The 138,871-nt window shown below is 50.3% G+C and overlaps 11 protein-coding genes and 2 pseudogenes across 13 annotated transcripts in view; 7 read left to right on the forward strand and 6 right to left on the reverse strand.

Moving 5' to 3' along the window:
- Positions 1 to 5,824: 5,824 nt before the first annotated feature.
- LOC133282867 (olfactory receptor 5AN6-like) lies at positions 5,825 to 6,751 on the reverse strand. Its single transcript, XM_061479212.1, has one exon. The coding sequence runs from the start codon at positions 6,749 to 6,751 to the stop codon at positions 5,825 to 5,827; it is 927 nt and encodes a 308-aa protein (XP_061335196.1).
- Positions 6,752 to 10,930: 4,179 nt separating this feature from the next.
- Positions 10,931 to 11,860, forward strand: LOC133282902 (olfactory receptor 5AR1-like). Its single transcript, XM_061479262.1, has one exon. The coding sequence runs from the start codon at positions 10,931 to 10,933 to the stop codon at positions 11,858 to 11,860; it is 930 nt and encodes a 309-aa protein (XP_061335246.1).
- A 3,767-nt stretch (positions 11,861 to 15,627) lies between these two features.
- On the forward strand, positions 15,628 to 16,557 carry LOC133282903 (olfactory receptor 5AR1-like). The gene has a single exon (XM_061479263.1). It carries the CDS (start codon positions 15,628 to 15,630, stop codon positions 16,555 to 16,557), a length of 930 nt encoding a protein of 309 aa, XP_061335247.1.
- A 14,351-nt stretch (positions 16,558 to 30,908) lies between these two features.
- On the reverse strand, positions 30,909 to 31,835 carry LOC133282870 (olfactory receptor 5G25-like). Its single transcript, XM_061479217.1, has one exon. The coding sequence runs from the start codon at positions 31,833 to 31,835 to the stop codon at positions 30,909 to 30,911; it is 927 nt and encodes a 308-aa protein (XP_061335201.1).
- Positions 31,836 to 37,483: 5,648 nt separating this feature from the next.
- LOC133282904 (olfactory receptor 8U3-like) lies at positions 37,484 to 38,608 on the reverse strand. Its single transcript, XM_061479264.1, has one exon. The coding sequence runs from the start codon at positions 38,606 to 38,608 to the stop codon at positions 37,592 to 37,594; it is 1,017 nt and encodes a 338-aa protein (XP_061335248.1). The 3' UTR covers positions 37,484 to 37,591.
- A 6,931-nt stretch (positions 38,609 to 45,539) lies between these two features.
- LOC133282905 (olfactory receptor 5F1-like) lies at positions 45,540 to 46,537 on the forward strand (annotated as a pseudogene).
- A 5,154-nt stretch (positions 46,538 to 51,691) lies between these two features.
- Positions 51,692 to 52,633, forward strand: LOC133282871 (olfactory receptor 5AR1-like). The gene has a single exon (XM_061479218.1). It carries the CDS (start codon positions 51,695 to 51,697, stop codon positions 52,631 to 52,633), a length of 939 nt encoding a protein of 312 aa, XP_061335202.1. The 5' UTR covers positions 51,692 to 51,694.
- An 808-nt stretch (positions 52,634 to 53,441) lies between these two features.
- Positions 53,442 to 59,655, forward strand: LOC133282906 (olfactory receptor 8U3-like; annotated as a pseudogene).
- A 3,704-nt stretch (positions 59,656 to 63,359) lies between these two features.
- LOC133282907 (uncharacterized) lies at positions 63,360 to 69,290 on the forward strand. The gene is made up of 3 exons (XM_061479266.1): positions 63,360 to 64,289; positions 68,094 to 69,009; positions 69,214 to 69,290. Exons 1-3 carry the CDS (start codon positions 63,360 to 63,362, stop codon positions 69,288 to 69,290), a joined length of 1,923 nt encoding a protein of 640 aa, XP_061335250.1.
- A 5,793-nt stretch (positions 69,291 to 75,083) lies between these two features.
- Positions 75,084 to 76,064, reverse strand: LOC133282908 (olfactory receptor 5J3-like). Its single transcript, XM_061479267.1, has one exon. It carries the CDS (start codon positions 76,062 to 76,064, stop codon positions 75,084 to 75,086), a length of 981 nt encoding a protein of 326 aa, XP_061335251.1.
- Positions 76,065 to 81,502: 5,438 nt separating this feature from the next.
- Positions 81,503 to 84,546, reverse strand: FEN1 (flap structure-specific endonuclease 1). The gene is made up of 2 exons (XM_061479280.1): positions 84,440 to 84,546; positions 81,503 to 82,824 (listed from the first exon to the last, which is right to left on the reverse strand). Exon 2 carries the CDS (start codon positions 82,821 to 82,823, stop codon positions 81,675 to 81,677), a length of 1,149 nt encoding a protein of 382 aa, XP_061335264.1. The 5' UTR covers position 82,824; positions 84,440 to 84,546; the 3' UTR covers positions 81,503 to 81,674.
- Positions 84,547 to 84,576: 30 nt separating this feature from the next.
- TMEM258 (transmembrane protein 258) lies at positions 84,577 to 86,134 on the forward strand. Its single transcript, XM_061479282.1, has 4 exons — positions 84,577 to 84,631; positions 85,378 to 85,487; positions 85,592 to 85,765; positions 85,982 to 86,134. Exons 1-3 carry the CDS (start codon positions 84,629 to 84,631, stop codon positions 85,716 to 85,718), a joined length of 240 nt encoding a protein of 79 aa, XP_061335266.1. The 5' UTR covers positions 84,577 to 84,628; the 3' UTR covers positions 85,719 to 85,765; positions 85,982 to 86,134.
- A 3,135-nt stretch (positions 86,135 to 89,269) lies between these two features.
- Positions 89,270 to 138,871, reverse strand: part of MYRF (myelin regulatory factor) — a 62,227-nt gene continuing 12,625 nt past the window's right edge. The window contains exons 2-27 of one of the 3 annotated variants that reach the window (XM_061479277.1): positions 125,234 to 125,321; positions 124,092 to 124,418; positions 120,619 to 120,680; positions 116,767 to 117,079; positions 115,968 to 116,140; positions 115,756 to 115,879; positions 107,652 to 107,847; positions 107,122 to 107,198; positions 106,376 to 106,486; positions 105,959 to 106,049; positions 104,578 to 104,778; positions 102,499 to 102,607; positions 102,063 to 102,172; positions 100,801 to 100,961; positions 99,754 to 99,826; positions 99,378 to 99,466; positions 99,171 to 99,239; positions 97,954 to 98,034; positions 96,140 to 96,225; positions 95,146 to 95,307; positions 93,621 to 93,887; positions 92,702 to 92,789; positions 92,493 to 92,567; positions 92,284 to 92,386; positions 91,730 to 91,804; positions 89,270 to 90,504 (exon numbers count right to left, since the gene is read on the reverse strand). In XM_061479277.1, coding sequence (XP_061335261.1) covers positions 90,418 to 90,504; positions 91,730 to 91,804; positions 92,284 to 92,386; positions 92,493 to 92,567; positions 92,702 to 92,789; positions 93,621 to 93,887; positions 95,146 to 95,307; positions 96,140 to 96,225; positions 97,954 to 98,034; positions 99,171 to 99,239; positions 99,378 to 99,466; positions 99,754 to 99,826; positions 100,801 to 100,961; positions 102,063 to 102,172; positions 102,499 to 102,607; positions 104,578 to 104,778; positions 105,959 to 106,049; positions 106,376 to 106,486; positions 107,122 to 107,198; positions 107,652 to 107,847; positions 115,756 to 115,879; positions 115,968 to 116,140; positions 116,767 to 117,079; positions 120,619 to 120,680; positions 124,092 to 124,418; positions 125,234 to 125,321 — 3,398 coding nt within the window. In that variant the 3' untranslated portion in view covers positions 89,270 to 90,417. The remainder of the gene's footprint in view (positions 90,505 to 91,729; positions 91,805 to 92,283; positions 92,387 to 92,492; positions 92,568 to 92,701; positions 92,790 to 93,620; positions 93,888 to 95,145; positions 95,308 to 96,139; positions 96,226 to 97,953; positions 98,035 to 99,170; positions 99,240 to 99,377; positions 99,467 to 99,753; positions 99,827 to 100,800; positions 100,962 to 102,062; positions 102,173 to 102,498; positions 102,608 to 104,577; positions 104,779 to 105,958; positions 106,050 to 106,375; positions 106,487 to 107,121; positions 107,199 to 107,651; positions 107,848 to 115,755; positions 115,880 to 115,967; positions 116,141 to 116,766; positions 117,080 to 120,618; positions 120,681 to 124,091; positions 124,419 to 125,233; positions 125,322 to 138,871) is intronic. The other 2 variants (XM_061479279.1, XM_061479278.1) reach the window with 2 other exon arrangements.

The following is a 138,871-nucleotide window of genomic DNA, read 5'->3' on the forward strand; positions in this document are numbered from 1 at the left end:
AAAAAACAAACCTGACCTGGGGCATTTCACTGCATCTGTCTCCTTCCCTGCAACTTAACTGGTATTTTCCACCAACACTTAGAGGGAAACATGCAAAAAAGAGTGGTTTCTTACTTCTTAAATTATCTTCTTTTTTTTTCCCTTATGAAGTTTTAGTCCGACTGAAAACTCAAACAAATCTTTCAAGACTGCTGGGAAGAGGGATTAGGAGATCTGAAGTAGTTTCATTTTCTTCAAATTAACATAAATAAAAGTTAAGTCATTAAATCAGAGTTTTGTGTCTCCACCTGTGCTCAGTGAAGGTGTGTTTCTGTATCTCTAGTATTTGTACAGATAAAGAGAGCAGTTTCAAGAGTTCAAGTTTGAAGATGCACACACACAGAGCGTTCTCCCCTCCCTGTTTTTCCATCCCCATCAGAGGCTGGGGTCAGGCTGCATGAACTGGGCTCCTTTTAGACTCATTGAATCAACCAGGTTGGAAAAGCCCTTCAAGCTCATCCAGTCCAACCACTGCCCAGCCCTGTCAAGGCCATCCCTAACCCATGGCACTGAGGGACACATCTACACAGTGTGTGAACACTTGCAGGGATGATGACTACAGCCCTGCCCTAGGCAGCCTGTTCCAATGCCTGAGCACCCTTTGGGGCAGGAATTGTTCCTCAGCGCCATCTAAACCTGCCCTGGTGCAGCTTGAGGCCGTTTCCTCTTGTCCTGTCTCTTAGATTAAAACAAACTGAAAAAAGGTTTGAGGGGGGCAGCTGATCCAGTTTGACCTCCAGGAGGCCTTCACATCCTGACTGGAATTAGTTTAATCCACAGAAAGCTATTCTGGGATGCATATACTGTGGAGAGAGGGTGCATGGTACAAGTCCTTCTGATGTTCAGACCTGCTCTGGACCACATCCACCCTCACCAGCTGTCCTAGGATGTGATAAAACATCCTCTTATTCTCATCCCTTCTAGAAGGGACCTGTCTATCTCATAACTAAATAATAAATTTTAGATGTTGAGTCAGGTGACCCCATTCCCATGCTTATTCTCCCATCCCAAATCCATAATGGTAGGAAAATCACATTTATGAAAGCCAGTCAGGCATGGAGGATGGATGGAGTGGACTACAACTTGCCTCACAGCTTAAGAGACACAAGCAAATCCATCCCAAGGCAAATAATGACAAGAAGTTTAAAGTATGAGGTGTCCTTGAGGAGGTCCAAAGGTGAGGAGAAATACAATGACCTTCCCCAGCTCCCTTTATTAGGGGTCAAAAGCAGGAAGGGACAAAGCACCCCATTAGCAAGAACCACATGATCTGCACATGTCATGAAGACGGGGATGTGTCTTTAAAGAGAGAGTAGGACCAAGCATGCATGGGCACAGAAAGCCCTCCAGCAGGCCCGAGATCCAGGCTTTCACAATACAAGCAGTCACAGCTATTTCCATCACAAGTGATGCTGCTCACTTTGCCAAAGCAAGAAGTGGTCCTTGGGGACCAAGCACCCTTCCAGGAGTCACCAGCTTTAACAAGACCTTCTGGGGTTTACCAAGGAAGTTTCCTCATCACCACGAAAGCTTCTCAGAAGACTTGGATGTGACTTCCCTCATTCTTCATAACAAGCCATCAGAGATTAATTAGCTGGGGATAACAAGAAAGAAACTTTCTTCTTTGTTAACAGCAAAGTTCACTTCTACAGCTGCCTTGTTGACAGAGATGGCTCATGCCCAAAGCCAGTAAGCTGGAGGGTCAGTGTGTTGGCATGTTTGTGTATTAAGGACAATTTCATGGGCCTCCATCATGGAATTCCATAGAAGTTTGTTTGGGAAGGGACCTTAAAGCTCCTCCAGCTCCAACCCCAACCCCTTCCACTGGAGCAGCTTGCTCCAAGCCCCTGTGTCCAACCTGCCCTTGAGCACTGCCAGGGATGGGGCAGCCACAGCTTCTCTGGGCACCCTGTGCCAGCGCCTCAGCACCCTCCCAGGGAAGAGCTTCTGCCTAAGAGCTCATCTCAATCCACCCCATGTCTTTCCAAGCCATGAACAGTGATAAAGGCAGACACAGAAATGAACTCACCAGTGTTTGAAGAAAATATCCTTGCTTCTTTCACCACAACCTCAGAAGGTTGCTTCCCTTCATGGTAGAAATGGTGACTAAAAGAAACCATTCTAATCTCTCTCAATTCTCATTTAAAAAAAAAAAACGCAAACAAACAACAAAAAAAAAACCACAAAAACACCCAAAATAAGAGAAATACCCTAGCCACCAAATTCAAAGGGAGTAAGACCAAACCAAGACAGCTCTATTTACAGCTAACCTGGAGACAAGAAAACAGCACTCAATGTTCCGGGTTCTTCCCATACATGAATTTACACAACAGGGGCATCCCAACCTCAGTGCAGGATCTACTCATTTGAAGCCCTAATCTTCAAAACCTTTTCAACCAAAGGGAAAACCCATAATTCGCTTGCTTCTGGGCCTTTATAAACCTACCAGAATATTTGTTTCACCCAGCTCGAGCTACAGCTAATACTAAGAGCCAAAAATGAGTGCATCTCCTTACCTATTTATGAGCCAAGGTCCCATTACAGCTGATGAGACTCAGGCCAATGCAATCAGCAGAGCTCATTCAGATCTCTTCACCTGGAGCAATGGAGGTGTCTGCCTTGCAGTGAGGGGCATGAACCCCACCAAATCTCCCTCAACACTAAAGGGAGCTGATGGACCCAGTAAACACATGGAGGTGACATGGTGCATTCCAATGTAAGGAGATAAGTGCTTGCCCAAGGACATTTGAGGTGATTCCTAAATCCAGTCACTAAGTACCCAAAGAAGGGGAGGTAGCTCATGTGGTGTTTGCTCTGCTCTCATGGTCAGATGATAACCCCATTGAAGGCAGTGGCAGCCCTTAGACACAGCAAAACACTGGTTTCCTTAAACACACACAACAAGGAGCAAAAAGCTTTTGGCTTTGAGAGCAGCTCCAATGTGAAGCCACAATGAGCAGAGTGATAGGGTTGTAGCCACAGACTTGTGTTTTCAAGACACTAAGAGCTCATGTTCCTGTTTAAACACTTGGTGATGGTGAAGGAGAGAGCAGCTGGACATAAAGTCATTGAATATTGTTGTAGAAGGCACCAGAGAGACCTTATGGTGGCCTTTCAATACCTTAAGAGGGGCTACAAGAAAGCTGGAGAGGGGCTTGGGACAAGGGCCTGTAGGGACAGGCCAAGGGGAATGGCTTGAACCTGCCCGAGGGGAGACTGAGCTGAGCTCTTAGGCAGAAGCTCTTCCCTGGGAGGGTGCTGAGGCGCTGGCACAGGGTGCCCAGAGAAGCTGTGGCTGCCCCATCCCTGGCAGTGTTCAAGGCCAGGTTGGACACAGGGGCTTGGAGCAAGCTGCTCTAGTGGAAGGGGTCCCTGCCCGTGGCAGGGGTTGGAGCTGGAGGAGCTTTAAGCTCCCTTCATCCCAACCTATTTCATGCTTCTATGATTTCAGGGACAGAGAAACGATTAAAGCAAGAATTAATCGTGTCCCATTCTTATTGACTTGATGCCTCTGCAAGTTCTCCATGTGCTTTATCTTGCAGATGAGGGTAAATCTCAGAATTCTTATTGGGAATTTGCAGCATGGGAAATTCCAGTTAGAAACAGAGGGAGGGGGGAAATCCCACTGTAAGAGCAGTCAAACACTGACATAGGGGCCAGGGAGGGTGTGAAACCTCTGTCCTTCGTTGTTCCAAGGCTCAGGACAACAGCAGTCATCTGGGTTAAATAATAACCAGAGAATTATTAGGAAGCTTTGGGAACAAAGCAGGATTCAGCTGATTGACCCTGGGTGCCTGTGAGTTGTGTGTTGTTAAGAAATGAGCAAACACTTAGATCCTGACTGAACTGAATCCATCCATGGACCTTCTCCCTCCAGCCTAGGTTATTATGTGTGTCTAGGATAGCCCTAAGGCTCAGCCATGGCTCCAGGTTTCACCATGGTCCTGGCCGAGGATGCAGCTCTATGGGCTGAGGTAATGCACACAGTGGAGTATCGCCTCGAAGGAGGTGACCCTGCCCCTTTACTCTGCTCTTGTGAGGCCTCACCTGGAGCATTGTGTGCAGTTCTGGGGTCCTCAACATAAAAAGGACATGGAACTGTTGGAACAAGGCCAGAGGAGGCCACGAGGATGCTCAGGGGCTGGAGCACCTCCTGTATGAAGATAGGCTGAGAAAGTTGGGGCTGTTCAGCCTGGAGAAGAGAAGCTGCGGGGAGACCTCAGAGCAGCTTCCAGTGTCTGAAGGGGGCCTATAGGGATGCTGGGGAGGGACTCTTCATTAGGGACTGCAGTGACAGGACAAGGGGTAACGGGTTCAAACTGAAACAGGGGAAGTTTAGATTGGATCTAAGGAGGAAATTCTTTCCTGTGAGGGTGCTGAGGCACTGGAATGGGTTGCCCAGGGAGGTTGTGAATGCTCCATCCCTGGCAGTGTTCAAGACCAGGTTGGACGAGGCCTTGGGTGATATGATTTAGCATAAGGTGTCCCTGCCCATGGCAGGGGGTTTGGAACTGGATGATCTTAAGGTCCTTTCCAACCCTAACGATTCTATCATTCTATGATTCTATGTATGCAATGTGTGTCCATCACCCATCAGCTCTCTGTGAAGGAAAGCATCAAGAGAGACATCAGGGCAGGCAATGCCATTGCTCCAGGCTGCCATGGGCTGCCACGTAGGAGGTCTGAAGGCTGCTGAGCAACACCACAGCTCCTGTGCTCTGTTGTGGTCAGGCTGCCATGGAGATCATGGCTTCTATTGCTGTCAACAGGGAGCTCAAAAGCAAAGGTGAGGAGCAGTGGATGGGGACTCCTTTATAGTTTCTGCCCTTTGGTGTGGATTCATCACTATCACGTCTTAAAATGCTTTCAAAGCACCTTCATTCGTACCAGAGGTCACACAAGTGCCATATTTCACTTAAATTCTTTGCTGTCTGAAATGAAATGAGGTGAATGGTGCTGGAAATCATTGAATGAGGTTTGTACATCAAAACCTGAAAATACTGCCTGCATGGCATCACACTTATTTGCTCTCATCTCTATTTCTCTTGTTAAAGGTGTTTTTGTCCTTTTCTTAAGGCCCTCAATGAATTTAACAGCACTGTCTAGAAATGGAGTTTGATCCAGTGGAACGGTAGAATTCATTCTCTGTTTATTCTCATTTGCCAAGCAAAAGGGAGAGCAAAACGGAAAAGAGTTTTAAGTTCATGCAGTCCAAGTGTTTCCCAGCACTGCCAAGACCACCACTAACCAATGGCACTGAGGGATTTGTCCATAGGGTTTGTGAGCACTTGCAGGGCCGATGCCTGCAGCCCTGCCCTGGGCAGCCTGTTCCAATGCCTGAGCACCCTCTGGGGCAGGAATTGTTCCTCAGCTCCATCTAAACCTGCCCTGGGGCAGCTTGAGGCCGTTTCCTCTTGTCCCATCCCTTGTTCCTTGGGAGCAGAGCCCAGCCCCTCCTGGCTCCATCCTCCTGTCAGGCAGGCGTAGAGAGCAATGAGGTCCTCCCCTTACCCTAAGATGAAGAGAAGTGCATGCTTGTAGTTGTCTACCTGTGTCTTCATTAGGTGAAATAAATGACTAATTGAAGAATTAGGTGATATTAACTGCTAAATATAATTATCAAATTTTGGAGAGTGAAAATATTTGTATTTTCAATCACATCAAGCAGTGCATCACATAAGTCTGGGAGCAGAAAACAACCAACAGGTTGTCCATACTTAAGCAAAAGCTGAACATCTCCTTCACATCTCCATTCTATGTGGCCCTAAATATGCACCATTCAAAATCATTTTATTTTCAAGAGTCTCCTCAAAGCCTCCTTCACCTCCTTATTCCTCAGGCTGTAGATCAAGGGGTTCAGCATGGGAGTCACCACAGCGTAGAGCACCACAGCCCATTTATCTGCTCCTCTTGAGCTGTGAGAGCTGGGGAATAAATACATAAAAAAGGATGCCCCATAGAAGATGCTGACAGTGGTGAGGTGGGAGGTGCAGGTGGAGAAGGCTTTGCTCTTGCCCTCAGCTGAATTGATGCTCAGGATGGTGGCGATGATGGCCACGTAGGAGAGCAGGACAACCAGGCTGCTGGACACACCAAAGAGAGATGCTGCAGTGGTCAGGATGATGTGGCTGAGGGTGGTGTCAGAGGTGGAGAGCGAGATGAGAGCAGAAATGTCACAGAAGAAGAGGTCGATGGTGCTGGAGCTGCAGAAGGACAGGGTGGACATGCTGATGGTCTGTCCCACACCATTGGTCAGCCCCATGAGGTACGAGCCAGTCACCATCTGGAAACAGCACTTTGGGGACATGACAAGGGGGTACAGCAGGGGATGGCAAATGGCCACGTAACGGTCATAGGCCATCGAAGCCAGCAGAAAGCTTTCACTTACCCCCAAAAAATCGAAGAGGAAGACCTGAGTCACGCACCCAGCATAAGCAATTCTCTTCTTCTCTGACATCAAGTCAACCAACAACTTGGGGGTGATGACAGTGGAAGAACAAAGGTCTACAAAGGCCAGGTTGCTCAGGAAATAATACATGGGGGAGTGGAGGTGGGGACTGGCCCTGATTAAGATGATGATGCCCAGGTTGCCCACAATGGTGACAAGGTAGGGGAGCAGGAAGAGCAGGAACAAGTTGAGCTGAGTCACCGGGTCCTCTGTGAACCCTGTCAGGCTGAACTCGGTCACTTGGGTGCAGTTGCTTTGTGCCATGGGCTGGATGGTGCTTTGTGGGTGAGCTCCTGGCTGGAGGTTTCTTCTCCAAGAGGCAGGGATGTCCCAGGTGGAAAAGCCTCTGTGTGGTGGGAGCTGCTCAGAGACAGTCCTGCAGGATGGAAAGGGAGAGTTCAGGCACAGCTCAATGAGGAACAGGTTGGTGAAAGTCCTGTGCCAGCACAGGTAGAACAAAAGGGTGCTCAAGCAGTTAAACACCATGGCACAACGCGGTGCCTGCTCCTCTGGCTCACTCCTGGATTTTGAGCAATGACCTCTGTGGAAAGGTGAGGTTCCACTCACCTGAGTAACTTTACCTTAGTGCTGCACTTCGTTGGCTGCGTTAGTGCTGAGCCTGGGGCTTGGAGACCATCCGGCTCAACCTGGAACACAGAGAAACGTGGTGCTTTCACAGTGCAGAGTTGATCCTTCATGTTTTCGTCAGTGTTTCCCAACCACCCACTTCTTCCTTTTCTGATGGGACTTCTTCCTAATTAGAAACTGCAATGAGTTCCTGAACTCTGTAAAGTGCAGTTTGCAGGGAATTGGAGCAGCCTGCTCTAATGGAAGGGGACCCTGCCCATGGCAAGGGGCTGGAGTTGGATCAGTTCTAAGTTCCCATCAATCAAAACCATACTATTAACCTATGCGTTCTTACACAGAGGTTTAGGTTGGTTTTCCCCCTCCTCCTGACACACTTTGTTTGCTCTAAAACCTTTTCCTGGGTCTTTAGCCTGAATCTGGACACTACAATACAAACTGGCAACCCCCAGAGCTCAGCAATCCCTCTTCGATATTTTGTTTTGTAGGGAAAAAAGTCATCTTTCAGATCTGTCTCATCTCAGCAATGAGGAGCACCCTGAATGTCCTGTACAGGAAAGCCTGAAGTGCTCATCCAGGAGCCCGTTGTGGTCAATAAGAAGAAGCCTCCTGGGAGTGTTCTCCACCAGGGTGATCTCCAAACCTGCCTTCTCAGCAGCAGCATGGGGAGCACACAGCACAAGCAGCACCCCAGGAAGCCCAGAGCATCATCAAGAACTGGAGCCCAGGACCCTGCAGTAGGGCAGGAGATGAATACAGGAGCTGCTGTTTGTTGGCAAGAGAGAACCACAGGAGATGGTGTCTCAGCACACACTGTCCTTGCACAGAGAACTCAGAATGGGCTGAAAGATGCCATCCTTCACTTACATCTCAGCTCTGTCTCTGCTGCCCTCCTCATGCTCTCGGAGATGGATGTGAAGATGAACGTGCCTGGAGCTGTGCAGGGAGCCTGGGAATGAACCAGCATCAGCAAACCCCCTTCCTATTTCAAGTGATGTGGGGATGTGGGACTGTGAATCTCTTTGGTCCCCATGAGATGACAAAGCCCAAAGCAGGTCATTATCTCTTCTCTGTGCTGGTTAGTTTGGAGAAGAAGTGTACCCAGAGGAGATGACCTCAGCTTGAACAAGCAACAGGGCTTTGGGCTCTCTTAGAGGAAACCAAAGAACAACTCCATCTTTCACATCCACTTTTGGAGCATTTCTGAGGCAGTTACAGGTCCACAAGGGCTGTGGTTGACATAATCATGGCAGGGAGGTGATGGGGAACTTGTCAATGGGAGCTGGTACCAGGGTCCATCAGCAATGTCAGGCACCACAGGCACTGAACCAGCTTTCCACCCGTCTTCAATTCCTTATACTCAAACCTTAGATTACAAGCTTGGCTTCAAAGAGCCAGCAGCATATCATGGTGATCTTGCTAATGGTGAGGTAAATGCTGTCCACTACTTCTTGTCCACGCAAACATCAATGTTCACATCACCCAAGGCACTCAGGTTGGCCAGGCTTAACTTACCCTTGGTACATCCATTCCGCTTACTCATGGTCACCCTCCTATCCTTAATCTGCCTGGAAAGGCTTTCCTGGGGATTTTGTTTCTTAAAATCCCTGGGGACTGAGGCAGCCCCAGTCCTTGTGCTCTCCTTGATGGTGTTGTTAACCTTTTTGCACCCATCATGCTGGGAAGTTAAGGCAGAAAGGAGAGCCTGAGGGAGAGGTGCCTGATAGTGGAAGAAAGGAGATGGGAAAGATCAGATGGAGAGTGTGATAGAAGGACTGTAATGGGCAGCAAGAGGGGGAAAGGCTCCAGGGAGACTTTACTGTGGGCTTTGAATACCTGAATGGGGGAGTGTGAGAAAGCTGAAGGGGAGCTTTGGACAAGGACCTGTAGGGACAGAACAAGGGGAAAGGCTTTAACCTGCCCGAGGGGAGACTGAGATGAGCTCTTAGGCAGAAGCTCTTCCCTGGGAGGGTGCTGAGGCGCTGGCACAGGGTGCCCAGAGAAGCTGTGGCTGCCCCATCCCTGGCAGTGTTCAAGGCCAGGTTGGACACAGGGGCTTGGAGCAAGCTGCTCCAGTGGAAGGGGTCCCTGCCTCCAGCACAGGTTGGAGCTAGATGAGCTTTAAGGTTCTTTCTGACCCAAACCACTCTGGGATTCTGTGAAACACACTAATACAGGGACATCTCCAGCTCCATAAACTAAAATCTCTTGAAGAAAGTAGACAAGGAAGTGTTTCATGAATCCATACACCAGGACCACAGTATGGTGGGTAATACGTGTCACAACACTTGGACCTACTGGACAGATATCAGTGAAAAGAATTTTGTTTAGGTACTACTGCAGTTCTCCTGTTGATTTGAATTCAGGTGCTTGCTGTTTCCTTGCTCTTCTCATCACTGCTCATAGCAAAATGAAAGAAAAACCCCAGTGAAATGATAAAAACTTGGTGTGGGGACAAGTACTGCCTTAGTCAAGTCAGCAAAGGCAAAAATCAACATTTGGAATGGGTTTTACAGGAAGATGTTAACAAGGGGCAACTGTGAGAGTAGAAATGGTTGCAGGAACTGTCTTTGCGTTGCTGAAATCCTGTTTAAGTAGCATTAGGAAAGGCAGTTGAGAATGTTATGAGAATAATCAGGGATGAATCATGTAGACATTCACTTGTCACCCACTCCCTCTCCTCAATGCGGGAGTAGGAGGAAGACATCTCCTTAAAGCCACATATTTACAGCATATTGTTCCTGGTCTTTATTAGTGCACCTGGAGATGAAGAGATTGATGCTCTGGGTGGATTTTGCTTGTTGTCAACCTTCATGGACTGGAACACCTCCAAGGTCTCAGAAATGAGTATAAATACATCTTGAACAACAGAAACTACAGAGGGCACTTGTCTGCCTTTGCAAGATGCAACAGCAAATCACCCTCAGTGCAGCTTCTAAGGAAAGACTGCTAAAACCCACTCTCAAGATCTGCTTGGAAATGAACGTGGACTCAGTCATCATCTGGAGGAGCAGCCAAACTCATCTCAGTTGCTGAAGGAGCTGCATGGACCCTCCAGGTTTCTCCATCATCACTGTGCCACCTTAAATTTCCTTTCCTATGGACTGTGTCTGCTAAAAACTTTGTGTTCTTCTCAGCTTTAAAATGCCCACGCTTCTGCTCTGCTTTGCTTTGCAAAAGGAAGTGAAAGTCAACAGGAAAAGGGTTTCTTCAAGTGGAATTGTTCCATGTTGGTTCATTTTAGAAAACAGCAATTATTTTCCAAATGTACCTGTCATTTCCTAAGGAAAAGCCAAAATGCATTCAATGTCTGTGCTGGTTTGGGCTGGGATAGAGCACATTGTCTTCATAGTAGGTACTATGGGGCTATGGTTTGGATTGGTGCTGAACTGGTGTTAATAAGTCCAGGCTGTTTCAGTTATTGCTGAGCTGTGTGGGGCTTAGTTGCCATCTGTGGTTAAACCTCGACCATAGAATAGTTAGGGTTGGAAAGGACCTTAAGATCATACAGTTCTAACCCAGCTTCCAAGAATTGCCCAGTTATTGACCTTCCTCCTGTGTTAAATGTCCTGAGGAAGGCAGAAAGAGGAGAGATGAAATGCTGAGCTAAACCCAGGTGGGTGTTCTCACTGTTGAGCTTGAGGGTTTGGTTTTAAGACCCTCTTGTAGCCACTAGATGGAGGCTTGGCTCTTCCAAGAGCCCAAATCTCTTCCAAGAGCTATCCAGAGTCCAACTGACCCTCTAGCAGGATGGGATCTGCCTCCCTTTGGTGACACTGAGGAAGCTGAGGGTCCTCTTGAGCTGCCCGTATCATTGTCTGTTTTGCCTATCTCCTGCAGCTTGATGCATTACAGAGGATGACACCCGCCAATCACACTGATGTGTATGAGTTCATTCTTTTGGGGCTGACCACCCACCCAGACCTCCAGGTCCCCCTTTTCATGGCTTTCCTGGCCATGTACATGATGACCCTCTTGGGGAACTTTGGGATCATTGTATTGATCAGGACCGATCTTCACCTTCACACCCCCATGTACTATTTCCTCAGCCACTTGGCTTTTGTCGACATCTGCTACTCCTCCATCATCATCCCCAAAATGCTGGTGCAGATTTTGACACTGGAGAAAACCATCAGCTTCTCGGGGTGTGCAGCCCAGCTCTGCTTCTTTGTCATATTTGGGGTCATCGAGTGCCTCCTGCTGGCTGTGATGGCCTATGACAGGTATGTGGCCACCTACAAACCCCTCCTGTACCCCACCATCATGTGTGGATCAATGTGCTGGTGGCTTGTGGCTGGTTCCTATGCTGTTGGTGTCTTTCATGCGGTGACCCACACCACTTTCATCTTTACCTTCTCCTTCTGCCACTCCAATGTTATCAACCACTACTTCTGTGACGTTGCCTCACTCTTAGCTCTCTCCTGCTCCAACACCCACTCCTATGAGGGGGTCATCCTTGCTCTCATCAGCATGAACTGTCTCAGTACCATGACCATCATCTTTATCTTCTATGCTTACATCCTCCCCTCTGTCCTGAGGATCCGCTCAAAGGAGGGCAGGAGAAAGGCCTTCTCCACTTGCACGTCCCACCTGACAGTCGTCACCACATTCCATGGGGCAACCTTGTCCACGTACCTGCGCCCCATCTCCACCTTTGCTTCGGATGAGAACAAAACTGCCACATTGTCCTACACCATCATGACCCCCACATTGAACCCCTTGATCTACAGCCTGAGGAACAGGGAGGTGAAGGCTGCCCTGATGAGAGCAATTGGGAGAAGGCAGTGAATGGAGGAAGCTGGCGACCAGGAGGGTGTTTCCTTGTTGCTGTTATTGAGCAGGACTCATTGCAGCACCGAGGTCTCTGTGAAGGTGTATTGAAGTGATTGCTCTGTAATTTCTCTCTCATTTATAAGGTATCTGACACTGATTTGGCATATAGCACCTGCCTAGATGAAGGTGGGTGAGATGAAGCCCAACCTCATTCATCACCAATGGTCCATGTGCACAAACAGCTCCTCCGAGCACCTTGATTCATCCTGTTAATCTCATTGCTCTTTTCAGTCACTACAGAGACAGCATGGACTACCCTGAGCATGGGTTTCCAGGTTGCCAAGGTTCAGAGGTAAACCCACAATAAGAGCCAGAAACCCTCTTCTTCTGGAGTGTCTCTGAAACCCAGTGCCTACCGGGATGGGTGAGAATGGACAAAGGACATCATATAATCAGTTAATAACTCAATCAGACAACTTTCCACTGTACTTTCTCATGATAAGGCTTGTGGCACTCTTAAATAAAGCTTTCCCACCCAAAACTTGGTTCCTACAAGTGAAATTGCAGGTTAAGCTGGAGGTGTTTTGTGCTTTGAAATGTCACGGTCAGTGTTGGTGCTACTTTACCTGGAAGCCTTTGGGCAATTTGAGCCTTGTCTTTGCTGCTCTTTTGCAGATGGTGTGGAAATGTAAAGAACTTAATCACAAGTTGGGTCAATATCGATTGTTTCAGCAGTGATTGAATCATCAGGGCTGGATTTCCCAGCTCTTGAAGCTGATTCAGAAGTAGGCCTTTTACATAACTTACACCAGTAAGTTAAAGAATGGAGATTGATGTGGATATCCTGAAGGGCTCTCTGTTAAAGAAGCAAACCCAGATAAAAAATACAAGTAACCAACTTTAAAGTTGGGATAAACTATGTTCTTGCTCAAGTAAATCTTTCAATGAGTGGGTATTTCTCCCCACCCATCAGAAACAGGCACCTTTATGTGTAATTCACTCTGCTGTAACTCCAGTCTCTAAAGCAAATCACATGAATCACAAGCCAGAAATGCCTGTTTGTGTCCCAGCAATGGAAATCTGCGTGCATGCGTGTATTACATGGATATCTAGGATTATGAGATGAATCCTGGAATCCCAGACTGGTTTGGGCTGGAAAGGAGCTTAAAGCTCATCCAGCTCCAACCCCAACCCCTTCCACTGGAGCAGCTTGCTCCAAGCCCGTATCCAACCTGGCCTTGAACACTGCCAGGGATGGGGCAGCCACAGCTTCTCTGGGCACCCTGTGCCAGCGCCTCAGCACCCTCCCAGGGAAGAGCTTCTGCCTAAGAGTTCATCTCAGTCTCCCCTCGGGCAGGTTCAAGCCATTCCCCTTGGCCTGTCCCTACAGGCCTTGGTCCAAAGCCCCTCTCCAAGGGGAAGGATCCATGCAGGAAGACCAGCTTTATTCCAATTTGGTTTGGTTTAGTTTAGTTTTCAGTTTAGTTTTTATTTAGTTTAATATTTCATGTTATTTTTTTCTAATTTATTATTCTAGTCTATTCTTTATTTTCGCTAAGTTAATTTATTTTAATATACATTTTTGTTTGCTTTTTATGTTTAGTTTTAAAGTTTTATTTTATTTTAATAATTTTTAATTCTTATTAATTTTAATTTTTTATTCCATTTTTTAATTTAACTTTATTTTATATTTTATTTTCATATTCCTCTGTCATCCATCTATGCACCCCCCCCGTGGACACACATATATGTATGACAGAGTAATATAATAATAATTGCACTTCTCCCAAAGGAAGTTCTGCAGAACACCTCTCAGCCATAGGGCCTCGGAGGTCTCAGTGGATTAGAGAGAAGGGTTACAAAGCAATTACACCAGCAGGGGGGACAGACAGAGCATATAAGTGTCCTTGTCATCTGTCGTAAGTTAATGTGAAGCAAGGAAGAAGAACCAAGCTGTCACTGGTAAGGACAAGGGGACATCCAGATTTGTTTTATCGCTGGAGCTAGAAGGTGGGTTATAATTTTAAGGGGCTATACAGTATCATAGAATCCCAGAATTGTTTGTGTTGGAAGGGTGCTTAAAGCTCACCCAGTTCTAACCCCTGCCACGGGCAGGGACACCTTCAACTGGAGCAGCTTGCTCCAAGCCCCTGTGTCCAACCTGCCCTTGAACACTGCCAGGGATGGGGCAGCCACAGCTTCTCTGGGCACCCTGTGCCAGTGTCTCCTTGTGCAATACAATCCATAGTTCCTTGCAGGAAGCAGGAGGGCAGGAGAATGGTTTCATCCTTTAGAGATGAGGTCTGTAGAGAGGAATTTGATTGTTCTGGGTTGTATCTTTATTAGACAGACCATGAGGAGCTGTTTATTTCATGGCAGAGCAAGAGAACACCAGAAGAAGGAAGATCACAGAGCACATGGATTTTGTGAAGGGTATTGTACCAGTTATAATGGTTTGCTTATGTTTTAAGGTTATAGAAGCAGATAGCAGCTAAAATACCAGTTGTAATAAATCCTTTATCACTGCAATGCCAGTGATCCCACCCTGATTAATTCTGTCATGCTGCAGGTTGTACATAGAGCTAAACCCCATGTGCTTCTTCCATATGGATAAATGGTTTATCTGATTTTCCTTTCTGAATATAAGCCAGGCTCTTTGATACTGGTTTTACAGTGATTGCTGATGGGAAAGCCGTGCTCATTGCACTGCAGAGATTTGCTGACCGTGACGCACACCCCATGAGCAGCACAGTGTTTTCCATGATCTTAGGCTAATATTGATCTGCTATTCCCAGCAGTTTTCCTGTCTCTTTTCTTGGTCTCTTCCAAGTGTTTATGTTACAGTGGTTCCTTGTGGACCCCTGTGGAGGCTGCTCCATATCCCTCCCTGATGCTGTGATTAAAAGGCAGGATGCCATGGTGTATTTTCATAGAACTCTTAAATATGGATTTTAGAAAGAGGAGGTGTAGGAAAGGTTGATAAAAAGGCAAAGATTGCCATTTTTTGTTTTTAATGGTTTCTTTTCTCCCTCATGATGGCACTTCACCATTTCTATATACCCAATAGAAGAATAACCCTGAAATAGCAAAATAGATGAAAAGTTACTGAAGAATAAATGGGGTTTTCCTGTTTTATCTCTGCAGTGTGCAAGCAAAATCACCTTTAAGGAAAACCTCTATGGGGAAGGCTCCCTAAGATGCCAAATGTTCTATTCTACTTCAAAGGTTGGATTTGATGATCTGAAAGGTCTTTTCCAACCCAGTTGATTCTATGATTCTAAGTCCTAGAATTACAGAATCACAGACTGGTTTGGGTTGGAAAGCACCTGAAGTTCAGCTAGTTCCAACCTCTCAGGCTTGGGCAGGGACATCTCACCCTAGACCATGTCACCTGTGAAGACATGGTCTAGTGTGAGATTTTCATTATTGCTGTCACTAATTCATTACAGGAAGCACTGAATCCCTTGTTTTACACTTTCTTAGTTAGAACTTGGGAGGGTTGCCCTGGAATGTGATATAAACCATGAGTATACATCAGGGAGATGTGTTTTAGAATGAATGAAAGAGGGAACACTTGGCAGTGTGACTGCTACCAGAATAAAACATTCAGTGCTTTGCTAAACTGGTTTTTGATGAGTGTTGATGCAAATGAAGCAGATCTCTGATAACGAGAGGGTTCGCCATCCGGACCCTGGGGATTGATGGGCTTTTTAGGTGCTGAGTGTCTCCACTAACTGTTTATTATGGCTCTATGAATACATCTTACAGTGCTTTAGGAGAAGATGGCTGAGGAAAACCAAACCAAGCAAGTGACAGAGCTGACTCTTGTCGGACTGACGGACAACCCGCAACTACAAGCGCCTTTGTTCATCCTGTTCCTCCTCATTTACTTCATCACGCTGGTGGGGAACCTAGGCATGGTTGTGCTCATCAGGAGCAGCGCTCAGCTGCAGACCCCCATGTACTTTTTCCTTAGCAACTTATCTCTCCTCGATGCTTGCTACTCATCGGTGGTGGCACCGAGGACGTTACTGAACTTTCTGATGGAGAAGAAAACAATCTCTGTCATCAGCTGTGCAACCCAGCTTTACTTCTTCATAGCCTTTGGTACCACCGAGTGCTTCCTCCTGGCTGCGATGGCGTATGACCGCTACATGGCCATCTGCAAGCCCTTGCTGTACTCGTCCATCATGTCCCACCGCCTCTGCATGCTGCTGGTGGCCAGTTCCTATGTGCTTGGCCTGCTGCACTCCTGGGTGCACACAGAGTTCACCTTCAGCCTGCCTTTATGCCAGCCAGCCAAGGTCAACCACTTCTACTGTGAAATCACGCCCGTTCTGGCCCTCTCCTGCTCTGACACACGTGTCAATAGGTGTCTGATATTTGTCCTTGGTGGGCTGGTGGAGATGGTGACCATCTTGGCTGTCCTGGTCTCCTACGCCTTCATCCTCACTGCTGTCTCAAGGATCAGCTCTGCTCAGGGCCGGTACAAAGCCTTCTCCACGTGCACCTCTCACCTGGCTGGAGTCACCATCTTCCATGGGTCCATCCTCGCCCTGAACTTCCGACCAGGGTCTGCCAGCAACCTGAGCACGGATAAGGTCTTTTCTGTGTTCTACTCGCTGGTGGTGCCCATGCTGAACCCCCTGATCTACAGCCTCAGGAACAGAGAGGTGAAGAACGCCCTGAGGGACTTTGTCAGGTGGAATTAGCTTTGGCACGATGTTTAGCTGCTGGTTTTGGTCTCCAGAGCTTCAGTTGACACCAAGGACTTTTGTTTCCCCACCCTATTCCTTCACCTTAAAGATCTGGTTTGGAACCATTTCCAAGTCTGTCTTTCTTCCTATGACTGGCTTGTGCCATAACTCCACAATCTGATTTATCTGCTGTATTTTATTGCCTTTATTTTTTTCCCCCCTCTTTTTTTGTCTTATGAGATGGGCACTGAACATTAGCTCTGGGCTCCTTGCTAGCCCTGTGAAAATGCTCTTCCACAGCCATCAGCATCTCCCAGTTGATGACTTAAAACCTGCCTTATGACCTCTTCTCATTTTCAGGGTCTTTCTCCCCTATCATTAAAGGGCAACGGATTTTTCCTGTACAAGTGCAGGAAATGAAATCAAAGTAATGAATGAAGTACATTTATTTTAAGATAAAAACTGGCATTAACCTCATCTATATTAGGCACTGCTCTGAGATCTCTATCTTCTCTATTATCTATGGATAAAGCTAGATATGGTATCTAAAGATGAGATTTGTTAACTAATTGTTAGGTAGATAAGGCTGTTGAATAATACCATCTTTAATGCTTATTTCAATATAGGCCAGGTTTTGAATCATCACCAGAGAATCCAATATTATCCTGCAAAATATTCAGGCTGGTCTAACAGCACCTGAAGCACAGGGTAAAGAGACCCATGTCCAGCTCTTCCTGCCAAAAAGGTGATTGCTTTTTGAGGCGTCAGAATCATTTATAGAGGGGAACTCTGTCATGCGTTTGATGTGGGAATTTTTTGTCTATAGCCAAGGGCTGCTGCATTTTGCAGATCCCTTCTCTGCAAAGATTAAAGCAGAATCATGTAATGATGCTCTCAGTATAAAATGTATTTCCAAAACCTCAAGCCTGTTTCTTGTCTTGCTGAAATTCACAGTTGTGCCTCTCCTGCATTGGGTTGCACTGAGTTTCCTATTGCCAGTTCACTGAGTTGGATCCACCACACAAGACTATGGCAATCCAGAGCTCTCTTAGGAAAGTAGCATCAAGTCTGGTAAATGCTTGTACATTTCAGTTGTCCTGTTTTGAAAACTTTCTTAAAGCCAAGAGGAAATAAGGACACCAGAGTGGGGTAATTCATCAGACAGTGATGAGGCGTACACATGACGCTGCTCATCGAGATTTCCTTTTCCACAAAACCTCAGACCAGATGATCTTTTGAGGCCAAATGTGTCCTTTCATACTGTTGTTTTTCAGAGCACATAAACAGTGTGTTCCTCATAAACATACTTTCCAAATATAAGTTAATTCCTACTCACAACAACTAAAGAATTTTTCCCCTATCAGTGTGCTTTGGTTTCTTTGAGACCCGGATAGCTCTCAATTAACATTGATTCTGTGTTCAGGATTGTCTTTCATCAATAGAAACTTCCCACAGGCTTAATTCTTATATGAAATCCACTATTTGGTGTTTCCCAGTGTGCTTGAGCCTGAGCTGGGCATGGACATGGGATGTGGTTTGAATTCCATTTCTCTCACCATTTAGGTAGAAGGTCATGTCAAATGAATATAAAATACCCCTTAAAATGAATGAGAGGAGACCTGATGTGCCCAAATTTTCCTTTACACTGGGTGGCCTCAGCACAGTTCATCATCCTGGGTTATGAATTATATTGTCTACAATATTTTCCTTTAAATGTAATCTATTGTGAAGCTGCAGACTCAGGAGGGATTCCCCTGAATATTCAAAAGTGCAACTTGAGAGCTTGATTCCCACCAACTTCTTCTCTTTGAAAGGCACAAACAAATGCAATGAATCTTTTGAAACCTTTTCTGTGACTCTTTTTCAGCAAGCAGATGTAAAACTACACTTCCTCTTCCCTCCCACCCCAGCAGCTTTAATAAAGAGCTCGCAGGTTAGAGTGACGAATTTTATTGGAGCGGAGAACAAGGTCAACAATCTTGTAAGAAAAATAGATAATTACAAGTGACAAAAGAGTCAACATTAAAACAAATCAGAAATCGCCTTCGATGTAGTATTGTCTGCTTAGCAACTCAGCAACCCAGTCTGCTTAGTTGAGCCAAGGCCCCGGCTGAAGCACTTACAGTGATTTGGCATATTATGATTGGATACATGTTTTGAAGACCCTCAGTGACTAACATATAATTGGTTAAACACAGGTGTGAGAACTCAACCTTGAAAGCTTGCCAACAGTCCACAGTTCTCATTAACTTGGTGAATTCCAGCCTCTTATCTTGCTTGCTTAAGCTTCTTCGGGCCTCTCATGGCCTTGCTGTATCTTTCAGGACTATTCAAAGTTTATGTACCAATTATGCATTCTCCCGTGTGTCGTGGTTTAAACCCAGTCAGGTAATTCGTTCGCTCACTTCCCCCCCTTTCTTGCCCTCCCCCTGCTCCTGGAGGGACGGAGAGGAGAATCGAAAAGAATGCAACTCCCACGGGTTGAGATAAGAACAGTTTAGTAACTAAGGTATAACACAAATCACTACTGCTACCATCAATGATAATAATGATAAAGGAAATAACAAGGGAAGAGAATACAACACCTCAGCACCAGCTGACCGATAACTCGCCCCCCAAGCCCGACCAAGCTCCGACCGATACCTCCTCCAACCCTGCAGTCTCCCAGCCCTTCCGGCTAACTCCCAGTCACATCCTGGCCATGACGTGCTGTGGTATGGAATACCTCTTTGGTCAGTTTGGGTCAGGTGTCCTGTCTCTGCTTCCTCCCGGCTTCCCCTCCTCCCTGGCAGAGCATGAGGCTCACAAAGTCCTTGGCCAAACCAAAACATCCTTGTTATCAGCTCTGTTCCCAGGCCGAAAGTCAAAACACTGCACTGCACCAGCTACCAAGAAGGAGAAAAATGACTGCTACTGCTGAACCCAGGACACCGTGAGAACACTGTCTCCACATCTTCCCCCTTTATGTTTTATATATGGTTTGGGTGACCCTACTTGAGCAGGGGCTCTGGGCTAGATTATATCTCCAACATACTGTGATGCTGTGATATGCCAACGACAGGCTGCTGGGCCTGCCCCTTTTTTCTGCTGTATGGCTCTCTGATAACAGGCTGTATAGCTCTCTGATCCTTCACATCAAGGTCTGGCATGGCATGTGTCCCCACCGCTCCATGCCTGCTGGGTTGCAGCCAAGAGCGGAGCTAAAGGTTCTTCTTGGTGGCAAACACAGAAGCCAACCCAGTCTTGCCCTTGATTGTGGTAGCAGGCATTTGGTCAGCCTCAGTCCTTGCACCTTGTTGTCAATGCAGAGTTTCACCTGCTTTATCCAGTAACAAGTCGCTACTACAGCAAGGCACACACAAATTTACATTAGCAGAGTAACTATTACAGGGTACAGCAGCATGTTGAAGATGCTGATGGCAGCGAGGGACCAGCCAAAGAAATTTCTTACCAGTGGAATTCTCCCACCCTCTTAATTTGTTCCATCAACTGCTTTATAAGACTACCATTGTATTAAAATCTTTCTAGCTTTTGCCTTAGCATTTTCTAGCAGCTACTGCAAATTTCCATACTCTAACATCTCTTTTACAAGTGACAAATCTATACAATACAAGGCGTAGTTTCTTATTAGCAACTGGCTAGTAAATACAGGTGGTTTTATACACAAAATCACAACCTCTAATATAGCTACTTTACAAGCACACATATTCAGGATGTTACTTTTCAGGTGCCCCCAAGTGATGTTTTGCAGTCATTCGTTTTTCTCTTCCTCTATCTCATTCTGCTTGGGGTAGTCAGGGTCAGCTCCTGTAGCTGAGGCATCAGGTTTATCCATTCGTCTGCCCAGCTCATGGCAAGGCTTCACAAACTTTGCAGGCAGTCGCCATGGGCCTGTAGGCAGGAGGGCACAAATATACCCCCTCCCCCAGGTTATCAGTTCTTGAGAAGTAGACAGGTTAAGTGCACCATCATTACTCTCTCTCTCCCCCCCTCTTTTTTTTTTTTAGTCCCTGCAAAAGCCATCATTACTCCCACTACAGTCCCACGTACAGAACGTGGCACAAGGACCCTGTGGAGACTAACAGCAAACCAGCTCCGAGAAGCATCATTGCAGTGCGAGGTGGCAGGCTCAACCTTAGCGGGCGTCCCCGCAGAGGCTCTGCCTCCCCCACATCCTATGAGGCTTGGCCTTTTATACTGACCAAAATGCACACTCATTCCGACACAAGTGGCCAGCCTGTGCTGGAAGAAGTGGCCAGCAGTATCTACAGAGGTCTCCAAGGGTTGATAGAAACCTGGACATACTTCTATTTACCAGCTTCTAGTACATGGGTATCACAGAGAAACTGTATGGGCTCCCCCTGTCAATTGCAAGAAAAAATCATAACATATACAGCTTGAGTATAAGAGGATTTTAACGCATACGTGGTCACTGTTTGTCAGGCCTCCTTAACTACTTTGAGATCAAGAGCTTCCCACTCTTTAGCCCCCTGCTGTGTAGCAAACACATGATATGCAAAGATGCCCATTGCAGAAAATTCCCCAGTAATGATCGCATCTTTGGTTACCCATTGTTACAACAGAGCGTCTCCAGGGCCAGTAAGTCTGAGCAGACCGACCCGGGAGACGAAGAGTCAGGGTCTGGAAGCAGAGGATATAAATCTGGCTCGGATTCAGGGGATTCGGGGGCTGATCCTGCGCCGAACTCGGGGTCTCCGTTGCTTGCAGCTGTGTCTTTCTTATCAGATGTCTCCCGTTCGGTATGTGGCCATCTGCAGACCTGGCTCCTCCGTGACTGAGTTAAAAATTTCCACTCTAGGGCATAGTGGGTTGGAAAGGCTCGCAGTTCCTTCCTTTAAATCTCCCGCTCGTGCATAATCTCTATTTTCTACTGCGTGCTTCAAAGTGGCGCCGCAATCTATACGGCGCCGAGGCACCACCCTCTTTCTTTCGGATTCCTCGACATTCATCATGCGTATCCCTTCTAATATACTTTCTCTGTCCTTTTTGAAGTCCCTACTTTCGGAACTGGGGTGGTGGGGGAGCAGGGGGTTACACCTCCTCCACGGCACCTTCTGATGAAGGCGGGGGAGAAAAAGGAGGGGGGGGAACCCTGTGCTCCCGCGAGTTGGGGGAAAGGAGTTGTAACCTTCCCCCAGTTTCAACCGACCAGGGACGTCTGTTCCTAGTTTCTCCGTAGCTACCGCGGCAGTTTTCTTTTCCGCCTTGTATCTTTTTATACAGTTTATACTTCTCTCCATGGTTTACCGAGTTTCTTTGCCGTTTTATCATCATTTAGCATTGAGTCAAATAGTTCATCACCAAACTTTTGCCACTCACTCTCCTCAAAAACTGTATTAGGATCTACAAAAAAACCCTTATCCTTCCCTACAGCCAGTAGACCTGCTAGCTGCTTTAGAGTCTCAGGCTCAATTCCCCGCTTTTATAAAAAGCACTGTAAAAAGTTCAGGGCTCAGTTCCCCGCTTTTATAAAAAACACTGTAATAAGTCCAGGGCTACCTCTCGGTCCATTTTCATGGCCAGCCTTTTCCGGATCGTCTTCTTCTGGGTCGTCCTGTAACCTCAGTCTCCGGATCGGCCTCCCGACACAGCAGTGTCTGGTTCGCCCCAGCGGCAGATTCCTTTCGGTCAGTCCAAGCACCCGGGTCCGTCACGCCACCGCAGCAGCGTTGCCCGCGCTCCCCGGCCGCTGCCGCCGGCGCCGCTCACTCGCCATTCCGGGTCCCTGATACTCAGGGCCCTGTAATCCGGGTCCCCGGTAGCTGGGGCCCTGTAGTCCATGCTCCCTGTTCAGGCACCATTTGCAAATGGCAAGGAGAAGCAAGACACACCAACCCAATATGGGTGATAAGCAAGCTTCTACTTTATTTGTGGCGCAGTTTGCTTATATCCTCGTGGTGTTTAGCCACGCCTACTAGTCACAACAGTATTGGTTAGTTCTACACAGCTTTCTTCACATTCTCCTCCCACATCCGGTTTCCGGTTACCTGTGAGGCCTACACCTTGCTTTGCTCGCACAAGGCCTCCAAGGATCCATGGCCTTGCTCTTAGAGACATTCTGCAACATTCTACCTGTGCTGGCACAGGACTTTCACCAACCTGTTCCTCATTGAGCTGTGCCTGAACTCTCCCTTTCCATCCTGCAGGACTGTCTCTGAGCAGCTCCCACCACACAGAGGCTTTTCCACCTGGGACATCCCTGCCTCTTGGAGAAGAAACCTCCAGCCAGGAGCTCACCCACAAAGCACCATCCAGCCCATGGCACAAAGCAACTGCACCCAAGTGACCCAGTTCAGCCTGGCGGGGTTCACAGAGGACCCGGTGACTCAGCTCAACTTGTTCCTGCTCTTCCTGCTCACCTACCTTGTCACCATTGTGGGCAACCTGGGCATCATCATCTTAATCAGGGCCAGCCCCCGCCTCCACTCCCCCATGTATTATTTCCTGAGCAACCTGGCCTTTGTAGACCTCTGGCTTTCCACCATCATCAGCCCCAAGATGTTGGTTGACTTGATGTCAGAGAAGAAGAGCATTGCTTATGGTGGGTGCATGGCTCAGGTCTTCCTCTTTGACTTCTTTGGGATGACTGAATACTTCCTGTTGGCTTCGATGGCCTATGACCGTTACGTGGCCATTTGCCATCCCCTGCTGTACCCCCTTGTCATGTCCCCAAAGTGCTGTTTCCAGCTGGTGACTGGCTCGTACCTCGTGGGGCTGACCAATGGTGTGGGACAGACCATCAGCATGTCCACCCTGTCCTTCTGCAGCTCCAGCACCATCGACCTCTTCTTCTGTGACATTTCCCCCCTCATCTCCCTCTCCACCTCTGACACCACCCTCAGCCACATCATCCTGACCACTGCAGCATCTCTCTTTGGTGTGTCCAGCAGCCTGGTTATCCTGCTCTCCTACGTGGCCATCATCGCCACCATCCTGAGCATCAATTCAGCTGAGGGCAACAATTCCTGCCCCAGAGGGTGCTCAGGCATTGGAACAGGCTGCCCAGGGCAGGGCTGCAGGCATCACAAACCCTATAGAGAAGGCCCTCACTGCCATGGGTTAGGGGTGGCCGCGGCAATGCTGGGGAACGCTTGAACTTGATGAGCTTAAAGCTCTTTTCCTTTTTGCTCTCCCTTTTGCTTGGCAAATGAGAATAAACAGTGAATTCTACCGTTCCACTGGATCAAACTCCATTTCTAGACAGTGTTGGTAAATTCATTGAGGGCCTTAAGAAAAGGACAAAAACACCTTTGGCAAGAGAAATAGAGATGAGAGCAAATAAGTGTGATGCCATGCAGGCAGTATTTTTAGGTTTTGATGCACAAACCTCATTCAATGATTTCCAGCACCATTCACATCATTTCATTTCAGACAGCAAAGAATTTAAGTGAAATATGGTACTTGTGTGACCTCTGGTATGAATGAAGGTGCTTTGAAAGCGTTTTAAGACGTGATAGTGATGAATCCCCACCAAAGGGCAGAAACTATAAACGAGTCCCCATCCACTGCTCCTCACCTTTGCTTTTGAGCTCCCTGTTGGCAGCAATAGAAGCCATGATCTCCATGGCAGCCTGACCACAACAGAGCACAGGAGCTGTGGTGTTGCTCAGCAGCCTTCAGACCTCCTGTGTGTAAGCCCATGGCAGCCTGGAGCAATGGCATTGCCTGCCCTGATGTCTCTCTTGTTGCTTTCCTGCGCAGAGAGCTGATGGGTGATGGGCAAACACTGCATGCATAAACCACCCCAAAATACTCCAATGTGTGCGTTACCTCAGCCCATAGAGCTGCAGCCTCTGCCAGGACCATGGGGAAACCTGGAGCCATCGCTGAGCTTTAGGGCTATCCTAGACACACATAATAACCTAGGCTGGAGAGAGAAGCTCCATGGCTGGATTCAGTTAAATCAGGATCAATGTGGTTTGGTGATTCCTTAACAACACACAACTAAGAGGCACCCAGGGTCAATCAGCTGAATCCTGCTTTGTTCCCAAAGCTTCCTGATAACTCCCTGGTTATTATTTAACCCAGATGACTGCTGTTGTCCTTCTGAGCCTTGGGGACAAGCAGGGGCAGAGGTTTCACACCCTCCCTGGCCCCTATGTCAGCGTTTGGCTGCTTTTACAGTGGGGTTTTCCCCCTCCCTCTGTTTCTAACTGGAATTTCCCATGCTGCACATTCACAATAGGAAATCTGAGATTTACCCTCATCTGCAAGATAAAGCACATAGAGAACTTGCAGGAGGCATCAAGCCAAAAAGAATGGAACACCATTAATTCTTGCAGGAATCCTTTCTCTGTCCCTGAAATCATCGAATCATGGAATAGGTTGGGCTGGAAGGGACCTTAAAGCTCCTCCAGCTCCAACCCCTGCCACGGGCAGGGACCCCTTCCACTAGATCAGCTTGCTCCAAGCCCCTGTGTCCAACCTGGCCTTGAGCACTGCCAGGGATGGGGCAGCCACAGCTTCTCTGGGCACCCTGTGCCAGCGCCTCAGCACCCTCACAGGGAAGAGCTTCTGCCTAAGAGCTCATCTCAGTCTCCCCTCAGGCAGGTTAAAGCCATTCCCCTTGGCCTGTTCCTACAGGCCCTTGTCCAAAGCCCCTCTCCAGGTTTTCTGGGAAAGGCCACCATAAGGTCTCTCTGGTGCCTTCTACAACAATATTCAATGACTTTATGTCCAGCTGCTCTCTCCTTCACCATCACCAAGTGTTTAAACAGGAATATGAGCTCTTAGTGTCTTGAAAACACAAGTCTGTGGCTACAACCCTATCACTGTGCTCATTGTGGCTTCTCATTGGAGCTGCTGCTCTCAAAAGGGAAACCTTTTTGCTCCTTGTTGTGTGTGTTTAAGGAAACCAGTGGTTTGCTGTGTCTAAGGGCTGCCACTGCCTTCAATGGGGTTATCATCTGACCAGGAGAGCAGAGCAAACACCACATGAGCTACCTCCCCTTCTTTGGGTACTTAGTGACTGGATTTAGGAATCACCTCAAATGTCCTTAGGGAAGCACTTATCTCCTTACATTGGAATGCACCATGTCACCTCTATGTGTTTACTGGGTCCATCAGCTCCCTTTAGTGTTGAGGGAGATTTGGTGGGGTTCATGCCCCTCACTGCAAGGCAGACACCTCCATTGCTCCAGGTGAAGAGATCTGAATGAGCTCTGCTGATTGCCTTGGCCTGAGTCTCCTTAGCTGTAATGGGACCTTGGCTCATAAATAGGTAAGCAGAAGCACTCATGTTTGTGTCTTAATGTAAGTTATGTCTTAGCGAGGGTGAGTGGGTTTGTTTTTGGAGGTCTCTGTTATGTCTCTTTTAGCTGATGAGTTAAGAAATGTCCTGAAGCAAGGGAAGTATGGTTTTTCCATTTGGTTGGAAAGGATTTGAAGGCTTGGGTTTTGATTGCGTAGATCCTGCACTGGGCATGTGGTTCCTCTCCAGTGTGTGGGTTCTAGGTGTATAGGAGACTCCAGTAACATGGAGTACCAAGCTGTTGTCTGTAGGGTGGCTGGAAGCTGAGCTACCTTAGTTTCCCTTGGTGTAGAAATAAAAAGGATAAATTCAGTTTGATTTCAGTACTCCCTTTAAAACTGTTGGCCATGTTATCTTAGTTTTTGAAAATGAACTGGGGGATATTAGTGTGGATTCTTTTAGACACCACCGCTATAATGGAGCGAAGAAACCTTCTGGGGTTGGTGGTGGAAGAAGCAAGGAGATCTTCAAACACTGGTGAGTTCATCTCTGTGTCTGCCTTTACCACTATTGATGGCTTGGAAAGGCATGGGGGTGGCTTGAGATGAGCTCTTAGGCAGAAGCTCTTCCCTGTGAGGGTGGTGAGGCGCTGGCACAGGGTGCCCAGAGAAGTGGTGAAGGCCCCGAGAACAGGTGAAAGCAGCTTTTCATACAACCATGGAATGGTTTGGGTTGGAAGGGAGCTTAAAGCTCACCCAGTTCCAGCCCCCTGCCACAGGCAGAAACACCTTCCAGTAGAGCAGGTTGCTGCAAGCCCCATCCAGCCTGTCCTCCATCATTTCTGTTGGTCAGTAATGTCTAATGCACTAGAGCCTCAAAGCTCAGCATTCATAAATCATTTCCTGGACAGAATACGAAAGGAAAATGAATGTCATCAGTGTCCTGGCTGTGTGTTTGCTTTTATAAAGGTTGCTAATAGCAGATATTAACTTCCTGATGAGGGGTTTCTATTCTGCATGGATGGATAGGAAATTATTGCCTAGAAGATACTAGTGTTGGTTTGCTCTTTTCAGAGCCATAAGAAAGGAACTTTTCCCCATAAAGCTGCGCCTAAAGGGCTTTCAGGAAACATGGAGAGGGGCTTAGGACAGGTGCCTGCAGGAACAGGCCAAGGGGAATGGCTTGAACCTGTCAGAGGGGAGACTGAGATGAGCTCTTAGGCAGAAGCTCTTCCCTGGGAGGGTGCTGAGGTGCTGGCACAGGGTGCCCAGAGAAGCTGTGGCTGCCCCATCCCTGGCAGTGCTCAAGGCCAGGTTGGACACAGGGGCTTGGAGCAAGCTGCTCCAGTGGAAGGGGTTGGGGCTGGAGCTGGAGGAGCTTTAAGGTCCCTTCCAACACAAACCAGGCTGGGATTCTTTGAGCCAGGCCCATGAAATTGTCCTTAATACCCAAACATGCCAACACACTGACCCTCCAACTCCTTTGCTTTGGGCATGAGCCATCTCTGTCAACAAGGCAGCTGTAGAAGTGAACTTTGCTGTTAACAAAGAAGAAAGTTTCTTTCTTGTTATCCCCAGCTAATTAATCTCTGATGGCTTGTTATGAAGAGTGAGGGAAGTCACATCCAAGTCTTCTGAGAAGCTTTTGTGGTGATGAGGAAACTTCCTTGGTAAACCCCAGAAGGTCTTGTTAAAGCTGGTGACTCCTGGAAGGGTGCTTGGTCTCCAAGGACCACTTCTTGCTTTGGCAAAGTGAGCAGCATCACTTGTGATGGAAATAGCTGTGACTGCTTGTATTGTGAAAGCCTGGATCTCGGGCCTGCTGGAGGGCTTTCTGTGCCCATGCATGCTTGGTCCTACTCTCTCTTTAAAGACACATCCCTGTCTTCATGACATGTGCATATCATGTGGTTCTTGCTAATGGGGTGCTTTGTCCCTTCCTGCTTTTGACCCCTAATAAAGGGGGCTGGGGAAGGTCATTGTATTTCTCCTCACCTTTGGACCTCCTCAAGGACACCTCATACTTTAAACTTCTTGTCATTATTTGCCTTGGGATGGATTTGCTTGTGTCTCTTAAGCTGTGAGGCAAGTTGTAGTCCACTCCATCCATCCTCCATGCCTGACTGGCTTTCATAAATGTGATTTTCCTACCATTATGGATTTGGGATGGGAGAATAAGCATGGGAATGGGGTCACCTGACTCAACATCTAAAATTCATTGCCTAGTTATGAGACAGTCAGGTCCCTTCTAGAAGGGATGGGAATAAGAGGATGTTTTATCACATCCTAGGACAGCTGGTGAGGGTGGATGTGGTCCAGAGCAGGTCTGAACATCAGAAGCACTTGTACCGTGCACCCTCTCTCCACAGTATATGCATCTCAGAATAGCTTTGTCTGCATTAATCTAATTCCAGTCAGGATGCGAAGGCCTCCTGGAGGTCAAACTGGATCAGCTGCCCCCCTCAAACCTTTTTTCAGTTTGTTTTAATCCAAGAGACAGGACAAGAGGAAACGGCCTCAAGCTGCACCAGGGCAGGTTTAGATGGAGCTGAGGAACAATTCCTGCCCCAGAGGGTGCTCAGGCATTGGAACAGGCTGCCCAGGGCAGGGCTGTAGTCATCATCCCTGCAAGTGTTCACACACTGTGTAGATGTGTCCCTCAGTGCCATGGGTTAGTGGTGGCCTTGGCAGTGCTGGGGAATGGTTGGACTGGATGAGCTTGAAGGGCTTTTCCAACCTGGTTGATTCAATGAGTCTAAAAGGAGCCCAGTCCATGCAGCCTGACCCCAGCCTCTGATGGGGATGGAAACACAGGGAGGGGTGAATGCTCTGTGTGTGTGCATGTGTGTGTGCATCTTCAAACTTGAACTCTTGAAACTGCTCTTTATCTGTACAAATACTAGAGATACAGAAACACACCTTCACTGAGCACAGATGGAGACACTGAACTCTGATTTAATGACTTAACTTTTATTTATATAAATTTGAAGAAAATGAAACTACTTCAGATCTCCTAATCCCTCTTCCCAGCAGTCTTGAAAGAGTTGTTTGAGTTTTCAGTCGGACTAAAACTTCATAAGGGAAAAAAAAAGAAGATAATTTAAGAAGTAAGAAACCACTCTTTTTTGCATGTTTCCCTCTAAGTGTTGGTGGAAAATACCAGTTAAGTTGCAGGGAAGGAGACAGATGCAGTGAAATGCCCCAGGTCAGGTTTGTTTTTTGTCATATAGAAATGTTGTGCCATTTCCTCTGTCCTGAAGGGCCCAGGACATTGCCATGCACTTGACATGTACATCATGCAACCTTCAGAACAGTTGGGTCATTCTGGTGCAACATCTGAAAGCTCAGAGGCAGACTCGGGGGCATCTCCATCGTGTTAATAATCAATGTTCAGGCAACTGAAGTCAGTCCCAGATGCCTTTATGCTTCCTGACACGGTTCATTCAATCTGACCCGCTGTACCCATGCTCATGTGAATGTTTCACTGGGATAATGGTCTAGGACTATGGAATTGTGTCTGTGTGATGCAGACATCATCGTGAAGAAATAACTTGGACAGCTCAGGCACAGACACAAGTTACTTCATGACTTTGGTTGACCAAACCACTGGTAAATGCTCCATTCCTGGTAGTGTTCAAGGGCAGGTTGGACACAGGGGCTTGGAGCAAGCTGCTCTAGTGGAAGGTGTCCCTGCCTGTGGCAGGGGTTGGAGCTGGAGGAGCTTTAAGCTCCCTTCCAATCCCAAACAATCCATGCTTCTAGGATTTCAGGGACAGACAAAGGATTCCTGCAAGAATTAATGGTGTCACATTCTTTGTGACTTGATGCCATCAGCAAGTTCTCCATGTGCTTTTTCTTGCAGATGAGGATAAATCTCGGATTTCCTATTATGAATTTGCAGCATGGGAAATTCCAGTTAGAAACAAAGGGAAGGGGGAAAATCCCACTGTAAGAGCAGTCAAACACTGAAATAGGCGCCAGGGTGGATGTGAAACCTCTGCCCCTGCTTGTCCCCAAGGCTCAACAGGACAACAGCAGTCATCTGGGTTAAATAATAACCAGGGAATTATCAGGAAGCTTTGGGAACAAAGCAGGATTCAGCTGATTGACCCTGGGTGCCTGTGAGTTGTGTGTTGTTAAGGAATCAGCAAACCACTTTGATCCTGGCTTGATTCAATCCAGCTGTGGAGCTTCTCCCTCCAACCCAGGTTATTGCATATGTGTAGGATAGCCCTAAGGCTCAGCCATGGCTCCAGGTTTCCCCATAGTCCTGGCTACAGCTCTATGGGCTGAGGCAAACGACTGGAATATTTTGTGGTGGTTTATGTATGCAATGTGTGCCCATCAGCCAGCAGGTCTCTGTGCAGGAAAGCAACAAGAGAGAAATCAGGGCAGGCAATGCCATTGCTCCAGGCTGCCATGGACTGCCATGCATCAGGTCTGAAGGCTGCTGAACAACCCCACAGCTCCTGTGCTCTGCTGTGGTCTGGCTGCCGTGGAGACCATGGCTTTTATTGCTGTATGCAGGGAGTTGGAAAGCAAAGGTGTGGATCAGGGGATAGGGGTTCCTTGATAGCATCTGCCCTTTGGCTGGGATTCATCACTACCACGTCTTAAAACTCTTTCAAAGCGCCTTCAGTCATAATAGGGGTCACACAGATACCATATTTAAGTTAAAATCTTCGCTGTCAGAAATGAAATGAGGGGAATGGTGCTGGAAATCATTGAATGAGATTTGGGAATCAACACCTAAAAATACTTCCTGCACAATGTGCCAGTTATTTGCTGTCATCTCCATTTATCTTGCTAAAGGAGTTGGCGTCTTTTTTTTATGGCCCTCAGTGATTTCACAACATGCCTAGAAATTGAGTTTGATTTAGTGGAACAGTAGAATTCACTCTCTCTTTATTCTGATTTTCCCAGCAAAAGGAGAGCGACAAATGACACAGCCAATACCTTGAGTCAGGGCAATTGTAAAAGCTTTTGCAATGTTTTTTTTAATATATTCAGGTGGTGCTATCAAATCTCACAGTACATCATGTAAGTACTGCTGCAGAAGACTCCCGACAAGTTGTCCATCTAAGGTACTTCACAAACAGCTGAGCATCTCCCCCACATCTCCATTCTATCTGGCCCAATATTTAGAGCATTCAAGATCATTTTATTTTCAAGAGTCTTCTCAACGCCAGCTTCACCTCCTTATTCCTCAGGCTGTAGATCAAGGGGTTCAGCATGAAAGGCACCATGGTGTAGAGCACCACAGCCCATTTATCTTCTTCTCTTGAGCTGTTTGAGATGGGGCTTAAATATGTGAAGAAGGATGCCCCATAGAAGATGCTGACAGTGGTGAGGTGGGAGGTGCAGGTGGAGAAGGCTTTGCGCTTGCCCTCAGCTGAATTGATGCTCAGGATGGTGGCGATGATGGCCACATAGGAGAGCAGGACAACCAGGCTGCTGGACACACCAAAGAGAGATGCTGCAGTGGTCAGGATGATGTGGCTGAGGGTGGTGTCAGAGGTGGAGAGCGAGATGAGAGCAGAAATGTCACAGAAGAAGAGGTCGATGACGGTGGAGCTGCAGAAGGACAGGGTGGACATGCTGATGGTCTGTCCCACACCATTGGTCAGCCCCACGAGGTACGAGCCAGTCACCAGCTGGAAACAGCACTTTGGGGACATGACAAGGGGGTACAGCAGGGGATGGCAAATGGCCACGTAACGGTCATAGGCCATCGAAGCCAACAGGAAGTATTCAGTCATCCCAAAGAAGTCAAAGAGGAAGACCTGAGCCATGCACCCACCATAAGCAATGCTCTTCTTCTCTGACATCAAGTCAACCAACATCTTGGGGCTGATGATGGTGGAAGAACAGAGGTCTACAAAGGCCAGGTTGCCCAGGAAATAATACATGGGGGAGTGGAGGCGGGGGCTGGCCCTGATTAAGATGATGATGCCCAGGTTGCCCATGATGGTGACAAGGTAGGTGAGCAGGAAGAGCAGGAACAAGTTGAGCTGAGTCACTGGGTCCTCTGTGAATCCGGCCAGGCTGAACTGGGTCACTTGGGTGCAATTGCTTTGTGCCATGGGCTGGATGGTGCTTTGTGGGTGAGCTCCTGGCTGGAGGTTTCTTCTCCAAGAGGCAGGGATGTCCCAGGTGGAAAAGCCTCTGTGTGGTGGGAGCTGCTCAGAGACAGTCCTGCAGGATGGAAAGGGAGAGTTCAGGCACAGCTCAATGAGGAACAGGTTGGTGAAAGTCCTGTGCCAGCACAGGTAGAACAAAGGGGTGCTCAAGCAGTTGAACACCATGGCACAACGCGGTGCCTGCTCCTCTGGCTCGCCTTGAGATGTTGAGCAATGACCTCTGTGGAAAGCAGTGGGGAGGTCGCACACCCGAGTAGCTTTACCTTAGTGCTGCACTTCATCACCTTTGTTAGTGCTGAGCCTGGGGCTTGGAGACCATCCGGCTCAACCTGGAACACAGAGAAACACGGTGCTTTCACAGTGCAGAACTGATCCCTCTTCTTGTGGGCATTTCCCAACCACCCGCTTCTTCCCTTTCTGCTGGGACTTCTTAACTGGAACAAATTCCTGACGGATGGAAAGTGCAGGTTGGATGGGGCTTGGAGCAGCCTGCTCTAGTGGGAGGTGCCCCTGCTCGTGGCACGGGTTTGGAGCTGGAAGAGCTTTGCAGTCTCTCCCAGCACCATATGCAAACACACACAGGCTCACAGGCTTTTATAGTGATTTCCTCTTTCTCCTGACACACTCTTTCATCTCTAAATGCTTTTCCTGGGTCTTTAGCCTGTTCATGGGGTCTTCAATAGACATATGCAACCCCCAGTGTTCAGTAACCTCTTCTTGATCATCTGTTTTGGGGGAATATATACAATCTTTGGACCTGCCTCATCTCAGCAATGGGGAGCACCCTGAATGTCCTGTACAGGAAAGCTTCTGGTGCTCACCCAGGAAACCTTTTTTGCTCAGAGGTGAGGAAGCCTCCTGAGGGTGCTCTCCACCAGGGTGATCTCCAAACCTGCCTTCTCAGCAGCAGCATGGGGAGCACACAGCACAAGCAGCTCCCTGGGAAGCCCAGAGCATCATCAAGAAGCCCAGGACCCTGAAGTAGGGCAGGACATGAAGACAGGAGCTGCTGCTTGTTGGCAAGAGAGAAGCACAGGAGAAAGATGGGCTGGAAGATGCTGCCCTTCACTTACATCTCAGCTCTGTCTCTGCTGCCCTCCTGATGCTCTCGGAGATGGATGTGAAGATGAACGTGCCTGGAGCTGTGCAGGGAGCCTGGGAATGAACCAGCATCAGCAAACCCCCTTCCTATTTCAAGTGATGTGGGGATGTGGGACTGTGAATCTCTTTGGGCCCCAGGAGGTGACAAAGCCCACAGCAGGTCATTATTTCTTCTCTGTGCTGATTAGTTTGGAGGAGGAGAAGTGTACCCAGAGGAGATGACCTCAGCTTGAGCAAGCAACAGGGCTTTGGGCTCTCTTAGAGCAAAGCACAGAACAATCCCACCTTTGACATCCACTTTTGGAGCATTTCTGAGGCAGTTACAGCTTCACAAGGGCCATGGTTGACATTATCATGGCAGGGAAGTGACAGGGACCTCACCAATAGGAGCTGGTACCAGGGTCCATCAGCAATGTCAGGCACCATGTACAATGAACCAGGTTTCCACCCATCTTCAATTCCTTTTACTCAAACCATAGCTCACAATATTGGCTGCAAAGAGCCAACAGAAGATCGTGGTGATCTTGCTAACGGTGAGGTAAATGCTGTCCTCTGCTTCTTGTCCAAGCAAACATCAATGCTCACATCACCCAAGGCACTCAGGTTGGCCAGGCTTAACTTACCCTTGGTACATCCATACTGGTTACTCATGGTCACCCTCCTGTCCTCTCTCTGCCTGGAGATGGCTTTCTGGGGAATTTGTTTCTTAACAACTCTGGGGACCAAGGCAGCCCCAGTCCTTGTGCTCTCCTTGATGGTGTTGTTAACCTTTCTCCACCCATTGTGCTGGAAACTGAAGGCAGAAAGGAGAGCTTGAGGGAGAGGTGCCCGATAGTGGAAGAAAGGAGATGGGAAAGATCAGATGGAGAGTGTGATAGAAGGACTGTAATGGGCAGCAAGAGGGGGAAGGGCTCCAGGGAGACTTTACTGTGGGCCGTTCTTTACTATAATAGGGGAGTGCAAGAAAGCTGAAGGGGAGCTTTGGACAAGGGCCTGTAGGGACAGAACAAGGGGAATGGCTTGAACCTGCAGAGGGGAGACTGAGATGAGCTCTTAGGCAGAAGCTCCTCCCTGGGAGGGTGCTGAGGCGCTGGCACAGGGTGCCCAGAGAAGCTGTGGCTGCCCCATCCCTGGCAGTGCTCAAGGCCAGGTTGGACACAGGGGCTTGGAGCAAGCTGCTCCAGTGGAAGGGGTCCCTGCCTCCGGCACAGGTTGGAGCCGGATGAGTTTTAAGGTTCTTTCTGACCCAAACCACTCTGGGATTCTGTGAAACAAACTAATACAGGGACATCTCCAACTCCATAAACTAGAATTTCTTGAAGTAAGTGGACAAGGAAGTGTTTCATGAATCCATACACCAGGACCACAGTATGGTGGGTAATACGTGTCACAACACTTGGACCTACTGGACAGTTACCAGTGAAAAGAATTTTGTTTAGGTACTACTGCAGTTCTCCTGTTGATTTGAATTCAGGTGCTTGCTGTTTCCTTGCTCTTCTCATCACTGCTCATAGCAAAATGAAAGAAAAACCCCTGCGAAATGATAAAAACTTGGTGTGGGGACAAGTACTGCCTTAGTCAAGTCAGCAAAGGCAAAAATCAACATTTGGGTGGGTTTTACAGGAAGATGTTAACAAGTGGCAACTGTGAGAGTAGAAATGGTTGCAGGAACTGTCTTTGCATTGCTGAAATCCTGTTTAAGTAGCATTAGGAAAGGCAGTTGAGAATGTTATGAGAATAATCAGGGATGAATCATGTAGGCATTCACTTGTCACCCACTCCCTCCCCTCAATGTGGGAGAAGGGGGAAGGCATCTCCTTAAAGCCACATAGGTACTGCCGTTGTTAATGGGCTTTATTAGTGCACCTGGGCATGAAGAGATTGATGCTTCAGGTGGATTTTGCTTGCTGTCAAGCAAAGGGTGTGAAATCACCTCTGAAAGGCATTGTGGTGCTTGGGCATCTGAGAGACATGGTGTGGGTGAGCCATGCCTGAGCACAGCTGCATTGCAGCAGTGATGAGCAGCTCATAGGATGCTTCTGACATACTTGTGGACTATGCAAAGAATTTAGTCTGACCTTGGCAAGAGAATGAGAATGGATTTTAGAGACATTTCAGATCTTGAAAGGGTCCCCAAATGGGACATGAAGCACAAGTGACTCCATCTCTGGGTTTGCTGCAGTCCCTCTGTGCACACTTGAGAGCCCAGTTTTCCATCCCCACTTGTGTTATCCACATGCAGTGCCTGGATGTCCAACAGCTGAGCTGGTGCCTCTGGGCTTCCACTGTATTCAAGGGTGAGAAATGGGCATTTTTAGGCAGGGATCAATTGTCCCAGGCTGAACTAATAGGCCTTTATCCCCCTGACCAGTCTCAGCTGTGGCTTCATCCCACCCTCTGCCCATTTGTCCCCCATCTCTATTTAAGTTCAGCCAGGGAGCTTGTGCTTTATTAGAGCAGTTCTGGTTTCCAGTTTAGTAGGTGTACGGCACATCTAAGGAATCCTTTGATGGTGACCTAGGCTTCATTGTGGATCTGTTTAGCTTGTTGGAACTTGTCCCCAATCTCTGTTCCTGCCCTGCTTCTCTTGCTCAGGTACTGTGGGATGGTCCCTACACACTGTGATGTTCTCCTTTGTCTCTGTTGAAAGATATTAAGGAAACAAAGCCCTGTGGCAGTCCTCAGGCTCCTGCAGAGTAGAACCCATCACCTTCTGCATGCAACAGCCCAGCCAGTGCCCACTGTCATGGCATTCCCTCTCCATCTAGACCACATCCCTGCATGGGTAAAAAAGGAGTTACTCTTCTCAGTGACAGAAATGGAGTAGTAAGGGGAACTTTATTTCCTGGTATTTTATTCTGGTCATTAGTTAATTCTGTTTTACCAAGTATAATATTGGGCTTCTATGGCAGGACCTCTGTTATTTACCTGATATGGGAATTTTGTGTCTACAGCCAGGGCATTCTGAATTTTGTAGATCCCTTCTCTGCAAAGATTGAAGCAGAATCATGCAATGATGCTTTTGTCATCAAATGTATTTTCAGAACCCCAAGCCTGTTTCTTGTTGCTGGCATTGACAGCTGTTCTTCCCCTGTACGTTCGACTGAGGTTCCTCTTGGGAGTTCCCTGAGTTGGATCCACCGCACGCAAGACTATAGCAATCCAGACCTCCCTTAGCAATGTAGCACCAAGTCTAGGTAAACCGTTATGTATTGCAGCTGTCTCTGCTTTGGAATCTTTCTTAAACCAAAGAGGGGATAAGAACACCAGAGTGGGGTAATTCATCAAGCAGGGATGAGCCCTCCACGTGACACTTCTCATCCACGCTCCCTTTCCCATTAAAGCTTGGAGCAGATGATCTCTTGAGGTGAAACTTGGGTTTTCTGTGGCTCTATGATTCTATTTGTATATATTCTACATGTCTCAGCTACAATATGCAAGAAAGAAGCAAAGAACCAAGGTGTGGTGAAGGTTTTCAAGAAGCTCTCTGATATCAAAGTCTCTGTCCTGCCAAGCTCATCAGCAAGTAAGTACATCGATTCTGGCTCCCTCACTGACCACAGATAGAAGCCACTCTTCCACACACCTCTCACTGCTGTTTTCCAGAGCACACAAAAGACACTGTCCATGACCCACGTGCTTCCCAAATAGAAGTTAATTCTCCCTCACAAGAGGTAAAGGAAAACATTTTCCCACACCAGTGGTTTTTTTGCTTCTTTCTGACCCAGGCAGCTCTCAGTTACCATTGATTCTGGGTTCAGGATTGTCTTTCAGTAATGGAAACTTGCCTCATGCTGTATTTATAAGTGCAAGCCACCACTTGGTGTTTCCTGGTGTGCTTTAGTGTGAGCTGGGCATGGACATGGGATGTGGGTGCTTATCTCCAGCTGGAATTCCATTTATCTCACCATTTAAGTAAAGGACACTTTAAAAGAGTGCAAAACACCACTTAAAATGAATAGGAGGACCACTTGATATGCCCAGTTTGTCCTTAACACTGGGTAGTCTCAGCACAGTTCATCAATCTGCATTAGGAGTTCTATTTTCTACTTTTCCTTAATTGAAGTGAAATCTAGTCTGAAGCTGAAGCCTGGGGAGGGATTCCCCTTGATATTCAAAGGGGCAGCTTGAGATCTTCATTCCCACCAGCTTCTTCTCTTTGAAAGGCACAAACAAATGCAATAAATCTTTTAAAACCTTTTCTCTGACTCTTTTTCAACAAGCAAATGTAAAACTACACTGCCTCTTCCCTCCCACAACAGCAGCTTTAAGAAAGAGCTCACAGGTAAGAGGGAGGAGTTTTATTGGAGCTGAGGGACAAGGTCAAGAATCTGGCAAGAAAAATAGATATTTATCACTGAGAAAGGTTGTAATGGGATAAAGCTGATTGGTGTTTCCTGGGAGGAAAAGAGGCCTGGGATAATTGAGGGTAAACTCTTCCCACCGGCTGGTGACTGCAAAGTGAAATGAAGTTTGAGGTTCCTCTCCTCTTGGTTTCCTTCCAAGGAAGATGTGATTTGGGGTGTGTATTTCTCATTCAATACTGTCATTGACTCATGTGCAGGAGTTGTGGATGAACCTATATAAAATGATGAGTATTAGTGGAAAATCCCATTTTTTTCATGCTCCAAAGGGTTTCTCACTTTAGATGAACTGTGTGTCCTAGATGATACAACTCTTTTATGTTGCCATCTGCTGAGCAATCTCCTCCCACAGTTGACCAGAGCCGCCTTCACCTCCCTGTTCCTCAGGCTATAAATGAATGGGTTGAGCATGGGGGTGAGCAAAGCGTAGAAGATGGAGGCCACCTTATCCAGGCTCCTGTGGCTTGATGGAGGTTGTAGGTACATGAAGAATGCTGTCCCAAAGTACATGGAAACAGCCGCCAAATGGGAGGTGCAGGTACGAAAGGCTCTGGCCCTGCTCTCTGCTGAGCACGTCCTCAGCACAGTGCGGATGATAGAGATGTAGGAGAGCAAAATGACCACGCTCGTGCCCACCACATTGATAGTGAGAAAGGCAAAGATGACCATCTCACTGCTGTAGTTATTAGGGCAGAGGAGTTTAAGCACAGGTACGATGTCGCAGAAGAAGTGGTCAATGTATTTGGGTCCACAGAAGGAACCTCCAAACAGGCACCATGTGCAGATGGTGGCACTGAGGAAGGCGAATAGGTAGCTTGATGCTACCAGCTGCCAGCAGACACGTCTGGAGATGATGGTCACGTAAAGCAGGGGATGGCAGATGGCAACGTGCCGGTCGTAGGCCATCATGGCCAGGAGGTGACACTCGGCACTGCCAAAGAAAATAAAAGTGAGGAACTGCATCATGCAGCCAGTGAAAGAAATGGTTCTGTCCTCTGATAACAGGTCTGCCAGCATCCTGGGGGAGATGACTGTGGAACAGCAGATGTCAGTGAAGGCAAAGTGGGTGAGGAAGAAGTACATGGGGGTGTGGAGGCTGGGAGACACCCGAACCAATGTGACAATGCCAACGTTCCCCACCAAAGTGACAATGTAAATCACTAGAAACAAGACAAAAAGAGGGGTCTGCAGACATGGGCTGTCTGTAATTCCCAACAGGATAAATTTATTCTGGGTGTGATTTCCTGCCATGACCAGGTGTTCCCTGCTGAGGCAAAAGGAAAAGAAACATCAAACTGATCAAAAATGGACATTCGGATTTGGACCATATCTAACTCCAATCAGTGACCATTTTAACTGCCATAGAATAACTGCAAATAGAATTTTCCAATGTATTTTCTAACCAAAATTATATCTATTTTACGTTTTTCAGGTAAGGTGTTTAGAAAAGAACAGGGAGCTTCTTGAAGCAACAAAGGGCATTTTTGTTTTTCTGTGCTGGAATAGTTAAAACTCTGGAGTTACTCAAGCACACGTGTTTTCAGGTTTGAGCAAAGATTCAGATCTGTATTCACCTTCAATTTGAATGCATAGGATTGCATGTAATCGTGGAGCAAGAGAAATTCTCAGTCGCAGTGAAAGCCCAGCTTCCACATGCATGAACTCCAGACATTTTCCCTTGGCTTTTATCATTCCAGTCACCAAATCACATTTACTAAACTATTTGAGATCATTTACATTAAATAACACGGACATTGGTAAATTCATGAATTATTCCCTTCTGAGTTACAACAGGCATTAAGTTTCTTGCTTTAAAAAGGTATTTAGCTTCTAACAGGCTGATTCCAAAGGCTCATTTGTTAGTGATTATGTTCTGCTGACAATCTGAACTGTTACATTTCTGTATAACAGAATAAGAGTCATCCTCATTTAATTCTTGAATAAATCAGTGCATCTTGCTTTAGCTGCCTATGTAAAAGAAACACAACCTGCATCAACCTTACTCCCTCTTATAAAGAAAACACACACTGGTAAGGCTGTTTTCTGACACACCTTTACCAAAGAAGACCCTAGAACATGCAGACACAAGCCCACTGCCTCAATGCAGGTGAGGCTCTGCTTTGTGTTGGTGTTACCTCCTGTGCCTGTCCTCTGCCACCGACTGATAGGAGCCAAGGGTTTATCCCGAATGCAGCAGAGAACGTCTCTGTGCCAGCATCATTTCTGTTGCACCTGATGTGAAGAGAGGTGAGCTCCTGCAGACTCCAAGAGCCCAGCTTGTGGTGCTGGGGCTGTAAATACAGTTGCATGTGCTCTCCTGGGAGGAAGCCTCCAGGGCTGCTCATGATTTACCAGAGGAAAACAAAGAGAAGGAAAAAGCAAAGGGTGTGAAATCACCTCTGAAAGGCATTGTGGTGCTTGGGCATCTGAGAGACATGGAGTGGGTGAGCCATGCCTGAGCACAGCTGCACAGCAGCAGTGATGAGCAGCTCATAGGATGCTTCCTACATACTTGTGGACCATGCAAATGTTTTGGTCTGACCATACTGACACAAGGAAAATGGGTTTGGAGACATTCCAGATCTTGCACACGGTCCTCAAATGGGACATGAAGCACAAGTGACTCCATCTCTGGAGCTGCTGATGTCCCTCTGTGGAGGGTGAACCCAGTTTTCCAGCCCCAGTGGGGTTACTCACATGTAGTGCCTGGATGTCCAACAGCTGAGCTGGTGCCTCAGGACTCCCACTGTATTCAAGGGTGAAAAACTGGCATTTTGAGGCAGGGAGGAATTGTCCCAGGCTGAACTAATAGGCCTTTATCCCCCTGAGCAGCCTCAGCTGGGCCTCCATCCCCACCCTCTTCCTGTTGTTCCCCCATCTCTTTTTAAGCTCAGAACAGGCAGATTGAGCTTTACTAGAGGAGTTCTGGTTTCCAGTTTAGTAGGAGCTCAGCACACCTGTGCAATCTTTTGGTGGTCACCTAGGGTTTCTCATCTATCTTCCTCGCAATTTTTTTCACCTGATCCCAAAAAAGGGACTGACTCGCCCTGACTTGGTTTGGTCTTGAATCTGTCTCCTCATCCCCAGCTTTCCTGATGCTCTGGAGCTTTAGTTGAACTTGGCCCAGGTCTGTGTTCATGCCCTACTTTTCTTGCACAGGTACTGTGGGATGGTCCCTATACACTGTGGTGTTCTTCTTTAGCTCTGTTTATAGAGATTCAAGAGACAAACCCCTGTGGCAGTCCCCAGGCTCCTGCAGACCAGATCCCATCACCCTCTGCACGCAACAGCCCAGCCAGTGCTCACTGCTCTGGCAGTCCCTCTCCATCCAGAACATGTCCCCATATGGGCAAATTAGGAGAAAGCCTTCTCAATGAGGGGGGGAGAGTAATAAATTGATCCTTACATTCAAGTGTTGTTATCTTTTCCTTAGTACCTTCTCCTTTACCAAGTATAACATTAGACTTTCATTCTTCAGCAGATTGCCAACACTTTGGTTTGGAAGTAGCTTTGGCACGATGTTCATCTGCTGGTTTTGTGACAGAGGACACCAGAGCGTCACTGACTCCAAGGACTCTGGTTTCCCCAGGCTCTTCCTTAGGTTTGGAACCATTTCTAAGTCTTGCTTTCTCCCTGTGACTGGTTTGTGCAACAAGACCACCGACAATCCGATTTATCTACACTCTTTTATTGCCTGTAGTTTTTTCCCCCTCCATCTTGGTCTTTTCAGGTTTACACTTGACATTAGCACCTGGCTCCTTGCTAGCCCTGTCAGAAATAACTTTCAAAGCTGTCAGCATCCCCAGCTGATAGCTTCAAACCTGCATTATGTCCTCTTCTTATTTTCAGGGGCTTCTTCCTTTTCCTGTGATATAGATGAATTGCAATCATAGTAACTGATGAAGTAGATTATTTTAAGAAGAAAGATGCATTTCTCTCATTTATGTTAGGCCCTACTCTATGATTTCTGTCCCCTTTCTTACCTAAAGGATAAACCCAGATAAGTTATGTAAAGGTAAGATTTTCTTACTGATTTTTAGTTAGATAAGGTCAAGTTCTCTGTATTTAAGAAGGCAGCCTTATATGCTCAGGTCTATATGAGCCACATTTGAATCATTTGGTATCAAAGGTCTCTGGTTGCCAAGCTCTTTAGAATTTAATTATATGGACTCTAGCTCATTCACTCACCAGAGATAGAATCCACTTTCCCCCTTAGCTAAGACAATATTTTCTATCTAGTTGCTGTTTGCCAGAGCAAACAAGAGACTGTTCACCATCCATAGACTTTACAAAAATTCTAATATTCTTCCTTCAGTCTGGTGACTGCAAAGAGAAAGGAAGTTTGAGACCCAGTCTCCTTTTGGTTTTCTTCCAAGGAATATGTGATTTTGGGTACTAATTTCTCATAAAATGCTGTCATTGACTTTTGTGCAGGAACTGTGGAAGAACCTGCATCTAATCATCAGGATTATAGGAAATCCCCATTGTTTTAGTGCCCCATAGGTATTACCAATTGACAGGACTTGTGCATCTCCTGAATGATAGAACTGTCTTATGTTGCCAGTGGTTGAATCTCCCGCACTTCAGCGGAGCCCCCTTCGCCTCCTTGTTCCTCAGGCTGTAGATGAATGGGTTGAGCATTGGGGTGACCACGCTGTAAAAGATGGAGGTCAACTTATCCAAGCTCCTGTGGCTAGAAGAAGGTTGTAGGTACATGAAGAATCCTGTCCCAAAGAATATAGAAACGGCCGTCAAATGGGAGGCACAGGTGTTGAAGGCTCTGGCCCTGCTCTGTGCTCAGCACGTCCTCAGCACCGTGCAGAGGATAGAGATGTAGGAGAGCAAAATGACCACGTTTGTGCCAACTGAATTGATAGCGATGAAGGCAAAGATGAGCATCTCGCTGCTGTGGGTGTCGGAGCACACGAGCTTTAGCACAGGGGCAGTGTCACAGAAGAAGTGGTCGATACGGTTGGGACCGCAGAAGGATCCTCCAAACACACCATGAGTATATAATGGCACTGAGGAAGGCAAATAGGTAGGATGATGCTACCAGCTGCCAGCAGACACGGCTGGAGATGATGGTCACATAAAGCAGGGGCTGGCAGATAGCAACGTGCCGGTCGTAGGCCATCATGGCCAGGAGGTGACACTCAATAGCTCTGTTGCACCTGATGTGAAGAGAGGGGAGCTCCTGCCAGACTCCAAGAGCCCAGCTTGTGGTGCTGGGGCTGTAAATACAGTTGCATGTGCTCTCCTGGGAGGAAGCCTCCAGGGCTGCTCGTGACTTACCAGAGGAAAGAGAAGGAAAATCAAAAGATGTGAAATCACCTCTGAAAGGCATCGTGGTGCTTGGGCATCTGAGAGACATGGTGTAGATGAGCCATGCCTGAGCACAGCTGCACAGCAGCAGTGATGAGCAGCTCATAGGATGCTTCTGGTATACTTGTGGACCATGCAAAGGTTTTGGCAACAGAATGGGAATGGATTAAGAGACATTCCTGATCTCGCAGAGGGTCCCTAAATGCAACATGAAGCACAAGTGACTCCTTCTCTGGAGCTGCTGCTGTCCCTCTGTGCACACTTGTGTGCCCAGTTTTCCAGCCCCAGTAGGATTATCCACATGCAGTGCCTGGATGTCCAACACCTGAGCTGGTGCTTTAGGGCTTCCACTGTATTGAAGGGTGAGAAATGGGCATTTGAGGCAATGATGAATTGTCCCAGGGTGAGCTAATAGGCCTTTACCCCCCTGAGCAGCCTCAGCTGGGGCTCCAGCCTCACCCTCTGCCCATTTCCCCCCCATCTCTATTTAAGCTCAGCACAAGGTGGTTGCACTTTGTTTGAGGAGTTCTGGTTTCCAGTTTAGCAGGAGTTGTGCACATCTATGGAATCCATTGGTGGTGATCTGAGGTTGCTTGTGGACTTCCCTAGCACTTGCTGGACCTAAACCTGACCAGGGGATTGACTTGACCTGTGTTGGCTTGGTTTTGGATGTGCTTCATAGTCTCCAACTCGCTTGATGCTCTGGAATCTTGGCCGAGGTCTCTGTCCCTGCTCTCTTTCTCTTGCTCAGGTACCGTGGGATGTTCCCTGCACAAAGTGGTGTTCTCCTTCGGTTCTGTTTTGATAGACTGAGGAGACAAACCCCTGTGGCACTCCCCATGTTCCTGCAGAGTAGAATCCATTACCCTCTGCCCCCAACAGCCCAGCCACTGCTCACTGCTCTGGCAGCCCCTTTCTATCCAGACCATATCCCTGCATGGGCACAATAAGAGATAGTCTATTCAGTGAGGGAATTAGAGTGATCAGTTGAACTTTATACTCGAGTGTTATTCTCCGGTCATTAGTATCACCTCCATTTTCGAAATATAATTGTAGAATAATGTTTTTGAGTAGGTGGGTAACACTGTGGTTTGGTAATGGGTTTCCAGTCTTGGTAAAAGCTCATAAAGCTGTCCAGCTTGAGGGTTTCTGTAGTTACAAGGTGCCGAGATGTCATCACCAAGAGATGCTCTTTGTCAATAACCTCACAGCAATTTCTGATTTCAGTGTATTCTGGCTCCCAGAAGACAGCCCATCTCAGGGGTTGAGGAAGTAATAGCTCCAGATGCCTGACTTGTGAAGTCCCTAAGGCAACTTCCCAATTACATTTGAAGGGGGGAGAAAACAAAATTAGCATGGGGTGATGTGCCCAATGAGATTGCTGGCAGCTTATGTCAACCATCTAAGCTGGAAAGCAATAAATAGTGAAGACAGGAGCCTCTGGGAGACACAGCCATACATGGAGAAGCAACACCATGTAGAACTAAACAGGGAAGGAAAGGAGACTCGGAGGATTTCATGGAATGGTGAAGCACAGCATCATAGAATCACAAATTTTCTTCTCTGAAGCTCTGATTTATAAAGCAAGCTACAAGGTAGAAAAATACTTTTTTCTATCAAGACAGAGATGCTTCTGTGCAATAGTCATGCAAACAGGCAAGGAAGATCTGCTTGGAGGCAATGCCAAAGGAATGTAGCAGTGATTGTCGCAGGAGCTTAAATTGCCTTTTCTCTTCGCAAACATCTCCTTGCTTAGTGGTAATGGTTATACTGGGACAAATATAAACATGTACAGAAGAAATGTCTAATATCTTATGTATTTACCCCATCTCCTGACACAATCCTTTTTGGGGATGTATTTTATCCTATTTAAGAGATCAACATAGACAATTTCAATAGGATATGCTCTATTTATTGTTGCCTTTCTAGTTCCCCTCAGCAATGACAAGGTGCAGGTTCTGTCTTTGAATGATTTCTTTGGAGAAAGGAACAAGAGGTATGCACAATAATAGCTCAGCCTGAAAGAGGCTGGATCTTCAACAGGAAACCAGAAGTGTCATCTCAGGTACTGTTTTGGGGGATGGTGGTGGAACTAGTTTTAAACTCCTCTCAAATGTCTGTGTTTGAGACACATGGTTATGTTATAAATCCTTTCTAAAAGGAAGTTTTACTTCCTGACCTTAATCTGGCAGGAAATCAGTTGCTGTTTGCTTAAAATGTAAGTTGAATGATAGAAATTAAAGGGAAAAGCACATTGTTAACAAGTCACCAGTGAAGCTGGAAGATACTAGAGAAGCAAAATGCATATGCCCTTCTCTCTCTTCTAGGTATTTTGTTTCTGGGCACTTAGACTAAGGAACAACAAATTCAGACTCTGAGCTACCTGGGGTAATGAAAAGAGTCTCTGGGACATCTTCAACCTGAAAAGCAGCATGAAAGTTAATATTCCTTTACTCTGTACTATCACAACAGTCAACCTGAGCTGCTCTTCCCTTAACGTGGAGAAAACTGCAGGCAGATGGAAACATAGTGAAGACCACGGTGATGTCCAAGGGAAAACTTGTTTTGTTGGCTTCAGACTTCCTTTGAAATCGGTGTGTGAAGATAGAAGATACATTCAAAGCTTGGTTTAAGAGCTTGAGTGGTAGATGTAGTCAGTGACTCCCTGCATGGGCAGGTGGTTGTGGACCACCTAAGCATCCTGCCAAGGTGCCTGGCTGTCTTTCATTAGAGAATGTCTTCATTATCTACGGAGTACAGGGTTAAACCCCACTAATAGTTAAGCAAGGGATTAAGCCATCATAACCAAGCCCATGGAAACCACCCTGCTGCCTGGGAACTGGGAGCCTCTTGGACACTGATGGCCTGGGAAAACTGGACTACGGTGACAGAGTTTGTTTTCAAGGGGTTCACAGATTGCCTCGACTTCCAGGTTACCCTCTTTGTGCTTTTCCTGCTCACCTATGTCACCACTGTGATAGGAAACCTTGGCATCATTGCTGCAGTCTGGCTCGATTCCCAGCTTCAAAGCCCCATGTACTTCTTCCTCGGCCACTTGTCCTTCTTGGATCTGTGCTACTCCTCCGTGGTGACACCCAAAATGCTGCTGAACCTCTTGTCTGAAAGGAAGACTATTTCTTTTGCTGGCTGCTTCCTGCAGCTCTATTTCTATGCTGCTTTTGCAATCACAGAGTGCTACCTCCTGGCTGGGATGGCATATGACCGCTATGTTGCCATCTGCAACCCCTTGCGTTACCCCATCCTCATGTCCAAGAAGGTCTGTGTTTCCCTCTTAGCTGGGTCCTATGCAGTTGGGCTTTTTAATTCAGCCATCTTCACGGGCTTTGCATTGAGGGTGTCCTTCTGTGGCCCCAATGTCATTGACCACTTCTTCTGCGATGGGCCTCCACTCTCAAAGTTGGCTTGCTCTGATACTTCCCTCAACCAAGTGTTGCTGTTTGCTTTTGGGGGTTTCAACGAGGTCACCACAATATCAGTCATCCTCATCTCCTATGGCCACATCCTCTTCACCGTCATGAGGACAGGCTCTGTGCTGGGCAAAGCTTTTGGTACCTGTGCATCCCACCTAGCGTCTGTCACCATCTTCTATGGGACCCTTATCTTCATGTACCTACGGCCCAGCTCCAGCTACAGCCTGGGCAGGGACAAAATAGTTTCTGTCTTTTACACCATGGTGACCCCAATGTTGAACCCTTTCATCTACAGCCTGAGGAACAAGGAGGTAAAGAGTGCTCTGAAGAGAACAGTGGGGAGAATGATTATTTCCCTGCCAAAGTAGTAGTAAATGGTTTGACACTTAGTGATGGGAGTGGGGCTGGTGTTTTTGAGTCTTTTTGAGGTTGGAGAGAAGCTGTGATAATACTTCTATATATTATTGTCCGTTTTGTAGACCAGCTTTATCGATGTGGGATTAATTTGCTATACATTCGCCTCTTGATAGTGTATTTCATAATAGGGGAAACACATTCTCACTGAAGAGCCACCAAAGGATGATTTGTGATGAAACATGCTAAAATGTCCAACTTGTTCCTGAACATTTGAAGGCAAGAATGTGTTGGGTTTTCTTATGTACCTGCCATTGCTTAAGCAACCCCAAATCACTTCTTTCTTGCAGGGAAATATGATGACAAGGCTCAGTCCTGTTAAAATAATCTATTTGTGAGATTTCTGCTGAGGACTTGGACTATTTTCTCAGCTGTCTTTTCAAGAGCCCACCTGTGGTCTCTTACAGCTGGGACATCATTCACCAGTGTGGTGGACACTCTACCAAGTGCTGTACCTCTTCCAGCCATGAGATGTGACCTATGGACTTTAGGTGAATTTCAGTGCCTCCAGGTAATCCCCATGACAGATGGGAGCATGCAGGAGAACACACAGAGCAGACCAAGGAGGCTTGGAGGAGAGAGGAGGAAGAAAAGTTCCCTAAAGCTGCAGGAAACAGGGAAGCTGGAGAGGAGCTTCTTGGAATTTTCTTCCCTAATCACAGACCAATCAACGACCCATCAAAGGATGTTCAAAGGTATTTGAAGATTTCCCTGCTGCACTTTAATCCTTCAAAGTGCTTTTTATAGTGAAGAAATACTTCAAATGATTTTGGCAATATACAGCGTAAAGAATTGGACAGTGATGGTTCCTAAATGTACTGTTGAGTGGAATTGTTCAGTACGTATATTCAAACTTAATGTACAGTAAAGCCATGCTGCATTAGTTGCAATAAAACACATTTCTATTTTTATTCTTTTTTTTTTCTCTAAGCATGTAGTTCTCTGTATCCACAAGACCCTTAGTTGTGGGATTTAACTGGCCAAAAGTGGAGTTTAATAAGCAGACATTATATCTGATCTCAGTCTCCCTCCTTAGAAGGAACTCAAATGGCTCAAGTGAATGATGGTGCATAAAAATATAATAAAGATATATAAAGATATCAGCTGCATATAGAACGTATATCGTGATTCTGATATATTTAACTTCAGGACATCTGAATTTCAGGTGGATAAGGCCCACCCAGCCTATGGGTCATGGCACCTCCTTAGGTCAGATTTCAGTTCTACATAACTTCAATAGGCTCAAAACATCCTTAGACCCAACAGAGCTGATACAAGAGGAGGAATTTAGTGATAAACACTTTGAAGGTTTATACCTAATAACCTGATGACTGTCTACCTGCTTTCTACAAGTTGTTTTCCTCCTTGTCGTGCTGTTGTAAGAAGCAAAATAAGTTTATTCTGGCAGTAACTGGAATACGTGTTTTTATTCACCTTTTCAGGGAAGGGGAGGGTGTTTTGAGCTGTACCTGAAGGATTGGTGATACAGTGGGAACAAACAGGAATCACTGGTGAAAGTGTTGGCACAGAAACTCCTTAAATATAAGCCCTGCTGTTAAGATATTGCCATTTGTAGAAGCTAAACCCAACCAAACGTTTGTCTGGGGTCAACACAGCTGTCTGCATTGCTCTTCTCCACCCATATTTGGGTTTGTTGGTGCAGGTTGTTGCTGGTTGTGCTGGTGACATTGATGGTTTCCTCCAGAAGCTCATGGGTTCCAGTGAGTCCTGCAGCGTTTCTCAGCCATTCCTTTGGCCAACTGAATGGCACCACTGGAGTTCGCAGACCGGAAGATAACCTGGGACACCTATAGCTCATGTGTTGGTCTGTATGTCACGCTGATGTGGAGCAAGGTGAGCCCCAACCCATCTCATTTGTCCATCTCTCAGCCAGTCCTCTAGGCTCTCAGTGATACAAATCAGTAGCTCAGTGACAGTCTCCCCAGGGAAGCGGTGGATTCCCTAACATTGGACACTTAAGCTTCAGCTGGAGAAGGTGCTGGAACATCTAGCTTAGATCATGCTTTGCCTAGAAAGGTTGGACCAGATGATCCTTGAGGTCCCTTCCACGCTGGTGTTCTCTGGTTCTGATGGAGAACTTGGTCTGTTCATGCGACCATGTGCGGGTCTTCTCTGGACATGGCAAATCCTCCTTTGGGCTACACAGACTCTATTGATCCATCCAATTCCTCCTGAGATATCATAGAATGTATGGACACAGGTCTGGCAGGCATGGCTTGTGTCCTTTAGGGTAGCCAGAGGGATGCATGCTAGGTCTCTGATAGTCCTGGACTCCCACGTATGAACAGTTGAGCCACCACCTTCATCTCCACTGACTGCAAAGAGACTTTTGGCAGTTAGCTCATATACCAATGCTTAATGCTGGTGGCAACTGATGGATGAATAAATCCCACTTATGGATCAAATCTGATCCAAAGATGACTCTGTTCATGCTGTCAGTCTAATCTCAAAGAATGGGCTTCTATTATTTAAAGGAAAAACTCAGCTATACTGAAAGAAACAGTGTGACTTGTAAACCCCCAGAAATGTTCCAGACACTGGAAGAATGGTGTCTATTGAGTGTGTTGAGCAGAGGCAAAGGACACTGAAATTACCATGAATATACTATCAACTTCCTGCTACACCCCTCCAAAAAAAGGTTGTAGAAAGAACTGGATTAACATCATCCCTTTTCAAAGCAGGTTGTAATGGAATGGCTTTGGTCTTGCAATAGAGGTGGAGCAGTGGAATGACTTGGCTCTGTGCAAAAAGGAGTCAAAAATGGGTAGCTGAGATACTCTGGAAGTACCTGGAGCACAGTAAAAAGGTCTAATGAACCATCAGTCATGTTCTGACAAGTTGGTCCTAGATAGACCCCTGTGTTCCTAACCATCAGCAGCCTTTCAGGCTCATTTAGTGCTTAGAGGCTTGGGTCAGCCTTCATCTTCTATAATCCCAGCTGTCTTCTCCAGGCATCCATCCAGAGTTAATTACCTAAGCTGCTTGCAGCAGGTGTTTAAGATAATTGACACAGACTGCCCTTTGGCTGCACCTTCTCACCTCCCCCTTGATTCTTCAAAGGGCTTGTGAAGAACAACGCGTGCGTGTTTGGATCTCTGCTTTTCCTGTCCCTGGAGGCTGCTGAATGTTGTTACAGGTTAGAGATCTTTGTGGCAACAATTAGAAGAGATTTTCCATCAGCCTGTGTGCATAGCTAAGCCTTTATTAGCAGTTTAGGCTGTTGTGACTCATGGGTTCTCATTCAGGGGACAGTAATATATAACCAAGGTTCACGTGTCTTAGAGCCCTGAACTGTAGCCAAAACCGTGACAAACACTTGTTCCCCAAGTGTTTGTGTCTGTTGCCTGCAGGGAGAGCTATAAAAGCAACACCTTGCGGCAAGTGAAGAACTTCACCTGGTGATGAAAATAGGCTGGAAGCTCTTGAAGGTTCAGGAGAGACATTCTTGTTTGGAAGCTAGGAGGATGCCTTCAAGAGATAATCCCCTTGATTTGCTGCGCAGCTATCCAGTGTCATCTAATGTGGAAGAGAACTTGCAGCTGTAAGAGGTGACCCCCTTCCACAGGTACGTGAGACCATACCATGAAAGGTCCAGGTTAGCCCTGCTCTGGTAGAAATCACTGCAGCAACGGGGGAGGCTGCTCATATTTGTGCCAGGTAAAGATTTGCTCCTCTGTATTGGTTTAAAGAGATGAAATATTCTCGCTGGGATGTACTCATAAAATCCCAGCCTATTTTGGGTTGGAAGGGAGTTTAAAGCTCATCCAGTTCTAGCACCCTGCCACAGGCAGGGACACCTTCCACTGGAGCAGCTTGCTCCAAGCCCCTGTGTCCAACCTGGCCTTGAGCACTGCCAGGGATGGGGCAGCCACAGCTTCTCTGGGCACCCTATGCCTGTGCCTCAGCACCCTCCCAGGGAAGAGCTTCTGCCTAAGAGCTCATCTCAGTCTCCCCTCGGGCAGGTTCAAGCCATTCCCCTTGGCCTGTCCCTACAGGCCCTTGTCCAAAGCCCTTCTCCATCTTTCTTGTAGCCCCTTTAGGCACTGGTGCTTATCATGGTGCTTATGGTATGTTTAAGGAGCCTTGGAGAAGAAGAGAGGAGAAAACTCTCAAGGAAAGATTAGCTTAGCCACTGATCCTGAAATAGTGATATTCACTTTAAAATGTAAAGAATATTTCTACAAAGAAATATTCTGTTGATGGAGAATGGATCTTCGCTGAGTCTTCTGGTCCTGACCCTCATCTGGTGGGGTAAGATTTTAATTCTCATCTTTAATCCTGTAAAGATTTAGTTGTTTTATTCTGAAGCTTCATGTTATCAGGGACAGAAACCTGTAATTCACACTCCTTTTCATGAGAAGGAGCAGCTTAATGCCGAATTAAGACAACCAGAGTTGAGTGAGTTTGGCTTAGCAGAGCTCAATGGTGTCATCATGGTGATGACTCCTCTTAATTGTATATTCTCTCAATTGTACCAAGGAAATAACATCTTCAGACCCATGTGATCTCCTGGCTTCACCTCCCCAAGGTTTCCAGGACTGTAACATTAAACTCTTCATGTCCTAAATGAATTTTAGGGTCATGCAGCACCCCTTCCCTTCTCCTTCCTTAATTCCCAGCAAATTAAAGGCTCTTTTTCCTTCACCTCAACGACTTTTCCAAAACCACCCAAGGAAAGCTACAGTGCTTTTAGGCTTATATGAGTTATAGCCAGAAGCTGCTGCCAAAATCAGAGCTTTCTTCAGAGGAACTTGATCACAGGAGATCAAGGGCAGAGCTGATGGCTTGGTCTGTGTCACATCAATCCCTCTCTGCTGCTGTAGCTATTGGTCTCATCAAACTGTAGGTACCAAAATGGGATCCAGTGATACAAATGGATCTACTCAAAGGTGTTTGGGGAAGCTGGGATGCTCTCACTTCAGAAGGGGCCTCCTCTTTCCTTGGGCTGTATAGGAGGGCAGGCTTGGAGCAGATGGCCACAGAGCAGTCCATTCCACTGTAGCTCCCTGGAAATGAATAGTGGGGATGCCCTCGGTGCACAGGGTGCTAATTGTCAAGTTATCCCATTCCAGTTCAAATAAAGGCATGGTTTCCACTGTCCTGTATTTTCCAGACTTTTTTCCTTCCTTGCCAGATACAAAAGCCCTGAATGGCAGAGCAGAATCACACCTCAGCAGCAGAGTTCATCCTCAAGGGTCTCAGTGACCAAGCGGAGACGAAGGCAACCTTTTTTGTGCTGTTGCTGCTCATCTACACCATCACCCTTCTGGGCAACGCAGGGATAATTGTAGCCATCCGAGGTCAGCCACAGCTCCACACATCCATGTACTTCTTCCTGGGCAGCCTCTCCATTGTTGACATCTGCTTCTCCTCTGTGGTAGCCCCAAGGACTTTGGTCAACTTCCTGTTGGAGAAGAAGACCATTTCCTTTGCTGGCTGTATGGGTCAAGCTTCCTTCTACATCGTCTTTGTGACAACTGAGTGTTTCCTGCTGGCTGTCATGGCCTATGACCGGTACGTGGCCATCTGCAACCCCCTGCTCTACTCCTCTGTCATGACTCGGAGGTTATGTGTGGGGCTGGTGGTAGGGTGCTACATTGGGGGTGTCCTGAACTCCATCATTCAGATGACCTTCATCATCAGGCTGCCCTTCTGCAGCTCCAATGTCATCAACCACTTCTTCTGTGATGTTCCTCCTCTCCTGGCTCTGTCCTGTGCCAGCACGTACATCAATGAGATGATCCTCTTCTCCTTGGCTGGTGTCATTGAGCTCAGCACCATCTCTGCCATTCTGGTCTCCTACGTCTTCATCTTCTTTGCCATCCTGAGGATCCGTTCTGCTGAGGGCAGGACAAAAGCCTTTTCCACCTGCATGTCCCACCTGATTGTGGTGACCCTGTTGTATGGAACAACCATCTTCATGTATTTACGCCCTAGCTCTAGTTACTCCCTGAACACTGACAAAGTGGTCTCCGTTTTCTACACGGTGGTGATCCCCATGCTCAACCCCCTCATCTACAGCTTGAGGAACAAAGAGATGAAGGACGCTCTGAGGAGAACAGCAGAAAGAATCACAGTCAGGCTTTGAAAACCCTGATCCAGGGATGTGGGTAACATGAGGCTTTGTTCCAGAGGCTGTGGAGCCTCCACCCATGGACATGCTCAGAAGCTGCCTGAATGAAGCCAGGAGCAACCTGATGTGACCATGACTAGTCACTGATGTGACTATGACCAGCAGGACATAGTTATTGTTCAGAAAGGACATCTAGGAGGTCTCTGTTCCGATGACTTGCAAATTATACACATAAGCACATAATGTATTTGTGTGTATCTATAAAAAAACCACAATATTAAATGCATCCTAAACTATATATTTATATACAACACAATATATTCTTGTGTTAAATGTGAACACCAACACACATGATACTAATTTTCCTTGCCTCAGTTTAGTTGGGGTCTCAGTGATTTATGGGCTGGGTAGGGGAGGCAGCTCCTATGCAAAGCTTTTCCCAGGAAGGATGGAAACCCAAGATCTAAATGGATGATCTGATGTTTTAATGCAGTTATGGAGCAATGGGATATCCTGCATGAGCCAAGTGAGTGAAATGCAAATTCTTCAACAGGTCTGTGTTTGGAACCAGGCTGCTGAGTTAAATCACAGTCAGATTGGGCTTTGCCACCTCTTTTCAGGCAGCTGTGGAACTTCACCCTTTCATTTTTCCTCCTCAAGTTCTGCCTTTCTCAAAGCCTTTAAGAGAAGCTCTAAGGAGTTTTCTAATTTATACCCACAGTGGTTTGTTAAAAACAAAGGCAAGAATGTCATCAGTAGAGTTTGCGCAGGAGAGTTGCACTTTGGTTTGAGGCAATGGGGATTAAAGAAACCCAAAGCAAACATGGAAATACACCAGGACCCTGAAACAACAGGGAAATCGAAGGTAATGAAAAAACCCAACCAAAAGTCTTTATTTCCTATGCACGAAGTCATTCCTGGCACAAATTGCAGCTCCCCCATATCTTGGTTGCTATAAAATCGCGATGCCACCAGGGGGAACAGTCACCACAGGGCTTCCCCACACACCCAAAACTTCCCCATTTCTTTAGCAGCCCATCACTCAAAGGTGAGAGATGTCCCTGATCCAGTTGTGTTAACAAGCTCCTCTGGGAATGGATTTGGAGCTGATGGGCTGATAGGAAGGAGAAGGTTTGGCTGAGTCCTGGATGGGGATTTTCCACCTGTGGTCACTTGAGCTGTGGCATTGCCAGTGGGGAAAACACTCTTTAATCCAGGGGAAAATAACCCAAACAGGGATGTGAGCCTGGCCAGCACTAAGAAATAAGTCTTTATTCTTTATTTATACTTTATTCTTTATTTATATTTTATTCTTTATTTATACTTTATTCTTTATTTATGTTTTATTCTTTTTTTCTACTTTATTCTTTATCTGTTCTCTTTTATTCTTTATTTATACTTTATTCTTACTGTTTACTAAAGTTACCATCCTGAAGCTGACTCTTACTGTTGCCAGCAGGACATGACAGTATCCACAGATGCCTGCTCTTTAGATGCCCATTTCCCCTTCAAAGCTGCATTTCATCTACTTCTGAACAAAATCCATTCCTTTACCTATGTGATTTTTGTTCCTTCTTGGTACCATTGCTGTCTGTGGTCACCTCCAAGAGGTGCAAAATGGTCACAGGAGTCCCTTTAAGTATCAAAATGCAGATTTGAAATAACTGTCTAGGAACTCATGGATCAGGATTTCTTTTACAACACCACCATCTATTGGACGTTTCTGGAATAGTCACTCCTTTTATTTAAGATAAAACCTTCATTTTTTTAAGTGCTGGGAAGCTTTGGGTAGCCAAGTGGCTTCTTCTTACCCAGGCAACTGAGAGATAATAGATAGATAAACTAAGGCCATCATGTTGCCTCTACAGTTGGCTGATCCTATGTAGACAGTTTATTTCCTGACCCTGTTAAAGCAATGTCAGATGGTTTAACAGCTTCAAAGTCCCCTCACATTTAGAAATGATGCTTTAAACCCCACTTTTCCTAATGCAGTTCTTGGCTGAGGCTTCAGGTTGTATGAAATGTAGATTATTGTAGAATCACAGAGCGGTTTGGGTTGGAAAGGAGCTTGGTTCCACCCCCTGCCATGGTCAGGGACAGCACACACTAGACCATGTCACCCAAGAGTCTGTGTCCAACCTGACCTAGAACATTGCCAGGGATGGGGCAGCCACAGCTTCTCTGGGCACCCTGTGCCAGCGCCTCAGCACCCTCACAGGGAAGAGCTTCTTTGTTATCTGTAACCTGAACTCCCCCTGTTTCAGTTTGAACCCATCACCCCTTGTCCTATCACTCCAGTCCCTGATGAAGAGTCCCTTTCCAGCATCCTTGTAGCCCTTTTCAGACACTGGAAGCTGCTCTGAGGTCTCCAGGCAGCTTCTTTTCCCCAGGCTGAACAGCCCCAATGTTCTCAGCCTGGCTCCATACAGGAGCTGCTTCAGCCCCTGATCATCCTCGTGTCCTCCTCTGCACTTGATCCATGTCCTTCTGATGTTGAGGATATCAAATCCACCCTGCCTTTTCAATGTTTTTTTTTTTTTTCATTAAATAGTCTGGGCTATCCATACACAATTTGAGGTGCTAATTCCTGGTGTTTTAAATGATTCCCTTCTCCATCAGTTGTTTCCTCTAGATCCACAGATCCCTCTCAGAAAGTGTCCCCATTGCACATCTTTACTCCTGACAAAGCCGTCCCAGATTTTATAATGAAAGCAAAGGAAAACACATCGGATCTCAAAACAGGGAAGGTCTCAACCTTTATCCCATGTAAGTGAAGGATTTAATTCCTTGTTGTTGATGTATGTAAATCGCACCCCTCACCCCCTAAATAGTCCCAGTGGGCAGCTGGGCTTATTTAGGTGCTCTCTGATGGTGAATTAAATGGGTGAGGATGCCTATACAGTAACCAAGTTCCTGGGCTACTGGTGGATCCATCCTGGTAACCTGCATGGGGTAGGAAAGCCACCTTTTGTTACAGAACGTTAAGTGCTAGGCAGGAATAACCAGGGTCATTCCCTACTAGGGCTTTTGGGGAATAAAGAGGTGATTTCTGTCCTTTCCTGGAAGGCCCTGCAGCCCCCTCTCATCTTTGGGAGCACAGTAATGGAAGCATTTCTGATTGAAACGTAAAGGCAGCTGCATCAAAATGAAAAGGAAGTTGTGCTTTTATTTTTTCCTTCTAAGTAGCAGCATGAACTGAGATAAAGGAGAGCTGGATTTTACCTACACCAAGGGTTGAACGCTTCTAAGAGTGCTTCCCAAGAGGTAATCTTGTTTCTGAATACGGATATGACACACTACATATTGCTATGTACTAAACCACGTTCGGGGATTTTTGAAGGCTGGATAAAACACTTAAAGGCAACAATTTTTGGCTGGTGTTGTTCAAGTAAGACCTTCTGGTGCCATTAATTTTAAAACCTGTTGGGTGTATCCTGACCTGGCTCTTGGGAACCCTTTGGGCTGACCCTTGCCTGGTCTGACAGCTCCCTGGCGGTTAATGTGTAATCCCCTGCCTTGTTTTACCCCTGGCTCTGTGAATACCACAAAGGACAAGGCTCTGGAAGGACGGGTAGATGCTGCATGGGAGAAGACAGAGCAGCATCATTACCCTTCTAGCTGGAGCCTGGAGAAGCTGGGAGTATTAAAACCCATTTCAAGTGAATCTGACAGCAAAGAGGAAGAAATCCCTGCTATGAAAACCCTGCTTTGTCCTGTGGCATCCACAGGCCTTGTAGCAAACCTTACCTCCTCTGCTTTATTTCAGGGCAGCAGAAACCATCACCTTGAGGAACCAGAGGGCTGCTGGTGCTGTGAGCATGGGGCTTTTTTGGTTCGTATTTTGAATGATCCTTTTCTTCACTCATTAGACAGTTTGTGCTGTAGGGCTCTTGAAAGAGCAGCTAGCCAAACAGTGTGTTATAACTTTATATATCTGGCACCTTCCCCTTGTTTCTCTTCTGAGATCTTGAGGATAACATCCACTATGATGGCTTTGGACTGTCAGAGGGGAGACTGAGATGAGCTCTTAGGCAGAAGCTCTTCCCTGTGAGGGTGCTGAGGCGCTGGCACAGGGTGCCCAGAGAAGCTGTGGCTGCCCCATCCCTGGCAGGGTTCAAGGCCAGGTTGGACACAGGGGCTTGGAGCAAGCTGCTCCAGTGGAACGGGTCCCTGCCTGTGGCAGGGGTTGGAGCTGGAGGAGCTTTAAGGTCTCTTCCAACACAAACCACCCTGGGATTCTGTGGTTCCATGAGAGCAAGCTAACTGCTACCTAACCAGGAGGTTGTGCTGCAAGGTTTTGCTTGGCTGTAGGATCTCAACAGCAGCCGGATGTTCTCCTATCCGTAATGTCAAGAGTTACATCCTGGATAACACTAGCAACAGTCTGCTTGGTGAGTCCTAGGGCAGCTTGTTGAAAGCTTGGCCAAAAAGCAAGATCTTACCAAATCGGAGTAGGAAAGCCACAAATGGAGGTCCTTTCCCCAGGAACACAGGGATAAATATTCAGTTAACTCTTCAGCAGAGTGTGCACCCCCAACCTGCATGGATAATACCTAAACAAAGGCAGCAAGTTATGGGTTTTTAGTTTAATTTATCTCCATTCCAGTGAGTGTGCTCAAGCTGCAGGGAGATGTGATTGCTGGGGGGAAGCTGTTGTGTATAGCACAAGCTGCAGCCTTAGACACATCCCAGGTTTCATATCTGCCCTTGGATCACTTCAGACCAAGCAGCTGGTTTGTCAAGCAAGAAAAAGGGAGGGTGAGCCTTTGTTAATTGTGAGCTTCAGGTCAATTCTCCCCTGGCAGGAGATGTGTGTGTCTGGGCAGGTGGATGCTGCCTCAGGGGAGGATTGAGCCCCAGATCCAAACAGTTTGATTTTCATTACTTGGGTCACATCTTCCAGCTCCGTGGTGATGCTTTGCCTCTGGCATCTCTATGTGAGCAGTGAAAAGCAGCTCTAAATCCCCATTAATAACACCAGGAGACCGCACGCGTTGCTCACAGCACATCTGAAATGAGGAGTCTGGCTCTGGAGGTGGACCTCACCCCTTCAGCAAAGGGCCATCGAACAATGATGACTTAAGCATGGCTCTGCTTGTCAGATACCAGCCACGCGCACTCCTGCTCTGCTCTCTGGTGTAACTCTGTCAAGTGATGATTAATGTCAGGCAGGAAAAATCAATGAGGATTTATTCTGCCTGTTGTAAGCTGTGATTTTAGGAGCTGCTGATTTCTCCCAGGGAGAATTTATCTTTGATCAAGACTGAATGTATCTTTTGTCTCCATGTTAGGCATCGTGTCTAAAGCAAAGTGAGGCGAGAAATCCTGGCTCTGCACCATCCTACCCTAAGGAAAGCCACATTTGCCCTCAAAGAGCTCCTCCTGGGTCACAGAGAACAGCTATTTATTCCTCATGTACTCACACTGGACTGGCAGCACCCAAAAGATGAGAAAGAATTCCCTTTTCCCAGCAGTTACTGGGGAATTCAAGGACTTCCATGTGTCAATGGCTTGAGAGGAACCCTGCAGTTTATTCATTCTGGTGTTGCCCTCCCTCCTTGCCTTAAAATACCTACTTGCTTCCAAGTGTGTTGGTGGTGGTTGTGGTGTTCAGCCAAGACAGGCCTTGGGAACTTGGTGTTTTTCTGTCTCAAAGAGAATTCACCTTATATTGACACATATATATGTATGTGTGTGTGTATATATATATACCCACTTTATATTGACTTAAAGTGGTGTAACTGATTGATAGACAAAACCTGACATTCTTAACATTATTGAGGGATTTGGGCCTATTCAGCATTTCAGTTTAAAGACATAAAGCAGGGAAACTGCTCATAGGTTCACTGTGGTTGAAGATAATTATATGTCCCCCTCTGAGTTTATTCTGTGTAAGCGACGAGGAGAAGCAAGACACGCCAACCCCATATGGGTGATAAGCAAACTTCTACTTTATTTGTGGCGCACTTCGCTTGTATCCGCGTGGTGTTTAGCCACGCCTCGAGTCACAACAGTCTTGGTCAGTTCTACACAGCTTCCTCCACGTTCTCCTCCCACATCCGGTATCCGGTTACCTGTGAGGCCTGCCCCTTGCCTTGCTCGCACAAGGCCTCTAAGGCTCCATGGCCTTGCTCTTAGAGCCATTCTGCAACAATTCTGCTGGGCTTCACAAGCAGGGAAGACCTGCTGGTGATGTGCTTTGTCTTATTCCTTGCCATCTATGCCGTTACCTTCATAGGATATGTGGGAGTAATTGCATTAATCAGAATGGATTCCTGCCTACACACTCCCATGTACTTCTTCCTAAGCCACTTGCCTCTCCTGGATGTCTGCTACTCCTCTACCATCATCCCTCAAGCCTTGCTGAATGTTCTAGTGGAGAAGAAGGTGATGTCCTTCATTAGATGTGCCACTCAGCTCTTCTCCTTTGCAACCTGTGCCACCACCGAGTGCTATGTGCTGGCTGCTATGGCTTACAATCACTACATGGCCGTTTGTAACCCCCTTCTCTACTCCACGGTCATGTCCCAAAGGCTTTGCATTGGGATGTTGGCTGGTGCCTACCTAGCTGGCGTGATCAGCTCTACCATTCACTCGGTTTCCATATCTCGTCTTCCGTTCTGTCGGTCCAAGACAATCATTCACTTCTTCTGTGATGGACCACCACTGCTAGCCCTCTCCTGCTCTGACACCCATGCCATCGAGGTGATGGTTGCTGCCGTGGTGGGGTTCAAGGTACTGAGCACCACGGTCTTCATCCTCATCTCCTACTTGTCGGTCCTTTCCACTGTCATGCGGATGCGGTCTGTGGCTGGTTGACGCAAAGCTTTCTCCACCTGTGCCTCTCACTTCATCTCCATTGCTTTGTACTATGGCAGCTCCCTCTTCCTGTACCTGCAGCCCAGCTCCAGCCAGTCCTCGAGGTGGTCTCCATGCTGAACCCACTCATCTACAGCCTAAGGAATGCGGATATGAAGAACGCCATGAGGAAAGCAAAGAATAGAGTCCTCTCCTCTTTGTCCGTTCATGGTTCCTAGTCAGCTGAAAGGAGAGGGCTACCCTGCCATGGTGAGGAGAACAAGCAGGCTGGATATTGCACCTTCAAGGGTGGCTGGATGTTGCACCTTGAAGAGGATGGTTGGATATAGCACCTTCAAGGATGGGTGGGTATAGCACCGTCACAAAGAAGGGACTAAACATACTTGGAAGCATGACAGCTGGAAAACACGCTTCTCCTTAAACCAAGGCTACATTCTGTGCTAGGATGGAAAGGATTTTCTCTGGCTGCAGCCTGAGACCTGACAGTGACTGTGTATTGGAAAGAAAGATGTTGTCCAAAGTGATTGTTACTTAAATATTACTTGAAATTTATATATTTTATGATTTAAATGCTATTAAACATAACAATAAACTTTATTTCAGTCTTCAGAGAGCAAAAGGGAGAAGGTGATGGCTTTGCTCTGCTGGCATCAAACCGGCTGGTATCTAAGCTCATGTTTTATATTAGCAAATGATTTCTGGTGTTATTTCTGGTTTTAAGCAAATATTAACTGATGTTTCCAGGTATTTCAAGTCCAGACCACAAGGTTTGGTCACGTGAAATGACAGAGGGGATATTGAGGTGAGTTATTAAGCAGAAGTTGCTCCCTGTGAAGGTGCTGAGGCACTGGCACAGGGTGCCCAGAGAAGCTGTGGCTGCCCCATCCCTGGCAGTGTTCAAGGGCAGGTTGGACACAGGGGCTTGGAGCAAGCTGCTCTACTGGAAAGTGTTGCGGTTGGACCTGGATGAGCTTTAAGGTCCCTTCCAACACAAACCAGGCTGCAATTCTGTGAAATAACAGCTCTGACAGTCTGTTGGTCAACAAAGCCCTTGTGCTAAATGGGGACAAGTCATATCTGAGCCTCTGCTCTGCTGAGAATTTAAGTAGGGGTGTAAAGAGCCTGAGCGCTGTTAGGAGGGAAGATCAGGGGTCTTCCTCGCCCCTGAACAGCCAAGGTGCTGCTGGCCTGGGTCCCCTGACGAAGCTGATGGAGCAAGTGCGATACTCAGGTGTCTGCTTCTGGGACTTCAAGCTGCATTTTTCACCCTGCACAAGCGCACCCAGGTATTCTTAGTGCCTCTTTTTGCCTTCATGTCATTCTTTTCAATAATCTTGGAATTATATTTTTTTCTTCTTTTCTAAATTTGATTGAGGGTTATTTCTCCCTCTGTTATATTGATTTTCCCATGTCACAAACCATGGTTTTAGCCAAGTACACAATGGGGAAAAAAGACATTCAAAACCACTCAGAAATCCTTTTCTATCCTCCTCCAGTGCATCTCCTGGACTGTCAGTCTGGTGCCTTCCAGCAGAAAAACAGGTTGATATTGAAGACATCTAAAGCCATTTGTATACTTCTTCTTCCTTCCCCACACTTTCAGAGCTGTTTTCTCCCCTGTTTGCCCCATCCTTTGTCTTTTCTAAATGTCTGGGACAAGGTTATCATTGAATATTTCTCCTAAGGGTTTTATAATGTGTTTTGATCTAGGAGAAGCATTCAGGACACAGCGGCACTCAGGATTCTTCAGATGAAGGCTGGGAAATCTGACTTCATCCTGATATATCCTCAAAGCAGCCACGTTTTGAGCCAATGCTTTTGACCAAAGTCTTGTACAATCACTAGTAAAGAGTATGGAAATAAATGCATGTGATGGAAAGGAGTCCCCATGACCAGCGCAAACCATTCACACAGAGGATGCTTTGTTGTGCTTGTTTTCAGCTCCCTTCAATGCAATATTAGATGATCTCTGTGGATGGAAAGGGCTTCCTCAGGAAACACTGAAAGGAAGAGGTATGTGATAGATGGGGAAAGACAGAGCAAACTGTCCTGGGCCTGTCTTCCTGGGTGGGTCTCTGCAGGAGAACTGCTCTTGGAGGTGTTGATGCAGCCTGAAGGAGTTTGGGGAGAGAGGACTTGAGAGGTTGTTTTGCTGATCCAGTCAAACTAATTATCCGATGGAGGAGGGTCCTTTGGGAGAACAGTTTGCACAGCACAAGCCTCTGAGGTAATGCCTCCTGTGAGATAAAACCCCTCCACCAGCCAGCCTGGAGCATCCTGCTCCCAAGCATCTCTCCTTCGATCCATCGCATGGGCTCCAGGACAAGCTGCAGGCACTGCATCCACCAACACCTTCCTCTTTAACCAAGCAGGTACAAAAGGGTTTGATGGGTGGTGGCTCCAGTTTGACCCTGGTCGTGCTGCCTCTCACATGCTTGATGGCATGTTGAATTTCACTCTTCTTCAGGGACTGTAGCGATAGGGCAAGGGGTGATGGGTTTAAACTGAAACAGGGAAATTCAGGTTGGAGTTAAGGCAGAAGCTCTTCCCTGGGAGGGTGCTGAGGCGCTGGCACAGGGTGCCCAGAGAAGCTGTGGCTGCCCCATCCCTGGCAGTGCTCAAGGGCAGGTTGGACACAGGGGCTTGGAGCAAGCTGCTCCGGTAGAAGGGGTCCCTGTTGGTGGCAGTGGGTTGGGACTGGGTGAGCTTTAGTTTCCCTTCAACCCAAACCGTTCTATGATAAACCCTGTTGTGAATAAAAGTGCCCTAGTATGGGGTAGGTTTGCTTCAAAAACATCAATGCTCCTGACCCCATCTACAACTGATTTAGCGATATTTTAGCATGAGAATATCCAAGCTAAAGCCTTAAAATTGTGGTTTATATTTTATGGTTTTTGTATTTTACACCCTTAGGTGCGTATTTGGTTTGCTCATAGGAAGCTCACTGCAATCCCACCAAAGCTCTGCTACAGCTAAGACCACTGCATTCCCTTAACCTTATGCAGCGTGGGGGTTCTTGGCAGGAGGTTGGACTGGATGACTTTTAAGGTCCATTCAACCCAAACAATACTATGATAGCCTGCGGTGTGAATAAAAGTGCCCTAATACAGGGTGGCTTTACTTCAAAAACCCACATTCCTGACCCCATCTACTACAGATTTAGGGGTATTTTAGCACTGATGTAGCCATTCATAGATTGACATTCCATTAAATAATTCATCTGCAGAGGCATTGTATGCTGGAGATAAAAATATCCAAGCTAAAGCCTTAAAATTTTGGTTTATATATGATATATTTTACACCCTTAGGTGCATATTTGGGTTGGTCATAGGCAGCTCACCGCAATCACAGCAAAGCTCTGCTGGAGCCAAGACCACTGCTTTCCCTTAACATTATGGAGGGTGGGGGGTCTTCAAAAGCAGATAAACTTAGAACGTAAAACAAATGTCAAGTACATGGCTTTGTGTTGTGAATAAAACAATGCAGCACAAGTAATGAATCTACAGAAGAGCACTGATCCACTCAAAAAAAACAAAAAAGAGAGAAAAATAATCTTTAAATTCCCAGAAATCAGTGAAGAAAATACAAAATCTTTTCTTCTTTCCACATTTGGAGATGTACTTCTTTGATTTTATTGTATTACGTTTGGATAGACATGATGTTTTGCAGTGTTTCAGTAGTGATGTGTGTATTAATCATGGTAAAATTATTCTCTTCTAATTTCAGGCTCTGTAATGAGCTCCTTCACCTCTTTGACTTCAGATCTTGGGCTACAGACAGAAATACAGCATTACAAATACACCATTTTCCCTTGCATTTACTTTATGGACTAAACTCCAACTAAACTTCCACATTATTTCTCTCGTAGGGGTGTATTTCACTGATTCCTTTCATTTCAATCCAAATCCATCAACTTGTTGAAATGACAGAGACAGGAAACCTCACTGTTCTCTCCAGCTTCATCCTCTTGGGTTTCTCTGATGCCCCAGAGCTACAAACCACCATCTTCAGTGTCTTCTTATCCCTCTATGTTTTAATGGTGCTGGGGAACCTGACGATGATCCTGCTGATCAACACTGACCCCCACCTCCACATCCCCATGTACTTCTTCCTGAGCCACTTATCTTGCATAGATTTTTGCCTTTCCTCTGCTATCATCCCAAAAGCTCTGGAGACCTTCCTGCTGGGGAGAAGCCACATCTCCTTTTGGGGCTGCTTTGCCCAGATGTATATTTTTGTGGCTCTGGGTATCTGTGAGTGCTTCCTCCTTGGGGTAATGGCTTATGACCGATACACGGCTGTGTGCAAGCCCCTGCTCTACACCACTGCCATGACCAGGGCACGTTGCTATGGCATGATGGTGCTGGTGTACACCATCGGGTTCCTCACCTCCCTGGTGCACATCACGCTGGCGGGGAGGTTGTCCTTCTGTCAGGCCAGGAGCATCAACCACTTCTTCTGCGAGCTGCCCACCCTCCTGCAGCTCTCCTGCTCAGACACAAGCACAAATGAGGTCTTCCAGGTTTACCACGCTGTGTTAAACACCGTGGGCCCTCTCCTGATGATCCTGGTGTCCTACACCTACATCCTCCGCACCGTCCTGCAGATCCCTTTGGCCACGAGGAGGCTGAAGGTCTTCTCTACCTGCACCTCCCACTTGGCTGCCATCACCATCTTCTACGCACCCGGGATCCTCACCTACATCCAGCCTCATGAGGCATCCTCATGGGATCAGGGAAAGCTGGTGTCGGTGTGTTACTGCATCCTCACCCCAACCCTCAACCCCCTCATCTACAGCCTGAGGAACAAGGAGGTGAAGGGGGCTCTGAGGAGGCTGTGGGAGCGAAAGCTGCTGCCACATCTCTGCAGGGTTTGAAAGCACATTTGGAGCTCTTCAGTACTGTGGAGGTAAGGAAGGAATATGTGGAATATGTGATTATGGAATTGAGCATTACTGGCCATTATTGGTCATTATAGCTCACTACTGGTCATTATTACAGCAAGTGCAGGGTATGGAGAACCAGCACAACGAATGGTTCTCTTCAAACTGGTTCAGGTGGTTTTAAGCGAGGCCTGAGCCTTCAGTGATTCATCCAAATAAGTATCAGGTATTTAATAGCAGGACTGAGACAGCACCATGGTGTTTTGTGTTTAAATTGTGCTAAATGAAAGTAGTGCCCACAAAAAGGAGGCTCAGACTTCACATAAGGCACTGACCACTGTCTCCATTGCCTGCTTTATAAGCATTTCCTCAATGATGAACAGGGGAAGGTCAAGAGGATTTGATACAGCTCTGGTGTCCCCAACACAAGGAGGACATGGAGCTGCTGGAGCAAGTCCAAAGATGCAACAAGGATGCTCAGGGGCTGGAGCACCTCCTGTATGGGGCCAGGCTCAGAAGCTGCTTAGAGTGCACAGAGCAGCTTCCAGTGTCTGAAGGGGACTACAAGAAACCTGCAGGAGGGCTTTGGCCAAGGGCCTGTAGGGACAGGCCAAGGGGAATGGCTTGAACCTGCCAGAGGGGAGACTGAGATGAGCTCTTAGGCAGAAGCTCTTCCCTGGGAGGGTGCTGAGGCACTGGCACAGGGTGCCCAGAGAAGCTGTGGCTGCCCCATCCCTGGCAGTGTTCAAGGGCAGGTTGGACACAGGGGCTTGGAGCAAGCTGCTCCAGTGGAAGGTGTCCCTGCCTGTGGCAGGGGTTGGACCTGGATGAGCTTTAAGCTCCCTTCCAATACAAACCAGGCTGCAATTCTGTGAAATAACAGCTCTGACAGTCTGTTGGTCAACAAAGCCCTTGTGCTAAATGGGGACAAGTCATATCTGAGCCTCTGCTCTGCTGAGAATTTAAGTAGGGGTGTAAAGAGCCTGAGTGCAGGTAGGAGAGAGGATCAGGGGTCTTCCTCACCCCTGAACAGCCAAGGTGCTGCTGGCCTGGGTCCTCTGACGAAGCTGATGGAGCAAGTGCAGTACCCAGCTGTCTGCATCTGGGACTTCAAGCTGCATTATTCACCCTGCACAAGCACACCCAGGTATTCTTAGTGCCTCTTTTTGCCTTCATGTAGTTCTTTTCAAGAAACTTTGAATTATATATTTTTCTTCTTTTCTAAATTTGGTTGAGGGTTATTTCTCCCGCTGTTATATTGATTTTCCCACTCCCCAAGCCTTCGGTTTAGCCCAGTACTAAATGGGGAAAAAAGACATTCAAAACCACTCAGAAATCCTTTCCTTCCCTCCTTCAGTGCATCTCCTGGACTGTCAGTCTGGTGCCTTCCAGCAGAAAAACAGGTTGACATTGAAAACATCTAAAGCCATCTACATTCTTCTCTTTCTTGCTTCCCCATATTTTCATATCTTGGTTTTCTCTTCTATCTGTCCCATCCTTTGTCTTTTCTAAATGTCTGGGACAAGGTTATCATTGAATATTTCTCCTAAGGGTTTTATAATGTCTCTTCACCTAGGAGAAGCATTCGGGACACAGCGGCACTCAGGGTTCTTCAGATGAAGACTGGGAAATCTGACTTCATCCTGATATATCCTCAAAGCAGCCACGTTTTGAGCCAATGCTTTTGACCAAATGTTGTACAATCTTGTACAATCTTGCATTTTGACAATGCTTGTACAATCACTAGTAAAGAGTATGGAAATAAATGCATGTGATGGAAAGGAGTCCCCATAACCAGCGCAAACCATTCACAGAGGATGCTTTGTTGTGCTTGTTTTCAGCTCCCTCCAATGCAATATTAGATGAACCCTGTGGATGTAAAGGGCTTCCTCAGGTAAACAGTGAAAGAAAGAGGTATGTGATAGATGGGGAAATACAAAGCAAACTGTCCTGGGCCTGTCTTCCTGGGTGGGTCTCTGCAGGAGAACTGGTCTTGGAGGTGTTGATGGAGTTTGGGGAGAGAGGACTTGAGAGGTTGTTTTGCTGATCCAGTCAAACTAATTATCCGATGGAGGAGGGTCCTTTGGGAGAACAGTTTGCACAACACAAGCCTCTGAGGTAATGCCTCCTGTGAGATAAAACCCCTCCACCAGCCAGCCTGGAGCATCCTGCTCCCAAGCATCTCTCCTTCGATCCATCGCATGGGCTCCAGGAGGAGCTGCAGGCACTGCATCCACCACCACCTTCCTCTTTAACCAAGCAGGTACAAAAGGGTTTGATGGGTGGTGGGTCCAGTTTGACCCTGGTCCTGCTGCCTCTCACATGCTTGATGACATGTTGAATTTCAGTCTTCTTAAGGGACTGTAGCGATAGGGCAAGGGGTGATGGGTTTAAACTGAAACAGAGAAATTCAGGTTGGAGATAAGGCAGAAGCTCTTCCCTGGGAGGGTGCTGAGGCGCTGGCACAGGGTGCCCAGAGAAGCTGTGGCTGCCCCATCCCTGGCAGTGTTCAAGGCCAGGTTGGACACAGGAGCTTGGAGCAAGCTGCTCTGGTGGAAGGCGTTCCTGGCCATGGCAGGGTTTGGAGCTGGGTGAGCTTTAGTTTCCCTTCAACCCAAACTGTTCTATGATAACCCATGCTGTGAATAAAAGTGCCCTAGTATGGGGTAGGTTTGCTTCAAAATCACCAAGGTTCCTGACCCCATCTACAACTGATTTAGCGATATTTTAGCATGAGAATATCCAAGCTAAAGCCTTAAAATTTTGGTTTATATATGGTATATTTTGTATTTTACACCCTTAGGTGGATATTTGGGTTGGTCAGAGGAAGCTCACTGCAATCACAGCAGAGCTCTGCTAGAGCCAAGACCACTGCTTTCCCTTAACCTTATGCAGCGTAGGGGTTCTAGGCAGGAGGTTGGGACTGGATGCCTTTTGAGGTCCATTCGACCCAAACCGTTCTATGATAGCCTGTGGTGTGAAGAAAAGTGCCCTAGTACGGGGTAGCTTTGCTTCAAAAACCCACGTTCCTGACCCCATCTACTACAGATTTAGGGGTATTTTAGCACTGATGTAGCCATTCATAGATTGATATTCCATTAAATAATTCATCTGCAGAGGAGTTGAATGGCGGAGATGAGAGTATACAAGCTAAAGCCTAAAAATTTTCATTTATATATGATATATTTTATATTCTTAGGTGCATATTTGGGCTGGTCATAGGCAGCTCACTGAAATCACAGCAAAGCTCTGCTGGAGCCAAGACCACTGCTTTCCCTTAACATTATGCAGGGTGGGGGTTCTTCAAAAGCAGATAAACTTAGAACGTAAAACAAATGTCAAGTACATGGCTTTGTGTTGTGATGAAAACGATGCAGCACAAGTAATGAATCTACAGAAGAGCACTGATCCACTCTGAAAAAAACAAAAAAGGGAGAAAAAAAATCCTTAGAATTCCTAGAAATCAGTGAACAAATGCAAAACCTTTTCTGTTTTACATTTCTTTTCTGTTTTACATTTTGAGATGTACTTATTTGATTATATTGCATTACATTTGGATAGACTTGGTGTTTCTCAGTGTTTCATTTGTGATGTGTATATCAATCATGGTAGAATTATTCTTTTAATTTCAGGCTGTGTAATGAGCTCCCTCACCTCTTTGACTTCAGATCTTGGGCTACAGACAGAAATACAGCATTACAAATACATCATTTTCCCTTGCATTTACTTTATGAATTAAACTCCAACTAAACTTCCACATTATTTCTCTCGTAGGGGTGTATTTCACTGATTCCTTTCATTTCAATCCAATTTGAAATGATGGACACAGGAAACCTCACTGTTCTCTCCAGCTTCATCCTCTTGGGTTTCTCTGATGCCCCAGAGCTGCAAACCACCATCTTCAGTGTCTTCTTATCCCTCTATGTTTTAATGGTGCTGGGGAACCTGACGATGATCCTGCTGATCAACACTGACCCCCACCTCCACATCCCCATGTACTTCTTCCTGAGCCACTTATCTTGCATAGATTTTTGCCTTTCCTCCTCCATCATCCCAAAAGCTCTGGAGACCTTCCTGCTGGGGAGAAGCCACATCTCCTTTTGGGGCTGCTTTGCCCAGATGTATATTTTCCTGGCTCTGCTTGTCTGTGAGAGCTTTCTCTATGGGGTAATGGCTTACGACCGATACACGGCTGTGTGCAAGCCCCTGCTCTACACCACTGCCATGACCAGGGCACGTTGCTATGGCATGATGGTGCTGGTGTACACCATCGGGTTCCTCACCTCCCTGGTGCACATCACGCTGGCGGGGAGGTTGTCCTTCTGTCAGGCCAGGAGCATCAACCACTTCTTCTGCGAGCTGCCCACCCTCCTGCAGCTCTCCTGCTCAGACACAAGCACAAATGAGGTCTTGCAGGTTTGCAACACTGTGTTTAATGCCATGGTCTCCCTCCTGATGATCCTGGTGTCCTACACCTACATCCTCCGCACCGTCCTGCAGATCCCTTTGGCCACGAGGAGGCTGAAGGTCTTCTCTACCTGCACCTCCCACTTGGCTGCCATCACCATCTTCTACGCACCCGGGATCCTCACCTACATCCAGCCTCATGAGGCATCCTCATGGGATCAGGGAAAGCTGGTGTCGGTGTGTTACTGCATCCTCACCCCAGCCCTCAACCCCCTCATCTACAGCCTGAGGAACAAGGAGGTGAAGGCGGCTCTGAGGAGGCTGTGGGAGCGAAAGCTGCTGCCACATCTCTGCAGGGTTTGAAAGCACATTTGGAGCCCTTCAGTACTGTGGAGGTAAGGAAGGAATATGTGGAATATGTGATTATGGAATTGAGCATTACTGGCCATTATTGGTCATTATAACTCACTACTGGTCATTATTACAGCAAGTGCAGGGTATGGAGAACCAGCACAACGAATGGTTCTCTTCAAACAGGTTCAGGTGGTTTTAAGCGAGGCCTGAGCCTTCAGTAATTCATCCAAATAAGTATCAGGTATTTAATAGCAGGACTGAGACAGCACCATGGTGTTTTGTGTTTAAATTGTGCTAAATGAAAGTAGTGCCCACAAAAAGGAGGCTCAGACTTCACATAAGGCACTGACCACTGTCTTCATTGCCTGCTTTATAAGCATTTCCTCAATGATGAACAGGGGAAGGTCAAGAGGATTTGATACAGCTCTGGTGTCCCCAACACAAGGAGGACATGGAGCTGCTGGAGCAAGTCCAAAGATGCAACAAGGATGCTCAGGGGCTGGAGCACCTCCTGTATGGGGCCAGGCTCAGAAGCTGCTTAGAGTGCACAGAGCAGCTTCCAGTGTCTGAAGGGGACTACAAGAAACCTGCAGGAGGGCTTTGGCCAAGGGCCTGTAGGGACAGGCCAAGGGGAATGGCTTGAACCTGCCAGAGGGGAGACTGAGATGAGCTCTTAGGCAGAAGCTCTTCCCTGGGAGGGTGCTGAGGCACTGGCACAGGGTGCCCAGAGAAGCTGTGGCTGCCCCATCCCTGGCAGTGTTCAAGGGCAGGTTGGACACAGGGGCTTGGAGCAAGCTGCTCCAGTGGAAGGTGTCCCTGCCTGTGGCAGGGGTTGGACCTCGATGAGCTTTAAGCTCCCTTCCAACACAAACCAGGCTGCAATTCTGTGAAATAACAGCTCTGACAGTCTGTTGGTCAACAAAGCCCTTGTGCTAAATGGGGACAAGTCATATCTGAGCCTCTGCTCTGCTGCCAATTTAAGTAGGGGTGTAAAGAGCCTGAGTGCTGTTAGGAGGGAAGATCAGGGGTCTTCCTCGCCCCTGAACAGCCAAGGTGCTGCTGGCCTGGGTATCTTGACGAAGCTGAATAGAGCAAGTGCGATACTCAGGTGTCTGCTTCTGGGACTTCAAGCTGCATTTTTCACCCTGCACAAGCGCACCCAGGTATTCTTAGTGCCTCTTTCCAGATTCATGTTGTTCTTTTCAATAATCTTTGAATTATATTATTCTTCTTTTCTAAATTTTGTTGAGGGTCATTTCTCCCTCTGTTATATTGATTTTCCCACTTCACAAGACTTCGGTTTAGCCCAGTACTCAATGGGGAAGAAAGACATTCAAAACCACTCAGAAATCCTTTTCTATCCTCCTCCAGTGCATCTCCTGGACTGTCAGTCTGGTGCCTTCCAGCAGAAAAACAGGTTGACATTGAAAACATCTAAAGCCACCTGTGTACTTCTCCTTCTTCCTTCCCCACACTTTCATAGCTCAGTTTTCTCCTCTCATTGCCCCATCCTTTGTCTTTTCTAAATGTCTGGGACAAGGTTATCAGTTATCTACCAAGGGTTTTATAATGTCTCTTCATCTAGAGGAAGCATTCAGGACACAGCGGCACTCAGGATTCTTCAGATGAAGACTGGGAAATCTGACTTCATCCTGATATATCCTCAAAGCAGCCACGTTTTGAGCCAATGCTTTTGACCAAATGTTGTACAATCACTAGTAAAGAGTATGGAAATAAATGCATGTGATGGAAAGGACTCCCCATGACCAGCACAAACCATCCACACAGAGGATGCTTTGTTGTGCTTGTTTTCAGCTCCCTTCAATGCAATATTAGATGAACCCTGTGGATGTAAAGGGCTTCCTCAGGAAACACTGAAAGGAAGAGGTATGTGATAGATGGGGAAAGACAGAGCAAACTGTCCTGGGCCTGTCTTCCTGGGTAGGTCTCTGCAGGAGAACTGGTCTTGGAGGTGTTGATGCAGCCAGAAGGAGTTTGGGGAATGAATGGTTTTCTTCAAACAGGTTCAGGTGATTTTAAGCATGGACTGAGTATTCAAGAATTCATCCAAATAAGTATCAGTTATTTACTAGCAGGACTGAGACAGCACCATGGTGTTTTGTGTCTAAATTGCACTAAATGAAAGTAGTTCCCACAAAAAGGAGGCTCAGCCTTGAGGTAAGGCAGTGACCACTGTCTCCATTGCCTGGTTGATAACTCTTCATCCCAAACGAGCTTGAAGATCTGAGGGAAGGACCAAAGGTTCAATACAGCTCTGGTATCCCCTGCAGTTCTGATACAGTTTTGGTGTCTATAGAATCCTAGAATGATAAAATAGGGTGGGAAAGGACCTTAAGGTCATCCAGTTCCAGCCCCCTGCCATGGGCAGGGACACCTCACACTAAACCATGGCACCCAAGGCTCTGTCCAACCTGGCCTTGAACACTGCCAGGGATGGAGCATTCACAACCTCCCTGGGCAACCCATTCCAGTGCCTCAGCACCCTCACAGGAAAGAATTTCCTCCTTAGATCCAATCTAAACTTCCCCTGTTTCAGTTTGAACCCGTTACCCCTTGTCCTGTCACTGCAGTCCCTAATGAAGAGTCCCTCCCCAGCATCCCTATAGGCCCCCTTCAGATACTGGAAGCTGCTCTGAGGTCTCCCCGCAGCCTTCTCTTCTCCAGGCTGAACAGCCCCAACTTTCTCAGCCTGTCTTCATACAGGAGGTGCTCCAGCCCCTGAGCATCCTCGTGGCCTCCTCTGGACTTGTTCCAACAGTTCCATGTCCTTTTTATGTTGAGGACCCCAGAACTGCACACAATGCTCCAGGTGAGGTCTCACGAGAGCAGTGCAGAGGGGCAGGATCACCTCCTTGGACCTGCTGGTCACGCTGCTTTGGATGCAGCCCAGGACACGGTTGGTTTCTGGGCTGTGAGCGCACACTGAAGCCGGCTCATGTTCATTTTCTCATCAACCAACACCCCCAAGTCCTTCTCTGCAGGGAACATAAGGCGGCCATGGAGCTGCTGGAGTAAGTCCAGAGGAGGCCATGAGGATGCTCAGGGGCTGGAGCAGCTCCCGTATGGAGCCAGGCTGAGAACACTGGGGCTGTTCAGCCTGGAGAAGAGAAGCTGCTTGGAGACCTCAGAGCAGCTTCCAGTGTCTGAAGGGGGCCTATAGGGATGCAGGAGAGGAACTCTTCATCAGGGACTGGCGTGACAGGACAAGGGGTGATGGGTTCAAACTGAAACAGGTGGCATCCAGATTGGATGTAAGGAAGGAATTCTTCCCTGTGAGGGTGCTGAGGTGCTGGCACAGGGTGCCCAGAGAAGCTGTGGCTGCCCCATCCCTGGCAGTGTTGAAGGCCAGGTTGGACACAGGGGCTTGGAGCAAGCTGCTCCAGTGGAAGGGGTCCCTGCCCATGGCAGGGGTTGAAGTGGAGAGCTTTAAGGTCCCTTCCAACACAAACCACTCTGGGACTCTGTGATACCTGATATGAGCATCCAATACATTTATCCCGTGTAAGTGAGCTGGAGCAGTGCGAAGGACCTGTGACAGGCACACATAGGTTAGCATGTGGCCAGAAGTGTGTCCCAACTAAAATCTTCCTGGGATGTGTGGTCCTCACATCTTTTCCTTTTTGGATGCTCAGTACCAGGTCTGTGCTTTGTGGATTTGACCATGTCACATCCCCTTCTGTATGTCATCGCATTATTGAGGGGGAAGATGCTCTAAATGAAACAGTAGATGGAGGGGTTTTAACATTTAATCCAAACACACCATTTCTGTTTAATGAACTGTACAATTGCTGGAAGAACATGAACTTGTACAATGACAGACTGAATAAATTTGTGGTTTAAAATAAGCACCTTTGGAAACCGTGGTCTTCTGCAAAGAACTGTGATGAATAATGAATGAATGCAATGGCAACCAGTCAAAATCTAATTTAAGTTGGTGTGAAGTGAAATGCTCACTTTCTAAGCTTTTAATCAAAGTTTCTGATGCAGTTTTCATGAAAAATAGAGACATTTGGACAATTCCCTCAAGAAAAGAGAACACAACATGTGAAGCAACTTATTCAGATAGAATAAGAGAGGGACTCTTCATCAGGGCCTGTAGGGACAGGCCAAGGGGAATGGCTTGAACCTGCCCGAGGGGAGACTGAGATGAGCTCTTAGGCAGAAGCTCTTCCCTGTGAGGGTGCTGAGGCGCTGGCACAGAGTGCCCAGAGAAGCTGTGGCTGCCCCATCCCTGGCAGTGTTCAAGGCCAGGTTGGACACAGGGGCTTGGAGCAAGCTGCTCCAGTGGAAGGGGTTGGGGTTGGAGCTGGAGGAGCTTTAAGCTCCCTTCCAACCCAAACCATTCCATGATTCCATGATTTTGCATAACTGAGGAGGGGTGATTCTCATTAACACAATAAAGGAGCTCTTTGCTCCTTTCTGCTCCATTTTTCATCCTCTGCGCACAGGAATACATCAGAGGAGGCTGAAAGCAGAGCTGCCGCTGTGTTTAGGGCATTGGGTGGTGGAAAACCCAGTTCCCCTCTCCTTGAGACATCAGGGAGTGCAGCCACAGTAATTGCCATGGCCAGCATCACCCGGGTCCTTCTCACACACCCTCTGCCATAGGCTCAGGCTCTATTTAAGCTCAGTCCTGGCACTGGGCTCACTTCCAGGGCTGTGCTGTAACTGGGCTTGCTCCTGGTCTGTATCAACCATGAACCTGACTCTTGGTTTCCCCTGGGCTCTCAGTGGAAGCTGCTGCTGTGCTCAGGCACAGGGGGACCGTGCTCTGCTTTGTGGCCACTTTCAGCTCCCAGCTCACCTTCCCATTGGGAATAACTGGTCCTGGCTGCTCCCTTGAGGCACCTTGCATCATGCAAACAGCACAAACAACTCTCAATGAGAGGCAAGACCCTCTGGTGTCCAAGCTAGGGACAAGGCAAGCTCTAACGGAAAGTAAGTGTTCTAAACATCTCCCCCTCCTTGTCTGTGTCTGCAATGCATCCAGGTCTCTATTTGCTACATAAAGAGCTTATTGCTGAAGGTCTCTAACAGGTTGCAGTTGGGTATTTCTGCTTTGCAGAGCATGAAGTTCTGCAGCATTCCTCAGTGGTACCTTCTCAGTTAACAGGTTGTGTTGGGGAAGAGTTGGGTGGGAGGAAATATTACAGCAGCCCCATGACAAGAAAATAGGGGAAAAAACCATACTTCTCCCTAAAGTCATTACATTCAATCATACTAAAATCCTTGGCAATAGGGGAAAATCCTACTCTCAGCTGCTACTTCTCCTAAACCAGATGTGAGATGAAGCCCACAGCAAGGAGGTTAGAAATAGGTGGCCTTTAAACTCCCTCCAACCCACACCGTGCTGTGAAACCTCTTTGGCTGAGCTGGATGTTTGCAGTGGTAGGAAGGAAGGTGCAGGGTGACAGACACAGCTCTGCTGCCTCCAGGCTGGGATGTCCTGGTCACACAGGGATTTAGCATCTTCCCAATGCTCAATCACAGCACGCACCATGCTCATCCTCTGGCAGCTCAGCGGCTCTGCTTCTCCTCCCGTTTCCTTACTTTGCACTGCACATCCTTCTGGAAGCAAATGGGCTTTTATGCATTTCCTTGCATTAGCCCAAAGTAAAGTGATGTTTTTCGGATGTACCTCCTCAAACCCCTTCATCCCTCCTTGAACTCGCCTCTGGATGAATGACTGCTTGAATCAGTGCAACTTCTAAAGCTAAACTGAAGAGGGAAATTCCTCATGGGCTTATTTTTGCCACCTCCTATGATATCACATCTTTTTTCCCCGAAACAAAAACCCAAGAGATGACAAGAGAGTATTTATCAGAGACCTATATTGAGGGGCTGCTTAACATCACCGAGTCTCCGCAGAGTTTAAAGCATGGTTAGGATGTGCTGTACCTGCTCCTGTAAAGACATTCAGTTCCTTCCTCCTCCAGACAGCTGACACAAAACGAGTTAAAAAGGGAAAGAGTAGGAGTTCTATCAACCGACTGGGGCCGGGTTGGTCAATGAGCAGCTCGCAATGAGCTTATTTGCTGTTGCTTTTCTAAGGGCATCTTTAACATCCTTGTTCCTCAAGCTGTAGATCAGAGGGTTGAGCATAGGGACAAGGAGGGTGTAAAACACAGCGGTGACTTTCTCTGTCTCCAGGGAGTACTTGGAAGCTGATTGCATGTGGCTGAGCCCAGCAGGGATGTAGAACAAGGTAACGGTCAGGAGGTGGGAGGCACAAGTAGAGAAGGCTTTGTGCCTTCCTTCAGCAGACCTAATCCTCAGGATGGACAAGAGGATGTATACATAGGAGGTGATGATGAGGACGAGCACAGACATGGAAATGCTCCCATTCAGAATTACAAGCAAAAGCTCATTGAGGTGGCTGTGGGAGCAGGAGAGCTTCAGCAAAGGGTTAGTGTCACAGAAGTAATGGTTGATGGTGTTTGGACCACAGAAAGGCAACAGCAGCAAGCAACAGGTTTGGATTAGGGAGTTCAAAATCCCCCCCATGTATGATGCAGCCACCAGCTGAACACAGACCCCCTGGGGCATGGAAACCGTGTAGAGCAGTGGGTTGCAGATGGCTACATAGCGGTCATAAGCCATCACAGCCAGCAAGAACACCTCTGTGGTCACAAACATGAGGAAGAAGAAATGCTGCAGGAAGCAGGCAGGGTAAGAGATGGTTTTGTTTTCCACCAAGGCAAGAAGCAGCTTTGGAGCAAAGACAGAGGAGTAGCAAAGATCGACAACAGAGAGATTGCAGAGGAAGAAGTACATGGGGGTGTGCAGCTGGGGGCTTGTCTTGATCAGTGCCATCAGCCCAAGGTTGCCCGTGAGAGTGATGAGATAAATCAGGAAGAAGATTACAAAGAGAGGAGTCTGCAGCGTGGGCTCGCTTGTCAGGCCGAGGAGGATGAAGTGGGTCACTGCGGTGTGGTTGCCTTCAGCCCTGTTACTGTATTGCATGGCAGCATCCCTGCGGGAAGGAGGAAAGATGGAGTGAAATAGGGAAGAGCAATGCCATGTGGCTTGCATGTACTCTGTTAGGCTGGACATTAAAACAATAAAGATTTGATAGTTGAGGCAACATCTAACTGTGGTTCTTGGTGAATCTTCACAGGCAGAGAAACACATCCAAAACCCTTCAGAAATCCCTTAATCATGAGGCTAAATCAGACCTTTTCCTTTTAAAAACCCAAACCCAATCTTGAACCATTTGAAAACTGGAAAAGAGGTGAAGAACTTGCAAACTGGTCATCACATTTCATTAGGGAGGCAGAAAAAGGGACTGTGCATTCCATTTGCTCCATGAGAAAGACTAAACACATCTGGGTGTGATGCCCCAGGAGCCCTGAATCCATCACCCCAGCTCTGATACAGCATTGCTGGATCCCCAGCTGCCCACAACAATTGTTCAATGAGTGAGATACCCAAGACTCAGGAGCTTTCCCTGGGAAAAGAAATGAACTGAGACTAAGAAATGAACTGGACATCATGTTCTGTAGGTAATAGAAGGCTGGTAGCTGTATTTGAAGGATTCATAGAATCCCAGACTGGTTTGGGTTGGAAGGGAGCTGAAAGCTCCTCCAGCTCCAACCCCAACCCCTTCCACTGGAGCAGCTTGCTCCAAGCCCCTGTGTCCAACCTGCCCTTGAGCACTGCCAGGGATGGGGCAGCCACAGCTTCTCTGGGCACCCTGTGCCAGCGCCTCAGCACCCTCACAGCAAAGAGCTTCTGCCTAAGAGCTCAGCTCAGTCTCCCCTCGGGCAGGTTCAAGCCATTCCCCTTGGCCTGTCCCTACATCCCTTGTCCCAAGCCCCTCTCCAGGTTTCCTGCAGCCCCTTTAGGCACTGGAGCTGCTCTCAGGTCTCCCCTTCAGGAGCCTTCTCTTGTCCAGGCTGCCCCAGCCCAGCTCTCTCAGCCTGGCTCCAGAGCAGAGCTGCTCCAGCCCTCGCAGCAGCTCCATGGCCTCCTCTGGCCTCTCTCCATCAGCTCCACGTCCCTCTTGTGCTGTTGCCCCAGAGCTGGATCAGGACTGCAGGGGGGCAGGGGGGTCTCCCCAGAACAAGGTAGAGGGAGGAAAAGAGGTGGGGAGGCAAATGCCCAAATAAATGATCTCTGGATGGTCCCAGCACTTCAGGTTTGGGTTTAGTGCCTTCCATTGGGGTGGCTGCTCTCCACTTCCCTGCTGCAAGCCCACATTGTTACTTATATCTCTGTGAGATTTTGCACTTTTTACATATTTATGAGCTCCCAACATACCAGAAATAGCCAGATATGTTGTATTCCTAGGTTGTATTTCTAGCTGCTTTTACCTTCCCTTAAATGAACATCTTTTGAGAACACTCCAAAATCCTTATCCCCAGAAATCCAGAACAGACCACCCAACCCTATGGCTGGGACAAAGCACTAACCTTCATGCCATTGAGGAATAACCTTTCAGAAGGTTGCTTGAGGTTCTGCAGCGCGTTTTCAGTCTTCTTAGAGGAAAAACCTGGAAGGTTTCCTCATGGAATGTGCCCTGTGTGTCATTCCCAGGTATTTCTGTGCCACTGCATGCTGTGGTGCAGCTCTTGTCCTCTTCAGTTTAGGGCTGGGGCAGAAAAGCAGCCTTTTTGAATGCTTTCCCTAAGGTTTTATCACCATCAGATGGTGACACACACATAGGGTGTGAAGATAATGCTTAGAAACTCGGACCTATGGAAAATACATAGCTCAGGCATATTCTTGTTGAGCTTTTTGCCCCAAATCAGTAAACTTAGAAGCCTGAAAGCTGTGTGTTTTAATCTAGCTCTACATTTGAAGCCTATGATCCTGCTTGCCTGCCAGATCCTTATATACCAGATCCTTACCTAGCATCCTTATGCAGCTTTCTGGGATCTACACACACGGTGTGTGCGTTATCCTAAGGCAGAAGATCCATGATCCGTTTTCCTTCATTCTTCAGGTGGCTCTAATGCTATAGGAGGGGGAAGTGGCAGCTCATGGATGAAGTGAGCCAAGCACAAGTAATGCAGCAGCTCCATCAGCAAGCAGCTTTTTGCCCAGAGCGGGTGATGACACTGTCCCAGAGGGGGACAGCACCTGGGTTTATTTACTCCTTTGGTCCTGATGGATAAAACCCCTGAAGTAAAGCTTAGCTGAGCAAAAAAGGGATCATTAGAGGCTCCCAGCAGAGCCTGGAAGAGGTTTGGACCTGGGTCCCACACCCCAGCTAATGGTGCAAGGCTCATTAACCTCAGTGCTAATGTGGAAGGGGGGGGGGGGGGGGTGGTGTGTGTGCCATCTCTGCTAAGGCAGAGGTGGGAAAGAAGCTTAGGAGTGTGTTTAATGGGATGCCAGGGGTTGGGATTTATTGCGCTGTTTGAACTGTGCAAGTCTAGAGCTCCACCTAAACCATAGTTTAAGGTAGCTGGAAGCACCAAGTGCTGTAACCAAAGTCAAATGTGCACATGAATCACTTCATCTCCCTGCGTATGGCAATGGTTTTTATAGCCTGAACTTAAACCCCCCTGATCTCTCCCACTGATCACTCTGCCTGGAGATCACCACTGCAACTGCACCCAGAGAGCCATGGAGGCAGAGGAGATGCACTCCCAACCCAAAGGGATGAAGCACAACGTGTACTTCAGCACAAGCCAAGTGTACAAACACCAAACCTGGGTTCTGTGGTCACACTCATGATTTTACTTGAGGCTCACTGAGTTTTGTGTGCACCAATTGGCACAATGACAGCAAGCTTTAATGTTCCTTTAAGCCAATTAAAGGTACATGAAAGGGCAGTTCGACTTTGTTAGAAATGTTTTGTCATTTCTGCCTCATTCCTTGAGCTATTTGTGGCATTGTGACAGTGTGATACATCACAGTGTACTAGTGCTACTACTACAATGATACTCAGGCCAGCAAGAAGTGGGCAGGGTTGAAGACTTTGCAGCTGCTTTATCCTGCTGCTGACTTATTTTACTTCCCTTCTATAAGCATTTTCCCACCTCTCACTTCCATTTCTGATTACTTCTTTAAACATTCATCCCCTCACCAGAACCCCATTTCGCTGTGGTCACAACAAAAGTGTTCGGAGATAAACCAGGAATACTGAATTAAAAATCTCCTGTTAGGGCAAAGTATGGATTGAAACATTTAAGGGAAGACAGATCAGGAAAAACAACCCCAGTTTTTTGTCTTTAGTGCATTTTGAAATGAAGTAATTAAGCAATGAAATCTGAGTATATAAAATGACTGAACCACTGTGACTGCCAGGTAAGTACCAGTTAAGGATGACAGATTATAGCAACACCATAGGAAAATGTCTTTCAATCAAGTTTCACTGATAGCTTAATACATGTAAGAAACATGTTTCAAAATACAAGTATCTTCATCATTTGAAACTCAAGAGTTTATAATAGTGTTTAGCCTACTATATAACATATAATATTGCCTACTATGTGTCACACCATATCAGTAGTACAGTCTACTATTGTTATAATAGCATAGGGATAACTTACCCTGGTGACCAAGTGAACCTGGATGCAAGGAACTGGGTGCACGGAGGGGGAAGGTGGGAAAGGGAGAGGAAGGGTAGAAGGAGCAGGATGTGGTAGACACTAAAACACCCCAGAAAAGCCAGGCTTTCACCTTAAAACCTCCTGGGAAAAGCACACCAAGGACTTAGGCTCCACTTCTCCATTAGAAAAGACAAACCAGGACAAGTAGAAGCTGCTCAGAGCATTCAAGCATGTTTTTTCCAGTGGAAGGAAAAAAGCTTGTGGTTTGAGGACAAGGATTCAGGGCTGAAAACACACTCACAGGCAGAAGCCTTGTTAAATACATATATACACAGAACAAGTGATAAAACATCACCCCGCATCTTACTTTTAAGTTCTGCTTACCCCCCTCAGTGCCTTCCTGACTGCAGATTCCACACGTAATATGTTGGGATAACACACTACACCAGTTACCTGCAATTGTATGAAGCATTGAGGCTTCCTCTTGCCAAAATATCTCCATTTTTAGGTTTGGGATTAAGGTTATGCCAAGACCCTGTGAAAACCCACCAGATGAGAGAAGATTTGTTAAGTTTTGGGTGCTCTGCTACAGGTGCCTCTTCCTAGGCAGGATCCAGCTCTAGAGCTCCATGCACAGTGCCTGTTGCCACACTTTATTTTACATCTAAGAGAAGTTCTGAGGTGGTTTAAAATCCAGATTATAGCAGTGTTGATGGAAATCCCCTGTGAAACAAGCTCATCTTATAGAACCACAGAACGGTTTGGATTGGAAAGGACCTTAAGATCACCTAGTTCCAATCCTCCTGCCACAGGCAAGGGACACCTCACCCTAGATCATGTCACACTCTATCCAGCCTGGCCTTGAATACTGCCAGAGACAGAGCATTTACAACTTCTTTCAGCAACCTGTAAAGAACTTATCTCCAACCTGAACTTCCCATTTCAGTTTGAACCCATCACCCCTTGTCCTACCACTACAATCCCTGAGCTTTTTACTTTACAACTTGGCAGCTGCCCCCCAGACTTTTGATGCCTACACAGCATCCAAAAGCCTCAAACTTGGGATTTCCTGCATTCAGGCGTGTGCTTCGTGTCTGGTCTTGGTTTCCCTCTAAAAGTGGGATTTTTCTTTATCTGTAGAACCTTCAGCAAGGATGCTAAAGCCACATCCCCAGAGAATGAGAAACTTGGTGTTTGTATATAAATTTTATTCTGAAAACAAACCCCAAAGACAAGGAACTATGCAAAACAGAGAATAAAATAAAACAAGCCAAGAAAGCAGCACTATCTTTTTCTTAGCCTGGGACCTGTCTCTGTGTGTACATTGTGGAAGGATGCCTCATAGAATCAGGGAATGAGCAGGTTTCTATTCTAGGTTAATTGACATTTTACTTTCTAAACATAAATCAGAATCTGGCAGCAGAATTCAGGCTGGGAGAGCTGCAGCCTCAGCTTGTCCTCAATTTGGACACTAAGAGGGGGACAGAATGTTCCTGGAACTGGGATTCCAGTCTTATATTAAACAAAGAAGGGAACCTGTACCCAAACCTCATTAAAGAGACCTTTACTTTGTTACTTCTGGTCTCCTTCCCAACCCCAGCCTGCCTTCAGTTCATATCTAAGGTTTCTTCTTCAGCCTCTGCTGCGTGCACCTACCTCCTTCTGATGCATTGTGTCACAAAACCTCCATCATTTGGACCCAGTTTGCTCTCTAAGTGTTTAACTCTGCATTTCTTAAATCACAGATGGTGCTTATCACCAGCACCTCCCTTTATCTCTACAGCCTGGGTGTCACCTCCAGTCCTGGTGGCTTTATCAGAAGTTCCAAAATGCTCAATGCTGTTACTCCAGCAACAATTCCTCCCCTTCAGCTCCCCCACTGTGGCTGTTTCAGCTCTGCAGCGTCTGATTCACTAACCTAGCCTTGTCAGGAAGTGCTTTGCCAGCATCCTTCTTAGCTCTAACACACAGGACAGAGAAATTACAGTTTGCTATTAGCCTACAATTCCTGGTTGAACATAAAAACCAATCTCAGTCAGCTCCATATCCTGCAGAATGTGATGAACCACTCTGGCTATTTCCCCTTTTTGGTCTTTGAGGCTGTGGAATTGTTGGTCTTGGCTTTCTTCTTTGCTGACCCCTTGGTCTCTGGCTCTTTGCGTTTGGCTGATGTGATGGAGCCTGTCACCTTGAAGAAGTCATCCAGCCTGCCCTGTGTGCTGCCCTGACGGCTCTTGCTCAGCCTTTTCACCCCATTACGGATCCGTTCCTCATTGAACTGCTTCTCCCCACACATGAACTGGACAATCTGCTCCTCATCCGGCTCGGTCCACTTCAGCTCAATAGTGTCAGGGTTGACCACATCAGGCTCTAAGAAGAGCTTCTGGGCCTCTTTGTGCAACCAGTTCTCAGGCAGAGGGTACTTCTTGGTGTCTATCTGCTGAATGATCTTCTCGATGGTTTTATGCTCCTTGATGAGCTCAACAGCACGCTTGGGCCCGATGCCACGGATGCTTGCGCAGTAGTCACAGCCCAGGAGGATGCAGAGATCCACAAACTGCTCCCAGGTCAGCTCCATATCCTGCAGAATACGGTTCAGGTGGAACTCCTGGATGGGCAGCTTCTTTGTCTCGCTGGCAGTGAGATGCCTCATCAGCACAGGACTGCCAAAGGTCAGACAATCCATATCTTCTGTAGCAGCTGCATAGACCTTCCCAGCCTTCACCAAGGTAGCACAACTGGCTTCAGCCTCCCCTGGTGCCTCCACATAGGGGATTCCCATCAGAGTTAGCAACTTCTTGCACTCATCATTGTGCTGCTGGGTCACCTTGACCAACCTCTTGCTGTATTTCTCAATGTTGTTCTCCTCTCCAGCCTCCTGAGCCTCCTGAAGGTGTTTCTCAGCCTCAGCCCGGCGCTCGGTTCTCTTTGCCAGCTCCCCTGACTTCAGCTCAGGGGGTTTGCCATCAAAGACATAAACTGGCTTGATGCCATTCTCCACCATGCGGATGGTCCTGTAGAACATGCCCATCAGGTGGCTCGTGGTCTCACCTTCCTCGTTCTGAAGCACATCAGCTCCTTGCCGTACGGCGATCAGGAACTGGTAGATGCTCATGGAGGCATCTATAGCCACCTTCCGGCCAAAGTAAGACTTGATGTCATTCTCCCGGATGGCAGCAGGTGCCACATCCGCAATAAGCTTGGCCAGGCCATGGATTCCCATCCTAAGGAACAGAAAAGGAGATGCTGGGGTCAGCCTCTGCACACACATGGTGCTTGGGGTTAGGAGCTGGTATATCACCCAAGCAGGGAGGACCAAAGGGCTGTGATGCTGCCCCTGTGATGCTGTAACCCCCAGCCTCAGCACCATTCCCTAACCACCATTACACCCCACCTCAGCCTCCCCAGCACACCATTAACTCCCTGCCTAAGCTCATTGTTACACCACTTCCTATCTTAGCTTCTCCCAGCTCAGCCCCTCTCTCTGTCACACCTCCCACAGCCCCACCATTATAACAGTCTAGGCCCTATTACCCTCATTCCCACCTTCCCAGTTCCCGGCTCCATCATCATAGGATCATAGAATAGTTTGGGATGGAAAGGACCTTAAGATCATCCAGTTCCAAACCCCTGCCATGGGCAGGGACACCTCACACTAAACCATATTGTCCAAGGCTTTGTCCAACTTGGCCTTGAACACTGCCAGGGATGGAGCATTCACAGCTTCCTTGGGCAACCCATTCCAGTGCCTCACCACCCTCACAGTGAAGAATTTCTTCCTTAGATCCAATCTAAACTTCCCCTGTTTCAGTTTTAACCCGTTACCCCTTGTCCTATCACTACAGTCCCTGATGAAGAGTCCCTCCCCATCAACCCCTTACCTACCATTACTTCTCCTGGCTGCTGCTGTTAACCCCATTCCCCCTCCTTCAGCACACCCTTACCTGGCCCCCTTCCATTTTCTGCCTCTTCCTGCCTTATCCTCTCCAGCCCACTGGTGTTCCCTCATTCCCCCCCTTCACCCCGCTTTCCATGCAGCCTCCCCAGCCCCCAGGTAGCCCCAACCCCAGCTCAAGCCTCCCACAGCCACCATTAGCACCCCTCTCCCAACACCCCCCCCACGTTCCCTCCTCATTCTGCCCCAACCACCATTACCCCCTCCTCAGAATGCCTCAACCACCATTATCCCCTCCTCATTCTGCCCCAACCATTATTACCCCTCCTCATTGTGCCCCAACCACCATTCCCCCCTCCTCAGAATGCCCCAACCACCATTATCTCCCCTCGGGGCCCACCTCAGCCTGTCCCACACATCCCCTCTCACCTCACCCAGTCCCGGCAGCCATTATCCCCTCCCCATTCCCTCCGCGCTCCCTCCCCAGCACCACCACCCCCCGCACGTCCTTCTCAGCCCACCCCAGCCTCCATTACCCCCTCCCCGTTCCCTCCTCAGCCCACTCCAGCCTCCATTACCCCCTCCCCGTTCCCTCCCCAGCCTCCATTACCCCCTCCGCGCTCCCCCCTCAGCACCACCACCACCACCACCACCACCACCACCACCCGCCCCATGACCCTCCTCAGCCCACCCCAGCCTCCATTATCCCCTCCCCAGCCTCCATTACCCCTCCCCGTTCCCTCCCCAGCCTCCATTACCCCTCCGCGCTCCCCCCTCAGCCACCATTACCCCTCCGCGCTCCCCCCTCAGCCACCATTACCCCTCCGCGCTCCCCCCTCAGCCACCATTACCCCTCCGCGCTCCCCCCTCAGCCACCATTACCCCTCCGCGCTGCCCCCTCAGCCACCATTACCCCTCCGCGCTCCCCCCTCAGCCACCATTACCCCGCAGCTCTCTCCCGCCGCTGCTCCCGCGCTCCGCCGCAAAGCCCGCTGGGAGCCGGCGGAGCCAATAGCGAGCGGCTCCACTTGGCCCCGCCCCCCTGTCCCGGCATGCCTCGCTCCCACTTCCGCTTCCCCTGGGCAGCGGCGGGGCCGGAGGCGACGTGTCCGTAACGGAGCGGGCCTGAGACCATGGTGAGGGCCGGGAGCCCCCTTCGTCACCCCCCATTCCCCGACCCATTCTCACTGCCCTTCCCCGCGGCCTCTCCCAGCTCAGCCCCGCTCCCTGTCACGTCTCACTCCCTGTTAGAACCATTTAGACCGCATGAGGCCCATCCCGTGGTTGCCGTTTGTCGAGGTTTAAACCCGGACAATAAGTCAGCCCCCTCCTTTCCCCTGTGCTCCCGGAGGGATGGGGAGAAGAATGGGAAGGATTTAAATCCCACGGGTTGAGATAAAACCAGTCTGGTAATTCAGGTATAACACAGAACCACTGCTGCTACCCCCAGCATCAATAATGATGAGGGAAATAACAAGGGGAGAGAATACAATTGCTCAGCACCCACCGACTGGTAGCAGCCCGACGCAAGCAGCAGTCTGGGCCTTCTGGGTGACTCCCTCCAGTTTCCCTAGTGGCATGGCATGCTGCAGGATGGAATACCCCTTTGGTGAGTTTGGGTCAGGGGTCCTGTCTCTGCTTCCTCCCAGTTTCCCGTGCTCCTCCTCACTGGTGGAGCATGAGACTGAAAAGTCCTTGATTGGAGCGACCATTACTGAGCAACAACGAAAACATCGGTGTTATCCGTGTTGCTCCCAGATGAAAGTCAAAACCCCAGCTACTAAGGAGCAAACCAACTGCTCCAGCTGAAGCCAGGACACCATTTCCACCATTGCCCCCAGCCCGGTACTTCTCCCCGCTCACCTTTGCTTTGTCCCCACAGGAGCTAGAGGCAATGAGCAGATACACCAGCCCGGTGAACCCCGCTGTGTTCCCGCACCTCACCGTGGTGCTGCTGGCCATTGGCATGTTCTTCACCGCCTGGTTCTTCGTGTATCCACTGGCTGGGGGTGTGGGGAATGGGTTGGGGGGGTCAGGGAGTGGACAGGGGGTCCTCTCACCCCACATCTGTTATCGCCTTAACCCTGGGGCTGCAGCTATGAGGTGACTTCTACCAAGTACACACGGGACATCTACAAGGAGCTGCTGATCTCCCTGGTGGCCTCGCTCTTCATGGGCTTTGGGGTTCTCTTCCTGCTGTTGTGGGTCGGTATCTACGTCTGAGGCACAGACAGCAGAGCACTGGGACCACCTTGTGAACCCCTGCAGCTGTAAGCTCCTGAGGGCTTGGGGGGGGGGGCTGTCCAGAAACGTGGCTTATCTCTATAAAAGCTACCTTTCCTCATATAGAGCTGGGATGTGCAAAGGGCTGTGCCTCCTTGCAGCAGCAGCCCCGGGGCTGGGTGTTGCTGGTGCTCTGTGGCCTCAGAGCCTGGCCCTGGGGAGCATGGTCCCACCAACCTCCTTTATCTCCTCTTCGGTTCTAGGTGGGATGCCCTACAGAAGCTCCTTTTATATTTCTTTTCTACTTCAACACCACATCCCATAGCAGACATGGGCTGTGCTCCTTCGGGTGACTTCTACCAACCCAGCAAACCAACCCTGAATAAAACTGGCTCTGTGATGCCTCTGCCTTTGCATTGATGGTTTGTCTTTTAAGTGATTTTGTGGTTTTCCAAACCACTTGGATTTTGGCACAAGATCCACTTACCTTGGGCTGGGATGGTTAGTTACGGATTTTCAAAGCTGTTGGTGCCCAGAAGTGTTTCAGTGCAGCAAGACTCCAGAAAATCAGTGTTTCCTGCTTCATCCTAAGCCTGTTTTTATAGCCTTCAACCTTCCCACCATCGTGTCCCCTCACCTTTTCACCTCATGGCCATGCTCCTTCTCATCCTGAGCCAGTGGCTTTGTGGCCCTCACTCTTTGGCCACTCAGAAGAGTTTATTTATGGGCTATAACTATATTTTAATAGGTCGTTTTCAATTTATAACCTAGTTTTCAAAGCATTTAGGTCTGGCAAATCCCACTGATGAATGACATGGGGGGGTTCCTCCATCTTGTGGGAAACAGTTTTACAGCTACTGAACCAAAACCCAGTTATTTCCCAGCAAGGGAGGATGTGCCAAGAGCCATCCTTGGATACAAAGCAGTATTTATATATTTATTTATATGGGTATTTTTACCTCCAGCATAAAACAAAGTCTAAATAAGCCAAACAACAACAACAAAAAAAAAAGAGTGGGGAATCCAGAGATTCAGCACTCAAATTCAGCAAAATATAAATACAAATCAGAAAGAAAGGAGGGAAACCACCTTTGTTCCCCACAAATAAAAACTGAGCATGATAATACCTGCTAAAGAATGCAACCCTACAAACTTGCTGGCAATATACAGTGATTAAAGCTGTGACAGCAACATTTAAAACCAAACAAATTAGTGCTTTACTTGTTTTCTTCCTTAATTCGTGCAGTGGTGGCAGAGTCTCTATTTACAGGCTTTTAAGCTCCATCAGTGGGACAGAATGTTTGTGAATTTGCTTTTGAAACAAACTCCGAAACAGCCAAACTTTGGCAAGTGGCCTCATTTCCACCTTGTTTTCCTTCCTGCTGAGGATGTCTGGAGGGATGAAGTGTTTCCAGCGGGAAGAGAGGGCTTTTCCCTAAGCTGGAGGGCTGGAGGCAGCAGCTCAGAGCTCCCTCCCCTTGTGCAGGGCAAGGCCTGATTGTGAACTCTCTTATTACTGATTGGGGATGGGGAACACATCTGTTAGGGCACAGACACTTTGGGGGGACTCTGTATAGTTGTTTCCTTGGGCTTTGAAGCAATCCTGTGAAGTTCAGTAATTACAAACCCCTTTGGAGCTCATTTCTGCTTTGCTCTGCAGCAGCTGCCAGACACTTTGTGATACACTTGAAGACAAGATAGAAGACCCTAAACCCTGCATTCTGGATCCCTCTCCTGGCACCATGGATTGCTTCAGCCCGGTGCTGCTCTGCTGTGACACAGCTGTATGTGGGTAGGACCAGCCTTGGCACTTCAGGTGTTGCCTTAGTCTCAGTTTTTAAGCTATTTACCCCTGCTTTTGAGGCACTCAGTGGTTTATGTACATGTGGGGAACCTCTGTTCCCTTGTGCTGTCCTGGCATCAGAAAAAAAGGCACTAGAGATGTTTCCATAGCCCTTAGGCACTTGGGTTGCTGGGAGCCCTCATGAACCCCATGGTTCAGCATCACAGAGATACCTGAGAGACTCCATCTTCTCTTGGGCCACTGCTGGTAGCACTTATCTAGTGATTGGTTCCTTCCCTTCAGGAGTGGCTTTGGAGCTGCACTCATGGCTCTTCCTCAGCCAGGAACACCAGTAAGGGGGTGATCACAGGCAGTGCTTTCAGCCCTAGCCATCACAACACCCCCCATCACCTCTTCAGGGACTGAATGAGCACATGGGCATCTGACTCAGCTTGACAATACAGGGGGAAACAGCAGGTCTGAGATGGTTACCTCTAAGATTTGCAGAATTCAAAGAGCACATGGTGTCACCCACCACTAAGGACATGTCAGACTGGGCCACTGATTGCCAAGTGGAGAATAAAAGCTGCCAAGAAAGTAACTTCCCAGTTTAAGGCCAAGCAGAAGGAGGGTGGATGGAGGGAAGGGTTCTGTGTGGCTTCTTCAGAGCTACACCATGGGGTGCCCTTCCTGCTCACTGGGAGAAATACAGAATCCTGCTGAGCATGGCACAGGGTGCCCAGAGAAGCTGTGGCTGCCCCATCCCTGGCAGTGTTCAAGGCCACGTTGGACACAGGGGCTTGGAGCAAGCTGCTCCAGGGGAAGGTGTCCCTGCCTGTGGCAGGGGTTGGAGCTGGATGAGCTTTAAGGTCCCTTCCAATACAAACCACTCTGGGATTCCATGGAGCTGAGCTGCTCATGCATAGCTGCTCCCACCTTTGGGGTCTCTTGTGTTGCCCCTGAGCTTCCCAAAATCAGGTAGTCCCTTAGCTCTGCTCCTGCTTGGCTGCCCAGCATTCCCTGCTCACCCACTGGATCCAGCCTGCTCAGGTTTCCATGGATTTTAGTAACTGGAGAGCATAACCAGTGTATAGTTGTGCTTGGTGCCTGTGGGAATGCAGCCCTGAGCTGCAAATAGCGAGCCTATGGTGGCAGAGACACCTACTGGTGGTGCTGTCGCAAGGAATTGCAGGGCTACGGCTGCTTTCCTGGGACATGCTTGGAAAGAAGCTCCAAGATGTGTGACAGGAGATGAAAACTGCTCCTGGACTTGGAAGGGAAGGATGTGCAGAGTCTTTGCAGCTTGTTTCTCCAGAGCAGCAGAGCCATCCATGGCCTCCTCAGTGCTGGTGAAGGGAAGGAGGGATTGCTGTGTCCATCTCCACTGAAGGCAACCAAACGCAGCAGCCAGAGCCTGATGGTGATTCCCCAAACCAGTTCGGTTCAAGTGATGTCCAGTGGCAGGGCTGCAAGGGGCAGGATGTGCTCTTCTCTGAAGCCAGCTTAGAGTGAGCTTCAGGATGGGTGAGTGACATTCCCCCCTCGCTGCCTGTCCCCAGCAGTGGCTGAGCTTTCCTTTGGCAAACAAGCTCATCCTCCAGGAACTCAGATGTCTCCTTAGCAAGAGGTGCAGGAGCAGGACGAGGGGAGGACACAGGCACTGGTTGGTTGGTCTGCTGCATCCCAGCACTGCTGTAGCTTTAACATGGAGCACTGCAGCGGCCCCCTTTGGTTTTCTATGGAGGACACACGTAGCTCAACAGAGACAGAAGTAAAAGACCCATTTTTATACAGTTTAAACCCAAACTAATTCAGTAGTTTAGCAAGTTAAGAACTTGTAACAGTAAAATACCCAAAACACACTTGTCTGCTTTCAGCCAACAGTGAGAGCGAGGACATACAGTCACTGCCATTACCCCTTTGGGGGTGACAATCAGCCTCTTCAGTGCCTGGCAAGGAGCTGGTAGCCAGTGAAGCCACCTCACACGTCCCCAGGGACTCACCCTTGCTCTGCATGGTGTTACCAGGCTTTGCCAGGGGTCTCTTAATGCACATCATCTGGGTGGCTGGGTCGACCTGGCAGCTCCACGCACTGCAAGAGGCCACACACTGCTGCCAAATGACAATAAGAAGGGGTCCCACCACATTTAATGCAGGTGACTCAGGGTCATTGATGGGAAGTGTCCTCACGCATGGTCTGGCCTGGGCACAGCCTCAGCAGCAGCTTTAGTGGGGTTCATCCAGCCAGACCTGGGTAGGGTGAAAGAGTCCAGCAAGGAGGGGGACAGAAGGGGCTGAAGATGAAGCTGCACCTTCTCTCATTGTCCATAGAGAGTCCATTCCAGGTCCAGGGGGCAGGGGGCTACGGAGGGGTGGCCCTGGGCCAACCAGAAGGAACAGCAACTCCAGTGTATGACTTCCAGTAAGTCCAGGCACAGCCTGCCTTTCCAAGCCAAACTCCAGCGTTGTGCTCTTGGAAAGGGCTCCAGTGTTGAGCAATTCCAGTGTTGTGAAGAAGCGACGTGGTACATCAGGGCCAGCACAGGATGGAGCTCCCATCCGTGGGCAGACCTGTCCAGTGTAATGCTTTCAAATCCAGTGTTGCAAGGGGAAGGAGAAGCGATGGAGGACACAAGCATCCCAATAAGGGATGGGGACACAGGTTTGGGATGGTGGAAGTCAGGGTGAGGTGAGCCCAGGAGATACCAAGGGGCTGGTTGTGTTTCTGCGGCTTAAGTCCCATGTTCTGCATGTGCTTCGGTGCCTGTGGCACCAGTCACAGCCAAACCAGCCCCACGCAGGAGCTGGGGGTGATGTGGGGCTGGGGGCTAGCAGAGGAGGGCATACAGGAGTCTTCCCCAGTGTCACCAGTCCCCCTTCCTCTCTCCAAGCAGAGGGCACTGGTGCTGCCAGGACTCACTCACAGAGCCAGTAAAACTGAAGGTAATAGTCAGTGAAAAGGTGGCCCATCTGCTCAGGAGCAGTGCTGCAGTTGGCTTGGCCCTGTGAGAGAGCAAGAGAAAGAGCTGGTAAAGGTAGGATACATGATCCAAGGGGGAATTGTGCCTGAATTATGTGTTAGGTAAAGGAAAGTCATCCCCCAACCACCCAGGTAGCTGTAGAAGGCAACAGCCACGATGGAGAGGGCTGTGGAAGTGCTAAACCTGATTCAAAGAGGGCAATCGGGTACTGGAATAGGCTTCCCAGGAAAGTGCTGGAGTCACCATCCCTGGAAGTGTTCCCAAACTGTATAGACAAGACCCTCAGTGCCATGGGTTAGTGGTGGCCTTAGCAGTGCTGGGGTAATAGAATCATAGAATCATAGAATAGTTAGGGTTGGAAAGGACCTTAAGATCATCCAGTTCCAACCCCCTGCCATGGGCAGGGACACCTCACACTAAACCATGGCACCCAAGGCTCTGTCCAGCCTGGCCTTGAACACTGCCAGGGATGAAGCATTCACAACCTCCCTGGGCAACCCATTCCAGTGCCTCAGCACCCTCACAGTGAAGATTTTCTTCCTTACATCCAATCTAAACTTCCCCTGTTTCAGTTTGAACCCATTACCCCTTGTCCTGTCACTGCAGTCCCTAATGAAGAGTCCCTCCCCAGCATCCCTATAGGCCCCCTTCAGATACTGGAAGCTGCTCTGAGGTCTCCCCGCAGCCTTCTCTTCTCCAGGCTGAACAGCCCCAACTTTCTCAGCCTGTCTTCATACAGGAGCTGCTCCAGCCCCTGAGCATCCTCGTGGCCTCCTCTGGACTTGTTCCAACAGTTCCATGTCCTTTTTATGTTGAGGACCCCAGAACTGCACACAATGCTCCAGGTGAGGTCTCACGAGAGCAGAGCAGAGGGGCAGGATCACCTCCTTGGACCTGCTGGTCACGCTGCTTTGGATGCAGCCCAGGACACGGTTGGTTTCTGGGCTGTGAGCGCACACTGAAGCTGGCTCATGTTCATTTTCTCATCAACCAACACCCCCAAGTCCTTCTCCTTGGGCTGCTCTGAATCTCTTCTCTGCCCAACCTGTAGCTGTGCTTGGGATTGCTCCGACCCATGTGTAGGACCTTGCACTTGGCATGGTGAGACCTAATGATTTTAAAGGTCTTTTCCAACCTGGTTGATTCTATAGTTCTAAGGCTCTCGGTGCAAGGTAGCTGCTACACCTGCCGTGGCCCCATTGCTCTCCTCCTGCTCAGCCCTGGCCAAGGCAGCTCCTGGTACTCACAGGCTGTGCTACCCTGAAGTGGTAGGTGAACTCCCGGAAAGACATCATCACGAGAGGCCAACGGTGCGTGGTTTCCTGGGGAAGAAAGGAGAATAGCTGGGATGAGATTGGGGCTGAGCTTCTGGGAATGTCCTCCTGGGCCACACTAGCAAGGAAACACAACCCTGTGCTGTCAAGTGCTGCCTCTGGAGGAGCAACGTCTCCAGGGCCAGCAATTGAGCTGGACTGAGAGGGACAAGGAGGGTATCAAGGGTTTGCTGCAGCTCTGCATATCCCCCTGCAGGGATTTCATTAGGATGTGGTCCACCCTGGACTCTTCCCACGTTCGTGGGGCTCATGCAGAGGGGCTGGATGCAATGATTCCATGAGTAAGCACATGGATCAGGTATCCAAACACCTCCGGTGGATGTCTGATGTTAGCCAGTGCAAAGTCCAGCTTTACTTGAGCATGAATTCCCTCTTGTGCTGCCCTAGCCAGGTTGCTGGCATCCCCCTGCAGGGATCAGTGGTGTGCTGGGGTGACCTGTATGGATTTTGGGCTGTTCCCTCCCTACCTGTGCGCCTGTGGCATCGGTGGAGCTGTTCCTGCTCGCAGCATCCTGGCAGGGGTCACTGGAGACAAGGCCACAAAGGGAGATGGACACAGCAGAGGAGGAGCTGAGGAGACAAGACTTAGTAAGCCCCTGAAAGGAGCAGCCTCTGCCACCTCTCTCCCAGCTTCAGGGGGACCAAAAGACCAAAGAGATGAGCCCTGTGCACTCACTTCATCTCCAGGGTCAGGTTGGTGTTCACTGCTGTGAGCTGGCTGACGGGGATGCGGTAGGTGAAGTTTCCAGTCCTAGGGACACAGAAAGAGCATTGGATCTCACCATGGTGGCTGTGGGACGAGCAGGACAGGACCCAAAGTCTCTGTTGGGTGAAGCTTTAGAGGGGAGCTCCCAAAAGTGATGCCACCAGCCTGACCTCGCTCACCTGCACGTGTCAGCAGCCGCACAGTGCTGGGACTCAATGGCCATATTGATCTCCAGGATCCGGATGGAGAGCAGCACTGGGCTTGATCCTGCGGGATGGAGAACAGGCTATTGAGGAACAGCAAAGGGATGGTGCTGGGGTACCCTGAGGGATGCCTGGCACCCAGACCACCTTTTCTTATCACTGTGTAATCAGAGAGGGGGTCAGACTGCTGCAGGGCTGTGCTAACACCACATCCAGCCATGGAGAGCCAGGAGAAGGGATGCTCCAGACTGTACCAATGGCTGGTCATCAACACTCCTTTCTCTTTGCTGCCAGCATCACCGAATCTGCGTGTTTCTTCCTCTGGATCTGATTTACCCATAGCACACCCAGATGGGGTTATGAATGGAGATGCTGCTATGGCAGCTTCAGAAGGGAGCTAACAAGAGGGTAACATGGCCAGAAAGCATAGGGCAGCACCAGGGGAGGAAGGGCTCCATCCAGGGCTGGAGGTTGAATCCTGCTACACTGAGGGGCAAATAAGCTGCAAGATGGAGACACACAGTGAGAGCTGTGCAGGAGAATCATAGAATCATTTAGGTTGGAGAGGACCTTTAAGATCATCAAGTCCAACTATTAACCCATCTCTATTGTTTCCATTCCACAGCAGGTCACATACCATTTTGCTTATCAAGACGTATAAATGTATGCATAAACATTAAATTAAAGAAAATTAATTAATTACTTAAATAAATAAATAAAAAAAATCAATTCATTGATAATTTAATTAATTAAAATAAAAACCATTAAACCCCTTAAATAATGTACGTCTCAAACGTTAACATTCAAAAGATGAGACCCAGTTGCTTGAGGACGCCCCAAGAGGGAGCCCAGGAGCACGGTGTCAATGCAGGGAGAGATGACAGCATCCACCTACCGCCCGGGCTGGGCTCCTCCGCACGGGGCCACTGGCTCAGCGGCTGCTTGATGCTGCGCTGCTGCCGGGGCTGCCCCAGCGAGAGGTTGGAGATGTCCTTGGCTTTGCTGTGGGTGAAGGGGGAAGAGGGGCTGGCATTGGGGCTGCCGAAGCTCTGAGACCTGTCTGGCGTCTTCGGCCACTTGGCGTAGGAAATCGCTTTCCCTGGGATGCCCCTGGATTTGCCTTTGATGTTTGTCACGGGCAGGAGGGAGGGCTGGCTTTGGTCTGTAAGGGAAAGGGAGAGAAAAGGTGCGGTGAGAGGCAGGGAGCCTCTTCCCGGTGGGATCCTCACAGCAAAGGGAAGCTAAGAGGGACAAAGCAGGGACAGGGAGCCTCTTCCCGGTGGGATCCTCACAGCAAGGGGAAGCTAAGAGGGACAAAGCAGGGACAGGGAGCCTCTTCCCGGTGGGATCCTCACAGCAAGGGGAAGCTAAAGAGGGACAAAGCAGGGACAGGGAGCCTCTTCCCGGCGGGATCCTCACAGCAAAGGGAAGCTAAGAGGGACAAAGCAGGGACAGGGAGCCTCTTCCCGGTGGGATCCTCACAGCAAGGGGAAGCTAAGAGGGACAAAGCAGGGACAGGGAGCCTCTTCCCGGTGGGATCCTCACAGCAAAGGGAAGCTAAGAGGGACAATGCAGGGACAGGGAGCCTCTTCCCGGTGGGATCCTCACAGCAAGGGGAAGCTAAGAGGGACAAAGCAGGGACAGGGAGCCTCTTCCCGGTGGGATCCTCACAGCAAAGGGAAGCTAAGAGGGACAAAGCAGGGACAGGGAGCCTCTTCCCGGTGGGATCCTCACAGCAAGGGGAAGCTAAGAGGGACAAAGCAGGGACAGGGAGCCTCTTCCCGGTGGGATCCTCACAGCAAGGGGAAGCTAAGAGGGACAAAGCAGGGACAAGGGAGCCTCTTCCCGGTGGGATCCTCACAGCAAAGGGAAGCTAAGAGGGACAAAGCAGGGACACAGCCCTGTGCTCGGTAGGGCACGGTGCCTAAGGCAAGGTCTCCAGGAGTCTTTTGGCTCTGCGGTGACTGCCCAAGGCGCTGTTTCTCCTGCGGCAGTGATGATGATGGAGCAAAGGAGCCTGCAAAAGCCCTGCTTGGGCAGCCAAGAGGCATCACAGCCTTGGAATGGCAGAACCCTGCTTGAAGCCAACAGAGGATTCAAGGTCTGGTTGCTCTGGCACGCTGGACTCCTGGTATAGCCTCTCATGGCTCGGTGCTGGCAAAGCATCAGCTTCAAAGACCTCCCAGCCCTCACTTACCCCGGCCGCACAACCATGGATGCCTGAACCATGCCCCACGGGTTCAGGCTGGCAGTGCTGCTCTGTCCCACTGCTGCCTGCCAGGACTCAGTGGGTCCTGGCAGGTCCCAACCCAGGCAGGGGTGTGATGGGAACCAAGCACATCCTTTTCACACAAGGTGAGACAGGGCTGGGGCCGTGCTGCAATGGGGAGGCAGACCTTGGTGCCTGGCTTGGTTCTTACCTGTCCGGTTGGTGGCATGAGTGGGGCTGGTCTCAGAGAGGGTAACAGAGGAGGCATTGGTGGGAGCAGCAGAGCAGCACGTGGAGAAGCAGGGCGGGCTGAAGCAGGCTGACACGCTGGGAGCAGGTGAGCCGAGGAGCAGGTCATGTGTGTCCTCTGTGGCTGCAGGGCAATCAGCAGGGACACGAGGACGAAGTCAAATGGAGAGGCAGGCAAAACAAACAGCACCAAGTGCCCCCAGCATCCCTTCCACAGAACCAGAGCCCCAGGACCTTGCAGCTCAGAACCCCCCACCCTTGTGCTGGGCTGCACCCCCAGAGCTTGAGCAGCAGCTCAGGGAGGGGATCCTGCCCCTCTGCTGTGCTCTGGGGAGACCCCCCTGCAGTCCTGATCCAGCTCTGGGGCAGCAGCACAAGAGGGACCTGGAGCTGTTGGAGCGAGGCCAGAGGAGGCCATGGAGATGCTGCAAGGGCTGGAGCAGCTCTGCTCTGGAGCCAGGCTGAGAGAGCTGGGCTGGGGCAGCCTGGACAAGAGAAGGCTCCTGAAGGGGAGACTTGAGAGCAGCTCCAGTGCCTGAAGGGGCTGCAGGAAACCTGGAGAGGGGCTTGGGACAAGGGCCTGTAGGGACAGGCCAAGGGGAATGGCTTGAACCTGCCCGAGGGGAGACTGAGATGAGCTCTTAGGCAGAAGCTCTTCCCTGTGAGGGTGCTGAGGCGCTGGCACAGGGTGCCCAGAGAAGCTGTGGCTGCCCCATCCCTGGCAGTGTTCAAGGGCAGGTTGGACACAGGGGCTTGGAGCAAGCTGCTCCAGTGGAAGGGGTTGGGGTTGGAGCTGGATGAGCTTTCAGCTCCCTTCCAACCCAAACCAGGCTGGGATTCTCTGACCTCCCAGTGCCAACAAGCCCCTGGCATGGAGGACCAGCCACGTACATCACCCTGCACCACAACCCATCATCATGTACCTCCATCAGACCCTCTGCCCCACTGTGACCTACCGTGGTGCGTGGGGATCCTGCTGCCGGCTCCACCCGATGCAGCTGTGGATCTCACTGTCTGTGTTTTATCAAGGTTCTGGCTTGACCTGAAAGGGGCAAACCATGGTGAAGACATCGACCACAAGGACAACAGTGTCACTGTATGTGAAGAGGGAAGCGGCTGTAGCAGTGAGTGGGGTGATGGGACCAGGTACATGGAGCAAGAGCCGATGCGGAGAGCGCAAGGGTGAGGAGAAGCACAGACTGGAGCCATCTGGGAAAGGGGAGGCAGGAGAGAAGTATGGAAGCCATGGAGGCAGCAAGCAGAGCATGGAAAAGCCACAGCAGGTTCAATGGCAATCCCATGTCTGCCAAGGCCAAATCCCAGCTGGCTCAGACAACAGTGATGCTCCTTTGATGCTCACTGTCCAACAGGGTGTACTTGGTTTCCAACAGTGCTCTCCTAGGTGGATTTATGTGCTCAGGTCTCAGCACATTAGGCCATAACAGGCTCCAAGCTCTCACCATTCCTTAAGGGAATTGCCCCTTATCTCTTGGAGACAGACTGCTCTCCCCTTGGTCATTATAGACACACACGATCCCACCTACATTCATCCCAGGTAATTTCAGGTGTTCCACTGAAGCTACCAAGACCCGAGCTGAGGACACCACAGGCATCTCCTGGGAGTAAGGCAGATGTGAAAGGGGAGGAACCACTGCCTCATGCTATACAAGGAGCCCAGAGCAATATCATTACATGGGCACATCACACATGGAGATACGGGGTAACCCAAGCTCTTGCCTTCACACACTGTAGCTGTCCACTAAGCAGGAAGTTTACTGAGCTCCTAACAAAGATCCTTAAGATTTTACCTGTCCAGACCCTGCCCAGGAGCAGTTCAGTTCTACCTGTCCCACACTGTACCCACATCTTGCCTGTTCCTTTTGCACTGCTCAAGGTTTCTCAAAGATAAACGGAGCTTTCACTCATTAGAGACATCAAAATACCATATTGTCACTGCAGGACGTAGCTTAGTACATGTATTTCTTCTGGTGAAGGGAGATGCAGCGGTGTTCTCCTGGAGGGAATAGGGGCACAAGCCAAAGATGCATCCCTCAGCTTCATCCCCTGCATCATCAACACTTCCCATGCTTGACTTTATCTTGCATCCCAAAAGCAGATGCTTTTTTAACAGCTTCCTATGAAACACCCAGATGTGGAGCTCCTAAGGAACAAATAACTGTGCCTTCCACTGCTCTTCACGCAGTGCTTTGTTCAAAGGAACCTGATGGACAGATAAGTCCCGAATTCCATTTAACCAAAGTACTTGCCAGCAGATCCCATAAAGCAAAGTGCTTTACAGGGTCTAATGAGTAACTCAGCACCTTGCCACCGATCAGCACCTTTCCAAACACTCCCAGAGGTGACGACTCATAAAAAGAAACCATTTAGGGTTTGTTTCTATCCTTTCACACAGTGAAATGGGTTGTACTTGAGAGTGAACCTCCATAATAAACCTGCCATATGAAGAGAAGGTAGGAACCTGCCAAGTCTTCATCCTTTCCACATACTCCCTTTACTCCTTTCAAACTGCTCCTGCTCTGCCTGCAGTATGTAATGTCCTTATTTAGCCTTTGATGAATTGGTTCTTCCATCTCCTACTCATTCCCTTCCTCACAGGGTCCATAATCCTTCCTTTTGGGCTTGCTGATGTATACTCCTCGCCCTTCCTTTGCTTTCAATGTTCCTTGGTCTTGTGTGGTGCAGATGGAAGAAAGAAGAGGAATTGAGGGATGCAGCAATTCAGTAGGGATATAATGAAAGAGCAACATACCGTGGACACAGAGCGACCGGGACCACAGGACCCCTGTACCGAAAGAGGGCCAGGAGACAGGCAGTGGGCACAGCAAAGGAGCTACAGGACAGTGAGGGGAGATGGGAAAGGAAAGATGAGGAGGACATGGAACAGGACATGGATGATAATGGAAACGAAAAGACAACGGGAAAATGAAAGACAAAGTGGGAAGAAAATGGATGGGATGAGATGGAACCAGAACAGGAGGGAGAGGAACAGGATATGGAGGAGAAAGAGAGAAAAAGAGACTCATTATCTGCAAGTGTGAGGTCCCAAAGGAGGGAAGTGAGATAAAACACTGCCCAGCACAGGCTGCTTGTGCTTGCAGGGCTCGGGCTCTTCCCTTGATGCTCTCTCAACACTAAGGACACTGTTTGCAGAGAAACAGCTCTGGGGCAACAGCACAAGAAGGACCTGGAGCTGATGGAGAGAGGCCAGAGGAGGCCATGGAGATGCTGCAAGGGCTGGAGCAGCTCTGCTCTGGAGCCAGGCTGAGAGAGCTGGGCTGGGGCAGCCTGGACAAGAGAAGGCTCCTGAAGGGGAGACCCGAGAGCAGCTCCAGTGCCTGAAGGGGCTGCAGGAAACCTGGAGAGGGGCTTGGGACAAGGGCCTGTAGGGACAGGCCAAGGGGAATGGCTTGAACCTGCCCGAGGGGAGACTGAGCTGAGCTCTTAGGCAGAAGCTCTTCCCTGGGAGGGTGCTGAGGCGCTGGCACAGGGTGCCCAGAGAAGCTGTGGCTGCCCCATCCCTGGCAGTGCTCAAGGCCAGGTTGGACACAGGGGCTTGGAGCAAGCTGCTCCAGTGGAAGGGGTTGGGGTTGGAGCTGGGTGAGCTTTAAGGTCCCTTTCAGCACAAACCATTCTATGGTTCTGTGATACTATCAACACTCCTGCTTGGTCCAGCCCCACTGCAGTAAGTGGGATGACGCTGGTTTAGTACAGCTGAAGAGGCATGCAAGGAACATTCAGACCAGCCACAAGTGGATATATGAACAACCAAATAGGCTATTTCCTTTTCTCTTCTCTGTTCCTCACTTCTCACTCCAGATAATTTAACGGACACCAGCCTGGGATGTGTGTGGTTGGCTTTACCCACTGACTCACTGGAACTGTGCTCAGTAGCCCCACAGTGGCTAAGTTTTGTGCTTCAGGTTCCCCTGGTCACCACATCCCTCCCATTGAGCCAGAAGAACCTACCCATCAATATCCACAAGGTCCTCTTCACTGCGCAAGCTCAGCACGTAGAGCGTGGACATGGACACCACACTGGAAAGCAAGAGGACGAGCATGGGGCAAGGGACACGTCCCGGTGCTGATCTCCCTCCAAGGGATTCCAGCCCATGGAAGAAGCCATAGGTCCACAGCCCCTTGCTGATGAGCTGGAGACGGTGAAGTGGATCTCACCTGAATGCCATGATGATGACGAGGGCGATGATGGTGCCCTGCAGGAAGCGCTGGCTGATGCAGGCCTGCTCTGGGACAACTGATGGCGACTGCAAGAGACAGACCCCAAGATCAGCTCAGGACTCTTTATTGCTCTGGTCCTCACTCAGATCTGACCCTGCCCATCCCAAGCTGTCTTCCTGTTTCCCCTGCAAGCCCCAAACCCCCTCAGTACAGAAGCCAAATAACATCTTCATAAGGCATGGACAAACCAAGGAGAGATCCTGGAAATGGGAGTATTTCATGGGAGACAAGGTCTCTCCCTCTGCAGCATGTGGAAGAGAACACATGAGGAGCACGCAGGTGACTGTTCTTAGAGAGGCCACCTTCTCCTTACCTTGCTGGCTACTTTGTGGGGCCTCTTTTTGTGGGGCACGCTTCCCGCACGGCTGAACTGGCTTCCAGTTTGGCTGCAAGGAGAAAGGAGGAACAGAGCTGAGCTGTGCGGGGACAGCACTCAAAGGTGAAAATGTGATTCTCATGTGTGGCGTGAGCGGGGCAGCAGCACAAGAGGGACATGGAGATGATGGAGAGAGGCCAGAGGAGGCCATGGAGCTGCTGCGAGGGCTGGAGCAGCTCTGCTCTGGAGCCAGGCTGAGACAGCTGGGCTGGGGCAGCCTGGACAAGAGAAGGCTCCTGAAGGGGAGACCTGAGAGCAGCTCCAGTGCCTGAAGGGGCTGCAGGAAACCTGGAGAGGGGCTTGGGACAAGGGATGTAGGGACAGGCCAAGGGGAATGGCTTGAACCTGCCAGAGGGGAGACTGAGATGAGCTCTTAGGCAGAAGCTCTTCCCTGGGAGGGTGCTGAGGCGCTGGCACAGGGTGCCCAGAGAAGCTGTGGCTGCCCCATCCCTGGCAGTGCTCAAGGCCAGGTTGGACACAGGGGCTTGGAGCAAGCTGCTCCAGTGGAAGGGGTTGGGGTTGGAGCTGGAGGAGCTTTAAGCTCCCTTCCAACCCAAACCAGGCTGGGATTCTATGTTGATTCTATGACAGTCACAAGCCCTTGTCACTTCATCTGCTCAGGGGTAGGTGCGGTGCTGTCCCATTGCCCAGAGCACCTGAATTCTGCCCCCAAACCTGGATAAGCTCACCAGGGTCAGCACGATGATTGTGGAAGCGTGAGAAACTCTTTGCCCTGAGGAAGCCCCTCACTTACTTACTTACAATGTCACACCACGGTTTTGGGGCTGCTCTAAGAGCAGGCTGTTGGTATGTGTTTGCCAAACCCATCTGATCCATCTCAACACCTTCAATCTACCCCAGCCAACTGACAACCACCACCACTCCTCCCCATCTCCCCTGTCCCAAACCAAGCTGCCACTCAGGGTTGCGTGGGCTCAAACGGAGCCATCCCTCCTAGCTCCTGTGCCCTCAGGATGTCCATACCTGAATGCCCCAGAGCTCACGGTTGACTTCATGCTGTCCAAGCGCTTCAGCTTGGCCAGCTTGTGGCTCCACCTCTCCAGCTCATCGATGCGGGTCTCCAGGTTGTCTGTCAGCTTGCACAGCTCCTTCACAGCTCCCACGTTCTCCATGAAGATGCGCTCCTGCAGGGAACAGGTCACAGTGTGAGTGCTCTGGAACATGGAGACACTCCTGCGCCGATGGATCTGGCAGCCCTGACTGCTCTGCCATGCCCCGTCCCAAGGGAAAGGCTACACAACACCATCATATCTAGATCTCTACAGCCCCTGGATAGAAGGAGGAGTGGGAAATGCTCCATCCCTGGCAGTGTTCAAGGCCAGGTGGGACACAGGGGCTTGGAGCAAGCTGCTCTAGTGTGAGGTGTCCCTGCCCGTGGCAGGGGATTGGAACTGGATGATCTTCAGGTCCTTTCCAACCCAAACCATTCCATGACTCTGTGTTCTCTCTGAACCCAACCAAAACAATGAATGTAAGTGCAGGATCCCTGAGAACTCTCCTGCTGGTGCCAATTCAGAGTCCTCACTCACAGAAGACATACATCCAAGGAGCCCTTGGTCAAACCAAGTGAGCAACACCCCCATCTCTGCCCTTCTCCAGCCTTCTTAGTCTGTCCCTTGCTCTACATCACAAGCTGTTGGAGTCACTCTGCAGCATTATCCAACAGGGTTAATCCAGATCAATGGAGAGCCCAAATCAAGAAGCCTCCGGAGAGCATCCTTCCTCCGCACAGGCAGATGGGACATAAAAGGTCAGGTTCACATCTGCTGGCTGGTGATGTAACTGCAGGGATTTAGGCTTCCACCAAGGGGAAACAAGGCACGAAGGTCACTCCTGGCCATTCCCACTCTGGGCAGTGATGCAGGAGAGAGCTGGCAGCTTTGGGAAGCTGTCCCCTTGCTGCCCTGAGCAGCAAACAGGTTACAGAGAGGTCAGGCAGCCAGGTGCTCTGGGTTATCTTGACATAAGCACCTTATCTTATCTAGAAAGGAGAGATTAGGACTAAGAGCCTCCCTACGGGAGCCTGCCAACAAGGAGATGCTCCCTTCCCGAGGGAGATGCTGCCAACTTTCACCAGCATCAGCCTAATTCCTCCCTGCTGATGGCTGCTGTCCATCATCTTGAAAGACCAGCCAGGTCTCAAACTCATCTGCCTTAGAAGCACTTCCCAGTTTCCCTCTTCCATTTCCAGCCCCACAGGTTCACCAGCCTCCCTTGGCACCAACCTTGTTCACCACCAAGAAGTTCTCAAGGGTCTTCCCATTGGAAAAGACCAGGTCCCCGGTGTCCTTCACAGCTTCAGGGAGGATCTCCTTCACCTCCTGAGCAATGACACCTGCATGGAAACAGCACAGTGGAGGGTCAAGGTGGGCTGGGCAAGGTTCCTCTTGGCACAGCTCTTTCTCTGGCCATGGAGTCACTATCATAGAAGCCCTATAAGCCACTGTGGGAAGTGCCATCCTCTTTCCCACTCATTAAAGAGGGAATTCCATTAGATAACCAAACTTCAGGTGGTGAGAAGCCCCCTCTTACCTACCCCATGCTTGGGTAGAGCTGGAGTTTGGCAGGGTTTGGCACCATGAACAAAATGTGGGTTATGGAACATGAGGTCCAGCACTAGACACACAAACAGGTCACTGTGGTGTGACACGGGGCCCATACCTGTCTCAGAGGTGTTTTCAATGCCCACTGTGGCGGCAAACTCAGGCTTGTAGTTGTAATGCACCAGCCGCATCCGGGAGATCCTTTTCAGCTGCTCTGTGGTGTCCACCTGGATGAGACAGACACATGCAACTCCTAAATGGGACGTTGCTCCTTCAGTTCCCCTCATTCTGGCTCCAAGCAGCAAAACCCACTGCAGCTCACGGTTATACCTCTGGGAGACAGCTCTGGACCTGCTCAGACCAGCATCAGGACAAAGAACATCTGCACTGGGGTTCAAGGACTATGTCAAAACCTGGTCAACAGGAGCTCAGGTAGCCCATAAGGACCCATGTCAAAACCTGGTCAACAGGAGCTCATGTAGCCCGTAAGGACGATGTCAAAATCTGGTCAATAGGAGCACAGGTAGCCCATAAGGACCCATGTCAAAACCTGGTCAACAGGAGCTCAGGTAGCCCATAGGGACTATGTCAAAACCTGGTCAATAGGAGCTCAGGTCGCCCATAGGGACTATGTCAAAACCTGGTCAATAGGAGCTCAGGTCGCCCATAAGGACCCATGTCAAGACCTGGTCAACAGGAGCCCAGGTCGCCCATAAGGACCCATGTCAATACCTGGTCAACAGGAGCTCAGGTTGCCCATAAGGACCCATGTCAAAACCTGGTCAATAGGAGCTCAGGTCGCCCATAGGGACTATGTCAAAACCTGGTCAATAGGAGCTCAGGTAGCCCATAAGGACCCATGTCAAAACCTGGTCAATAGGAGCACAGGTAGCCCATAAGGACCCATGTCAAAACCTGGTCAATAGGAGCTCAGGTCGCCCATAAGGACTATGTCAAAACCTGGTCAATAGGAGCTCAGGTCGCCCATAAGGACTATGTCAAAACCTAGCCAATAGGAGCTTAGGTCGCCCATAAGGACCCATGTCAAAACCTGGTCAACAGGAGCTCATGTAGCCCATAAGGACCCATGTCAAAGCCTGGTCAATAGGAGCCCAGGTCGCCCATGAGGACCCATGTCAAAACCTGGTCAACAGGAGCTCATGTAGCCCATAAGGACCCATGTCAAAACCTGGTCAATAGGAGCTCAGGTCGCCCATGAGGACCCATGTCAAAACCTGGTCAATAGGAGCTCAGGTCGCCCATAAGGACCCATGTCAAAACCTGGTCAATAGGAGCTCAGGTCGCCCATAAGGACTATGTCAAAACCTAGCCAATAGGAGCTTAGGTCGCCCATAAGGACCCATGTCAAAACCTGGTCAATAGGAGCTCAGGTCGCCCATAAGGACCCATGTCAAAACCTGGTCAATAGGAGCTCAGGTCGCCCATAAGGACTATGTCAAAACCTAGCCAATAGGAGCTTAGGTCGCCCATAAGGACCCATGTCAAAACCTGGTCAACAGGAGCTCAGGTCGCCCATAAGGACTATGTCAAAACCTAGCCAATAGGAGCTCAGGTCGCCCATAAGGACCCATGTCAAAACCTGGTCAATAGGAGCTCAGGTCGCCCATAAGGACTATGTCAAAACCTAGCCAATAGGAGCTTAGGTCGCCCATAAGGACCCATGTCAAAACCTGGTCAATAGGAGCTCAGGTCGCCCATAGGGACTATGTCAAAACCTGGTCAATAGGAGCTCAGGTCGCCCATAAGGACTATGTCAAAACCTAGCCAATAGGAGCTTAGGTCGCCCATAAGGACCCATGTCAATACCTGGTCAACAGGAGCTCAGGTTGCCCATGACCCATGTCAAAACCTGGTCAATAGGAGCTCAGGTCGCCCATAAGGACCCATGTCAAAACCTGGTCAACAGGAGCTCAGGTCGCCCATAAGGACTATGTCAAAACCTGGTCAATAGGAGCCCAGGTCGCCCATAAGGACCCATGTCAAAACCTGGTCAACAGGAGCTCAGGTCGTCCATAGGGACTATGTCAAAACCTCGTCAATAGGAGCCCAGGTCGCCTGTAAGGACTATGTCAAATGCCCATAAGGACCATGTCAAATCAGCAGCTGAAAGACTCACAAGGACACTCACACCTTCTGTGGTGCCTCAGGTCCCTGATCTGCTCTGCCTGGCTCTCACCTCCTGGATGTCCTCCTTCACGCGGGCATCTGAAGGGTGCATCAGCGAGCCCATGACCTTCACATTGCCATGGACCACGAGGGCTTCATCGGGGCGGTCCGTGTTGATGCCGACCCGGCCGTGGTGGAACACGGTGTCAGGGAGCTGTGCCCGCTGCCAAAGCACGTCGCTGTCACTCTCAAACTGGCCAGGGTTGGAGGCCTGTGGAGAGACAGGGAAGTGGGGACTGAGAAGCAGCAGATCCAGGGGGAAAAACGCTGCAGTGATGCTGCACTTGGAGGTGGAGACACAGTGAGGAGGTCAGGAGAGCCCCACAGACACAGCCCTCCATGCGTGTTGTGGGACTGTATAGCAGCAGAGGCTGAGGGCAACAGATGGGCGTCAGAGAGCTCCAAGCTGCTGTGGTGGCCTGGATGGTGCTGTCTCCATTAGTATGGATGTGAAACAGCTCCAAAACAAAGCTTGGCGTAAGCAGAAACACCCAGCAAGGGTGCTCTTGCTCCACAGAAATGGGGAAGATCTTGGCTGAACCTGGGCCATGTTCATCCCAGGATCCTGAGAGATAAGAAGGGGCTGTTGGGATGAACAGTGTGTTGGGATGAACGTCTCTGGGTCACGAGATCCAGGCAGGGGTGCCCTCTCCAGCCTGCAGCACACTGAATCACAGCCCTAGGAAGCCTTGAGACTGAGCTGAGGCAGTCCCAGCCTTGCAGGGACAGCAAGGAGCTGGACAGCCAGGACAGAGCCAGCAGAGGACAAGTGAGGCTGTGGAGGTCTGAGACAGAGCTTTGCAGCAGCACAAGGCAAAGTGGCAGGGACAGGGATCTGGTGCCACTGCTGGGAACAGATCCCAGCCTGCCCTGACAGCAGAGGCAGCCTCTGTCTAAGCTTGCAGAAACCAAGACTATGCCTGCTGTTCTGCTCCTCTCCCTAAAGGAATACCCCTGCTTTCTTGGGCTGTCTGTTATCTCAGCTATCAGAGCTGTTCCAACAACCCCAACCAGATCCACGCAGGACAATAGGAGACTGAGTGACATGGCTGCTGCTCCTAGGTCCCAGACCCTGGGGTTCTGCCCTGCTGCTGTGGTTCTGTGCCCCACAAGGGATGGGGCAGTCCAGGCTGCCTGCAATCCCCTGTGATGGGCAAGAAGGAGGCTGCAAGTTCTTGCATGTCCCGAGGCTGCTCTGATGCAGGATGTGTGGAAAGGATGGAGCCAGAAGGCAGGCATGGACAGAGAGAAGCTCTGAGTTTGGAGAAGGTGGGAAAGGGATGGGTGGGGAAAGCACTGAAAAGCCAGGGGAAGGAAGGAGGATCACCCAGGACATCCAGCAATGGACTATCGGATACCTGCAGAGGCTGAGGGAGCAGAAAGGGACTTACCCTGACAATGATGCGCTCTGAAATGTGGGCAGCCAGCGTGTAGTTCTGGTTCTGTGCGTGTGCCTGCAAGGCTACCACGAGCATGAAGTACCTGCCAAGGGGGAAGACAGGTCAGGGTGCCATCCTGCACTGGGTACTGCTGAGCCTGCTCCCCCTCTGGAGGCTGAGGTGGGCTTGGAACATCCCTTCTCCACGTGCTGTGGGGCACAAGCACTGTCCCTAATGCCTCACAGAGTAGAAGACCCTTCTTGTGGCCATAGCAGACACCTCCTCTCCTGCACACAGACAACGAGGGGGCAATCCAGGACTGCCCCCCATGTCTCCCTCCATCCAACCACACTGCCCAAGCCAAGGCCTGGCACATCCACAAGCCTTGAGTGCTCAGAATGGCTTGAAGGATGCATCTGTGCCCCTCACCTCTGGTCCGGGTTGGGTTTGCCTTTCTTCCTCATGTTGTTGGCTGTGGTCTCGCTGAAGTGCAGCCGCCCCACGGTGACTTTGGTGACCTGCTCTGGAGGCAGGGTGACCCTGAGGAAGGGAAAAGGAAAAGAGGAGGGAGTGATGACACTGCTGGAGAGGAGGTGATTGGGGAAAGGCTGCATGGGGACCTCAGAGCAGCTCCCGGTGTCTGAAGGGGGCTACAGGGATGCTGGAGAGGGACTCTTCATTAGGGACTGGAGGGACAGGACAAGGGGTGATGGGTTCAAACTGAAACAGGGGGAGTTCAGGTTGGAGATAAGGAGGAAATTCTTTCCTGTGAGGGTGCTGAGGCACTGGAATGGGTTGCCCAGGGAGGTTGTGAATGCTCCATCCCTGGCAGTGTTCAAGGCCAGGCTGGACAGAGCCTTGGGTGAGATGGTTTAGTGTGAGGTGTCCCTGCCCATGGCAGGGGGTTGGAACTGGATGATGTTAAGGTCCTTTCCAACCCAAACTGTTCTACGATTCCACAGCCATCTCCTGGCCTGCTCTATCAAGGCAGGTCCATGAACTGGGCATGTAAAGGGTATGCAAAGAGAGGAAAACATTGCTGTGGGAAGCATTGCAGCAAACTGGAGAGCATGACACTCGCAGCCTGATCCTGAGACCTGCAGCTCAGCCCCTTTCACCCTCTTCTGCTGCTGCTGATGCCCCAGCATCACTTCTCCTACATGAACAGTACTCACGTCACGGGGTTGAAGGGCCGTTTGCTGCGGTCAGACTGCGACTGCTCTATGTTGATCGACTGGTTCAAGGCCTCTAGCTGGAGACAAAGATTGGGGCATGTGATAAAGGGCAGAGAGGGAGAGCTTCCCCATCCCACCTCCTTCACCCCAGCACAGGGTAGCTGTCTGCCCAGCCCTCCTATCACCCAGTGCAACTGACTTGCAAGACCCAGCTTGAGCATGGTCACTGACCAAGCACGGCTTGGACAATGGGGTGTCTGAGGGTGAAAGGATCTTCCCAAAGTCCCTATATACCTCCAGAGTCAAAGGTGAGTGAAAGGCAGCCCTGAAGACACCCAGGCATGGTGTATCCATGGACCTGAGCCCATCTTAGCACTCACTAATCAAGACCTGCCTTGTCCTGGCCGTCAGCACTCTCCTACACACTCCTCTATGACTTAGCACATGAAGATGAGGTGTTGCTCGATCCCAGCTTGCTAAGAACCCCCTCTCCCTGCTGGATTTGCTGCTGGCCCTTAGCTCCCGCTTGCCTTCACTCCGTGCAGCTTCAGGTAGAAGCACTCTAAGGGTTTCAGGCCCTCGGGGGTCTTCACATACTTCGGATCTCCAAGCATGCCGATGTAGACCGTGACCTGGAAGTGATTCTTCTTCTGGCACACAAAGGCATCGTCACCCACAGAGAAGTTGAACCCTTTGTCAGCATCGACGCGGTACGTGAGCATCGGGCTGCGGAGAAGGCAATGGGGGTTAGAGCTGTGAGCCCCACAAAGGGTAATGCTGGTGGGGGGAAGGATGAGCCACACACCCAAAGCAGAGGCAAGGAGGGGTGCACGGGGCATGGTACATGGCCATGCTCTGGGGTGTGGATGCGCATGGGAAGGGCTGGGTGGGCAGCTCACCTCTGTGTCCCACCAGACAAGAACGGTCCCACCACCACGGATGGTGAAGACCAGAGCACACATACAGCCACAAAGCAATCCTGAGGCACAGCAGGCACAAGGGAGGGGAAGGAGGGTTGTGTTGGGGCAAAAGAGATGGCCTCTGATGCCATCCCTCCTGTCTTGTGCTGATGCTGCTCTTGGGGCTCATAGGCACAGGCAGACCCTGACCAACAGGAGCCCAACACTTTGCCTAAGCCCACGCAGCAACCTGCCCTGCTGTGCAGGGGTGAGAGCTCAGAGAAGGTCCTTGAAGCTGCAGGATTTACTTTAGGTGGGTCCTCAGCTGGAAGGGAATACGGTTCCTGTGCCTGTGGCAGTGGGAGCCTGCAGCCAGAACTCCCCCCATGTGCTGGGCTGCACCCCCAGAACATGAGCAGCAGCTCAGGGAGGGGATTGTCCCCCTTTGCTGTGCTCTGGGGAGAAGTCCCCTGCAGCCCTGATCCAGCTCTGGGGTCAGATAGGGACAGGCCAAGGGGAATGGCTTGAACCTGCCCGAGGGGAGACTGAGATGAGCTCTTAGGCAGAAGCTCTTCCCTGTGAGGGTGCTGAGGCGCTGGCACAGGGTGCCCAGAGAAGCTGTGGCTGCCCCATCCCTGGCAGTGCTCAAGGCCAGGTTGGACACAGGGGCTTGGAGCAAGCTGCTCCAGTGGAAGGGGTTGGGCTTGGAGCTGGAGGAGCTTTAAGCTCCCTCCGACCCAAACCAGGCTGGGATTCTATGACTAGGGTTTGACAAGGATGCTGGGGCAACCACCCCTCCATATGCCACACTACAGCACTAATACTATAAGCACAGCACAATAGGAACCACTACATGTTACCTGCAGTTACGTGGCTCAACACACCCTGGAGACCCAACCTGCACAGCCTGCCCAAGGCCTGGAGCAGACCCTTTAGTGCTGCTCACTGGCAGAAGCAGCTCAGGCTCCCCTGAAGGGCTGTCCCACACCTCTGCTTGCTTCCCCCATCACATTCCCAACTTTGCCTGCCCTAATCCCTGCTACCGCCTGCATGCTGGATCCCCAAACTCACACCCCCCTGCTCCGGCTGCTGCCAAAAGCTTCCAGCTCCGGCAGGTCCAGAGGAGGAGGAGGAGGAGGAGGAGGAAGATGAGGGGGCCCTGCCTGCCCGGTGAACACGCACCAGCTGGGGAGGTTTAATCTACATCTCTTTAATGGGCTGGTTCCTATGGGAACAAGGGAAATATGTGGCCTCTGCAGCAAGTCCCTTTTCTCCCACCATCCAAAACCCCAGCCCCGGGCTGCTGGGCCCCTGGGGCACCGCTTGCCCTTGGTGGTGGGGAAGGAGATGCCTCTTCTCCCACCTCGCCATCGAGCAGCTCTAGCAGCACACCCCAATCCCATTGTAACTGAGGAGCTACGGAGGACGTAAAGGGGAGCTCAGCCTTGACATCAGGCTTAAAGACTCTGGAATGCTCTTCCACAAAAGCAAACCTTTTGTGGCTTCCACCTTATTACAGGCAGATACAGCCCAGAGCAATGGGAGGGGACCGGGAAGCAGGAGATAGGGAAAGGTCACTCTCGCTCCCCTGTTACCCCTTTTCTTCTGGGAATACAGGCATCCTCCCCCAGACATGCTTCAGGGATTAATGTGCATGAAACCTGGAATAACGCTGGGATGACCACAAGCAACTATTCATTACTTGCACCCCAGGGACCCGAGGCTGTCGTGCCCTGTCCCAAACACAAACCAGACGGTGGGAGCAGAGCACTACCTTAGCGCAGAAGCACGACAGGAATTCCCCTCTGTGCTCTCACCCTCCTCCTAACCTCAGCCCTCAGTTCTCCATCTGGCTCTTCCTGATGGGGAGCAGTGGCTGGGACTGGCCCAAGCACCCCCCGTGCTCCCTCCAAGGATGGTGGGGCCGTTCCCAACTGCTTTCCCTGCCTCTGCCTGTGTCTTTCCAGCATCCCTGAGCGTTCACCACTTGCCCCGTTGTATTTTAACAGAGAAAGATGAGGAGAGGGAGGGTCTGACTGAAATTCCAAACCATGGATGCTTCCAAAACGTGCTCTGGTTCACATCAAACTGATGGCTGCAAAACATGCGCCAACAGAGGGGAGAGTCAGGCTCCCCCTCCTCTGTCTTCTAGAAACGCCTGAATCTCCACCTCAGAGCTTCCTTTCCTCTGAGTTTTCCTTAGGGCTGGATCTGGGGCATTCCCCGAAGTGGGATCCTGCACTGGGATAGATGGGAGGCAAGAAGCTGCTTCCCAGGTGTCAAAGAGCCCAAGGATCCCCCCCAGCCTTCTGGCCATCACTAAGCCAAGGAGCTGCTCCCAGCTCACCCCCACTGCAGGATGGGGTATCCCTTGGATCACCTGTTCCAGTGGTTTTTCACTCTCACACTGTAAATCCCACCTGGAAGCAGCAAATCCACTCCCTCACCACCATGTCCTGCCTGTGGCACTGTCAGGACTCCGGTGATACTTACAAAAAGCCATCCTCCCCTTCCTGTTAACCCAAAGGGATCTCAGTGACTATCACCCTGCCCTGGACCCAGTCCTCAGGCAGCAGTGCCCCTCTCTGATGGGTGGCTGCAGTAAATGGGGTGATGAGAAGGAAGGGCAGGTGACCCTGAAGTGGTTCCTGGATATAGGGATGACACCAGCTGCTGACAAGGGGCAGCCAAAGCCATGCTGGCTTTCCCCAGGGAGAGTCAGAGGGCAAAGTGTCAGGAATAGAGGGCTGGGTTCAAATGGATTGTTTAAGCCAGAATGCCCCCACTGACAGAAGCAGATTAAGGCCAGGAGCAGAGGAGAAGAGGTTTCTCCTAATCCAAGTGAAGGTGAGAGGCTGCAAACTCCCCACAGCCATGTCTGACATCACACTGAGTGGAGCAGGGCACAACCTCGTCCTCCACACTGAAGTGCAAAGGGAAAGACACTGCAAGGAGAGATGTCCCTAAAGGGATCTGTGCAAGGAGAGATGTCCCTAAAGGGATCTGTGCTGGGACCTGTGAGCAAGAGCAGGATCTCAGGGGGATGCTCGCATGCCTCAACTGCTTCCTCCCTGGAAGAAAAACCTTCCCCATTTCCCTCCTCCTTCCTTCCAGGTTCCCCAATACCTCAACCACTCCTACAATGTAATGGCTGGAGACTCCCTAACTCAAGGAGCACTCACTAATTCCATGCACTCATAGAATCAGACTGGTTTATGTTGGAAGGGAGCTTAAAGCTCATCCAGTTCCAACCCCAACCCCTTCCACTGGAGCAGCTTGCTCCAAGCCCCTGTGTCCAACCTGCCCTTGAACACTGCCAGGGATGGGGCAGCCACAGCTTCTCTGGGCACCCTGTGCCAGCGCCTCAGCACCCTCCCAGGGAAGAGCTTCTGCCTCAGAGCTCATCTCAGTCTCCCCTCGGGCAGGTTCAAGCCATTCCCCTTGGCCTGTCCCTACAGGCCCTTGTCCCAAGCCCCTCTCCAGGTTTCCTGCAGCCCCTTTAGGCACTGGAGCTGCTCTAAGGTCTCCCCAGAGCCTTCTCTCCTCCAGGCTCAGCACCCTACACGGTCCCTTCAGCTACCTCAGATACACTCACATCATGAGACCTCGGTGGTCCATCACCACAGGACTAACCAAGCTAGCCAAGAGGGCCAACAGACCATGTCACTACCCCAAACCACATCCAGCAGGACTGGACCACCTCACACCAGTGCCCATCCCCTGGGTGAGATCAGGATCTGCAGCAAGGTTTGGTGTTTATAAGGACGCTACTTCCACGCAAGGAGCGCAAGCTCACGTTCAGCCTGAACATGGAGAGCATCAGTTTGCTTGATGGGAAGAGGACAGCACCAGTTCCCCAGGGGAGAGCAGAGCAGAGGAGCTCTGGGCTCAGCACGGAACGTTTCTGTTGGGAGCTGCTCTACCCTTCCCCAGCTGCCTTCCCTCAAACTAAACAAAGGTGGGGAGGGAGGAGGGAGCCTGCTGGCATTTATCAGAGCACGCTGTCAGGGAGATGAATTACCCCTGCTCCCAGGAGGGAATTACTCAAGTGCCTGGTTCCAGACCTCTTCGGCACCGCTGCTGGAAACCAGTGAACTCTTCTGATGGCTCAGCGAGCCTCAAACCACAAAGCCCAGTGCAAAAGGCAAGGAGAACTAGATCACCCATGCCATTCCTCCACAGGCTTCGGGCTCCTTCACCCAACACTCAGAATCCTCAGGCAAACACAAGCAAAAGGCTGAGGCAGAAGCCCAGCGAGCCAAGGCACAGACTTCCAGGCACCTCCAATTGAATCCATGTAGAATCATAGAACAGTTAGGGTTGGAAAGGACCTTAAGATCATCCAGTTCCAACCCCCTGCCATGGGCAGGGACACCTCACACTAAACCATGGCACCCAAGGCTTCATCCAGCCTGGCCTTGAACACTGCCAGGGATGGAGCATTCACAGCTTCCCTGGGGCAACCCATTCCAGTGCCTCACCACCCTTACAGTAAAGAACTTCTTCCTTAGATCCAATCTAAACTTCCTCTGTTTCAGTTTGAGCACGTTGCCCTTCTTTCCTTCCCTCCATTTCCTTAATCCAGCCTCATTCTAAGTCTGTGTTAAACCTAAATCCAGGTGGTTCATATGCTTCCTTTATCTCCTGGTAGAAGGCTGCTGCAGGGCTGCTCCATGGGGATTCCTAGGGACAGGGAATCAGTTGTCATTCACACAAGTGTACTCACATTCACTGTACAGGTCTCTTAGAAGGTAAGAAAAGCTACTTAACTGCAGAATTAGTTCAGATCCCCCCATGCCATCCCCATCTCACTAAGCCATGGCAATAGGTGAGAAAAGAGAGCTCCAAGGTACAGCCCAGAACAGCAGGAAAATAGTGGTTGATGGGCCACTTCTCTGCAGCTTTCTGCCAGGAAGACGACTGAACTGAGATGAAATTGTCCACTCATTCACAGGCACAAGATACAGATGTGACATGATGTGACAGCAACACTCACTGCATAAGAAGAGAGAGCTGTTCAATGGGCTCAAATGGTGCTGAGACGAGCTGGAAGAAGCTCTCACAGGGCTCCTGATCAAAGCAAACCCTAGAGGAGACTCTTCCGAGGAACAAACAACATGCAGTGATGGTTACCAGTGGAGATGGAGCAGCTCTGCTCTGGAGCCAGGCTGAGAGAGCTGGGCTGGGGCAGCCTGGACAAGAGAAGGCTCCTGAAGGGGAGACCTGAGAGCAGCTCCAGTGCCTGAAGGGGCTGCAGGGAACCTGGAGAGGGGCTTGGGACAAGGGATGTAGGGACAGGCCAAGGGGAATGGCTTGAACCTGCCAGAGGGGAGACTGAGCTGAGCTCTTAGGCAGAAGCTCTTCCCTGGGAGGGTGCTGAGGCGCTGGCACAGGGTGCCCAGAGAAGCTGTGGCTGCCCCATCCCTGGCAGTGCTCAAGGCCAGGTTGGACACAGGGGCTTGGAGCAAGCTGCTCCAGTGGAAGGGGTTGGGGTTGGATGAGCTTTAAGGTCCCTTCCAGCCCAACCCATTCCATGATATATTCTGGTGCAGCACCCTACGAGGAGCCCAAAGAGATCATCCATGTAGGAGCAGACGTAGGTTCAGCTTGCAGGGGCTCTCTTAGATCTACCTGGCCTTAAACCCATCACAAAGGAGCAAAAGTCCCCTGAGGCAGTGTGTAAACTGAAAATTATCGATCAACCTTGACCTTAACCCTTCATTCCGGTCAAATCCAGCACCACAACAGAGTGTACGTGGGTTCCTCAAATCTACATGAAGTCAGGTAAAAGGAATTTACTCTTTACACAACGGGACGATGACCTAAATGCCACTGAAGTGGGTTTGCTCTGGCTGAATCCTAAAAGCAGGTACTAAGGAGGTGAGCCCAAGTGGTCCAAAGAACACGGGTTGGGTTTGCAGAAGGTAAAAGCTGGGGTTTGCAGCACTGCAGCAGCTTCTCTGTTGCCAAAATGGTGTAGTTTGCTCTATCAATCTGCCTGTATGATGCTGGAGTCCATGGATAACCTCTGGAACAAGGAGTATAACAGGGACTGGAACACTTGCAGATGGTCTGTGACAAACTGAAAGGGTCGTGACGTGGTTCAGATGAGAAACCATGTCCCCAGCGCAGGTAAACAGTGAGATGGAAGGGAAAGGGGACTCATGTGCAAGACAAAAACAAGGCTGTGCAAAAGGTCTGCTCCAGGATGCACAGAGCTCTTTGGACCCAAGGTCCTTCTGTAGTCATGAAAGCCCTCATGGTGGAAGAGAGGCCAGTCCAAGGAGTGACAGACTGAGATCAAGTATGGCCTGAGTCAGAGAAGCACCTGGACACAGGGCGAAGGTAGTGAGGCTCAAGGCTAGAGGCATTATTGGCACAAAAAGAGAGTCTGGGAGAAGCAGGCACAGCAGCAATAGGCAAAGGTGGCTTTGGCAGGGAGGAAATCAGTGTCACAAGTGCCCAGAAGCAGCTGGTATTCCTCCTGAAGGTGGGAGATGCTTCCTTTATGGGAACAGGTTAGGAAAGCACGAGTAAAACCCTCTGCAAATCAACCTTCTCCTGCTGTAGTGGGGAAACAGCCACAGACACAGCGTTTCCCAATGGGTGTCCCCAGTGAAGTAACCACCTCCAACAGCCCCTTCTCATAGGGAACAACCCCCAGCACGGCCCAGTCACCTCAGGTCTGTGTTACAGGCCGGCGCAAGGACCGAGGCTGGGGATGCACAAGGGCTCGCAGCACCACATCCCTGCACATCCCAGGTCTTGCTCTGCCTCCATGACCCGGGTCCCGGCTCCCATCCCGAACCAGGCGAGGTGGGATAAGAGTCTTGGGTCATTCGGTGTCACAGACAACAGAGCACCCCCTCCTCCACGTCCCCCAAGGGGAGCCCTTCCAGCCCCTGGCTGAGCACAGACAGGAGGAGGGGAAACAGGGGGAGGTTCATTTGCTCCCAGAGAGGTTCCTGGAAGCCAGCCTGCCGCTTGCCAGCTCTCGGTCACCTCCAAGGAATGCAGGGAGGATCCGGAGTGGTTTCCTCCTGAGCACTCCTCTTTCCCTATGCAGCTTGTCCTTGCACTGCCTCCACCCTTCCCAACCTTCCAGCTCCCAGCCCCTCAACTGCTCTCTGCTCCCCACCGACCTCTGCCACCCCTTTGCTCTCCGCCCTCTCCCTTTGCCCCTCTGCCACCCCTCCTGGCTTCCCAGCTTTCCTCACCCCCCTCTCCCTTCCTTCCCTTCTCTCCTCTGCCCATCAACCACTCCCACTCCTCCTCCTCAGGCTCCTCTCCATGCTGCCCTCAAGCTGTGCTGAAGTGGCTCTGGATTACCTCCAGCCATCCCTGCTATGCATCGTCTAGGAAAACCTAACACTTCAACTCCAGCTCCTTGGGCAGGAGGAAAGGGAGCTGCTGGTCCCAACCACGCTCGGAGCAAGGTTTATATAGCCAATACAACCCTCCCTGGAAGACCAAGGTCTGAGTAGTTGCTGGGCTATCACCTACAGCACCAAGCCGTGTCTTAAATCCTCCATCAGCCCTGTGGAAGCACAGAGGAGTAACTTTCCCAATGGCAAAGGTACTGTGGGGAGAGTATCTCCACCACAACGCAGGCAAGCAGAGATCAGGAGGCGACAGGAGAGGACAGTGGGGTGTCCAGGTTGATCCTTGTCCCATCTTGTGAGTATGATGCCCCCAGCTTCACTCCCTTGCCTCCTAAGGTGGACGAATTACTCACAGTTCCTTGTAGTTGGCATCATACAGAGTTGCCCACTTGTTCTGTTGATGCGGCTGCCACTTTATAGACTGGTAGTTGGGATCCAAGTAGGAGCCGTTCAAGCTGTCGTTATCTTGGATCAGGCCTGGAATGAGGGGAGAACACTTATTCCAACCCCTCTGAGACAGCATCCAGCTGGGAAGAGCACAAGGAAGCCCTTGGCACTCACATACCTGGCGAGAGCGCTCCTGGCTGGTGCCAGGGAGGTGTTTGGACTCTATCAGGGTTCAGTGGCACCGACCCCATCCCTGGCTCCTGCTTTATCAGCCCGTTGAGCATCTGGGCATTGAGGGTGTTGGGGGGAGACTCAGAGTGTTTCCTCTTCTTGGCGGGATGCACCGGGAGGCTGCAGGGACCACAGGAAAGCAAAGGCTGAGCGGGGAAGCAAGAGGTGGGCGGAAAACAGCCCCTGACCAGGCACAAAGCTGGGATCTCACATAGCAACCTGCATGCAGGGAGCCCACAAGCTCGTTCAGCTCTGTCAGCATCTTCTCCCATTGCCTAGGAAATCCGAACACTTAATTCCAACTCCAGCTCCTTGCTAAGCCTGGGCAGCAGGAAAGGGAGCTGCTGGTCCAAACCATGCTCAGGGCATGTATTTGCCAATACAACCCTCCATCACAGGCCAAGGTCTGAGCAGCTGTTCAACTACACCCCAAGCTGCTCTTACAGCCCTAGTCTCAAGCTCAGTGGCTCTGCCAACCCCCAGGCTCGGTGCCGGCCATGCTCTGAGCCACATCTTTGCTTTCCTCTTGTCCCCACCACCCACCTCCAAGCCATGTCCATGCCCCACACCTTAGGTCATCTCCACCTCAATGCCTCCCCATCTTGCTCCCATAGAACCAGGGCAAGCTCCTTAACTTGGACTTAAACCCAGTCATTCTGCTCATGCAGCCCCAAGCCTCCCTCATCCTCCCCATTCCCCAAACCCCACCAATAGCTCTGCAAAGCCCCAGTGCCCCGAGTCCTTACTCTGCTCCGTGTTGCTGGAGAAGCTGGTGCAGCATCTGCGACTGCTGGGCATGGTGGAGGTCAGCAGGGGCCATCCCCTGCCCGATGCCATACGGTGGCAGCAGGGGCTCAGCCTTCATGTACATGTCCCGCTGCAGGCTGGGGTAGTGCGGGGTGTGCTGCTGCTGGTGCGGGTGAGGAGGAGGAGGAGGAGGGCCTGGGAGATGGGGGGGTGGTGGTGGAGGAGGAGGAGGCGGAGGAGGATGCTCCAGGCGAGAAGGGGGAGTCATGTGGCACATGTTCTCGGGGGTCATGGTCCGGAGGAGGTGAGGATCTCGAAAGAGAGAAAGAGTCAAAGGTGTTAGAGCAGCAGGTAGGGACGTGCACCGGGTCCTAAAGCCAGGTCCAGCATGGACACAGCACTCCTCTGCCCCTGAACCATGCTGGTTATCTTCAGGGCCAGGCTGGATGGGGCTTGGAGCAACCTGCTCTAGTGGAAGGTGTCCCTGTCTGGGGCCTGGGGGAGGAACTGGGTGAGCTTCAAGGTGCCTTGAACCCAAATCATCCCATGATGCTCATGAATTCGTATCTCGCTGCTCTTCCCCCTAGTCTCAGCATGGCTGTCTCCCTACCTACCCCATCTGCCCTGCAGCGATTCCCTTCTCATGTCAGCAGCCCTGGCTGTCAACTGCAGACACAGGCTGTGTCCAAGTGGTATCTACAGAGCAAGGACACAGCAGGGTCCTGGCTGGCTGATAAAGGGACATCAACACTATGAAACCTGTTGCACCATACATCTGAGGAGAGGTGAGACTGGAGGGGTCAGCACAAGGAAGCAGGCAGGGCCCAGTAGCTTGAAGCCCAAAGGAGCAGAACTCAAAGTGCAATCAGGTCCTCGGGCTGAAGGGCAGGGAAGATGCCCACAGACACTCCTGGTGTTTGCTAACCCGAGGTATCATGTGGGTGCAGTGGAAGCATGTCTTCAGGAATCCCCAGGGAGCTTTTGTGTTAGCTGTGAATGTCCCTTCAAACAGGAAAGCCATCAACCACGATATTCCTATAGCACCAAGGAACTACATGGACCATTAAAGCACAATGGGGGGGGGGGGCAAATGATCAGGAACAGCATTTGAAGCCTGTGCCTGGAAATGCAGAGCTGCAGAGAAAGCACCTGAACTTGGCCTGATTTTACTGCTTCTGGGCATGACAAAGACAACCCATTTCATGATGCCAGAGCTCCTTGTAGCTGTGGACTGCAGCACCCTGCCAAGAAACCAGACCATCACCCATTGACAGAGCCTTGAGAAGCCAAAGGTGGGCTTCATCCCAGCCAGCACTGCTCAGCTCAGAGCTTGGGGCCCCAGCTTGGTGTGTTGCCTGCTCTCTATAGTCATAGAATCATGGAATAGAATCCAAGTGGTTTGTGTTGGAAGGGACCTTCAAGCTCCTCCAGCTCCAACCCCTGCCACGGGCAGGGACACCTTCCAAAGAGCAGCTTGCTCCAAGCCCATGTCCAACCTGGCCTTGAGCACTGCCAGGGATGGGGCAGCCACAGCTTCTCAGCACCCTCACAGGGAAGATTTCGACACCACTCCCAAAGCTTGAGCCTGGTAAGGAGTCCATGACAGCACGGACCCTTCAAAACAGCACAAAGACCAGGTAAACCCAGTTACCCTCCTGAGACCTCCCCAGAACCCGGTGTACCACATCTGTGCCGCAGAACACATTCAGGTTGGCTCGAAACCTGGTGGAAGCCCATCCTCTAAGAGGAACTGGAACTAAAAGACCGAGGCTGTGACCAGGAGCTCTCTGCTGGGCTTTCTGCTGTGGGAAACACAACCTGGTCGCCAGCCCCACAGAACAAACCTTCAGCCACCTTCTCTTCAGCAGGACAAAGCCCATCTGTTTCCACAGCCTCTACCTAAGGGCTGGAGGACCAGCACATGCAGGGACCTGCCATAGCTGTTACAGAGACATGGAGGGGGATAACATAGGAGATATCTACTGGGTCTTTGCCAGGCTGCATCCCTAAGGAGGTGCCACCAACCAGCCCTGAGCCGGACACTGGTCTGCATGGACTTTGTCCTCAGAACAACCAGTAACTGGTTGACTAATGAGGCCAAAGCACTTGACCAGGAACCAGTATAAACTCCTCCTGTTGCAAGGGCTAGAGCAGTGACCTGTATTTATGCCACTGAGCCCTCCTACTGCTGGGACAGGGCTGTTTCCACCCGTTCTGCTCCCGGCCAAGCTCTCTCGGAGCCCTTCTCCAACACACACGGAATGGATTCCTCTGCCTTCTGGAGCTGTCCCAGGGACCAGCACTGGGGCTCCAAGGAGGAGGGGAGGTCTCCATCCCGAGGAGGGTGGAGATGAGGACCAAGGCTGAGAGGTGACGCTCCTGGGATAGGGTATTCCTCTGCTTTCCAGCTGGTGAGAAGTGATGGGGAGCAACATCCCCCTTCCCCAGCTCCGCTCCTGCCATCCTGACGAGCACTCAACTTCCACCTTGAGCAAAGACTAGCACCGCTCAACAACAAACACAGCCAGCCAGGCAGCCTTGGCACTGCTCATCCCAGTGATGGATACAGATCCAACAGCATCAGAGCAACCCCTGGAGACCCAGCCTGCATAGAAGGACAGTGGCGTCAGGGCTGGGAGAGGAGCCTCGTGTCCTCCCCTGAGGAACACTGCAAGAAACGCATCTTTACAGCATCTTAAGTGAACGTTCTGACCCTGAGCGTGGTCAGCAGAGGCAATTGGTGGCCCAGGTACGAGCTGCAGCTCCCAAAGCACAGCCCATGCATGAGTGCTCGAGAACACGCATATCCTCACAGCAGACACTGCATCTTCACCGTGTCCATCTCCACAGCACCACGGCACATCGCCATTTCACATCCCCATTTCCACAGGCTCCTAACCAAGACGGGGATGCTTTTACCAAACGCAGGACCCGTGTTCTGTGCTTCCCGGCTCCAGGGAAAAGAACAGGTCTGGGAAACCAACCCTTCCCTCCTGAGGAAGGAGCTGCTTTGTGGGTGCTCCCCGGAGCCTCCTCTCCTCCCCATCAGAGCAGCTCTCCCTGTGGAGCGCAACCCGGCCTCTTTGTTATATTTAAGGAAGGGGCAGGAGGAATTCCAGGGATTTTTTTTAGCAAGATAAACAGAACTCTTGACCTCTTCCATCAAAAACCAGGAGAGCGGGCGCTGCTCCTGCTGGGGAATGGGGAAGGGGTGCTGCTGCCGAGGGGGAAGGGAGACCAAAGCAACCTTCCTGCCATCACTGAAGGTCACAGGGACCAAACAGCACTCGGTGGCTTCCCCAGGGAGAGCCTGGCAATGACCCTGCCTCTGACACCAGCTCCCTGTGCCCTTTGCATTGGGAGCAGAAGACACACACACACACACACCCCCCGTCTTGGATCACACTGGTCCCATTGGAGGGGAGGGAAAGGCAGGGAAGGGACTTACAGCTCAACGGCGGGTTCATTCCTGCCTCCTGGAGCCGGGCTCCATGTCAGGGACGCGCTCACATTCCTTCCCTTTGGCTCCCCCGAGGTGCAGGGATAAGGCAGGACAAGGAGGTTCGGGGGCTCCACATCCCACCCTGCCCGGGACCAAGCTGTTCCCACCTTGCCTCCTGCTCTCCCGTTCCTTCCCTCGTTCCCTGGCAAAGCCCAGGAGCAGAACAATAGGGAAAGTGGAGGGATATTTACTAACTGATAATCTCCCCACGTACTGCAGCCGCCTGTTTTCTCCCGTCTGATAAAGGTTGCAGAGCCAACCACTTTCCCAGAACAAAGAGGGGGAGGATGTTGGGATTGGGGTTTGGATTTCCTTCCCCCCTCCCTTTACTCTCTTTGGAAGCACTTACCATTCACCTGCTGAGGGGAGTAAGCTTCTGATCCAGAGTCCGGGGGAGAGTCAGGCAAAGTGCTGCAGAGCAATGGGCAAAGAGAAGGGGAAAGTCATTTGAAAGCAGCTTCCAGCACAACTGAGAGGGCCACTTCTACCAAAGCACCCTCCGAGCTCTGGGTGGAATTCCCAGCTGCTCCCACAGCAGATTCCCATCACCTCATGTGTGTCCCGGTGGCCGTCACTGCCACCCCACAGCGACTCCCTGGCCCTCAGGAGCAGGGATAGACACATTGACCTGCCAATGAGACCTCCAGCAGAAGAAGCCAAACAGGAATCGATCCGTTCCCCAAGAGAAAGATGGGGGGAGAAGGGGGCCTGGGGGAGAAGCTGGGATCTGATGCTGGGAAGCCCATGGGATGGATTCTGCCTTGTGACCCTGTACGAACCTGAGCACCACCACAGCTGCTGGCTCAACACTCTGGCTCTACCCCGTTATCACCAGGAGCAGGATTGGGCTCTGATGGCCCAATCCTTCTCCAGCACAAACCCATGGCTGCAGGGTTGAGGACCAGCCCCGTTGTCTAGAATCATAGAATGGGTTGGAAGGTCCCTTCAAAGCTCATCTAGTCCAATCCTCCTGCAGCAAGCAGGGACATCTTGAACGACCTCAGGTTGCCCAGAAGCACATCCAGCTTGGCCTTGGATATCTCCAGGGATGGAGCATCCACCACTCCCCAGGGCAACCTGTTTGTGGTGGCAGCACCGATGCACCGCAGGGAGCTGGTTAGCTCCTGCATCCTTCCTTATTCCACCTCTAGCCAGCAGAGATTCCAGGTACCTGGGCTCTTCAGCCACTTCCAAAGCAATTTTTCCTTGGAAATTCGTTTGAACCAATGTCCCTTTTCCCTTTTCGCAGCTCCTCCTCAACACACATCCACTGCAGCAGAAGCTTGGGCCTCATACATCTTCAGGCCAGGGTAACAGCTCCACCTCCCTGGTGCACAAGTAAAGGCTGTGCCTGTCTCAGAAACTGCTTCCTCTCTAGCAACAGTTTGGAGATGAAGTGGATGGAAAGGGCTGAGGTCCTACTCCCACCTAGACCAAGCCATGGTCACTGAAGCCGAACTGCAGCAGGGCTGGGCAGGGAGATGGTGGCTCTGGTGGAGCCATGATCCATGCTTTGGAGAGGAAGGCTCACTTCACCTTAGCATTCACCATATGGTGGAGATCTCTGACAGGGAACTCTCTTCTCAGCCCATTCACACCTTCTCCATCACCTCAGCAAAGCCCCAGCAGACTCCAACAGCCCAGAACCTCAAGCCAAAGGTGCTCCATCTAAAACAAACACTGCTTCCCTCCCCATATCCTGACCCCTCATTCCTCATCACACCTGGATTTTCAATGGGGATCCTTTTCCTGTCTTAAACATCAGCTTTGTGGCTGCAGAATAACCCCAGACAAACCAGTGCTTCTGGGAGGGAAGCTGGCCAAAAGCAAGGAGGTGCTTGGGGCTATGGGGAAGGAATGGGCAGAGCATCACACACACCTCAAACGCCGCTCCCACCAGGACCTTCTTGCACCAGAGGAGCCCAAGAGCCAGTAAATAGGCTCATGGTAAGTGATAGTTGGGGTTGGCCTCCAACCCCAGTAGTAGTTGGAGAGGGATGAGGCACCAAAAAGCCCTCACCATAGTTCCCTCATCCTCCACCTTCACTTACAGCACCTTCCCACCACTCCCCTCTTACCCTTGGTCTGGAGCATCTAGCTCCAGCCTTATCTCCAGGCTCCTTGCTGTGCTGGCCATGACTTCAGACTGTATTTCCTATGGATTTATCAGGATTTGTGCCCTGCAAAGCCAAGTTCTGGCCAATAACAAAAGGGTCTGGGACAATTCACGAGTTCTGGGGGCTGGAAAAGGTCTTGCAGCAGAAAGGTGGACACTGCAGGGTTCACACACGGAGGTAGTGTGGATGTGCTCAGTCCAAGGGAAGGGTTTGTTGGTATCCAACATGTGAGACATCATTCGTCCAGGAAAAGCCTAATACAACCGGGAAGAATCCTTCTGGGATGCTGAGGAAATGTTGCCGTTAGAGCCGACCCAGTTCACCTACATCCAAACCAAGGTTTCCACCTCTAATAGCAAGCTATGGTCTCCACATCCTGAAGAACGCCAGATCCACGCAGAAGAAAGAGACATGACATGGGCATGGTTTACCCTGAGCTGCCTCTGGGAACACAGCAAGGGAGAATTCCCCACTTTGGGAATAGAACAAGAGCAGGTTTTGTTGAGCTTGTCTCTTTCTGGGAGATCCATCCATGTTCATCCAAAGGGCCAAAGCCATCCCAACGGAGCTGCTGAATCCTTGGTGCGCTGGATGGAGGCTTCCAAACCTGGGAATCACCACGTTGTACTTGCTGGCAACACTAGAGGGCACAAGGCAGAGGGAGAAGAGCCAGGCAGGGGCTTGCAGGGATGAGCAGTCCTCGGTCCTTACATCCACCATCCCCACTGGAGAAGGCACAGGGATGGGCTGTGCGGAGAGCACATCAGGGCCATCCATCACCTGTGCTACAGAGGCAGCTTGGACCACGGCACAGCTCCTCACGGCCCGACCAAGGCCTCCTGCGGCTGAACATGCTGCTGAACACTTGGATTTTCATCCGTCCAGCTTCAACCATCTTCTTGCTTCACACCCCTATAGCTGGAGGAGAGCAGCATGGACCACGGGTCCCTTTGGGTCTCCAAGTTTTATGCCTTCTAGCTCCCATCCCAGACACCATACCCTTTCACCAAGCTGTGCCTGCCTGACCTGTCTCTACCGACATGGTCTCTGTCTGGCCCCTTTGGCCACTCCAGATGATGCTGGGCCACGATGCTGGGCTTTCCCAGCCTTCCAGGGTCATTCCCTTCCTGCCTGCTCCATGCAAGGCCATTCCAGAGAGCAGGAAGCACGTGCTTTCTCCCACATTGATTGTCCAGCAATGCTAAATCCCAGTCATCCTCTTCTCCTCCACTAGGTCTGCATTCAGAACTCATTGCAAAGGAGTACAAATCCAGCTCAGAGCCACCTTTTTCTTCTCTTGAGTGGAGTATCTACAACATCAGGACATGAGAGGCGCATCTCTGTTCCCATTTCAGTCCACATCTTCCCTATGGATGGTCATGGCAACATCCCGGAGACTGACTTTTGTCTTGTCCCATGTCTCTTCCTTCTTAAACCCCCCCACAATGCTAAAACATTCTCCCATCACACGCTTGTAGATGTGCAGCACCGACATCACCACTGATCATCTCGAACTCAATGCATACGGACAAGATCCACCAAACAACCTTTCAGGACCTACCCTTGCCATAAAGCATCAATCTGTGAAGCCAGGACCGATGCTGTAGCAATGGGACCAACCACCACCAACCCTCCAGGCCCCACCAGCCTGGAGTAGCACTTGTCCCACCAACTGCCCTTGTTCTACCACCCCGACCCCACTTACCCAGGTGCGTAGGAAGCCTTGGGCTCTGATTTGATTGGAGGGACCACGTTGTTCAGGCAGTGGCCACCAAGGTAACCCTTGGGGACCACCATGCCATTGTTGTTATTGCAGTTGAGGTGAGCACCGTAGCCCGGTCCACAAGGGTTGGCCAGGAGAGGACCATGCCGCATTGGGATCTGACTGCCCGGGGGTGGAAGGTGGAGGGAACCACTGGAAGTGGGGTTGGTCCCATTGGCGATGGAGCTGGGAAGAGGCGCGTTGATGGTGGTTGAGCTGGAGGGCTGGGGGTGTGCATAGCTGGCTGAAGCAGGGATGTCAGGGAAGCAGCTGAGGGAGAGAAGGGGACAACCTCAGCAGAGGGACACTTGCTGCTCAGCCCACCCCTGCCCAGCCGTGCAGCGATGGGGATGGAGCTTCTCATGGTGCTGCGGGACACCTAAAAGCAGGCAGCGCTGTGGTGGCACCAGCAGGAGCGTACAGGGAGGCAGGTCAGTCACCTGGGATGGGGGGACTGATGCTACCCAGGGAGGTGTTAAAGGCCAGAGACAGTGGGAGACAGCAGGACCTGCAGCTCACCCAGGGAAGGTGCTTTGTCACATGAGCCCCAAAGATCCTGCTTCCCCCCTGCAGCCCAGGTCTCCTTGGTGGCCATCAAGATGTGTTCCCACCTCTTTGCCAATCATAGAATGGTTTGGGTTGGAAGGGACCTTCAAGCTCATCCAGTTCCAACCCCTGCCACGGGCAGGGACACCTTCCACTAGAGCAGCTTGCTCCAAGCCCCTGTGTCCAACGTGGCCTTGATGTTGGCACACATCCCTGCTCCGCACTCATGGAGCTCCACACTTCCCACTGAGCTCCTAGTTCTTGCTTTCCCATTGCTCAGATTAAGGAAAAGCTTTTGTGGTGCCCTCAAGGAGGGGAAGGAGAAGGACCAGAAGAGACTGAGGACATTCAAAGGCAAGAAGCCAGGAAGAGACAAGAGGAAGAAGTGGAAATGAGAGCAAAGAACAATAAAGGAGGATTCCAGGAGGGACAGAGCTGCTCAGTGACTCCTCGAATTGCAGGGCTGGACATTGCTCAACATCGCACCCAGAAAACAACAGAGAACAGAGCTCCTGCTGTGGAACAAGTGAAGAACTTACATATCGGGTGAGTCCTCCTTGCTGATGTACTCTTCCAGGATGCTGGTGTCGATGTTCGATGGTTCCAGAGCTCCATTAATGTCGTGGCCTGGGAAGGGAGAGGAGGTGGAAGCATGAGCCATGAGAAGGACACTCAAGATCCTTGCTTCAGAAACACCACCAGAGCTTTGCAGAGTCAAGAAACTCATGTGAGAACATCAGTTTGAGGACTGTCATCTCCATACCCGTCTGCATCCCCGTGTGAGACCAGACAGGGAATGCAGTGCCTGGGACAAGCCAAGGTGGTGACGCTACCTGGGATGCTGGTCACAAGTGAGGCTTTTCTGCAGCCATTTGCAAGCACTGCTCTGGCTGAGGGACCCATGGGCTTCCCAGGACCAGGCTCAGGACACGTGGGAGAAGGGAGATCTTGGGGTCAGGGCTCAGCTATGCAAGACACATGGCTCCACAGAGCCCGAGAGCCAGGTCTTGCCCAACCACCACAACAGCTTTGTCAGCGAAGCTGCAGGACCCGCTGGCCGCACTGGGATTGATGGAAGGGCTCCCTTTAGCAGGCCAAAAGAGAGCACAATCCCTGCGAGGCTCCGGGGGTGCTGGGAAAGCTGGTTTCCATCCCTTTGCATCTTTGGGCTGGAATTTCACCGCCGCTGCTGCCATAGCAGCTCTGGATGAGGTCCCGACCCCGCAGGACCCCTCCTTTCCATCCTCTCCTCTCCTCCATGGGCAAGCAATGGCCTTCCCTCTCCTTTCTCCTGCAGGATTCCTCCTCCCTCGCCTGTTCTGGGGAAGCTGGGCTGGGGTTTGTTGACAGAAAGTGCTTTCTTTATCTGTGCCTCTCAAGTGGGAGGCTGAAGCCCTCTGGGGCCGGTGCCAAAACCACTGCCAAGAGAGTGGAAGAGAAGGTCCGGCTCCCCCCACCGCAGATAACAGAGACGGCCCCTTCCTCAAAGACCCCATAGCACCACGTTAAAGCACATCCCTTGCCCAGGAGAAGACCCTGACCCCAAACTTCCCCCCTCTATGGACCATGCATTGGGAAAGGTCAGGCGCTGAACCACAAAGCCCCGGCTGGGGGGTTTCATCCCAGCCCTGGCCAATGGCAGCTTTCCCCTCTGCAAATCCCTTTCATACCAAGACAAGCAAATGGGCAGAAATAAATCCAGCTAGGAATTCTGCCAACGGACAGGGTGTGTGTGCGGATGGAGGGATCTCTGCCTTAGAAACCCTGGCTAGAGGGGGGAAAACCTGGGTAGCTGTTTGCTTGCGAGGCACCTAACCCTTTGTGCACCACTTGCCTCCACAACAGAGCTCAGGGACATGGAGAAGGTGGGAATGCTCTCCAATGTAAGCTCTTGCTATGGAAGGATGTATAGTGGAAGGTGTCCCTGCCCACAGCAGGGGGTTAGAAATGGATGATCCTAAGGTCCTTTCCAATCCAAACCATTCTATGATCCGGAGCAGGGATATGTGATGCTGCTGCTAGGGTTGCACTGTGGTGAGAAGAGGACAAGGCAGGCAGAGCCTATGAGGTCCCAAGCTGTGCCAGCACCACAGATCAGTGACAGTTGTGACAGCCATGTCCTCTCCTGAAGTTGCAGTGAGGTGGTAGCAACTATTCCTGTTATCCTGCTCCATAGAGTCATGGAATGGTTTGGGTTAGGAGAGACCTAAAAGCTCATCCAGGTCCAACCCCAATACCTTCGACTGGAGCAGCTTGCTCCAAGCCCCTGGGTCCAACCTGGCCTTGAACACTGCCAGCGATGGGGCAGCCACAGCTTCTCTGGGCACCCTGTGCCAGCACCTCAGGCACCCTCATAGTGAAGAATTCCTTCCTTACATCCAATCTGGATCCCCCCTGTTCCAGTTTGAACCCATCACCCCTTGTCCTATCGCTGCAGTCCCTGATGAAGAGCCCCTCCCCAGCATCCTCGTAGCCCCCAAAAGCTGTAAGAAAACTTGTCTTCTCCCAAGTTCCAGGGTTGGGACCCAGGTTCAGAGAAGCAGAAGAAGGCACTTCACCAATTCTGCTGCCTTTCCACAGGCTACTGAACCTGTGCAAGAAAAGCCAGACCTCAGCTTCCTTCCCACCTCCAAACTCCAGGAGCTCCTCCATGGTAGAAGAGGAACCCAGGACCTATCCAGAAAGGACAGGAGGCCCTCGATAGACAGCGCTGTGCTGGGCTCTCCTATTTCTTTGCTACCTTGTCTTAAAAGTCACCTTCAGGAGCCCTCAGGTGAGACCCAGACGAAGGGTGAGATAAGCCCCATGACGTGAGCGGTGGGTCAGTTGTGCTGCTGCAGAGCTGGGATGTGATAACAACCACGGTGGGGTCTGGCTGCACGTGTGGGATGGGATAGGGGTTTCCTGATAGGAAGAAAGGACATTCCATGTGCCAGATGGGGTGAAACAGGCGTGTGAGGGCAGTGGGACCTGCTGCATGAGGAATGTCCCACCACCCATAGCTCCCATGCAAGCCGGGCTCTTACCTAAAGCCAGCTTTAGGTGATTAATTACAGCCTAATACTCCTCCATAGAGTCACGAGCTCCCAACGACAGGAACAATGCTCCCTCCCCCTCCAAAGCAGGGATTAGGGGGAAGCAGGAAGCCACCCTGGGCAGTTCAACACCCACAGTCAGACCCCACATCTCACCCCAGCGAGAGATGGAGGAGCCCAGGGCTGCTGGCCTTGGTCCTCTTCCTGTGGGGAGAACAGCAGTGACCCGCACACAGCATCTCATTTCCAGCCTTACCTCTGCACCAGTGCCTGCCCCAAAGAGGACATAAAGGCTCTTGTCACCCATAACCTCTTTGCTGTCCCTAAAGCTCAGCAGGAGGCATTCTGCCTTCCATCCCTCAGCAGCAAGCTGGGAGAGATGCTGTAGGTACCCACAGAGCCACCCAAATGTTCTTGCGCACAACGAACATCCCGAGGCAGGGATGAAGTAATCCAGCCCCTTCTCACACACTGACATCCCAGTACTGACACGGAGACTCTTCCAGGCCACCCTTCTGTTTCCCAGCTCCTTCAGCCAATGCTGCTGCAAAGCATCTCCCAACCCTCCCATGTCCCTATGCCCCGTCCTCCTCTTGGCCACCCGGCTCCGCTTTCCAACCCCTCCACTGCAAAAGGATGGAAGGGATCCACAAACAGCCTGAAGAACACGCTGTTAACTGCACCGCAGCCTCCTGGCGAGCAGAGGCCCCCGTACGTGTGAGAATGTCAGGAATCCCAATGTTTGGACTGGTTTTCTCTGCCTTCCCCAAAGCTCCAAACACATCCAAACAGAGGTGCTTCCCCCTGCCTCCTCCCTGCTCTGCTGGCAGCCGGTGACATCCTCTTGGCTCCCTGTTTTCAGGTGCTTCAGCGCATCCTGCATCCCATCCGAGATGGGCTCGGGAAGAGTTAACGGCGTCCGGCCCCCGCGAGTTGTCATATTTACAGGTCTGAGAGATTAAACCCAGAACGTACCTCGAGTGGTAGGCTGAGTTTATGGTATTTCTATTTATAACAGGCCCTCCCCCCTCTATTCCTGCTCTGTTGCTTGTCTTCTAATCACCCCTAATCCTGGCTGGGTCACCTGGGGGTGGGAGGAAGGGAGAGGGCTGAGGAACTTCAGCCTGGGATCTGCTAACACGAACCAGATGTGGGAACCTGGAGACGACAAGGAGGGCAACTGGGGAGCATCAGCCAAGGCTGGCGGAACACCAGGGATGAGGTGGAAGAGAAGAGGCTGTGCCAAGCCCGGAGCCTCCCCATAGCACTGAAGCCATGTAAGAGAAGGGGGGGGGGGTGTTACTTCTGGGTTTCAGGGAGCTATTGAAGGTATTAAAGCACCATTCTCTGACCTGAGTGCTTGAAAGACAGCAAGAAGAGGACATCTCCACTGGCAGCATTGCCCAAGGTGCAGCAGAGCCAGGCAGGAGAGGGAGTAACCTGCAGGTGAGAGCAGCACTACAGCTTTGCTTTGAAGTCCTTGACCTACAGACGGGCCAGGTCCATTATCTGCTGCAGGCAAACCTTCACCTGAAGCCTGGTGCAAAGGGCAGGGAGCTCACTCATGTCTGTAGCAGGGTCAGAGCCATCAGTCACAGCAGAGAGGAGGGTCGTGGATGCGGTGCTGGTGGTACAGAGGGTGGCTGGAGCATGATGGAGAGCCTGTAGCTTTGGGAGCAGTTCATGGAACGGTTTGGGTTGGAAGGGAGCTTAAAGCTCACTCAGCTCCAACCCCTGCCATGGGCAGGGACACCCTCCACTAGAGCAGCCCCTGTGTCCAACCTGGCCTTGAACACTGCCAGGGATGGGGCAGCCAGAGCTTCCAGCAAAGCATATCTCTCTGCATGAAGCACATTTAAAGCAGGATGCTTATGGGGAAACTGAGGCACAGAGCACCCTGGTGACAAAACCACCACTGTACAGGGAGGCAACAACAAAATACCCAGTGGATGTAGAGTGGAGCAGGACCTGGCTGCTGATTCCACATGGGAAGATGCGGCATTCCCTCTCCTGATGGCTCTCCAGCACTCCAGAGTGGGTGCAGAGCCCTGAGACACAGCTCTGAGCACGTTCCCGTGGCTGTGAGTGAGGAGTTGTGCAACCACGGGGCTGGGCTGCCGCATCGGCACATTCCCGGGGCCTCCTGCTGCTCAGCACCCCCCTTTTCCTTCCTTCCCTGTTTATCCTTTGGTCCTGGCAGATTGGCTGCTGGCCTGGCCGCGAGCAGGAGGAATCTGTGCTGGGGCTGGTTAACCAAACACTGCCTAAGCCCAGGGTGCTGCAGGGCCAGCGCTTGGCTTCAGACCTCCTTCCCCATCAGCAGGACCCCATCTGCATGCAGGGTGATGCTTGAGCATCCAGCTCTGCTTAGGTGGGGATTGCATCCTTCCATTTCCCTGCATGGAGTGGGATACAGTGAGGAATCACAGCAACACCCTGCCCAGAGACCTGGGCTGCACATCCGCCACCCGCAGTGGGGATATGCTGCTTGCATAAGGGACAGTGGGGTGATGTCCCCATCCCTCCATGCACCCAACCCTGGGCTGTCCAGAGGGTATGGAGGGATGGAAAGACTCCCTCCGGATGCAGCCCCTGCCTCCCCCTGGCTACCAGCCCAGCATTCCTCCTTAATTAATGCTCTTTATTACCTGTCCCTAACGATAACCAGTCGCTTCCAGCAAAGGGGCTGCTGTAACCTGAGTGGGACATCACCCACTCCCCCAGCTCCCCCCCGAGTGCTCTCAGGACCACCTCAGAGTGAAGCCCTGATTGTCCAAGGCACCCAAAGGGGACCCCAAGTCCCCCTCTCTGAACCACAGCGTGGGTCCTCCATGGGGTGCGAAAGGGCTCACCACATCTCCTCTATCATCTTCCTTCATCCTCTTCAGGGCAGCCTGCTGGTGGGGGAAACTTCTAGATGGGGGTCAATACAACTTCAGGGACCTTGGCTTGATCTGGTGCTGATGGAGCTATGCTGAGCTACACTGGCTGGTTACTCACTGCTAACTCCTATCCCTGAGTAGCTTCAGTTACGTTAGGACAACCTGCTCCCACTCACACACAAACACAGCACGTTTCCCATCACAAAAGGTAGGTCTGCCCCAGTCGATGCAGAGCTACAGCCCCCACCCTGTGTCCCACCCCTGTCCCATCACCAAGGACAGCCCTGCCCCTCCAAAGCAATGGAACAGCTTGTGCATCCCTCATTCCTGCTGGAGCAGAAACCCAAGGTCCAAAGTCACACCAGAAACACGGCCAAGGTTGAGCCCTTGGTGTCCATGGGACAAGATCCTGGGAAAACACCACACAGGGCTAAGGAGATCCAAGAGGACCTGAGTTAAAACCATTCCAGGGTCTCCAAGGCCAGGAAAACCCTGGAGCAACAACCTGGCTGAGCAGTGAGTGGCAAAAGAGTCATGAACCACACCAGAACCAGGTACAACCAAACCATCTCCATCCCGCAGCCCAGTGCCCACACCGGGTACCACCATTCACAGCAGCATCTCCCTATCTCCTGCAAGGCTCCTTCCTGCTCTCATACAGGCCCACAACTCCTCAGCTTATGTGCACAGGAGAATATACGTGACAAAATGCCTCTGGATAAGCTGGGAAGTGTCCTTAACCATGTAACACGGCCTGGCTCCAGCCCACAGCCACCCTCACCGCTGTACCTGTGTGCAGTGTTGCTGTCCCTCACATACTAGCAGCAGGGGATAGAAATCAGTAGATATACCCTTTTTAGGTATATATATGGAGAAATAATGCCCTCTCTCTCCATCTCCCAGGCCTCAGGGAGGACAAGGTGTGTGGTGGAGACATCCCAAGACAGAAGAGGCACGAGGAGCAACAGGAAATCATCCTGCTGTGCCACAGCAGGGCATGGACATATCCCTCAGGGAGCCCTGCAGGAGAAGGCAGGCAGCTCCATGCAGAAGGGATGAGTGAGCATCACCACTCCTCCTCCCTCCCAAACCCTCCTGAGCTTTTCTTCCTCCCTTCTCCTTCCTGTCCTCTCCACCAGCCACCTCGCAGCATCTCCTCCCCTGTCCCACCTCTCCATCTCCCCTCATCCCTTCCCTCCCTGAGCCGTTATCCCTTCTCCATCCAGCTCTCCACCCCTGTCCTGCCCTTTCCTCCGCCCTTGCCAGCTGTGAACCTTGGCATGGATGGAGCCATTGTCCTCGGGGCACTGGGGCCGAGGAGGAGGAGGGGAAGGTGTGAGAGGGGACACAGTGGAGCGTTTGTGCCTGTCCCCGCAGCCGTCAATGCCCTGCTTGTCCATTCATGCACTAGGATGGCAGGAACAGCAGCACCCACACAAGCCTCGCCATTTGGCGGGGTCCAAGGTGCCTGCCCAGGGGGGCACATTGCCCTGTTTGTTTGGAGACCCACAGAGGCAGAAGACAACGCCTTTATCTGCCTCTCTGGAGGGTGCTGGAGGGGGTAACGGCACCAGAGGAGGTCACTTCAGCTGGCATCTCCCACGCTGGAGGTACCCACCAGCTCGGTGACCCTCGCACCTCCATTCCCCAGGGTGGGAGGAAGACTGGAATCATAGAACCATGGAATGGTTTGGGTTGGAAGGGAGCTTAAAGCTCATCCAGCTCCAACCCCAACACCTTCCACTGGAGCAGCTTGCTCCAAGCCCCTGTGTCCAACCTGGCCTTGAGCACTGCCAGGGATGGGGCAGCCACAGCTTCTCTGGGCACCCTGTGCCAGCGCCTCAGCACCCTCACAGGGAAGAGCTTCTGCCTTAACCCCAACCTGAACTGCCCCTGTTTCAGTCTGAACCCATCACCCCTTGTCCTATCACTCCCATCCCTGATGAAGAGTCCCTCTCCAGCATCCTTGCAGCTCCCTTGGGATACTGGGATGCTGCTATGAAGAACGGGGAAGGGCTTTCCAGCACAGCCTCACCTGCTCACAGCACATCAGCCACCCCATTTCACCCGGCTTTAGTGGGCTGCACTTAAAGGACTAGACAGTAAATAAGGAGACCTAATCCTGCTCTTGTGTACTCCTCTCCGCAGGCCACTAACTGGACCTAGACTGAAGGTTCTGGGGGACAGGAGTCACCTCTTCCATTGGGGAACAATGAAGACTCAGAGAGGCACAGGGATGTGACAAAGCTCATGGTAGATCCCTGACCAACGGCACTGCTGTTCTGCTCCTGCCAGGGGAAGAGCCCAGGGACACAGTCCCCAAACACTGACCTCGCTGCAGGGCCACCACCACCATTGGATTGTGCTCCTGGAATGGCTCTTGGGATACCTGGGGATCCAGGAGCCGCTCCGGAGACCTCTTTCATCCCGGTTCTGAAGACGTGGGCTCAATACACACCTAGAGGGGAATCAGGACTTGGAGCTGAGCTGCCCCTCCTGGAACTCCTCAGCACAAAACAACCCTCATCCTCAGGCAGGAAGACTGATAATCAAAGAGCACCAGAACACAAGCCCAAGCAGCCAAGCATCGCCTGGAACACCACGTCCAGGTCGGGTGCTCCGCTCCTCCCTTCTAACTGGGAGGCAACAGGGTCCCTCCTGTCCAGCCTGGACGGGCTCCAGAGGAGAGTGAGTGGAAGAAAGCAGAGGGATTTATCGAGATGGGGCCTGTGCCAGCACTCGGGCAGGGCCAGCACCGCGTTTGTGCAACCCAAACTGAGCTTTTACAAGCAGAAGGGTCAGGTCACGGGGCTTTTCCTTCTCACACAGCTGGGATGTGAGTCTGCACAGGGCTTACTCTCAGTGCTGCACTGCGATAGAGTTTGCTCCAGAATTAGCTCCTTAGAAGATCACAAAGGGAACCAAAAGCTGCTTACATCATTGGGTTTGCTCTGCCATCGCTGCAGTAAGTCCTCACCCACCTCCAATGGCACAAACATCCCAGGACCCAGGGCCACTTCCAAGGATCTAAGAGCAGAACACAACCAAGAAGTGGCCCAGCCAAGGACACAGGTACAGGGCACTCAGAGAATCCCAGCCTGGTTTGGGACGAAGGGGCCTTAAAGCTCATCCAGCTCCAACCTCTGCCACAGGCAGGGACACCTTCCACTAGAGCAGCTTGCTCCAAGCTCCAAGCAGCTGGGACTGGAGCCACAAACAGCTACAGCCTTGTGCCTTTGGGCCCGAGCTGGTGCTTGCAGGATGCCCCTCCTATGGGGCAGCATCATATGGGAGGGAGAACCCAGGCCATGGACTCCTTGGTGCTTTCCAGGCACAAGTGGGCATGGACAGAGAGGGATGAGGCTGTGTTAGATCAGCAGTGGAGGTGCAGAGCCCGAAAGAGGGTTTGCTGCTGTGCAGGGGAAATGGGCGCTATTAGAAGTTGAGGGTGGGTTGAATTGAACACCACATTTGGCTGTGTGGTGGCTCCACTTATGGTTTCGTAGCATCAAAGGGTGGTTTGGGTCGGAGGGAGCTTAAAGCTCATCCAGTTCCAACCCCAACCCCTTCCACTGGAGCAGCTTGCTCCAAGCCCCTGTGTCCAACCTGGCCTTGAGCACTGCCAGCGATGGGGCAGCCACAGCTTCTCTGGGCACCCTGTGCCAGCGCCTCAGCACCCTCCCAGGGAAGAGCTTCTGCCTAAGAGCTCAGCTCAGTCTCCCCTCGGGCAGGTTCAAGCCATTCCCCTTGGCCTGTCCCTACATCCCTTGTCCCAAGCCCCTCTCCAGGTTTCCTGCAGCCCCTTCAGGCACTGGAGGTGCTCTCAGGTCTCCCCTTCAGGAGCCTTCTCTTCTCCAGGCTGCCCCAGCCCAGCTCTCTCAGCCTGGCCCCGGAGCAGAGCTGCTCCATTGCAGCATCTCCATGGCCTCCTCTGGACTCCCTCCAACAGCTCCAGGTCCCTCTTGTGCTGCTGCCCCAGAGCTGGACCCTGGTCTCCATCTTAACACCAACAATCACATCACCAACTCACACCAACCGCAGTGTTTTACCCAGGGTGTCCCCCACCAAACCGTCCTTTGGACAGATGCAATTGGGATCAGGCTTCAGCCTGACTCCTAAGGGACACACTAAGCCATTCCCACCCTTTACCTCCTCACCCTGCTCTGCACCGTGTTTCCCCACACCCTTCACAACCGAACTACAGAGCCCTCTGCTCCGAATTAGCTCCTTTTCAACAAGGTGTTTATGGACCTGCTCCATCACCTTCATGCTCTGGCTTTTCCCAAGCTAAGCAAAGCTTCTCTAGCCCCCACAAGTACTGATGCCATTAGAAGACGTTATCCCATGGGATTACTGCTGTCCTGGCTATTCCCATCCAGGTTTCAGACTGAAACTGAGCTTTGTTTCATGAAGACAACCCTGCTGTTTGCATTGCCTAAGTGTGAGCCGCCTCCTGCCCTGGAACATAGCTCCTGCACCAGGGATTTAGCAAACACTCGCCAGACAATACAAGTCAGATACCAACCGTGCTGCTTGGATCCCATCCACGCCGTGAGCTCCCTGTGTGTTCTGGGTCTCACTTCAAAGCAGTGAGCACAAACCGAGGGGGAAGGAGCCTGGCACGCTGCTCGAGGATGCTGGTGGGGAGGGAAGCACACGGAGGAGAGGATGAGGAGGTCACAGGGAGGTGGGAGGCACTGGCTGCACACATTCCTGCAGGGAGAGCAGCTCCTCTCGAGGAGCAGAATGAGGTGTCTCCACGTGCATCACAACTGGAGGCAAACGGGACTTAAATAAGGGTGAGATGGGTCCAAAGGGAGAGAAAGCTCTTTGCAGCACTGCCTGAGCTGTGGGTGCAGAAGCACAAGGGATGCAGGAGGGTGGTAACACCTTTATGAAAGACTGTGAAGAGAAGGCTCCTGAAGGGGAGACCTGAGAGCAGCTCCAGTGCCTGCAGGAAACCTGGAGAGGGGCTTGGGACAAGGGATGTAGGGACAGGCCAAGGGGAATGGCTTGAACCTGCCCGAGGGGAGACTGAGGTGAGCTCTGAGGCAGAAGCTCTTCCCTGTGAGGGTGCTGAGGCGCTGGCACAGGGTGCCCAGAGAAGCTGTGGCTGCCCCATCCCTGGCAGTGCTCAAGGCCAGGTTGGACACAGGGGCTTGGAGCAAGCTGCTCTAGTGGAAGGGGTTGGGGTTGGAGCTGGAGGAGCTTTAAGCTCCCTTCCAACACAAACCAGGCTGGGATTCTATGACAGCTCAAAAGAGATGCATGAAGGTCAGGACCGAGAGCCCTCTCCTGGTTCCTTGCCTGGGCAGAGCTCTGGTCCCCATCCCTCCTGCGCTCCATCACAGAGCACCACAGGCTGCAGCTGCTGCTGCTTCCCAACACTTCTCACCCAGCTTCTTCCACCAGCTCACACGCTGCTGCTGCTGCTGCTGCTGCTGCTATTGTAAAGCACCTGCTGGGAGAGCAGCGTGTACGTCCTGGGGGAACAACCCTGTCCTGCTGCCAGCCAGCACTGGGACAAAGAGCCGAGTGATGAGGGACGAGTGGAAATCACCCCAATCGCACGAGTCATTAGATCAATAGATTAAAAGACCTCTTAGAGCCTTCTGTCCAGGCCAGCATAAGGTCATTCATTGCCAGCTCACTCCCTGCGGCTCTGCCTTGTGTCTGGACTTCCAGCACTTCCCTTTGGGAGATGATGCTGCAGCCCCACACTCCTCCAAGCCCAACCTCAATGCTGCCTTTCTTATCTCCACTCACCACCAGTCCCCATGTGCTAAAGAGCAAAGACTTCACAGCTGGGCCATTCACCATCTTCTAACCCCAGGCAAACTCCTCCAGCCCTGGCTACCATCAGCCTGGCATTAACTGTCTCCTGTGACTGCTCTGGGCACAGCAATCCTTATGCTCTTCCTTCCCCTTGCTACCCCAGCATCCATCACAGCCAGGAGCAGGGAGGATGTCTCCCTCCCTCTGGCTACCTTCTTGCACCACTTTTCATCCTCTCAGTGCTTGGAGCATCTTTCGGTTGCTAAATACACTCATCGAGGTGCCTCTGTCACAGCTCACCCCGAGTTCTCTGCACTGCTGGTTGGTGTCAATTCAGATACCAACCAGGCAGCCCATGTCCTGCAGCATTTACAGCCTTGAAGTCCTCCAGTGCCAAATGGCACCCTGATTAGAAACCTCCCCTGCAGGGAGAACATGAGAGAGACCAAAGACAGCGTCACCAATGGAGCTGAAATCCAGGTGTTAATACAGAGACATCAAAGAGGGGTTACAAGCATAGACCCAGGGACTGGTACCTGGTGCAAAGCCATGAAGGGGTTTTTATTGCTCTCCTCCACTGTTTGTCTGAAACAGGGCATGGAAATACTGGTAAGACCACGGAAAAGGTCAAAATAACAGTGCTTGGGGGGCACAAGAAGCTCTACAGATGTCCCTATCTGGCCTGTTTGTTACCAGGAGGCTGGACAGTGGTTGCATCCTTATGTATATGAGCTCACACTGGAATAAGCAGCCTGCTGAGAGGGAGCTTCAGCCTTGTGAAGGGGATATGGCAGCTGGGGTGGAAGGTTTGACAGCATCAGCATGAAATAAGACATTGCACCCATCAGGGAGCAACAGCCTTCCCATGGAGATGAACCATACAGGCCACGGAGGACCATCTGCTCCTCGTGTTTGCAAAGCACAGCCCCAGCAAGCCCATGGCCCTCGTGTCTGATAGCAATGAGTATGAATATTCATATTAATGAATATTAATTATTCAGCTCTATTAATTATTCTCTACTAATTATAATAGTCTGGTCACCAGCTTTTGGAAGCGATATAAAGATAGAACTCGCAGAGATGCTGGAGGAGCAATTCCACCTCTTGGGTATCTTGGGGGCTCCTCTTAGCTGCAGAGTCCACTGTGCTGAGGCAACAGTGAGGCAGCAAACAGCCTCTCAACAGATACAAGAAGCTCAAGGAGACAAAGCAATTGTTCTCAGCACAGAAAACCACAACCACAGCCCCACTGTGCTTCAGGTGCCCCACACCACCAGTTATGGACAGAGGTTTCAGAGGTAACTTAGGGACTAAAAGCTGATTTGGGATTTTCACTAGCTCAGGAACACTTCTGACAATATATTCCTATTTCCTTGTCCCCACCAATCCTCCCAAGAGGGTTCTATTGGCAAAATTCATCCATAGCACGTGTTAGTGCAGCTCCATGAGTCATGAGCTGAGCACGGACAGGGAGCAAAGAAAGCCCTGACCAAGCCCCACTCCCACCAGACCAGCAGAGCACACTGGGTTCATCCCTTGTCCCAAGCCTTCCAGCCAGGCCCCAGCTCTGAAGGGAGCTTCCTTGGACACACAAGTGATAAACCATTCCTTAACCTCAGCAGAGACATGCTAACATCTGTTCCGGAGTTATCTCCCTCCAAAGGCTGTAGGACAATTCCTCACTACCTATGCAGTTCTGGTGTCCTCAACATAAAAAGGACATGGAACTGTTGGAACAAGGCCAGAGGAGGCCACGAGGATGCTCAGGGGCTGGAGCACCTCCTGTATGAAGACAGGCTGAGGAAGTTGGGGCTGTTCAGCCTGGAGAAGAGAAGCTGCGGGGAGACCTCAGAGCAGCTTCCAGTGTCTGAAGGGGGCCTATAGGGATGCTGGGGAGGGACTCTTCATTAGGGACTGCAGTGACAGGACAAGGGGTAACGGGTTCAAACTGAAACAGGGGAAGTTTAGATTGGATCTAAGGAGGAAATTCTTTCCTGTGAGGGTGATGAGGCACTGGAATGGGTTGCCCAGGGAGGTTGTGAATGCTCCATCCCTGGCAGTGTTCAAGACCAGGTTGGACGAGGCCTTGGGTGTCATGGTTTAGTATGAGGTGTCCCTGCCCATGGCAGGGGGTTGGAACCGGATGATCTTAAGGTCCTTTCCAACCCTAACTGTTCTATGGTTCTATGAGCAATACAGGGAGCTATGACTGAAAGGTCATCGAAAAGGCTGTGGTGGTGACTGACCAGTTTTGCTTGGGAAAGCTGAGCCAAGAAGATGCACAAGAAGAGTTGCAGCCACCCAAAGCTCCCCCCAGACAGCAGAGTTCACCTTCCTGAGGGTGCTGAGGCGCTGGCACAGGGTGCCCAGAGAAGCTGTGGCTGCCCCATCCCTGGCAGTGTTCAAGGCCAGGTTGGACACAGGGGCTTGGAGCAAGCTGCTCTAGTGGAAGCGGTCGGGGTTGGAGCTGGAGGAGCTTTAAGCT

This window comes from Pezoporus flaviventris, unplaced genomic scaffold (genome assembly GCF_033815535.1).
Source record: "Pezoporus flaviventris isolate CSIRO_AGI_PZ_B2104156 unplaced genomic scaffold, CSIRO_AGI_Pfla_v1 ptg000145l, whole genome shotgun sequence".
Lineage (NCBI taxonomy): Eukaryota > Metazoa > Chordata > Aves > Psittaciformes > Psittacidae > Pezoporus > Pezoporus flaviventris.

What these genes read in the sequence shown, in the direction of transcription:
- FEN1 (XM_061479280.1), bottom strand. Translation starts at nt 82,823, where the DNA reads ATGGGAATCCATGGCCTGGCCAAGCTTATTGCGGATGTGGCACCTGCT.
- TMEM258 (XM_061479282.1), top strand. An exon ending in TTCACCGCCTGGTTCTTCGT is followed by an intron (nt 85,488 to 85,591) that starts GTATCCACTGGC and finishes CTGGGGCTGCAG; the next exon opens with CTATGAGGTGACTTCTACCA.
- LOC133282902 (XM_061479262.1), top strand. Translation starts at nt 10,931, where the DNA reads ATGACACCCGCCAATCACACTGATGTGTATGAGTTCATTCTTTTGGGG.
- LOC133282870 (XM_061479217.1), bottom strand. Translation starts at nt 31,835, where the DNA reads ATGGCACAAAGCAATTGCACCCAAGTGACCCAGTTCAGCCTGGCCGGA.
- LOC133282903 (XM_061479263.1), top strand. Translation starts at nt 15,628, where the DNA reads ATGGCTGAGGAAAACCAAACCAAGCAAGTGACAGAGCTGACTCTTGTC.
- LOC133282907 (XM_061479266.1), top strand. Translation starts at nt 63,360, where the DNA reads ATGACAGAGACAGGAAACCTCACTGTTCTCTCCAGCTTCATCCTCTTG. An exon ending in GGCTGTGGGAGCGAAAGCTG is followed by an intron (nt 64,290 to 68,093) that starts CTGCCACATCTC and finishes TTTCTCTCGTAG; the next exon opens with GGGTGTATTTCACTGATTCC. An exon ending in CCTCAACCCCCTCATCTACA is followed by an intron (nt 69,010 to 69,213) that starts GCCTGAGGAACA and finishes TCATTATTACAG; the next exon opens with CAAGTGCAGGGTATGGAGAA.
- LOC133282871 (XM_061479218.1), top strand. Translation starts at nt 51,695, where the DNA reads ATGGCAGAGCAGAATCACACCTCAGCAGCAGAGTTCATCCTCAAGGGT.
- LOC133282867 (XM_061479212.1), bottom strand. Translation starts at nt 6,751, where the DNA reads ATGGCACAAAGCAACTGCACCCAAGTGACCGAGTTCAGCCTGACAGGG.
- LOC133282904 (XM_061479264.1), bottom strand. Translation starts at nt 38,608, where the DNA reads ATGGCAGGAAATCACACCCAGAATAAATTTATCCTGTTGGGAATTACA.
- LOC133282908 (XM_061479267.1), bottom strand. Translation starts at nt 76,064, where the DNA reads ATGCAATACAGTAACAGGGCTGAAGGCAACCACACCGCAGTGACCCAC.